The sequence below is a fragment of the Cibotium barometz genome, chromosome 2 (genome assembly GCF_041138505.1).
Source record: "Cibotium barometz isolate CiBa-2024 chromosome 2, ASM4113850v1, whole genome shotgun sequence".
Classification (NCBI taxonomy): domain Eukaryota; kingdom Viridiplantae; phylum Streptophyta; class Polypodiopsida; order Cyatheales; family Cibotiaceae; genus Cibotium; species Cibotium barometz.
The window spans coordinates 46,508,988-46,653,166 of NC_141047.1; the positions used below are offsets into that span (position 1 = coordinate 46,508,988).

General features: G+C 42.6%; 2 protein-coding genes across 2 annotated transcripts; both read left to right on the plus strand.

Moving 5' to 3' along the window:
- The first annotated feature begins 31,502 nt into the window (after positions 1–31,502).
- On the plus strand, positions 31,503–105,806 carry LOC147641152 (phospholipid:diacylglycerol acyltransferase 1-like). The gene is made up of 6 exons (XM_086818707.1): positions 31,503–32,505; positions 79,284–79,506; positions 79,598–79,881; positions 103,677–104,019; positions 104,099–104,361; positions 105,152–105,806. Exons 1-6 carry the CDS (start codon positions 31,730–31,732, stop codon positions 105,633–105,635), a joined length of 2,373 nt encoding a protein of 790 aa, XP_086674833.1. The 5' UTR covers positions 31,503–31,729; the 3' UTR covers positions 105,636–105,806.
- Positions 89,088–91,735, plus strand: LOC147641153 (uncharacterized). Its single transcript, XM_086807948.1, has 3 exons — positions 89,088–90,502; positions 90,598–90,913; positions 91,044–91,735. The coding sequence occupies exons 1-3, from the start codon at positions 89,088–89,090 to the stop codon at positions 91,467–91,469; spliced, it is 2,157 nt and encodes a 718-aa protein (XP_086664074.1). The 3' UTR covers positions 91,470–91,735.
- Positions 105,807–144,179: the final 38,373 nt, after the last annotated feature.

The following is a 144,179-nucleotide window of genomic DNA, read 5'->3' on the forward strand; positions in this document are numbered from 1 at the left end:
CCTAGTGGCACGGGTGATGGTGCTAGCAGCAGTGCTACTTCTCATGAGCAGCGTGTCCTTACAGCAGAGGAGCTTACACGAGCAGAGTGGCAGACACGCACCATTGCATATTATAGATTTTGGGTTTACAGACAGAGGCGTCTTGCATTAGCACGACGTAGAGAGAGAGAGAGGGCCATAGCAGCTTTTGGGACTCGTGAGCTCCCGAGTACACAGGCACCCGCTCACGATCCTGCCTTTGAGGCAGACCTCCCCGCAGACATTCGACGACCCCTGCAGCCGGCACAGCCTCCTCGACGTGCACAGTAGCCTCGACGCGCACGTCGACCGGAAGTTAGAGATGACGATTTTGATTGGGTTGCTGTTGATAATGACTAAACTCAGACTAGCTGGGTTAGCTCATTTACATTGTACTTAGATTTTTGGGCAGTGACTAACCTCAGACTAGCTGGGGTAGCTCATTTTCATTCTGATGTACTTATTTGATGTTTATATCATTATGAGTTTTCTCATTATTGAGTATCATTACATTTTAGTTGATGTTCTTGATTTTATTATGGGTTTTTCAAGTCTCTTGGTGCTTAAGAGGCCATGGAAAATCCGGGCCTTCCCCATACCATCGTACCCAAACATGCTCCGATGCGGACCAAACTTTGCAAGCATGTGGGGGTGGGTCCCCCCCACATGTTTGCAAAGTTTGGTCACAATCAGAGCATGTTTGGGTACGATGGTATGGGGAAGGCCCAGATTTTCCATGGCCTCTTAAGCACCAAGAGACTTGAAAAACCCGCATGGGGCGCCAATTACCAATCCAAACATGCTCTGATTGTGACCAAACTTTGCAAGCATGTGGGGGGGACCCATCCCCACATGCTTGCAAAGTTTGGTCCCCATCGGAGCATGTTTGGGTACGATGGTATGGGGAAGGCCCGGATTTTCCATGGCCTCTTAAGCACCAAGAGACTTCAAAAACCCGCACTGGGCGCCAATTACCAATCCAAACATGCTCTGATTGTGACCAAACTTTGCAAGCATGTGGGGGTGGGTCCCCTCCCTATGCTTGCAAAGTTTGGTCCCCCCATCAGAGCATGTTTGGGTACGATGGCATGGAGATTTTCAACAAACAATATGATAGCCAAAGTGTTAAAAAATATAATAAAATCAAGAACATCAACTAAAATGTAATGATACTCAATAATGAGAAAACTCATAATGATATAAACATCAAATAAGTACATCAGAATGAAAATGAGCTACCCCAGCTAGTCTGAGGTTAGTCACTGCCCAAAAATCTAAGTACAATGTAAGTGAGCTAACCCAGCTAGTCTGAGTTTAGTCACTATCAAGATAGAGATCTAGTCAGCAGCACCCTCTCTAGCTCTCAACTGCTCTAGAATGCTCTCATGGTCATCCACTCGAAGCCGAAAACGAGGGTGAGAACTGTGTTTTCAGCTCTGTACACTCGAACAAGAGTGAGCCTGGTAGCAACCACTAGATGAGAGAACTGAAATGCCTCTAACTCCCACTTCCACTGCTGGAACTCAAGACTCCCCCGATGAAGTCGAATCTGCTGGTAGAACCGGCCTGCCACAATCATGCTATGGGCGTCATAAGAAAACCCATGATCATCCACTGTATCCTGGTCAAGCATGCACTTTGGCCTAGTGCAACTCATCAGATAGTAGTCTACTCCCTCGCTATTTCCCTCACTGGCAATAACAGCAAATACATCACCCTCCTGTAGCAAATCTGTCAGGTCATCATAACTGACCATGAACGCAGGACCTGTGTGCTCACCACTGGATGTGAAGGAAGCTCGGGGGAGAGGAATGTCTGTATCCATGCATCTGCCCATCCTCTCGAGGCACAATGTGACCAATCGGCCATCCATACATGCTCCACAGAAGCATGCAAACCGTCGTGTGTAAATCGTGGGGGCCGCCATGCACGTGCTCCTGATGGAATGTAAGCCCAAGGTGCCAGGTACTATGTCACAATCATGGGAGGCTCTACGGTCAATCGTGCCACCATCCACATGCCAAAAAAATCTCCTGACAATCCGAGCATCACGTTTGGGGTACGATGATGCTGCACTCCCACACAAATGTTGGGAGCACCACTCGACTACGTGGCCCGCATCTCTGAATCGCTGAGCATCCTGTCGTAGCTGATGACGCCTCAAGGCACGTTTCACACACGCGCCTGCACCATCATGCTCACCCTTCCCGTGACCAGTCTCAAAGAATGACCAAATCACTGGGATACTAGACTGCACATGCCACCTATAAATCCATAAAAGATAGTCTTAGTTATTGTTTTCTTTAAGATGTTCTAGTGAAGTTAGTTTAATTGTAAATGTAAGAAAGCCATAAGTACAACTTGTAGAGCCAATAGAATTGACGTGATGACTTGAACTGTGCGCCACAACCATCCGACCAAACCCATCGCTAGACATGTCTGATCCCACAATCTCCTAAAAAATCGTCATGGAGACGAAAACAGTGTTGCACAAAATGTGCATCATGTGAACGATCATCACTGATATAGAAATGATACTCTCGAATAATGACACGGGTCTCGGGGGTACTCGCTATCCCATCTACATGAGCCTCTGCATGTCGATAGCTAATGTGGACCAAAATAGCAACCTGGTGAGGTAAGCAATACATACGTTTAGGACACAAAAAATCAATTAAGTAATGTAGCTCAAACATAAAACAAATATTACAAAATATAACCATTACCTGCTCTGAGAAGTAATACTCAGATTGTATCTCCTGAAAAGGTGTGAAAGTGTAGTTCTCTGCAAAATCAATCACAGAGACGACCACACCAATAGGAAACTCTGCTAGGCATGCTCGGAACTGACGATCCTGCCACTTGGCACAATGACTGTGCCGTATGTAGGGGTAGATCTGCTCCCTAAATGTGGCTGTGAAGTGACAACGTGGTGTATATTTGTCCACGAGCTGCAACTTCCTGGACTGTCCACCCCACCACTCTGGAGCTGGTGTGTCACATACTCATAACGTTGCCATGCCACTATCTCTTGGTCACTTGCATCAAGATCTACCATCTGTAGATGTGCAAGTGAACCACATGATGTGCAATTGCTCTCCACACAAGGCATCCTATGGAACTGGGCATCCTCCGTGCGTGCACACAAAAGAGAGTGGATGAAATCACGTGGACTACGAGGCAACTCTCTATGCCCACTAAGAGAACGGAACACATCATAAAAAAGTTTGAACTCAACATGGTAGCGACAACATGTGTCACGCTGACGTGAGTACCTCACAAACCAAGGCTTACACCCCTCAAATGACCTTTGCCCAATTTTAAGCTCTGGATACGAAGCCACAAACTGAGAATACAACTCAGTTTGGGACATTTCAAGAAAGCAAGCACCGTGCTCAATGAACACTCCTCTTGTCACTCTCTTACGCAAAGCTTTCTTGAAAACTGGCGATGCACGACAATTCTCCTCCCAAAAACTTTCTATCAAGGTTCTAGTGGTTTCATCTAGTAGGCGATCATGCCTAGCTACACGACCACTACTCGCCCACATAGCACCAACCTCATTGGCATCTAAACTTTGTCGCCTAATAGACCCAACTCTAAGTGCGCGTGGTGCTATGGAAAGGATGCGAGATGTGGCACTAACCTTACCCTTCATTTGGGAGCTACTTATGGCTGCCACAATAGCCCATCGAGCAGCCAAAGCGTCCGCAGAGTTCCTCTTCTTGTTAACTATATAGGAATGACGAACACTTTGTAGCACCGCCATGCCAACTCTCCTCTCTTCCAATGTCGGAAAGCGCCCTGCAGTTGGCCATGTTGGGCAGATCAATCAAAGCATCAAGCACACATGCCTGTGATGAAGACGTGAGGTCTTTGAAATAGGATTGGAAGATTGCATGGGCACGACGATGTGCCCCTGACTTTGATAGTTCTTTCCTATCCACACGAAGGGCGCCCAAAGGAGGGGGGGTGGGTTCTTGTAGAAGAGAGGACTCAAGAAGGGCGGGTTCATGTGGATTATCTAAACTAAGGGGTAGTGGGGGGGAAGAGGGCGAAGGGAGAGGAAGTGGAAGAGGAGGAGCAAGGCTTGGATCATCGCCAACGGAAGGTGTTGCTCGTTGACGTGCTCTCCACTCTCTCTTTCTCTCACGAGCTACCCTTCTCCTCTCCTCCTCTTGAACTTGGTGGATGGGGGGGAGTCTAGTCCTATCACGTTTCCGACTCCTATGACTTTGAGAACCCATTCTCAAGGAAGCTAAGAGAGAAAATATTATAAAGGCTCAATGATGGGATAGTACTACAGATAAGTGTGGGATAGTACTAGAGATGTGTGATTATATAGGAAAAATAGGTTATCCACTTCAAATCTCACTCGATTTCCTATCTAAGATTGATTGGATAACTAAGATAAACATAAAGATAATTAAAGATAAACTATTATCCACTTAAAAATTAATATTATTTATAATATTTATTAACAAGTCTAAATATTTATCATTACTAGATATATAAATATATCTTTAAAGAAATCTTTTATTTTATAATTATATAACTGCTTTTTTTAAATAAAGTATTTTTTTCAAATTTTATTCAAAGGTTTATTCTACATAAAAAATTTTCAAGAAATATAAAAATTAAAAAAAAAATTAAATTAATAATATGATCTTTAATAATATTTTTATTGATCTAATCCCAAAATATAATCCTTTAAAATTAGTGATTTTAAATTCTTTTATTTAATAAGTTACATATATTTTATTATTTAAATTTTTATATTCTATTTCTCTAAATTACTAAATTAACTTTTCCAAAAATATATTTTTGAAAAAAGAGGGGAGGTGGGAAGGAGATGCCACGTGTCACAAGCGTGCATGACACGTGGCATTCTCTTGACATGTGGCACTATTATGGTTGATGTGGCAATTCCATGATGTGGCATGCCATGTCACCATGTGCGAGGTGGCATGCAAAGGTGGCAAGATGATGTGGCATTATTGATGACTAGGATGATGAGGTGGGGAGTCAACTAGGTTGACCATGTTGACATGGAGGGTGGAGGTGGCAAGCTGAGGTGGCAAGCTGCTTATGTGGATCCTCTCAATGCTCACGTGGACATAAAGTGGGATGCATATATAAGGTTTGGGCCTACCCAAGCCTCACACATGGAATGAAACCTAAGCTGTGAAGTTTACCAAGCCTAGATTTCCAAACCTAACTAGGATTGGTTTTAGACTTGAAAAGGGGAGAGTGGACACAATATGGGAATTTTCACTTGGGAGGATTGAAAATGGACCTTCCCATACTCAAATCAAGCCAAATTTTTTTTAATAAATTCATGGCAACAAGAGTATTGATCCCTTGAGTTTTTAGATTGAAAGATTCAATATTTAGTTTTCTAGAATTAAATTACTATTGATTTAATGGGCCTCTGACAGTCATAATAAATTTTCCAAAGTAAATCTACAAAAATCAAACCGTTAGATTTGTAATTTTATCTTATACCCACATTATACTAATCTTTCCCAATCTAATCATCACTAGATCCATACAATTTGAGCATTTTAAATGGTAGATGTGGTGGGAGGATAAAATAGTATGTTTTTTAACAATTCTAATATCTTTTAAATAATATAGAAAATAGTAGAACACATCAAAAATTACTCGATAAATCAAGTTAAGCTCTATGTTATTTGTATTTGTGATATGCAAAGTGGGAACATCGTATGAGTAATAATGTAAAAGTTATAGGCAATTTACTCACATTCACTATACCTGTCTAAATCTAGGACAGGGCCTGTATACAAACTTGGTTCCCAAAGAAAAGGGGATTTGCAATTATTGGATATTCGATCAGATTATAGTTTTAGGTGCCCAACTTTGCATATGATGTTTCATTAGAAGACCTTGAAGTGAAACTCCTTGGCTAACTATGAGAGATTGGCTATTCTTCTTAAAAAAATGCCTGTTTTTCAGCTAAAGCCAAGGGCGTCCACGACATGAAACTAGATAACCTCATCTTGCAACCACCCATAATTGTAATATGATCAATAATGGTCCGTAAATGTAATATGTTCAACCACCATAAATCATAAATACCAATCTAGTAGTTGCAAAACTGAAAAGCAAAACAACATATAATTCTCATCACATGCATGATAAGCACATTTAAGATGACGTGTGTTTCAATAGACATTGACAACAAAGCATATCAATGCTTAATTCAACAAAAATCTTAATCAAAAAATAATAATCCCTTATCCTAAATTCAAAAGTAACAATCTCATCTCCTAAATTTAAACTAACAATCCCCAAAAGATATTATCCACATGACATACAATCCAAACTAATAATCCCAAAAAGGCATTGTCCACATGACTCTAACAATCCAAACTATTTTATTTTGCTAGGGCTTGGATAATTCTTTCTCTTGAGATTGTGTGTGTTACCGCTTTGAAGCTTCCTCTTGAGAAACTTATTATAAATTTCCTTGTGTTTTTCGATACACACAAAAGAGCATCATAAGTTCAAATACTCTTGCCATACATACATATATGGACTGCAAGAATATCAAACACTATGTCATTCTTCGCGGTAAAGGTTGCCAAAAACCATTTATAAAAAATGGTCACAAGATATACATACAAGGTCACACACATGTAAGTACTCTCCTATACATAAAAGATCACACACATATACTCTCGCACATACTCTCGAGACCACACATACAAGGTCACACACATGTAAGTACTCTCCTATACATAAAAGATCACACACATATACTCTCGCACATACTCTCGAGACCACACATACAAGGTCCCACATACAATCACATACTCTCGAGACACACATAAAAGGTCCCACATACATACAATCGCATACATACTATTGATTCATCATAAATAAGTGATTAAAAAAACAATACTGAGAGAACACATCCTTGGCAAACGAATGATGACCGTTCAACCCCTCCAAGATTGGATCGCTTAGGCCAATATTTGGATTGCATGTTGGATTAATCTTAGGCAGCAACTCCAAAATTAAGCCTTTGGCTGCACAAAATGATTACGCATCAATCTTTTCTCCTTCTTCTACGTCCATCCATAGCCTTGGATATCCTTCTTGATGGAAGAAGCCAACCACCTTGGTGCACTTCACGGCCATATGCATATGCTCCATGATGGTGGTGATGGCCACAAACACCCTTGGTCACACAAAAACCAATCTACTAATCATAAAAAACCAACTTCACAAGCTCTCTACTATGAATATTCCATGAAGGAATGCCACCCTCATTATGAAGATTTTTGGGTATCAATGATGTTGATAGATTAGGCCAAGTAAACTTTACTACACACTTGCTTGTGGTGATCCCTTCAAGGTTAGTCCCTCCATGGCATGTGCATGCAAAAACCATACTAGTTTCTTCATTGATCTATCATGCCAACAAAATATAATTTTATAAGAAGTAATGCTTTATAAACAAGGGAGAAAGGAGAGGATGTAAACATTAATAAATATTTGTGATCGACACTTATATTAACATACTTATTTGGCTGTTAAATCAAATATGCCATCCGAATGATGCATCTACGAATAGGGCATACAAAAGTAAATAGTGCTTCAAGGTCTCTTTCAATAGTACAGCATGATGACAATTTTAGAACAAGCTAGCTATGGACCTAGAGGTGACCATAAAACAAATCCTACTATTAACATTTTCAGTTTCCTCTCCGAATATCGTAGCCTAATACAAACATTAATTGGTGATAGCTACAAGCCATCTCAAAATTGTCTTATGAAAACATAATCATGAACACTAGAGTTAGCTAGCTACCTTAATTATCATCAGGCATACTTGGCCTAATACAAACATTAATTGGTGATAGCTACAAGCCATCTTATGAAAACATAATCATGAACACTAGAGTTAGCTAGCTACCTTAATTATCATCAGGCATACTTGAATCCATGCTTTCATGCCCCTCACCACCACCCTGTGATGCAATCCACCAATTCCAGCTCCAAAAAATTCTCGGTCCAATTTCATTTTTTTGTTCTATATCTCTATTCACATCTGTAAATACAACTAAAGTCATGTACACTCAATATGATCGATCAATCATCCATGGGAATGAGTTCACATGTGCTTCCATGCATACCTTGAAAATGAGCCTCCTCACTTTCATGCCTCGTGTTGGGAGGGTCCTCAATGGGGCAACAAGAGAGAGAGAGAGAGAGAGAGAGAGAGAGAGATACCTAAGTAGCCTCCATGACTCGTGTGCAAACGAGCCACATCCCATCGTTATTCTCCCAGAAGAGTCCATGCAGTTGTGCCTCAGCTCCACGAGAGAAGAGCAGGAGCGCGGTGTCTAAATTACGAGCCTCACAGATCCGTGTGATGGTCTCGGCAATGGGCGATTAGGAGAAGACGAAGCTCAGAGATCACACGTGGAGAGAGCATAAACGTCTTTAACGGATTCTATATGTTCATCCTAGCTACTAGTGAATACTAACTGATGAGATGATCTACAATAGTTAACCCCAATCTCATGAGATGAGATGAAGGCCTTACAATTACAAAAAAATAAAAATAAAGATAAAAAATCACACCTTTTCATCCGACCACATCAATCTTGCTAGAAGCCCATATAACCACCATAGAGACAAGCACTAATGCGTGGTTACCTTACCTCTTTAGAGCTCCAAAGCCTAATATGCTCAAATTAATGCCAATTGCAAGGGAAGGTTCCTTGGCACACCAACAAGCAGGCAAATCCAAACCTAGTAGATCTACTAGATATCAAAATTATATTTTACACAATCGATTACTACTACAAAAGATGGCAGATCATGCAAAACAAAGAGGAGGATATGAAGAGATATATCTCACAGTATCCAACCAGCATGGAGATCACCTTTTCTTAGGGAGATACGAGGGAGATACCAAAATTGGCCACTATCTACAAAATATCACCATGGGTACTCAGGATGGACCCACTGTATATGCCACTATGAAGAAGATTACACGAATTGGAATTTAAAGCTCATAAAGAAAGGGATTGCGATTATTGCTTCAACTTTCCCTTCTTCGAGCATAATTACTTTGCTTAGTCTAAACGGATCAATAGGATGATTATATATACACATTCAATGCAGGGAACGATTAAAATTTGATCTTAACAAACAAAGACCGAGAAGAAGATGTCATCATGTCCTACTACCATAAACTTCAATGCATGCCCGACTACATGCATACAACCTTTTTGTTTTAATGATCGATATAGGATTCTGGATGCCATTCTACTACCTAAGACATACCCTATGGCAGTAACTACAAACCCAAAGATCTAGATATAAAATCTACCTTGGATTAGATGGCTTGAAAAAGTAAATATTATGAGGATAGAATCACATCAGGTAGGGGGGATGTTACCCCCATTTTGGATTAACTATACATCTCTTATCTACACATGAGACGGGTTAACTAAACATCTCTTCTCTACATATGAGAGATGGGTTAACTAAACATCTCTTCTCTACACATGAGAGATGGTTTAACTAAACATCTGTTCTCTACACATAAGAGATGGCTTATAATAAGTTTCATCAATGGCACTTTAAAATGTTGTATTATGAGAGAAGTTGGCCAATGAGACCAAGTTTACTATAAGTTTTTGGGCACCCAAATGTGAATAAGGGCCAAATGTATATAAATAAAATTTTCTCATAATCAAGGAGAACCCCTCTTTTTGTGCCAATTCAGTTTTGTTTGCTTACTTGCCTTCTTGTGCTTTAGTCTTATATGAGAGAGGGTTTTGAGAATATTGTGCATCATTATTGGTGCATGTGCCTCTTATCCATTGTGTGAGAGTGATTGAGAGTGGGAGGAGTGAGAGGAGTGAGAGCCCTTGGAGGTGTATGCGGAGCTCCTTGTAGTGATAACAAGGAGTGGATTTGGGGTAGGGAAAGCTAGCACCAACTAGTGGAGTTTGGAGTCTTCGAGAGATACGACAAGTCCCTATATGATGAGTTAAGATAAGCATGACTTGATGTTTTAATCTTACAAAGGGTGGTGCAAGCCATAACACTCAACTGGAAATGGTTTTATTTCTTGGCTGTTAAAAAAACAATGCCCAAGAAACAACCCACAATAGCCTTAAGCACTACAGAAGGAGCATATAAAGCTTTAACACAATCAGGCTATCAAGCTGCATGCATAGAACAATCAGGCTATCAAGCTGCATGCATAGAACAATTGTTTTTACAAATTTGGAGATAAAGTTTAAGGAACATGTGCCTATATACAGTGATAATATGAGCTTGATATGGTTAGCTGAGAATCCAATGTTTCATGCACATACCAAACACTTTGAGGTACACTATCATTTAGTGAGAGAAAAGGTTCTATAAGGACAAGTAGATCTATTGTTTGTAAAGACTGAAGAGTAAGTAGCATATATCTTCACCAAAGCATTATAAAGAGAGAAGTTTAATTTTTTTGAAGACCATTTGGAGTTGAAGACATGAACTTGAGATTAAGGGGGAGTGTTGAAATATACAAGCTCAAGCCATCTATGTAGAGGATGCAAGCACGAGTCTAACATATCAAGAACAAAGGCAAATGGATACCTAGAACAAAAGATACACAATTTTTTATGTTGTGTAGAAACACACTTACATTATTTTTTAAATGCTTATTAGGGAAAGCAATAGAAAGCATTAAGGTGATTTTATGGAGTTGTAAATAAAGGCATGAATCCTCAATTTAATACAAGTTGAGATTCTTTTGTGTTTCCATGTTTTATATTCCCCTTGGTCCATTAAAACAGTCCATTAAAAGGGGATGTGAAAATTATGGCATCCTTCCAACAATCACTTTTGGTCCCCAATGAAAGATTTGATTTGTGTGGAAGAGTTTTAAATGGAAAAATCATAAAAATGAGAGAAATAACCCTCACAACATTATCAAGAGGACCTACAAAACTTATAGAAATCTCTTTGCATTTTTAAGATCTCAATTGTTTCAAGAAAATATAAGAAATTCATGGGCAGGACTACTGAAGATTTAGACTCAATTCTTGTCCAAAGGAAGAGGTTGTGAAGCAGCAATCTCTTCTTGGTGGGAAAGGGATCTTATTATTCCATTAATTTAATCTTCTATATTCTAGCATCATGTACATTAGTGGGCTACATATTTTTCCACTCCCTCATATTGCTAGTTTAGCTAGAAGTGCAGCCATCTCACCTATTGATCCTCTTGGAATGTAAGCTAATGATACCAAAAACAACCCCTAGTATTATTCTCCTTTTTGTTTTGTGTGCCACACTTCTCTTTTAAGGATAGCTAAATATAACAACTCACTTATTATCACTCACACATTATCATCTACACATTTGTGTGCCACACTTCTCTTTTAACGATAGCAAAATATAACAAGTCACTTATTATCACTCTCACACACTATCAATTACATCCTCCCTTACTACCACCCAAGAAATAGAAGGAAACCAATATAGAAGAGATTTTATAGATAAAATGATTTTTCTACAAGGAAGTAATATAGACTTCAAGAACAACTATCTCTTTTACCTCTCGGTGTAATGGAAGAATATAAACTTCAAGACCAACTATTTCTTTTACCTAACAAGGGAATTGCTTTACTGGCCTTGCTCCTTCCATCATGGGGATGGTGTGTTTAACCACTTCATGAGGTACACCTTTCATATCAGTGTATTTCTAAAAGCAAATCAATCTTGGAGTTTAGCGAGGAGGTCATTAAGGTCCCTCTCTTCTTCTAAGGAGAGGTCTTTCCCAATATAGATGGGTCTCAGATCTTCCCCTAGACAGCCAAGTGGATTTCCTTAACTTTGGCTGGATCATGATAAGATGTTCTTAGCTATCCATCATGGATTCTTTGGGCCTTTTCATATTAAAAATGTACAAAATGGTCTCCCACTTTGTAGGCTTTGAAGTGTTCAGGGACCTATTTGGTCTCCTCAACTTTAGTGCTTTCCTCCTCCATTCTCTTTTGGGCCTCTCGCTCTGTTTGCACCAAATTTTGTTTTGTGTTCTACACATAGAGCGACATAGTTTTGGGGTTCAGATTGGGAGTCAACTGACTAATCTTTTTTTGTGGTCATCGTGTTCACCAGAATGGGGAACTTGCCAAGCTCCTTTTGCCAAACTTGGTAGAAGTTGGAATATGCATTTATAGCCTCCACATACCTCAGCCAATGTTCTTCTGATTCTAGTGGAGCTTTCTTTCTTCTGAAGCCATTTGTTTTAAGGGTCTTAGAGGTGGATTTTTCCCATAATGGCCTTACTTCTTTGGTGCTTACAAGTTCATGGTTCATAGCATGGGGCATGCATGCGGCACTTAGCATGTCGAGGGATGTGATTTCTTGCCCATCTACCATGGCAAATCTTGTACTTGTGCATTTTGGAAGTATATCCATGGTAGCAAGGATGTGCATCTAGTTCTTAGAGTCTTTCAGCTCTGGGAGAGGTGAAAATTCCATGCTATCCTTTTTGTCTTCCAACATTTTGTGGCATGTTTGGCCTAAGTGCACTGCTGTAGACCTAGCAGTAGTCACTGAATCTTCCACGCAAGGGTCCCCCGCTCATTTGATGGATCTTCCAACTTAATAGGCTCATCTTTAGTACCTGGTCTTTTTCTTGAATGAAGGTGTGATCCGTGTTCTAGTTATATCATCTTGTTTTCTCTCTTAAAGGGCCATCCTAGGATGCAATCGTAGGAAACAAGCTACTTGGCCAAAGTTTATCACCACAAAGGTGTGTTAAAAATTGGTTTCGAGAATCTTAATATTCAAATCCCATAGGAGACCTATGGGCTTCACGGTGGCTCCATCGGCTAGTTTCACAATCAATACAGTGTCATCCATGGGAGGTTTTTCTCATTTTTTCCAAGATTTCTTGGTAACAATGCTCACTCCTGCCCCACCATCTAGGATGGCGGTGACTTCAATTTCATCAAGTTAGGTGCAGTGCTACATTGAGTTTATCTCCTTTAAAATATTGCCCTAACTTGTTCACACAAACTGTAGGAACGTCGAAGATTTCATCTAGTTCTATGGATCCTTAAGAACGTATCCTATGAACCCCAAGTACTCCATGATGGTCCGTGAAGAAATTGATCGACTCATAGATGCCAAATTCATCTACAAAATAGAGCACATTGAATGGGTCTCATCCATCATGATAGTACCCAAGAATAATGAAAAAGTGAGAGTGTGCGTGAACCTCAAAAAGGTCATTGACCCCATGATACAACACCACTATCTATTACCCTTCACAAAACATATGCTGGATTGGATCGTAGGAAAGGAAGCCTACAGCTTTCTTAACGGGTTTTTCGACTACAACCAAGTGCTGATAGACCCAAAAGATCAACATAGAGCAGCTTTTTCCACTGAATGGGGCACATATGGATACCATTTCATGCCGTTCGGTTTTGCCAATGCCCCAGATACCTTCTAACACCTAAGTGTATAGCCTACAAAGAGTATCTACCAAATTTCCTTGAAGTCTTTATGGATGACCTTTGTGTCAATTCTACATGGAAAGCACATTTGTGGTGTTTGGGAAAAGCTCTAGAGAGATTCCGGCTCTACAAAATCTCTCTTAACCCTCTGAAATGTCGGTTTTGGGTTCAGCATGGAGTGACCTTGGGACACATTATCTTGGAACACTGTATTTCCACAAATGACAAGGTGTGACTCATTCTTTAAATACCATCCCCTACCAACTTTAAGGAAGTCCAGTGATTTAAGGGGCATGTTGGTTATTAGTGGCATTTTATCTTCATGTATGTTGACTTAGCACACCTCCTGTATGGGCTCTTGGTTATTTTCTAATAGACAGAGGAGTGCCAATAAGCGTATGATACCCTTAAAAAAGCATTAGCAAGCGCTCTTATGTTGAGATCCCCCAACTGGGAAATCATATTTCATGTCCACATAGATGCTTCTAATTTTGCAATAGGTTGTGTATTAGCTCAACCTAGAGAACACAAAATGGGAATTCCCTATTAGCTTTGCCAATCACCCAATAATTGAACAAATAGAACAAAATTACACCACCATAGAAAGAGAAGGGTTGGGCATGGCTTATCTTATGCGTTACTACAATTCTATTTCACATTGGGAATAACCTCTTGGAAGAAAAGTTCTATGTCATGCCTATAAGGACAATGAAAGAAGAAATCCTCCTAGTAGGAAGAGGATGGATGGGCCACAACCAATGTCACATCGATTGGGATACTAGGACAACAACACTGCATGTTAATATCCTCATGACAGATGAAGAGATGAGCCGCGGATCCCACCTCCACAAAGTATAAAATCCTCTTCACCAACCATAACCCCTCTGACTACCAAAAAAATAAATAATCATATCGCCAAAAAAGAGGTCTATCCTTTACCAATATCCCCCTTCCAACAAAGCCTCATCAGCAAAACTCCACAGCACGTCAAACCTCACCAACAATGCCTACTAACCCAACTAACATAGCTACCACTACTAGCTGCCAGTAGGTATCGCCTCAAACCTTTTCCACCCCAGATAAGGTTACTATGAAGGTGCTACCACCTGGTGGATCCCTAAGAGATCCCACCTTTATCTTTAAATCCGACGACACCAAAGGCTCTAACACATAGATACACTACCAGAACCTCAAAATTTTATAAAGATGTATTTACCTCCAATAGATACAGAGTAGGCAAGTAAATCAAACCAAACCCATACTAAACCCACCAAAGTGCTACAATCTAACAATCACATCCTATGACTAGATTTAGATACAAAAGAAGGGGCTGCAGGTGTTGTAGACTACAGTCCAAAACCACACTCCAGAAGTGCAGTCAGGAAGTATTATGAGATGGATGAAGAAAAACCTACAAAAGTCAAGAAGTGCTAACTACAGAAGAAGAACCTACAAAAGTTAAGGACCCCTTGATGTTGAATCAAAGTCAGCATGAAAGTTAAGGACCCCTTGATGAAAATCAAAGTCACCAAAGTGCTACAATCTAACAATCACATCCTATGACTAGCTTTAGATACAAAAGAAGGGGCTGCATATGTTGTGGAGTAGACTACAAAACCACACTCCAAAAGTGCAGCCAGGAAGTATTGTGAGATGGACGAAGAAAAACCTACAAAAGTCAAGAAGTGCTAACTGGGAAGAAGAACCTACAAAAGTTACAAAATAGATAGGTCATGCTTAAGTAGAAAAATACATGTAGCCAGCTCTGATACCAAATGTAATCATAGAGAAACTTGAACAAGTGTAATGCAGCATGACATTTTTTTTCCTAGTATCAACCATTTTGTAGGTATGTTTTAATTGTTGGGTAGTCTACCATTTGAGAATCTACTATTTGTCATTTTAGTCTTGGATGATAAAACATAATTTTTTACCTCCATTAGTATCAACCATTTTGTAGGTAAGTATTAAATGATGGGTATCATCTACCATTTAAGAAATTGTTAGAATATGTATTACCATTTTATAGGTATGTATTAAATGGTGGGTATCTTCTACCATTTAAGAACATGTTAGAATATGTATTGCCATTTTGTAGGTATGTATTAAATGGTGGGTATCTTCTACCATTTAAGAACATGTTAGATTATGTATTACCATTTTGTAGGTATGTATTAAATGGTGGGTATCATCTACCATTTAAGAACATGTTAGAATATTGTTTACCCTTTTGAGAGTAAAGCAATGTTTGGATTTTATTGCCATCATTTTGACCAATTTTGACTCTAGTGGTGGTATACATAAAAGCAATGCCAGATATCCAGGTGGAACTTGAAAGCACATAGGTTTTTTTTAAGGACATTAAAAACCCCTCAAATTCACTTTGGCAACAATCTAATTTTTCATGCAAGAGGAGAACGCTATTAATACCTAAATTATCCATTATTTTCAACATTTTTAGTTCAAATTTCATTTCATTTCCTCCCATTTATCAACCTAAACATACCTTATTCCCTTCCATTCCACATATTTTAAATACCCTAATGCTTTTTTCTATTTTTCCCTTAATTTTTTTATTAATCTGAATAAATTTTTTCCATCCAATTCATATCCAAGTATCACCCACATATGCCACATGCCTAATTAATTTCCAATCATTTCCCAACCTCAAGCACATTTTTGATGTTTTCGATGTTTTACTATTGTACCCTGCTTACATTGTTTTGATGTCGCTCAAAGCTAAATATTGTTCTCTCAATCCTAAAACACTTCCTCATAATTGTATAGACATTTCTCCTTGACCAATGACAGAAGATTCATTTATTTATCCCCTCAGACTAAAGTTTTAATGTGGTGGCACTAGTAGGGATAAGACATGAAGAGGATCACTATATGTCATGGGACACCCCTTCACATAAAATGACGTTTATGGGACATTCAAATACAAGTTTTGGTTATTCTTGTATGTGATTGAGTGAGGGATATAGATTCATGCACTTGCTTTGAGTGATCAATCCTTTAAAAAACCCAAAATCCATGAGAACAATGTATTCCTATAATGATTTCAATGCAAAAGACATGGAAGATTGATGGATTGCTATCAAGATTCATGTGCCAATGTCAAGAATAATAAAGAATGTGGTGAAATATCTATTTTTAAATGGTTTCTCATGAGAATAAGAGTTTACACACAAATAAATGGCATAAATTCATTATTTAATGAAGCAAATCCGTGGGAGGGATGTGTCCTTGTTTATTCTTTGATTATATCTATCATTAAAATGTTCTCTTCATTGATTGGATCCTTCACTAACCAAACGTGTCTCATAAGAGTAGTACCATATGGTGCACAGCTGAGGAAACTATAATCAACAATCAAGAAGGAGTGGATAGAAAGTCTCCCAAAGGAAGGATTTGATGACAAGAATGAAGTACAATTAGCAAAGTAAGAAAAAGAAGAACAAAAGAAGAAAACTAAACCTGATTGGTATGATTCTTACTCCCCCTAATATAGAATTCTCCTATGGGAGAAGAGAGAAGGAGACTAAGATAAGAAAATCTTACTCCTATGGAAGAAGAGAGAAGGACATCAAGACAAGAAAATCTTACTCTTGACCTTATTAAGGAAGCCATTATGTGGAGTGATTTTTCTTACTTATATCCTAGGATTAGAGCCTAGGATATTCACACGTACCTATGTGTACCATTGAGCCCTATTTTGGGTCAAGTAAAAGGGAATAGGTTCCCTAGTTAAAGATGACTCTTCTCATAGAAAGTGTTGAAACATGTTGAATGTAGGATGAAGATCTTCACAAAGTATGATTCAGGATGGGGTACTATGGTGTGCATAAGTCCATTCCATGGTAACAACCCATCACCTAGAAGCTCCTCATTACCTCCCTGGGTTATGTGTGTAACCTCTACGTCGAGTTTCCTTCTAATATGGTAACAACCCATCACCTAAAAGCTCCTCATTACCTCCCTGGGTGATGTGTGTAACCTCTACGTCAAGTTTCCTTCTAATATGGTAACCTCACCAAAAAAATGTATTACTACCTCCTTAGGTGGTTTCTTTCACGCTTTATACAAATCACCTCCCTAGGTGGTTTTATTTTAATGTTACAAGTAGTGGGCACATGGCCCTACTATGCCATTAGAGTGTTGCACAATGTTATGAGTGGTGGGCACATGGCATTAGAGTGTGCTACAATGTTGGTTACGGTGTTGGCAGTGGTCCAATGACTCTCACGAGGTCCGATGGCACTTCTCGTAGGGGTCAATCTAATGGCTCAATCGAGACTGAGTATGAGCACATATTAGTGTAAGAAAGGGAGAAGAAAGTGTTGATTAGTCTTAATAACACCATAAAGATCTAAAGACAAGTTCACAATCTGAGCCACAGAGTTGCTAGGCATTACTACATGTGTGCCTCATAGAGGGTACGACAACCACATGACCCACAACACTTGCATCCACGCGCTTGTGGATGACACATCGGCTACTAAAGTGTAGTGCCACACACACACACAAAGGCCAAATTCCAAAGCTTACGTGCATTTAGCCTTTTCCCAAACTTATAATATTTTGCACCCAAAAAGTGTTAATGAGCTAAATGCTAGTTCCTATATGTAGGGTGTGCAAGAGAATTTCATCGATGCATAAGTATGTTAACCATCATGAGAAAGTTTATACACTTGTCGGTATACATGAAGTCTACACATGATACATATGCTTACAATCATTACATGATACATACACTTGGTATACATGAAGTCCACACACAATGATACATATGCTTACAATCATTACATGTTACATACACTCAGTATATATGAAGTCCACACACGATACATATGCTTACAATCATTACATGCAAAATATGGCAATATGAATGATTGTTGCTAAGTTTGTTTTAATAATTGTGATCGTTTGTTGTATTCAAAATAGGTAACAATCTCAAATGTTACAAAAGCTTTAAAGAAATATCCAATAGAAATCTCTTTCTCCTCTCTAAAATAGATAGCTCATGCTTGAGCAGAAAAATACATGTAGCATGCTCTAATACCAAATGTAATCATAGAGAAACCTAACCAAATGTAACATATGACAAGTATGTTTTTCCCTAGTATCAACAATTTTGTAGGTATGTATCCATTTTGTAGGTATTTTTTAATTGTTGGGCACTCTATCATTTGAGAATCTACTATTTGCCATTTTAGCCTTGAATGATAAAACATATTTTTTCCCTCCATTAGTATCAACCATTTGTAGGTATGTATTAAAGGATGGGTATCGTCTACCATTTAAAAAAATGTTAGAATATGTATTACCATATTGTAGGTATATATTAAATGGTGGGTATCTTCTACCATTTAAGAACATGTTAGAATATGTATTGCCATTTTGTAGGTATGTATTAAATCGTGGGTATCTTCAACCATTTAGAATATGTTAGATTATGTATTACCATTTTGTAGGTATGTATTAAATGGTGGGTATCATCTACCATTTAAGAATATGCTAGAATATTATTTACCCTTTTGAGAGTAAGGAAATGTTTGGATTTTATTGCCATCATTTTGACCAATTTTGACTCTGGTGGTGGTATACATAAAAGCAATGCCAGATATCCAGGTGGAACTTGAAAGCACATAGTTTTTTTTTTAAAGGACATTAAAAACCTCTCAGATTCACTTTGGCAACAATCTAATTTTTCATGCAAGAGGAGAAAGCTATTAATACCTAAATTATCCATTATTTTTAACATTTTTCATTCAAATTCCATTTCATTTCCTCCCATTTATCAACCTAAACATACCTTATTCCCTTCCATTCCACATATTTTAAATACCCTAATGCTTTTTTCTATTTTTTCCCCTTAATTATTTTTAATTAATCTAAATAAAAAATTTCCATCCAATTCATATCCAAGTATCACCCACATATGCCACATGCCTAATTGATTTCCAATCATTTCGCAACCTCAAGCATATTTTTGATGTTTTCGATGTTCTACTATTGTACCCCGCTTACATTGTTTTGATGTCGCTCAAAGCTAAATATTGTTCCCTCAATCCTAAAACACTTCATCATAATTGTATAGACATTTCTCCTTGACCAATGATAGAAGATTCATTTATTTATCCCCTAAGACTAAAGTTTTAATGTGGTGGCACTAGTAGGGATAAGACATGAAGAGGATCACTATATGTCATGGGACACCCCTTCACATAAAATGAATTTTATGGGACATTCAAATACAAGTTTTGGTTATTCTTGTATGTTATTGGAGTGAGGGATATAGATTCATGCACTTGCTTTGAGTGATCAATCCTTTAAAAAACCCAAAATGCATGAGAACAATGTATTCCTATAATGATTTCAATGCAAAAGACATGGAAGATTGATGGATTGCTATCAAGATTCATGTGCCAATTTCAAGAATAATAAATAATGTGTTGAAATATCTAATTTTTAAATGGTTTCTCATGAGAATAAGAGTTTCAACACAAATAAATGGCATAAATTCATTTTTTAATGAAGCAAATCCATGAAACAATGAATAAGATGGATGTGTCCTTTGTTTTAATTTTGGTTTATTCTTTGATTATATCTATCATTAAAATGTTCTCTTCATTGATTGGATCCTTCAGTAACCAAATGTGTCTCATAAGAGTAGTACCATTTCGGTGCGCAGCTGGGGAAACTGTAATCAACAATAAAGAAGGAGTGGATAGAAAGTCTCCCAAGGAAGGATTTGATGACAAGAATGAAGTACAATTAGCAGAGTAAGAAAAAGAAAAACAAAAGAAGAAAACTAATCCTCACTGGTACGATTCTTACTCCCCCTAATATAGAATTCTCCTATAGGAGAAGAGAGAAGGAGACTAAGATAAGAAAATCTTACTCCTATGGAAGAAGAGAGAAGGACATCAAGACAAGAAAATCTTACTCTTGACCTTATTAAGAAAGCCATTATGTGGAGTGATTTTTCTTGCTTATATCCTAGGATTAGAGCCTAGGATATTCACACGTACCTATGTGTACCACTGAGCCCTGTTTTGGGTCGAGTAAAAGGGAATAGGTTCCCTAGTCAAAGATGACTCTTCTCATAGAAAGTGTTGGAACATGTTGAATGTAGGTGAATATCTTCACAAAGTACGACTCTGGATGGGGTAATATGGTGTGCATAAGTCCGGTCCATGGTACAACCCATCACCTGCAAGCTCCTCATTACCTCCCTGGGTGATGTGTGTAACCTCTATGTCGAGTTTCCTTTAATATGGTAACCTCACCAAAAAAAAATGTATTGCTACCTCCTTAGGTGGTTTCTTTCCCTCTTTAATGCAAATCACCTCCCTAGGTGGTTTTATTCTTACCCTCAATATCAAAATGCTATGTTTCTAAATTGGGAGGCCATGGTGGGTGTAATTACACCTAGTCCATGGTATGACCCATCACCTGGAAGTCCCTTGATGACTAAAGTGCCATGATGCATCATCGACATGTTTCTTTTGGTGGACATTGTTATAGCCTCATCCTCAAGTCCCTCTCTTGCTTCAATAACCTCCCCAAAAGTTCTATCATCATAAGTTTCTACATCACCAGCCTTGGCTTACACTTCCTTGGGTGGTTCTCGATCCGTGACATAGCACCTCCCTAGGTGTTCTTCCAAATTCATCATCTATTTCCAATCCCTTTTACCATATTAGTTCCCCAACATACTTCCTTACCCCTCCTAGTTTGCTCAAAATAGTTTCTAATCCCCTCTTTTTGGGATAATGAAGATCCTTCTTAGGTCCTAGTAACCTCTTCCTCACCCTCTTATATGCATTTAGATTGATTACACCTTCCTTGGTGATGTATCCACATATCAGATTCTTGCTTGCACCTCCCCTACATGCCCTACCCCCTATTCACATTGAGATTTTGTCCATCCCTATTCAAATTGAGATTTTGTCTACCCTTATTTATCCTTTGACTATCTTCTGGCATTACACTTCATAAGCTCAAAGATTTCCCATAATCATTTACATGAAGTGCTTTGCGTGGTATAAAAAGTATGGCTCTAAAAGTGATGCCGTGCACATTCGGAGTAATGTTACAGACAATGTGGTTAACATAGTCTCCCAATCATGGTTCCATCCTCAAAATCGACAATGAAGCACAGTAGGAGTTAGCAAGGTAAACGCCAATGTAGGTCCAATAGAAGTCAAAGCGAGACTTTAGATACTGGGTGGTGTGTTGGAAATCTTCGTAGGGGGTCCAAATGGTGGTCTTAAACATATCTTTGAAGGTGAGCAGCCACCAATCTTGCATCATTGTACTCGTTGTAGTAGGTCGAGTACTCGTTGTAGTAGGTCGAGTACCTTCAAAGTGTGGGGCCTTTGTTGATGTTAAAGGCAAGGCCCTGAGGTCTGGAAATTCCACCAAAAGGACGATGATGAGGTGGAAGAAGAAAATGGTGATGATGATATCAAGGCCGGACACTTGGTCATAATCTTAGATGAATTTTTGCATGGTACGAAGCATGCCTAAGGTGGAGGTATCCATGGGAAGTTGAATTGTAGGTTTGGGTTCTTCTCCAGCTCTTTATTAAAGAGATCCTAGGCCCCACCATCATTCAATGGGAAAATAGATGGAGCTGACTCAGAGGTATCGGGGAGCATAACATTATTCTTTCCAAAACTTGGGCTAGAGAAGGTATGGCCACACCACCAAATAGGTTGCTCCCCTATGAGGGCATGCGTGATTAGATTATAGCTATTGAGACGATGGTCTTCTATATCCACCATGGTCCCTTTTGAGACGTGCCCTTAACCACCATTGGTTAAATTTTGTATCCAGAAAAAGCTTGATTAAGTAGACATCTAGGTGATACGTGATCCTGTTAAGATCTCGTGTGGGGTTTTGTCTATTATTTGGCTTAGTTAATGTCAAGGGCATCCAATGGGTATCCTGTTAAGATCTCGTGTGGGGTTTTGTCTATTATTTGGCTTAGTCAATGTCAAGGGCATCCAATGGGTTTAGTTAATTTTGGTGGTTGAAAGGATGGTCAAGGGGAAATATCTGTTCATGCTCCCTAATTTTACGTCCTAGGATTTTTCTTTCTTTTAATACTCCCAAAATGAGGCAATTACTTGTGGGGTAAAAGGGTGATAGCATGTGCAGTGGAGGCCTTTGTGAGTTCATTTAGGACTTCTCCTAAAAGGAGGTAAGGGGCAGGGGTGGTTTGGGAGGCAAAGGTGGGGATGATGGTGTTGGAGGGTATCTTGTGTTTGGCACATGATGTTTGAAGGAGGAATGCATTGTTGATGAAGTTCGTGTATCCTTAGATGCAGGTGCAGTTGCTAGAGTGTTACATCTCCCTTAAGATGGTTCTCTTATCCCCACTGGCTAAATAAATATGCTTTTGAATGATGGCATCCTTCATGTACTTGGTCTCTTGGGAGTTATTCCCACACGACCATGTGTATAAAGAACATCATTGCTATAAGCTTTGTGAAATATCCTCTCCTTTGGCAAATATTTTTAGTTTCTTATGCATCATTTTCTCGCACATGATTAAGGGCTCCTTTTATCACAAAGCAATCACTATAGCGGTTTCAATCAAAAAGAGGGCCTCTAATTGAATTGGGTGGGGTTTTTTTATGCTAAGATGGTGGATCATTTTGAGCGGATCGCTCAAAATCAATGACAATCACCATACTATCGCTCATACTTGACTTTGATTCTTACATCCTAACTGTCCCTGTTATCCTAGTCTAGAGCCCACCCATCCATGAGATCTAGCACACTTTCCCTAGCATGGTTGAGCCTACTCAGACCCCTATCGGGCATAAGGGGAAGTTGGTTTCTCCTGCCACTTAAAAAAGAAACATTCTTCTTGTGGGAGTCATGCGAGCATGCTTCCTCCAAAGAAGAGTGCCCCTACCCCCTCTGTTGTTCTTGCCATAGCTAACTATATTTACCTCCCCTCTTTCATAGATGAGACCGACTTATTCCTTAGACATCATGTCAAAACAAATGGTCTCTTAAATAGCTTTCCCCAAGCTTGAGACTTGTTGGACGTCAATGCCATATTGCTCATGATGACCAAGGCCATGGAGGAGAGCCTCACATCCTTTCTATCCCCCTTCATAATAACCTCTTCCCTTATTATAGCAAGACGCTCACCACTACGAAGAAAAATTTGATTGATCTTATGATTCAAGCTGAGAGGTTGACTTTGGGACGTAGTGAGCAAGGATGCCTTCCTTGAGAAACACATTTCCTTACTTGATATTAAGGATGAGGAGGTGGCTAGGCTAAAAGCTGAGTTGGGGAAGTGTAGAGAGGAGGTAGGTAGATCCTAGGAGGAGGTAGCCACTTAGTCTCCAGAGTTAGAGGGTCTACATGAGAAAAATATGTCTCTAGTTGCACAACTGGAGGAATAGGCCTCGTCAATACACATGCAAGTTGCTTCCTGAGATATTTAATCCTTTTAAGAAACTCATCTATTAAATCTCCCTAATTTATATGTTTGGACTCTAAATGTTTGTGCAAGGAAGCCACTCATGCCTCATTATGCACCTAGTAAGGTGTAGTAAGCGGTTCCCAAGCTGGCTTGGTAGTTTTACATGAGCAAATATGAGAAATAATGCTCCTTTTCATGGATAGTGCTGCCAATGCATGTGTGTGGGTATCCTTTCCATCCCACTTGGCTTGTTTTGTTGTGGGAGGTGTGGAGGTAGATGCCATAGCTACATTTGAACTAGTATCACCATCTAAAGTGATTGTACTATCCTATGCTAACAAGACAAGGCATGCCTCCATGCCAATAATAACATTCCAAAGCCCTTTGTCAACCAATACATACAACCATTTTAACCTACAAATAATGAATCTCTGGTGCAAAATGCAAATATCCCAACTACTTGCAAGTGCTATCAAGCCCAATGAATGCAACTAAGATGGCTGCCAGTAGATTACTAATTGATGAAGGAAACTTGTATAGTGTATGAAAAATGGTAGAGTGTATAAATGTTACTAGCTAGGAATGAAGAAATCGATCACAATGATGACAATGCGGTCAAAGTTATTGATAATGTCCTCGAAGATGTGATTTCAAAGATGATGAGGAGCTCGAAGATGTGATGTGAAAGATGATGACGGCTAGTCTACACACCAAATACTGATGCCACTTTCAAAATGTCAGTTCAAAATGTCACTTTCCCGAGATGTCTTCAAAAACCTTATAGCATGCGAACGGGCCCTGAAACATGCAAAAAAATTTGTTAACGATGATCCTATAGGGTTTACCTTCTCCACCTAAGAGGATAGCTCAATCTGAGACAATCAAAGGAGCAGATCAAGGAGAAGATAAGAAGGGGTGGGGCCAAGAGAACTTGCTCTAGTACCAATTATTAGAGTCGAGAGGAAGGTAGTAACATACACATAGATACAATAAGCAAGGAGATATAAGAAGAAGTACAACACTCAAATTATATTGATGAGAATGAGTGAAGTACAAGTGAAGTGACATGATAAGGTCACTTACACATACTCATACAAGTGTATAAGTATGAGTATGTGTAAGTGACATGATAAGGTCATGTACACATAGGCTCAAGGGAAAAAACCTCATAAGGAGGGAAAAAGTATTCCCACCCATTATTAGCCTACATACACACATCACTACCATATAAATGGCGACAATAGGAAGGTGTGAGATCACATACTCAAATAGTCCCTTAAGCATACTATCTAGTCATGGTAGCATACTATCTAGTCATGGTGCATACTCTTTTGCAAGAGATGACCAAGACACATGGTAAAGGAGGAATCCTCAATGGGTAAGTGTTGAGTAGTCTCAAAGTACTCTGAGATACAAGTTCTCCTCTAATGTAATCTTCAATGGGTGGTAGTCTCAAAGTAATCCAAGATACAAGTTCTCCTCGCTAACTGAACCCAATAAAGGAATGTGTGGAGGAAGCCCAGATACTATAAAAATCCACCTCATGTGGGATTCCCAAATCACTCCACATGAAAACATGAAGCTCATAAGAATCATAGCATCATTCACTCGAGATCCTAGAACTTGAAACACATGAGGTATATGTTCTTCACTCCAAGGGTTTTCCTAAGAACCCTCGGGTGGTAAGATATCATTTGATTATAAACACATGTATAAAATGAGTTTCTCATGGGTGATAGTTCACCCAAATGGTGGGGTGAGGAGAAATAATAGAATAAAGGGACTCCCAACCACTACTAAGACCATCCATCTGCTTATTAGTTCTCGGTCATCTCTATCAAACCACAAAGTAAGCACGGTATAGCACATAAGAAGGCTACCAACTCTTGGGCACCCTAGATGGTGATAGAGAAGTAGGGGCAGGGGGTATAATAGGTGTGCTCAACTTCTCCTTGAGGCAAGCAAGCTCAGCCTCATGAGCCTCACAAAATAGTTCATTAATGTCTACTATTCTCACAACTTTACCACATTCATACTAGGGTTTTGCATCCACACTTTGGATCATGATAAAGGGTAATCCCAATGCGCTTATGTTTGATGAGGTGGTTGTAATACTCCCTTGAGTTTTCTCCTCAAGGAGGCGTAGTTACATGTACAAATAACTCCTCATATCCAATGAAAGGAGTTAGTAAGGTTGTGCACACTACAACAAAAAATGGTAGTACATTCACTCTCCAAGAAGTCTTTTTTATAGGTTGTGATTCTCTCTCTCTCTCTCTCTCTTTGCTTATTGTCATGTGTGTGTGTGTGTGTGTGTGTGTGTGTGTGTGTTGCTACCTTCGTCTCTGCTAAATGGTAGGACATTCACTCTCTCAGAAGTCTTGTTTATAGGTTGTGATTCTCTCTCTCTTTCCTTGCTTACTGTCATGTGTGTGTGTGTGTGTGTGTGTGTGTGTGTGTGTGTGTGTGTGTTGCTACCTTTGTCTCTGCTCCAACACCTATGGATGTGTTGATTTTTATCATGATGTGGAGTAGAGGCACACATCTTATGAGCATGTGGAGAGTCCTGACTTATATTGTATTAATGAACTACTATACTCATTAATATATGTCCTTACTTTGAAATATTTCTCACATGTGCATGAGTCTAATCATGTTATTGCTATTTTTATTTCCACTCCATTCATTACAGATATTCCCTTGTCTCCTCCATTCCTCCCTCTCCACCTCTGTGTGTTCCATTCCACTTACCTCCCTCTTTTTGTGTCAATTTTTTTTTCATAGTGTGGATGTGCCATTTTTGTGTCTTTACCATCATTTGTGGACTTTAGTTTTCCCATGCTTTTGCAATCATCTTTTTTTTTTCATAGTGTGGATGTGCCATTTTTGTGTCTTTACCATCATTTGTGGACTTAAGTTTTCCCATGCTTTTGCAATCATCTTTTATGCTTTTGCAATCATCTTTTATGCTTGTCCCATTGTCATATGATTTCCTTTTTGCACCTCCACCCCATATTACACAAGATTTGATTTTTGATGCTTTGATTCCTCATAGACATGCATGGGTGGTTGAGGATTCATTCTAAGGTCCATTCGTTAATTGGCCAATTATTATGGGTCCAATTGTGCAACTGTGTGCATATTTTTATAGGTCCTAGCATATTGCCATAAAAAACACAAACATAATTATCAATCTAACACCACATTGACTGTTGATCTTATGGATCTTCCGTCAACACCAATGGAGCCATCACTGAAGAGGAGCTTGATATTTTGTAATACCATGTGTCGTCATGAATCTGAGGTTTGGCATAGTTTGGGAGCGTGTGTGCTCTTTACATTTTTAGAAATGGTCCTCCCTTACTATGTGGGAGATGATGATGGTATTAATTTTTCGGGAGATGATGATGATAATGATGATGGTATTAATTTTTTGGGAGATGATGATGATGATAATGGTATTAATTTTTTGGGAGATGAAGATGTTGGTATTAATTTTTTGGGAGATGATGATGCTGGAATCAATTTTTTTGGGTTCCTCCAAACAAATCAGGATGGTATTCTCTTGTATGACAAGTTTTGATGAACTTTGGTGGGATGGCATAACCTCTTACTTGATTTTCATAATGATGTTGTTCATTGGTGATAACTTGTTCTCTTTATACAACCATTAATTTGGTGGTCAACTTTATCTTGCAAGAATTCTATATAGCTTCAAGAGCTAAATTGTCTCTTGTTTCATTCAAGATGCTATTGATATGCCCATGGAATGTCTTGCTATTAAGCATCACACCAAAGGTATGCCAACAAAGGGCTCTTTTAATTTTCCACTACCTAGTTATTTTGATGACCCTCTATTTAAAAATGCCAATGTGCAAGTAACTTCCAAAGTTTAATCGCACGCCCCTAAGTACACGTAAGATTACTTAACCTATAACTTGAAGATTCTTCTAGAGCATAATGGACTTTTCAAGGGCAAGGATTTTCATGTCTACTATAGCTTATGAGTTGAGGAGTGGATCAAATTTATATCATCATGTAAAAATATTTATTATAAAGTGAGAGTGAATTATCTCAATGTGCTCCTGGCACTCTTACAACCCACATTTAGTTAGGAAATGTTCTTGCAAAGAGATAAATTTGTTATAAGATATGCCATTGAATTGTGTTCGAGTTACTATCATTAAACATCAGAGATTTCACCTCATTATTTCTTATTATTGACATTTGCACATAAATCTTGATAGAAATCCTTCAATTTTCCATGTCTTTTGCACATTGGAATGCACTATTCTCGTGTAGTTTGAGTTTTCTAAAGCGCTCAATCACTCAAAGTTTTCTAAAGGGCTCAATCACTTAAAGTAAGGACATGAATGTATATGCCTTAATCATATCCAAGAATGAGTAAAACTCATGATTAAATAGAAAAAACATGGATAGTCAAAGGTGGTGAAGGGTAGAAATTAGGGTATGTATAATATATGGAATGGAAGGGAATAAGGTATGTTTAGGTTGATAATGGTAGGTGGTGAAGGGTAAGAATTAGGGTATGTAGAATATGGAAGGGAATAAGGTATGTTTAGTTTGATAAATGGGAGGAAATTAAATGATACAAAATTTGAATGAAAAATGTTAAAAATAATGGACAATTTAGGTATTAACATTTTTTCCACACTTGGATGGTTCTACCCATTTTATAAATTATTGTGGTCATCGTACATGTTTTGGGAATTATTAATATCTACAATTGGTAGTATTATACCATAACATGGTGATATATTAATATAAAGGTGTTGTGTCAAGATGCACCTTTTTATTCTTGGACCCTACTATTTTCCTTATATCGGCATGCCCTTACTGTCAAAAGCTATAAGTGTCCATGCCTCTTTTTTGCCTATTTATTGGCAAAAAAAAAACAATGCATGATGTGGGAATCCTTACAATGATAGCTTTATGTTTGAAGAAGATAGTTTAATTTGTAATAATCAAATATATGAAGATGAGCATACTTTTTGCGAGCCATTAATCAATTACATTAATCCAAGGTTAACGAGCACCACCAAAAACACCTTCTCAAGACCTTGTACACAATGGATAATGGAGAAGTCATCGTCAAGCATTTTCCAATCCCTACTTATTAGCTCTTGCATGCATGCATGCATGTGCATGTAACTTGGCTATGATGTTAAAAGACTCATCCCACATGCATGCATGCATGTGCATGTAACTTGGCTATGATGTTAAAAGACTCATCCCACATGCATGTGTACGTGCAAGTGTAACTTGGCTATGATGTTAAAAGACTCATCCTCTCTCTCTCTCTCTCTCTCTCTCACACACACACACACACACACACACACACACACACACACACACACACACATGCACGCATGCACACACATGCATGCATGCACACACATAGAGGCGCCTAGACACATGTGCATAAGCCTGCATGTGTGCCCCTCGTGCACACATGCACTTGCACATGTGCTCAATTTCACACACATGCACATGCATACACACATTTCCCTTTCGATTAGTTCTTCCTCCACATTTGAGTAATAAATTGGAAACTTACACAAAAGGAAAGATTTATCTATATCATTGCCTTTTCATAGTTTCTTCCACATTTCAACATTAATGTAGAAACATACTCAAAACAAATATAATAAAAATAAAAGAGTGATAATGAAGAATTAGCCTTTTTTGATACAAAAAAGAAAAATTTTAAATCTATTTCTTTGATCAAAGACCACATTTTGAAGCCTTTTACTTGTTAAATGTCTTTTTTTGAGATTAGTCTCATATGCTTACGTCATCAAAACGATGTGCCATACATGCATGCATGTGTGCCCTAGCACACACATGCACACGTGCATAATTACACACACAAGCACACATTTGCCTTTCCATTGTTTCACCCACATTGGAATACTAATGTGGAATGATACACAAAATTAGAGATTTTTGTTATTGGGTGATATTTTTCTCCTCCTACACTCACCCTTCCATGCATAAGCTCTTCTCCATAGCCTTACAACTTTCAAAAGGTAACTCACCCCCATGATGCACTTAGCATAGGTATTGAATCTGAGCCTTCACTTAGCAATGCACACCCTCAACCACCGTGCTACAATGCCCATCATTTAAAAAAAAATCAATATTGCCTTTTCATTGTTTGAATAATGAAAAGTTGAACAATAATGTAGAAACATAAAAAAAAAGATTTAAAAAAATATTTAAAAAAGATAAAAGAGTGATAATGAAGAAACTAATACAAAACAAAACCATTTTATAATCTTTTTCTTTTATAAAAGCCCAAATGTTGAAGCCTTCTACTTGTCAAATGTCTTATTTTGAGATTGTTGTGATGCATAGGTCATCACATTGATTTTATTGAAAAATCAATAGAGTTCTTATGCTAGAGCTTGGTGCCCAAATGTTGAAGCCTTCTACTTGTCAAATGTCGTCTTTTGAGATTGTTATGATGTATAGGTCATCACGTCAATTTTATTGAAAAATCAATAATATTCTTATGTTAGAGCTTGGTATCTCTATACTAGAATCTTGTCATTTTTTACCTCTTATCAAATTATTGCTTTAAATCTCACATGGTTTATTCTTGGTGTGCTCTTAGTATACAAGCAACCTGAGTAGAGGCACCATAGTTTGGGTGGTCGCATAGTCATAGTACAAGGGGGTTTGTCGACATTGGTAGGAACATGGTGGATTTGCACTCATTGTCTTTTCACATTGAAACTTGGGTGTGAGGTTCACTTTGATAAATCCTCATCGTGGTCACAATATTGTGTGCTTGGTGTGCACTTCAGTGTAGCATGAATGGCACATGATCAATTTATTATCTTAGGGGAATTGCATATATATTGACCCATCACCTTTTGTTAGAACATCTGATAATGGGTGGGGGCTAGGATTGATAGAAGGGTAATCACTCCCATTCAAAGATGGACCATTTGGAAAATGTGGGGATGATGTGTTATGCTCCTTCGATTCAGTTGAAACCGCTCAGTTGATCATGAAAGAGATGTTTTATTTCATAAAAAGGTTTTTGAGAAGTCAATGTCACTCACACTTTAAGCAAACTAGCTATTGAGCTGGCAACTAGCTAGAGTTTCACAAAAAGACGGGCAATCACAAAAAATGCCTGGAAAAATAAAATGAGTTTTGAGCTTCTAACTAGCTTTGTCCTAGGGCACAATCAATCCATTTGTGAAAACAAGGCCCAATTGTGTTGCGACCTTGTGCTACACTGTCTGAATCCATTTGAACAGTTGTGACCTTGCGCTACATTGTTTGAATCCATTTGAACAGTTGCTTCTTAGACTAGGGTCATTTGGCACGGGCAAGATATAGACTCTAAGGGAGGGTCATGATGGGGGTGGGAACAATAGCCAGGTGGTTAAGGTGATGCTCGTCCGGAGCGATTCCCGTCCACGCGTGTGTCTTGCTCCTTGGAAAAAAAGAAGATGAAAAAAGGGAGGTGGGTCCCTCTGGCCTAGAGTGCCCACCAACAAGCACCATGGTGTGATTGGTGGCAAATGCCATTTGCAAATTGTAGGTGCTGCATGGATGATGGCAGTCGAAATTCGAATCTTCTACTCACATTATCATGTAGCACCACGTGTGCGGACGTCATCTCTCTCTCTCTCTCTCTCTCTCTCTCTCGTGGGCTGCTCTCCTACCTTATCCTGTCTTTGTCAGCAGAAGAAAACGCTGAAAGCCGTCTAACATGAACATCCTCCGGCGCAGGACAGGGGGCGACAACAAGCAAATTGTGAGCGCAAACCCGTATGTGTTGTCGCGTGAAGACGAAATAGCAGAAGATAGAGGAGGAGATGAAGAGGCGTCGTCTTCATTGCTCAGTGAAAAGCCCTCAGATATGGTTATGGCGGAGCAGAAGCTTGCTTCCCATGGAAAGTTTGAACAGGCAGCTGAGAAGAATTCATCATCTGAACACTCAGAGAAGAAGCCATCAGATGGAAATCTCGAACAAGACGAGAAGAAAAATAAGAAGAAGAAGAAGCCCTCGCCTGAACCTCCTCCGTCTCATCCTTCTTCTTCCGTGAAATCAGATCGCGAAAGTGAGCTGAAAAACCATAGCGACGCCATATCCAGCTCCCCTTCTACGATCAATGGCGACTCCAAGGTCCCCTCTTCAGCTTCCGCTGCAAAGCCTTCCTCGCCGAAGAACAAGAAAGCTTCAAAACGTCATGGCTGGGGATGCCTGGACACGTGCTGCTGGCTCATTGGCTACATCTGCTGCGCGTGGTGGATCCTTCTGGTGCTCTACAAGGCGCTGCCTTCCCTCTCTGAGGCCATTTCGGGGCCCCTCCCAGACCCCCCAGGCGTGAAGCTCAAGAAAGAGGGGCTCAAGGCCCGGCATCCCGTTGTCTTTGTTCCTGGCATTGTCACTGGAGGTTTGGAGCTCTGGGAAGGGCACCCTTGCGCGGATGGATTGTTCCGTAAGAGGCTTTGGGGTGGGACTTTTGGCGAGGTTTACAAGAGGCAAGTGCTCCAAAATCAATGTATATGCTAGGAGTCTATTTAATGGATGTCAGAGATGAGTTTGTTTAATGGATGTTCTGCCCAAGAACTCTAATAATAAATGCTGCATAATTTCAATGGATCTTCTAGGAGTGTATTCAATGGATGTTGTAGGAACAGTGGCCAAGAACTGTAGGAGTCTATGCAGCATAATGTGAATAATGGACTGTGTGCGGCCAAACTTCCTGTCTTACATTTTCTTGGAGTGGGCTGCTTCAGTGTTTTAATGGGCCAGTGACCTGCTGCCTGCATGTTATTAACCTAAGAGCCCCCTAGGGGGTGATAGGTGCTTCACAATTCATCTCCATAGGAGGCTTGTGAAGTGCTAGTTTTTGTTTCCACTGGATAGATGCCGATCCAGGAGGTTCTTCGATGCCATAACATGCTTCCATCACAGAGGCCAGATATTCTGTCGGTCATTATTAGTTGATCTTGGCTAGTTTCTCCTGTACAGGGTAACATGCTGATATCATATATGTATACACTAGTGATAGTCGTTTTCCCTTTTCTCTCTGTTATTTTTTCCATGGCTTAGTATATCCATGGTATCATTGTATCACTTATGGTCTCATAGACCCTTGGGGTCTTTTGTAGACGTTAATATTACTTTCTTTCTTTCTCTCTTCCTGGTCTGCAGGCCCCCTTTGTTGTCCACCAGTGTGAGCAACTTTAATTGCTTTGCCAAGCCGTCGAGGATGATGTCCTTGATGCTTTTCACCATTAAACAAGATGCCTCATGAATGGTTCCATGGCACATTTGTGTGTCGTCCTGTCTGAGAACGATTAAGATATGGCCTAACCTAGTCACATGAAGAGTGCTGTGGTGCCTTGTGGGGCAGGAAGGGTGGAGCGTTCTAGAGAGTCTATGTAACTATTTGGCCCTCCTAGCACTATTCACATGATGGAACCCTTGGCCGGACAGGTAGAAGTCTGAAGAAGGCATGGGAACAGGGACCATAAAGTTTGCTCATGGAAAAGCACTAGTTTTGGTCAAAAAGTAGAGAAAAGCAAAAAGTCAAAGTGAGTTGACCGCGAGCCAGGGGCACCACTGGCAAGAGGAGATTGAACCGGACCAAAAAGCAAAAAGCCGCTTTTTCAAAAAGTAGCTCTAGGGCCAAAAAGCAAGGCTCTAAAGCCAGAAAAGCAAAGCACAAGAACTTTGATAAAAGTTGGCCTTATTTGAGTAATATTTTATTATTAAAAAGTAAAAGGAGGAAAGCAAAGTGGAAAAGACTAAAAGCATGGATAGCTTTCTGGCAAAAAGTAAGATCCCCTCCTCAGGTATAAAAGAAGCATGAACACCTCTTGAAGCACCATGGACAAGGCGTGAAGAACATCATTGAGGTGTAGTTTATCATCGTCAAAGTGTGGAAGTCATCATCATCATTATCAACCCACTTGGGTTTTTCATCGTCATCATCATTGCTGCTGACTTACTGTGCACCGCCTCTTGTACCTGAAGCCGTCGCCTATGCTGAACCAAGCGCCACCTGAACCGCCAGCGCGCCGCCCATCTGCGCGTGTTTGTGCCAATTGCTACCGCCGCCTCTCTGCGCTGCTTGCGCTAGCCAGCGTTGCTTGTTTGTGTTGGTGGCAGTCGTTGCCTTTTGTCAGCACTGTAGCCAGTTGCCTGTGTGCCACCCAGCTCCGCCAGCCGCTTGTGTGCCGCCTGAAAGAGCTGCCAGTGCCGTGTGCCACCTGTCAGCACCACCCGGCTGTTGTACAACCTTGTTGAGGGCTGTTTCTACTCCATGATTGGGCTGAACATCATATACTACTCGTATCTACTGTGTACCTTGTTTACAAGCTTGGAGTTCATTGGATTTTGATTTGGACTTGAATTGGTACTAGCCCGGTGAGAGATTCTTGTGGGCCATCCTCGTGGTGTGCCCGGCATCAGGTTCTCGTGCCTCGACATTGACTACATCGGCATAATTGTTTGCTTTTGTATTCATTGATGTATTGATCCTGGCTTGCTAAGCTTGTGGATTGTTCCTAAATAAATTCCTGAAAGGGGACGGGGTTTGTTCCCCGCTCAGTGCGTGTGTCTTGTGCAAAGTTCCCTAATCCCTTCTCTCTCTCCCTCTCTCTATCTTGTCTCTCTATATTTTTCTCTCTCTTGGATACGTGGTGGAATTGTCATAGCACGCCCTGCTGGGCTTACAGTGGTATTTAAAGCTTTGGATTTCTCATGAGGAATCTTTCTTGGGGTGATAGAACCATGTCGAGAGTAGAGGGCAACCAAGGACCTAATGAAGGGAACAACTATGAGCCCGATCCAGGACTTGAGGTGGGAACTAGGGTCGTTGATCCATTACTCATGAGACCGTGGCCATATCATAAGGAGAGTACCATGATTTTCAGCAATTCAGGAGTTTGCTGATAAGAGTCGAAGAATTCCTTGCTTGGAGAGCCAAAAGGGAACAAGATCAAAGAAGGGCTTAGATGTTTGAAGATTTCATCAAAGATAGAGTCATCAAAGTTGAAGGAGTTGAAGCTGCCAAAGCCTATCTTCATGCCAAAGGAGCTACCATTGCATAAGGATCTAGAGCCACCAAATCTGCTTTTCGTGGACAAGACAGGGAGGCTACTCCTAGGCCTGCTCTCTCGGATGCAGCCTCTTCGGGACAAGTAAGGCAAAGGAAGGCAAATGAGCCTTCAACAACTGGCAAAGTGGACTTCAAGCCAGTAGCGAAGAGTGTCAAGTTCGATGCTTTTTATGGTAAGCAGGACACTTTATCCTTTGTTAATCAATTTGATGCCGCTTTTGGAGGAGAGGACTTCTCCGAAAAGTCCAAGCTTCGTATGGTTCGCATGCATTTGAAGGATGCCACCTTGAATTGGTGGCTAAAGGTGGTACAAGAAGAAACCGAGCCAAAGACATGGACCGACGAGGCCTTGCACATTGCTTGGATGGTGGGCAAGGCGACGAATGACAACCGAGATCTGTCTCAAACGAAGAGGTTTAAAGCGGGATCCCAATCAAGAATTGCGCCTCAAGAGACGAAGGATAGGACTGGGGACAAATGTCCACTCTTTCGAAGGAAATTGTCCCACAAGCAACTTGAAGAATATGTCAAGGAAGGAAAGTGCTTCTAACGTGGAAAGAAGGGACACATGGTTGTAAAATGTCCCAATAAGCTAAAGCAAGAAGCGAAGCCGCCTTAAACCAACGCACTACTAAAGGAACTTAAATATTAGGATGATACACTTCTAGAGAGAAGGCAACTTTTCAAGGCTTGGGGCAAAGTGGCTAACCAACCCGTGCTTATTCGTTTTGATAGTGGTGCTACCCACCACTATATCCATCCCCGAGTGGTTGAAGCCATGAACCTCCTAGGAAAAGGTGGAATTCAAGCATAGAGGCAAGAAGTACGAAATCCAAGCTGGAGTAAGCAGAGACACCATACCAATGGTAAGCCATATGCAAGTCTCTCGAGCCATTAAAGATTGTGTGCATTGTTGTTTGATTTATGTGAATGATGCTCATAATAGAAAAGAAAAAATGAGTGTTCAAAACCAAGAGCAAATAAAGCTTTCGGAAAAGTACAAAGATTGTTTTTCAGAAGATCTTCCTTATCAACTTCCGCCAGAAAGGCCGGAAGACCATCAAATAGATATCATTCCTCGTAGCTCTCCTCCCAATCTTGCACCTTACCGTGTAAGCCGACCACAACAAGAAGAGATAAGGAAACAGGTGGAGGACCTACTTAGCCGTGGCTTGATTAGGCCAAGCAATTCTCCTTATTGCTCCTCCCGAGTTCTCCTTGCTCAGAAGAAGGATGGCACAGTTAGAATTTGCATTGATTATCGATCTCTCAACAAGATCACTATGAAGAACCGCATCCCAATTCCAAGAATCGATGACATTTTGGATCGATTAGGAGGCTCCAAGATCTTCAGTCGGATCGACTTAAAGAGCGGCTATCATCAAATTAGGGTGGTACCACAAGTTGTCCATAAGACTGCATTCCGCACTTCATTTGGTCTTTATGAATTGTTGGTCGTTTCTTTTGGATTGACCAATGCACCGGCTACCTTCAACCGAATGATGGAACGCATCTTTCGAGATCATCACCAACATGTCGGTACATTCTTTGATGACATTCTTGTGTTTAGCAAGAATGAAGAAGAACATCACCAACACTTGGAAGAGGTTTTGCAACTTCTTCAAGAACACCAGCTTCTAATCAATGGTAAAAAGAGTAAGTTCTTTATGGATAAGATAAATTATCTTGGACATGTCATCTCTTCTGAAGGCATTCAAACGGATCTTGAGAAGATTAGAATTATTCAAGGATGGCCAGATCTTCGACATGTGCATGAGGTATGATATTTTCTTGGATTGTGCTCATACTACCGCCGATTCATCAAGCATTTTGCACACATAGCTTCTCCTCTACATGACTTGACAAAGAAGAAAAGCTCTTTTCGGTGGATGGAAGGTGAGAAGGCAACCTTCACAAAGCTGAAAACAGCCCTCACTTCAAGACCCGTACTTATCATTCCCGATTTGCTAAAACCATTTGTGGTGGAGGCAGATGCTTGCGGAGATTGCATTGGAGCAGTTCTCAATCAGAAGGCCATGCTGTGGCTTTTGAAAGTCGTTGGCTAAATGATGTAGAGAAAAGGTATGACATTTATGAAAAGGAATTATTAGCTATGGTACATGTCTTAAAGATTTGGAAGCATTATTTGTTAGGCAACGAGTTTCTGGTTAGAACTGATCATCAAAGCTTGAAGAATTTCAAAACTCAAAGGCATCTACAAGAAAAACATGCGAAATGGGAAAACTTCCTATCCATGTTTCATTTTTAGATTATGTATACTCCTAGAAAGCATAATGTAGTGGCAGAGGCACTTTCTAGAGTCCCTCAAGATGCACTTTCTAGAGTTCCTCAAATTTCAACCATGATAGTGGCCCATCATGAAGTGTCTCAGGAGATGCAGAACACATGAGAAAGATGCTGATTTTGCAGCTGTTTGGGCAAATTTACAGCAAGGAGGGTCTTATACAGATTGCTTTATCAGAGACGGTTATCTCTTGATGAATAATCGCCTCTGTATCACTCTTCCTCTTTGAGAAAAAGTGTTGAGAGAAGGCCATCAGCCTCCATATGCAGGTCATCGAGGAAGGGCAGCCACTTTGAGTGCACTAGAGCGTTTCTTCTACTGGTCCACACTTCGAAGAGACACCCATGACTTCATAGAGTCATGCTTGGTTTGTCAAAAATCGAAGTATGACAAACAAAAGACTCTTGGTTTGTTGCAATCCTTACCAATTCCAGATGCTCCTTGGGAATCCATCACTATGGATTTCATCTCAGGTATTCCAAGAACTCCACAAGGTCATGACATGATTTGGGTTATTATTGATAGATTCAGCAATCACATTTTATTCCTTGTCATAAAACACTAAAGTCTACACAAGCTGCACGACTCTTTATCCATCACATTTTTAGATTACATGGGTTGCCTTCTGAAATAATATCTGATAGAGATTCTAAGTTCACAAGCAATTTTTGGCGGGCTTTATTTGAAAACTTAGGGACTACCTTGAAGTTTTCTTCTTCTTTCCATCCTCAAACCGATGGGCAAATAGAGATCATGAATCTCACACTCCTCGATATTGTCAAAGCTTATGTTAGTGAACATAAGACTCAGTGGGAGAAATACCTTCCTTTGTTGGAGTTCGCCTACAACAATACAGTGCATTCATCTACAGGAAAAGCTCCAAATGAGGTTATATAGGGTAAAGTGATTCCACCACCAATTGTTCGCACCAAAGATAAGATTTTTTGTTGCTGATGAGTTTGTTTTAGATTTGAAAACAACAATGAATCAAGTTTGCTCCACAATCAGGTTGGCTTAGGAGCGACAAAAGAAGCAAGCTAACAAGCGTCTAAGGCATTTGGTCTTCGAGAAGGGCAACTATATTTTGCTGAAATTTGATAAAAGCCGTCTGAAGCAGGGAACTGGCCAAACTTCATCTTTTCCAAAGTTGTCCAATAGATATTATGGGCCATTCAAAGTTATTGATAAGATCAGTGAAGTATCTTACAGGCTTGATCTTCCACCTCATTGGAAGATCAAGCCTGTAAGTTCGCTAAAGCCTTCTGTTGGACCGGAACCAAAAGAACCCATCATTGAAGATCCACCTTTGGTGGAGGAAACTGAACAGGTGCTAGAACTAGAACATATATTGTTTCACAAGGACCAAACCACCAGAAGTGGCCTTGTGACTTGGAAGTTTTTGCTGAAATTCAAAGATCTACCCTAAATAGATGCAAAATGGGTAGATGAAAAGTTCATGCAATCTTATCCAAGGATTCTTCAACCATACGAAGAAGCTTTTCAGCTAAGGACAGCTGAATGAAAGCCAGAGGGCTGTCATGACTCAACGCAAAATGAAAGAAAGAATTCTTTGTATCCTTTGTAATAATTATACTTTCTTCTACGTTTTTCATGTTTTCCTTTGAATTTAGATAAGCAAGAAAATCCATTCATTTGGATAGAATCGTGCATAGGAGCTGGCTACTAGTGAGTGGCCATAGGTCATGGTGGGTCCACGCAGTGGGCTAGAACATGGATAGTACACACTTCCACCTATATGACCTGATTGGGCGCCTATAGCCGGAACTCAAGCATACCAGGGTCAAGCTCGCACACAGAAGGATTGATGCTTGGGAGTGTGGGCTAGATTTGCTAGAAGAGACAGTTACAATCGATAAGATGGCATGACCAATTAAAGTCTATGTTAGAGTTGCTTGATTTTCATTTTACATGCATCAGATTGAAAAACCATTACTGTTTTGTGAATGTGGACGGAAAGAGCTTTCATTTGACTTCCATATTTGGGGGGGGTCCCTAAAATATAGGGCTGGGCCCAAAAAATAGGGACCTCGGTTTGCCCTAAGAAGGCTAACCCTAAAAAATAGAGATTTCCTAAAATTTAGGAATCACTTACTATATTTAGTAATTTTTGCATCCTAACTGTGCTTGCTAAATTTGGAGGTTTCTATTTTTTGGTAGGTGACACCTCACCACAGAAAGTTCTAGACGAATGGACAAGTGTCCCAACACTTGTCACTTGAGCTCCAAGTGTTTTAGAAGAATGGACAAGTGTCCCAACACTTGTCACTTGAGTTTCCAAGTGTCCCTCCACTTATCCCACCTTCTAACATGTGGCTGGATACTTGTCTTTTTTAGCTTTACTTTCTCTCTTAAGCTTTGAAGGTCTCTTTTCCTATAAATACAGCCCTTTCCCTCTCATTTTACACACAACTCCCTTGTTGTAAATCAGTCCCTACTCACCCTAAAGCAGCCCGCACCACTTGGGTACAACCCCTACCTCTCCATCGACACTTTCACATGATGTAAGTACTCCGTCTTCCACCTTTTCCCATGCTGTCCATTATTGCAGCAAGTCTGTAAATGAGGTTTCAGCTCTCTTATTACTCCAATTTTAGCTTTATAAAGTCTCTTTTCCCTTCATCTTTGGATCAAGCACAAAGTTGCAGCCATTGTACAGCTCTACATCAACAAGAAGGCTGATTACTCTCTCTCACATTCGGGCTTCTCACTATCTATGTATTGTAAGAAAATGCATTTGCATACTTGCTTGTTTTTGTATGTTCATTAGCATAGACTTTTGCATGGTCTGTGAGAGTGAAGATTACTTCTTCTTCACTCTTAGGTTGATTAGAAATAAATTCCCATCTTGGGGGGGTTGCCTATCTTCAACCCTCAATCTTGCTCCATCGTATGTCTTTCAACTTTACTTCCAATATGTACTGCTATCTTATGCACATGTGTTGTAATTAATTTCAGCATTGAGTTATTTGAAGTTAGTTTTGTTATTCATCTATTTGAAGTGTGGAATAACCATCGAAAATAAACGGGAATATTAATTGTTAAGCATACCACGTTGTACGGGGTGCTTACAGGTGCATTACTCTCAAGGGTTTTCGTCACTTTATTACTCTATGCGGATGACATCATTTTGATATCTGACTCGTAAGAGGCACTACAACGCCACATGGACGCCTTAGAGGCCTTTCAGTGAACCTTGGGAAAACCAAGGTTATGATCTTTCACACTTCGAGACGGGTTACGAAAGATACAATGATCACATATAGAGGCAGCCAAGTGGAGGTGACAGAATTATATGTATACTTGGGTATTACCTTCACTAGTAATGAGAGCCATTTCTCCATGAGATAGGCATCACAGGACAGGCTCACCCAAGGTTATGTTGCTCTTGCATTGATGGAGCGACATTATCATTAGGCTCACTTCCAGGAGCCTCGCACCATAGGATGGCTATTTGACACCTTAGTCAGCCTAGCTATGATGTATGCAGCACCGGTATTGCCCCCTAACCTCTCCACATATGATTGGCGTGGGATGGAGAGACCGCAGATCCTCATGATCTCTAGGATGATTTGTAGCAAACCATCAGTACCACATGAGATCATCAGAGGCATGGGTCCAGAGAGACTACCCCGCTTGGCCATGGAGTCCTCATAGAGTATTACCACAGAGGACCATCATGGTGTGTTGCAATAGATGAGTGGTTCTCAGTACATGGGCTCGACATGGATAGATTACCGCCCTTCCAGTATGATGATGACTCCCCATACTTTACACTCTCCGGAGAGGAGAGGAAGGTCCCCTTCCCACCAAGATTCAGTACTACAGAGATTCACAGAGGATGGATTTGTTGATGCCCAGGCTATGTGGATGTACACATGTCTCACACTGTGAGGGTGACTATTGGTCAGATTAGAGTTTCCTCTCACACTCTGAAGATTGAGGCAGGAAGAGTAGCACAGACCCATAGAGAGGATAGAGTATGCAGATTATGCCACAGAGAGGTAGAGACAGAGGAGCATTACATATGCAGATGCCCTGTATATTATGAGATCAGAGGAAGACACCACTGCTTGTTGAGATAGGGTTTTAGCCCACTTAGTCGGGTGATGGAGTATCCTGATCAGAGATGCCTAGGACTTTTCCTCCTTGAGCCACACCGACATAGAGAGAGGCTTCTACAAGTGCAGAGCCAAAGATCCCAGTCGCGGATCACCAGCTTCTTCAGGCCTATCAGCGAGCCACATCCCCCTCCCCCTGTATCAGCTACCTCTCGATGAGGGCTCAAACGACAGAGAGCCTCGGAGATCAGAGCTGCCAGGAAACCGCGACTACCCGGACGTAGACCACCACTACACCATTAGGCCCAATCTGCCGAGATCCAGGCACGATACCGCAGAGCTATGGAGGAGAAAGTCCAAAGGCTATACCAGGGCACAACAGATGTGAGAGTCCTCCTCGCCCCATGCCCCATGTATGATGTACTACACCCCAGCATCTCCACTGGGTGGAATTAGTAGTATACCACCTATCATGATTGTACATCTATAGCATGCTAGACGATGACTACATAATGAGCTGCATATGACTAGGATTAGCTTTTCATTTCAGTTTTTCTTTCCATGATACTCAGGACATGGACTTGTTGGTTATAGATTTGTCTCATAGGCCAATCTGGCCTTCCGTAGACGTTAATATATCTTTTCTTTCTTTCTTTCTTTCTTTCTAGCTCAGAATCTTGTGATACAGGGACGATCCAAGCATATTGAGGTGCATTATCATTTTGTACATGACTAGATCGAGTTGGGACTTCTTTGGTTGGCCTACTGTTCTAGCAAGGACAATGTGGTTGATCTCTTCACCAAACCACTTCCGAGAGCGACTTTGGAGGTGTTACTTTAGCGTGTTGGTATTGGACCGCCCCTTTGGCGCTAAAGAGGAGGTGTTGGAATGTATCATCTCCAAAGGGTCTACATCACCTTTTCATGCTTGTACTGTTCATTTTATGAGACCCTGCATTGGCATATTTAGCAGATATTATTTAGGCATTTTTTTTACCATTTTTAAGGCATTTCATAGCATTTTATGCTATTGGACAACTGTCGGCCTGCAGTTGGCTGACCAGCTTTTTGGAGGGATATATAAGGGTTCTCACCCTTCCCCTCACTTTTCATCTCATTCTTGCATATCTGCTGGTCCCTGCTTCACCCCTATCGTGCTGGTCACCTATCAGATAGTCCGCCTGGAGCTCGGACTCTGCCTGTCATCACAGACTCATACAAAGCATATATCCCCCACTGCATATCCTCGGGTACCTCAAGGTCATGCAATTTGTGCATAAGCCTGGCACGTGGTATGGTATCGAAGGCTTTGCAGAAGTCCACAAAGCAGCAGTATATCCTTCTCTTCTGTGCCCTGCCCTCTTCAATAAGTGCCCGAAGTGTCAGTATGTGATCCAAGGTAGTAAATCCTCTCCTGAAGCCAGCCTGTCCATGTGCTCGATGACCATGCCTCTCTGCCCATCGGCTCAGCTCTGACTCCAATATAGAGCCATATAGTTTGGCCAAGTAATGACCAATCATGATTGTCCTAAAGTTCCCTGGTACCATGGGGTCCCCACTCTTAAAGAGTGGTACAATGATATGCTTTGTCCAGCTTGTCGGGAAACCCTCACAAATGGCACGATTAAACACATGTACGATGAGCGGAGCCAAAGTGTCTCATGCATATGAGAAGTGCTCTCCAACTAGCCCATCATGATCTCGTGCCTTTCCATTCTGTAACCTGTCTATCGCATCTAGCACCATCCGCATAGTAAAAAAGGTGCTGCTAGCCGGTCTAGCTCCCAGTGGAGGGGGGGGGGGGTGGGGGGTGCATCATATAGCTCTCTAGCATAAGTATGCCATGCCTTAGGTGCAGTAATCGGAGTACCAGGTTGTCTCTCCTGAAACATCTTCCATGCCCTCTTGCTGTCCTTCCCTAGGAAGAGTTGGTAGCTCTCCTCCTCTAGCTTAGCCAGATAGGCTCGTTTCTTCCTCCGCACAAGGTGCCGAAAGATCATCCTGGTCTGTCTATGCGTGTGAGTCCCAATGGCAATCTCACGCTGTAGCTGTGCTCGTCTCTCACGATACTCATCATCATACCAACTGTTCTGTGGGGCAGTGCTGCTGGCGTTTGTGGAAGGGATCATAGTGCAGGGAAACGCATATGAGGCGGATGCATGTAGTACACCTGCCAATCCTCTCGTGATCTCGTCCGGAGGGCTATGCGGGTCTAAAGCGAACAAGCCATCAAATACTGCATCTCGGTAAACCCCAACTGTCTCACGTGTAAACTGATATCTCGGGTACCTAGGTAGATGAGTGGCTGGCCCATCTCTTGGGGATCTACCTACTAGTGTGAAACTCAGGTATGCATGATCGGCTGCTATGCCAATGGGCCTACTGGAAATCGTGAAACCCCGCACATTAGGTATCAATGAAGGAGATCCCATCAAGTAGTCCACTGTGCTCGCTCCCCCTTTAGAGTTCCAGTGTGTGAGAGCATCTGATCCTTGCCATCTCGATAAGCCATTGTATATGACCAACCCATGTGCACTCCCGAGAGTGAGAAAATGCCTGCCATAATCTGTAATCTCCCCCCTCATCTTGTGCTGATGTTTGCAACCCTATATCCTCTGCCGTGATCTCCCGGCTGGTGAACCTCATGATATCATCATATAGTGGTATATAGGGCGACTCTTCTGAGGGTGCAAACCTCGAGTGGACTGGGGGAAAGTAGCATACCGCCACATATAGCTCGCGGAGCTCCTCTGCGTATTCGGACCCACATGTACCTTGCATCTCCATCTCTATGTACCACATGTATTTTGTCATGAAGCTCCTCCCTGTAAAGTATTGCCACTCCTCCAGATCCTCTGGTACCTCCCACTGTGCGTGGCTGAGGGTGAAAAACTGATTCCCATCTATAACCCCGTACGTTAGGAAGCCTCTTGTTTGTGCACTTATGGGTCTCTGTATACACAGCAATATCACTGTGTCTGAAAGTATCCTGCATTTGTTCTAAGGGCTTTGTTGCAATTCCACACCGTGAATCGCAAGGTCTCATAGGCCGCGCACCGTCAAGCGGGCCTCCTCTCCGTAATGATGACTTAGCCATCTTTGTATACCGCCCATTTCCCCTCTTTCCTTGCCTCAAGCACATGCGGCATGTGTTCCTTGCGGTGTGCTATCTGTGCCGGTGTAAGGTCCTCATCCAAATAAATCTTTTCCCCCTTAAGGGCCATCCTTTTGGAGAGGAAGGCCTTCTTCTCCAAGTCACCAAACCTGATGATCAATATCTTCGCCGTGGTTTCATCTCTGCCTACTCACCATGCTCCGGTAATGGGTACATCAGTGGCTCCAATTTTTGTTGCAAGAGCTTTTGCATCCTCTTGGGGATTTCCCTTATCTTCCCACCCAACTACGTGTACATGTAAGGCATGTGCCCGTCTCTTGGCTTCCTCTTCCAATGTAGCATTCATCACCTCTACTTTATCGACTGGTGTATCCTTCTGTTTTTTTACTACTTCAGTCCATGGGTTGACTTCCTCAATTTGTTTCTTTGTGGCATTGGCAATTTCAGCCCATGAATGCATTTCCTTCTCACCTGCAGCCACTTTTGCCTTACATGATTCCAAAGTGTTTTGCATTTCTGTGATGTCTTTTTCACGGTCAGCCATACGTGTCTTCAAAGTGCCTTCGTACGATGCAACTGTTGTGCCAATCTCTCGGAGCATGTCATCCTTCCATTTTTGGATCTCTTTTTTCATTTCCGTGTGCATCAAGGCTTGGGCTAATTCCATCTCAACCCGTACTTGGGCTTGCATTTCTCCCTTCAATTGGACATATATCTGTTCCTTCAGCGTTTCGTATATCACTTTCCTTTGGGCATGCATCTGCTCGGTCCATTCCTTTTCAAGCTCCTGTCGCATGGTGTTCATCTCTCTCCTTATGTGAAGCTGTATCTCCTCATAAAGGGCCTCATCTCGTCGGGCCATCTTCGCAATCCTTTGTGAGCCAGGGGACATGATCCCTTTCCTCAGTCTTTTGTGGTAGGCATTTGGTGCCTTCATGGGGGTGTGAAAGGTTGTCTCACCATCCTGTTCTCCCTCCAGGGGTTGAGACATGTTTTCCCCTACTAGTTGCTACCTTGGGGGCCTGAGCAAGGGGGGTGGGTGCGTGGGTGGTTGCTTGGGTGGGGAAAAAAAGGGAGCAACTGCCTGAGCACAAATCAGAGCAGAGAGGCAGGCAAAGGTGTGTAGGTTGGTGCGCATAGGGCAGCGAGGCAGGCCACAGAGGTGCGCACAGAGTACAGCAGAGAGGCGTGCAGGTGGGTGCGCATAGAGCAGAGGCGCACAAGTCAACTGAGCAGGCGCAAAGTTGGGTGCGCATAGAGCAACTGCGTGAGCACAAATCAGAGTAGAGAGGCGGGCAGAGGTGCGCACGTTGGTGCGCACAGGGCAGCAAGGCAGGCTACAGAGGTGCACACAGAGTACAGCAGAGAGGCGTGCAGGTGGGTGCACATAGAGCAGAGGCGCACAAGTCAACTCAGTAGGCGCAAAGTTGGGTGCGCATAGAGCAATTGCTTGAGCACAAATCAGAGCAGAGAGGCGGGCAGAGGTGCGCACAGGGCAGCGAGGCAGGCTACAGAGGTGCGCATAGAATACAACAGAGAGGCGCGCAGGTGGGTGCGCATAGAGCAAAGGCGCACAAGTCAATTCAGCAGGCGCAGAGTTGGGTGCGCAGAGCAGAGGCGCACAGGTCAAAGAGGCATGCAAGTGGGTGTGCAAAGAGCAGAGGCGCACAAAGAGGCGTGCAGGTGGGTGCGCATAGAGTAGAGGCGCACAAGTCAATTCAGCAGGCGCAGAGTTGGGTGCGCAGAGCAGAGGCGCACAAGTCAAAGAGGCATGCAGGTGGGTGCGCAGAGAGCAGAGGCGCACAAATCAACTCAGCAGGCACACAATTGGGTGCGCATAGAGAGAGAGAGAGAGAGAGAGAGAGAGAGAGAGAGAGAGAGAGAGAGAGAGAGAGAGAACAAGAGGCCAGAGTGGCCTATGAGAAAAGTACCAATACATGAGAAAAGTACCAATACATCCAAAACTCAAGGAAACTAAATGTCTCGAGTAGAAAATGAAAAGCATAAACTGAAAAACAACTAGCTATAACATGTGGCCAAAGAGGAACTAGTGGCCTGATACAACTGCCAGAAAAAGGCATATGTGATAAAAGTGTGGAACTGGAAAAATGGTAGGCTATGGGAAGCGGCTGAGATAGACTCATCCCATAATGTCTCGCATAGTCGATCCAGCATAGACAGGCTGAAGTGCCGAGGTTGTGCCAATATCGCATGTATCCTCTAATAATGTCTCGGTTGGGGCCGCGGCCCAACGGGTCGTGGACGCCGTGCTCTACATAGCTCTCCAGCTTGTCTAGGGTGACTCCTCAAGGTGGTTGTGTGGGCCTAGTCGACTCGTGGTCAACGGTGCATGGGGTTAATCTAGGTACATGAGCAGAGAGCTCTCATATCACCCTAATACATCCCTCATGGGCCGTTGTGACATGGTGCTCAAGGTGGTAAAACTGAGCTGGCATGAGAAGCTCTTGCGATGATGGGAGATGATGGCCCGGATCCTCTTGTGGTGGCGTGGCCATGGGCGAGGGCCATGGGGTGTGGGGCGTCGAGCTCTGCATAACTCAGTGGCTCTGTCGAGTGTCACACCTCTTGGCTGAGCTCCTGCACTAGCTTGTGGTCTGGGTATGATGGGTGGATTGGCCCTCGAAGTGCTGGTATGAAAGAAGTCGGTGAGAGCTTTTTGTGCTGGTGCTCGAGCAAGTACAGCTGATTTGGATCTCTCTAAGGACTCCTTGTGTCTACGGAGCTCTAGAAGAAAAAGTCCCAGGTATCTTTCATCTGGGAAGTCCATGATCCTGGAAAGTGGTCCGAACTCAGCTCGGAAGAGGCAGTGGAACCTCCCCCGAATCTCATAGTACACAGGGCATTGGCATATATAATGGGCATGCTCCTTTGTGTGGCATAATCGGCGGATCCTTTCCTGTCTGGGTCTCCGTATGACCTTCCTGGCTCTGAAGATGCGCTCAGCTCTACCTGTCTCCACTTTGAGGCAGTGGGATGAAACCCGTATCTAGCCAATCGCAATCCACATGGCATGGGACATGTGAACACTCAAGTAGCCCGATTGTTGCATGAATCCATCCTCAGTGAGTGTGAGGAAGTGATTTATGTAGAGAGAGAGAGAGAGAGAGAGAGAGAGAGAGAGAGAGAGAGAGAAATGAAATGTTATATTAATGTCTTCAAAAGGCCAAAGTGACCTATGAGACCAAAAGGTTACATCATATCCATGAGGTACATCATCCTGGGTACAAAATAGTAATAAAGAAAGATAACAAAAATCTAGAACTATAAAATCTGATCTAGGTACATGAGCAGAGAGCTCTCATATCACCCTAATACAACCCTCATGGACCGCTGTGACATGGTGCTCAAGGTGGTAAAACTGAGCTGGTGCGAGAAGCTCCTGCGATGATGGGAGATGATGGCCCGGATCCTCTTGTGGTGGCGTGGCCGTGGGCGAGGGCCATGGGGTGTGGGGCGTCGAGCTCTGCATAACTCAGTGGCTCTGTCGAGTGTCACACCTCTCGGCCGAGCTCCTGCACTAGCCTGTGGTCTGGGTATGATGGGTGGATCGGCCCTTGGAGTGCTAGTATGGAAGAAGTCGGTGAGAGCTTTCTGTGCTGGTCCTCGAGCAAGTACAGCTGATCTAGGACTCTTTGTGTCTATGGAGCTCTAGAAGAAAAAGTCCCATCTCTGATCCGGAGTCCATGATCCTGGAAAGTGGTCCGAACCTAGCTCGGAAGAGGCAGTGGAACCTCCCCCGAATCTCCCCCGAATCTCATAGTATACAGGGCAACGGCATATGTAATGATCCTCTGTCTCGGGCTCTGTGTGACAGAGCTGGCATATCCTATCCTCTGGTGCGGCCGCCCTAGGCCCATATTTGGCAGTCTCCACTCTCAGCTGGTGCGACGAGGTGCGGATCTGGCCGATCACACATCTCACCCCAAAGGATAGGTGTGTGTCCATGTAGCGTGGGCGGATGATGAACCCATCCTCTGTCAGGCATAGGAGGTGATCTCTGTAGAAGGCCATCGTCGTCCCCAGTGGGGACGACTAGGTGAACTCCATGTGCTTTGGTATCCAGTCTGATAATGTCCTTCCTGATAACCCTGTTCCGCTCTGTGCAGCTGAGAGCAAATGACGGACGAGGCCTCTATGTAGTACTGGAACGGGGGGAGTGCCTCCATCTGCATACCGTGCATGCCAAACCAAGTGCCTACCTGTGCATACTAGCACTCGGTAACTCCCTTAAGTGTCAACTGTCTCGAGGACTCCAGGGCTAGCCGGGAGTATCTATCAAAAGTGGAAGCTCCCATAGCCTGTGCCAGTATGTCACTGTTCGGAATAGAGCCTCTGTCACTATTGGTGCAGCCCCCATCTCTGCCTGCACAATCTCATGTGGCACTGATGGCTTACTCCTAATCATGCGTGAGATCATCGCCACTAGGGGCCTCTCCATTGGCTTCCACCCATCATACACCTCCTCTGTATCTGTCTCGGTCGGCTCTCTCCTCTGTCTCCTTGTGTGGTATAAGCTAGGACCCCAGATGGGGGCACCATACAGTAGTGCAGGTGTAACTAGAGTATCAAATAGCCAAAGGTTCGTCCTCGGCTCCTGAAACTGTATCTATATCCCCTCATCAATCTAGCGTCGGCCGCCTTCCGCATCGAGAACTGAGGTCCAGCAAAAGTGATCCCAAGGTATACACATGAGGTAACATATACTCCACAGGCTCTCCACTGTATGTAAAGGAAAAGGAAAAGATATATTAATGTCTATGGAAGGCCAGATTGGCCTAAGAGACAAATTTGTATACAACAAGTCCATGTCCTGAGTATCATGGAAAGAAAAACTGAAATGAAAAGCTAATCCTAGTCATATGCAGCTCATTATGTAGTCACTGTCTAGCACGCTATAGATGTATAATCATGATAAGTGGTATACTACTAATTCCACACAATGGATATCCTGGGGTGTAGTATGAGAACTCTCACATCTGCTGTGCCCTGGTGTAGCCTCTGGACTCTCTCTCCTCCATAGCTCTGCGGTATCGCGCCTTGATCTGGGCAGATTGGGCCTGATGGAGTAGTGGTCATTTGCGTCAAGGTAGTCGCGGTTTCCTGGCAGCCCTGATCTCCGAGGCTCTCTGTAGTTTGAGCCCTTGTCAGGAGGTAGATGATACAGGGGGAGGGGGATCTAGGCAGATTGGGCCTGATGGAGTAGTGGTGGTTTGCGTTTGGGTAGTCGCAGTTTCCTGGCAGCTCTGATCTCTGAGGCTGTATGTAGTTTGAGCCCTCGTCGTCGGGAGGTAGATGATACAGGGGGAGGGGGATGTGGCTCGCTGGTAGGCTTGAGGAAGCTGGTGATCCGTGACTGGGATCTTTGGCTCTGCACTTGTAGGAGCCTCTCTTTATGTCGGTGTAGCTCAAGGAGGAAAAGGCCTAGAGGCCGAAAGCTGGCAAATCGGAGTCTTTTTCGGATGGCTCGCTGGTAGGCTTGAAGAAGCTGGTGATCTGTGACTGGGATCTTTGGCTTTGCACTTGTAGAAGCCTCTCTTTATGTCGGTGTAGCTCAAGGAGGAAAAGGCCTAGGCTTCTCTGATCAGGATACTCCATCACCGGTGACCCGGCTAAGTGGGTCAAAACCCTCTCTGAACAAGCAGTGGTATCTCCCTCTGATCTCATATTATACATGACATCTGCATATGTAATGCTCCTCTGATTCTACCTCTCTGTGGCATAATCTGCATACTATGTCCTCTCTAGCGGTCCGTGCTACTCTCCTTGCCTCAATCTCGTGAGTGTGAGGAAACTCTGATCTGACCAATAGTCACCCTCATAGTGTGAGACGAGTACATCCATGTAGACTGGTTGTCTGACAAATCCATTCTCTGTGAATCTAAGGAAATGATCTTTGTAGTACTCCATCTTGGTTGGAAGGGGACCCGACCAAGTCTCCATCTAGATCAAATCTTGTCTCAGAACTCTATTCCTCTTCTCTCGGGAGAGGAATATGTAAAGTATGGGGAGTCATCATGATACTGGAAGGGCGGTAATCTATCCATGTCGAGCCCATATGCTGAGAACCACTCATCTACTACAGCATACCATGATGGGTGGTGGCCCTCTGTGGCTGATAGCGGTCTTCAGTAGACCAAAGGGTGGTGCAAAACAAACTCGCACACAAAACACTTCAACACCTTCGAAGACCTAGAAAAGGAAAACAAACAAGGGGAGCTAGAGTGCTCTTGCAAACAATACACGAACACCGATTGGCCCAAAAATGCAGTGGTGCCCCTTGCGGTTTTTCTTTAATTGATTATAAGAGCTTTGATTACAATAAGGCTGGAAACTTAGCCGTCATAGTAGAACTCCTGAAGCCTGCAAAGACCCTGCATCATGGCTTCATGTTCACTCGGCATCCACAAACAATTCCAGCTATTGTTTACATCCCAAAGACTCTTTCACATGAGTCCTATACACAGAAGCTTTCTTCCTTGGTCAAGGTTGCCACAACCATCCATAGCCTCTCACCCTATGGATAGCATCACACCTTGATACATCCAGTGCTCCTGCATCACAACAAAGACTCCAAACTGTTTCCCAAAAGAGAACTCGCATCACAGCACAGCATACTATACAGTCGACACACCTAGACTATCCCACTTTGCCGTCCAAAGGTACTATCCATCTCAATCATGGATTCCCCGACCCCTGTCCAATTAGTAGCAAGGCTGTACAAAACATGTGTCCATTCCTATAACCACGGCCCGCATGTGACCTATCTCCTGGAGAAACCAACAACTTGTTCACATGAATTCAAAGACATGTTTCCTCATGAAACCAAAGACTTGTTTCCACTTGAAACCAAAGACCTGTATCGCATACAACATAGGCCTGTTTCCCCGAAACCAGAGTCCTATTTCCTCTCGAAAACCAATGTCCTGTTTCCATGAGAAACTCACAGATACACCATCCGAGCACGGTGCCTAAACCAGGGCTGTTTTCCCACAGCAAACAGCATGTGCTTTTTCCATAACCATGAGAGAGAAAGAAGCCTGTTCAGACGTGCTGCCTCCTGCAGTCTTCTGTCCCCTTCCAAGAGAGAGAGAGAGAGAGAACAGTCCCTTGGCTGAGCGCCTGCATGTGATTCCTGCAGCCAGCCTGCCAGCAGCCAAGCGAGACAGAACAAGCTTGCTGTTCAGCCCGACTCCTGCTCACGAAGAGAGAGAGAGAGAGAGAGAGAAAGACAGAGAGAGAGAGAGACGTGCAGTCTTGCGCCGCCTTCCACAAGAGACAGAGAGAAGGTGCAGTCCTGCGCCTCCTGTCCTGCAGTCGTCTTCCACGAGAGAGAGAGAGAGAGAGGGAGCCGAGCATGCTGTTCAGCCCTGCGTTTCTTGCAGCCCCTTCCACGAGAGAGAGACAGAGAGAAAAACCTATTCAGCCTTTCGCTTCTTGCAGCCCTGCCCGCCAGCCTTTTGCAAAGAGAGGCAGCCCCCCCCCAAAAAGCATGGACAGCCCTGTGCCTCCTAAAGTGGAGCTCCTCCCATAATAGCGTAGCCCCCCAAAGGGCCACGATTCATCCCAAAAAGGTGATTGGTTTTTTAAACCTTTAAATCCTTTGTCTCCCCCCCTTCCACATGGGGTTATGAAAAAGGTCCTTATAACTGCCTAGATTCACCTTTGATGCCGAGTATGAACATTTACAAATATCCTGCACACTGACCACCATGTTCCCGTGCATACTTGCATAATGTCGAGGAAAACATAGGGCCATGACATACCCCCCTCTTGAAAAATGGCAAGCGTCCTCGGCAGTCCCCCCCCAAAAAGCGTGGACAGCCCTGCGCCTCCTAAAGTGGAGCTCCTCCCATAATAGCGTAGCCCCCCAAAGGGCCACGATTCATCCCAAAAAGGTGATTGGTTTCTTAAACCTTTAAATCCTTTGTCTCCCTCCCTTCCACATGGGGTTATGAAAAAGGTCCTTATAACTGCCTAGATTCACCTTTGATGCCGAGTATTAACATTTACAAATATCGTGCACACTGACCACCATGTTCCCGTGCACACTTGCATAATGTCAAGAGGAAAACACAGGGCCATGACATACCCCCCTCTTGAAAAATGGCAAGCGTCCTCGATTGCGCTCAGTGGCACAGTAAGGCATCCGTCCAGCAGAGACGCCTCATATAACAAAAGCAATCGCTCTGAAGTGCACATGGGTGATGAAACAATCATCTTGCACAATATGGACACACCATCACGTCAGAGTGACATACAACTCTTGCTTGTTCCTTCAGAACCTGCAGCAAAAGTCTAGAACCAAATGGAAACACATAACTTGTGTTAGCCAAAAACAAAACCATGCGTCACTCCACATATGACACACATATGCATTCGTAAGCAATATGCCCCTCAAGATGCTCTAACCACTCTAAAGTAACAGTCTAAGGGCTGCTCGCAAGCCTTACACCCATGGCCATCCCGGAGGACCCAGGATTGGTGGTACATCATGAGCATATGAAAGCACTCAATGCATCCAAACAATACATCCACTTTGTACTTTCCAAATATATCTCTCGTGATGCTTTACCCACCACATATATTCCTCACACAACACAATCCAGAGTATTTCCCATGTATTCCCAAGGGTACCAGGATCCAATGGCACCAGAATACAATAATATCTCAGAAAGTGTACGAATATATGCACAAGTAGAGTTCGATCCATATATCCATGAACCAAACTAACTCTAGCACTGCTCGCAAGATTTACGCCCTCCATAGATGTTGGGTTTTATGCTGTGTATGCACCCAAAGGAGTGCTAGTGATCATCAGTAGATTACTGGGGCACTTTTTACTTCAGTTAGTGGAGGTTTTTTCCCCCAGTTTAGCTTAGTTTCACTTATATTCAGTTTATAGGTGTTTTGGTCCACCTGGCACATTTTATGGCCAGACATGTGAACGCATCTCTTTAGGTCACTATTATGTGGCTATTGTACTTTCACTTTTATCAAGCATAATACACTGAAGTCGTGTTCTCTCTCTGTTGGCCTCCACGCTTGTTTGCAGCTTCTCCAAACCCTAACCCTAACACCCCTTGTACCTTCATTTGGTATCAGAGCATTGAAGGCTTGCCATTGCTGTACACAGTCGCTTTCACTTGTTACAACTGCCCGTACATCTGCCGTACCTGTTCGCCGCCGTCAGCAGAAACGTACATTTCGTATAGCCCGTACAGTCAGCGCCGACTGCATCTTGTCAGCGCCGACTGCGCCTGTCAGCGCACGTGTACCAGCTTCGAACTGCAGTGGTCGACTGTATTAAGTCGACTGATACTGTACCCGTGGTACCTGCCTGCAGTGTACCTGCAGTGAACCCGACTGTACCTGCCTGCAGTGTACCTTCACAGTACCTGCAAAGTATTAGCCTGCAGTCGCCTTCAGTCCTGTAAAGTACAAGTCGACTGTACCTGCACAGTACAGTCAACAGTACGTGTTCTTTTTGGTGGACTGTACCTGCATTTGTACCACAACCTGCTCAGTCAATCTGTGGTAAGCATTAAATATTTTGTTTTTGGGCAATACTATTTTCTCTGTGAAAAACTACAGGCACAACAGGCAGATTTTTAAATATTCTGTTTTTGGGCAATACTATTTTCTCTGTGAAAAACTACAGGCACAACAGGTAGATTTTCTAGCAAAGAACTATACAGGTTTTTTGCACAGTTTGGGTGCAGTAAATTTGCGCATTTTGGCATTGTGTACGCCATTTGCTGCTCTACTCAGTCATTGGTGCATTGAGCTGCACATTCAGAGGATTGAGAGTGCAGGCATACTTGGGTGAACTGTATTCAGTGGAGTACAGTTGTTTTCAGGGTTCTTGCTATTGGGTTTTTTGATACACAGGTACAACATTGTGCGTAGGCATAATGGCAAATCAACAGCAAAGTGATGTATTCACGTATTTGTCTAAGGAAGACAAATTGGACGGCACGAACTACTCCTTGTGGAGTTTTATGCTGAAAAATGTGCTTGTGGCAAAAGGTCTTTGGGATTTTGTTAGTGGTGATGAACCACGTCCAGGTCCATTGGCTCCAGAGACTCCTCCCCAAGGGGGTGCTCGTGGACGTGGACAACAGGTACAGGCTCCAGGGCAGCCATTGCTTGTTCAAAGAACAAATGCTCAAAAGACATGGGATGCCAGGGATGCACAAGCTTTGTCACTCATTGCATTGTCAGTACAGAGGTCTATTATACCTCATATTCGTTCAACTGGCTCTTCACAGAATGCATGGGTGACTTTGGAGCAGATGTATGCTGCTCGTAATGAGGCTAGGATCTCATTTTTGAAAAGAGAGCTGGAAAATCAGAAAATGAATGAAGGAGATGATATGTCTAGCCACTTAAACAAGCTGCAGGATTTGAGAGAGCAACTCATCAATGTGGATGAGATTATTCCTGAGACACAGCTTGTGTCCACCATCTTGCACTCTTTGCCAAGATCTTACTTGGCTTTTCATACCTCTTTGAACCTCAGCATGAGGAATGCTGTTGAACCCCTCAAGTATCAGGAACTTGTTGCTCTCTTGCTACAAGAAGAGCAAATGAGGAAGAATATGAATATGAACACAAATGCTGAACAAGCATTTACTACAGGTCAAAAGGGGAAAGGAAAAACTCAGCCAAAGAGTTCAAATCAAAATTCAGGTGATGGTGGTTCTTCACAGGATACCAAGAAAGGTGATGGACAGCCCAAGAAGAAGGGCAAATGTCATTACTGCAAGAAGCCAGGTCACTACATCACTGAATGTAGGAAGAGGATTGCCAAAGAGAAGGCAAAGGAAGCTGGGATGTCTGTTAATGATGCTTCTAAAGCTCCTCCAGAGACTGCTTCTTTTGTTGAGGACAGGGATTACTGTTTTTATACATGCAGCTATGATGCCTCTTGGTCTTCACAGGCACTCAGTATGACAGAGCATGCATGTACTTGGTATTTTGATAGTGGTGCCTCAAAGCATATCACATCTCGCAGGGATTTGTTTAGTCATGTTGGCCCTGCCCCTGTTGGCAAAACTGTTCAGTGTGCCAACTATGCTTCATATCCAGTTCGTGGCATTGGGGAGATTCAGCTCACAGCCATTGATGGCTCCATTCTCCGCCTTACAGATGCCTTATATGTACCAGGGATAAAGAAGAATTTGTTGTCCATTTCTTCTTTAGCACAGTGTGGTATGCAAGTCCACTTTGATGATGATAAATGCATGGTCAGAGACAAAGCTAATGCCTTGACCTTGATGCTTACTGGTACATTATGTCATGGACTCTATCAGTTGGATGCATTTCAGCCAGTGGATCAGTCTGCTTATAATGCATTCACTCTTACTCCAGCTATGGTTGATGCGGAGTTATGGCATGCTCGCATGGGGCATGTAAATTTTGGTAGTCTTATGCTTATGCAGCGACATAACATGTTTACAGATCTACCTCTCATGGAGAAGCCTCCAGATCACATTTGTGAAGGATGTATTTTGGGAAAAATGCATCGGTTTTCCTTCCCACGTGATCAGGCTCTACGAGCAACTGCAAAGTTGCAGCTTATACACAGTGATCTTTGTGGTCCCATGCAGACGAAGTCATTAGGAGGTTGCCATCTCTGTTAACCATAGGTGTAGACAGAGTTATCCATAGTTGGAGTTATAGTTCATGGTGCGGCCAACTGTGAACCATACACAACTTTTCCATCTCATGTGACTAGTACACAATATCATAGAAGTCCCATAAGCAGATGTACTGTCAGCGATCAGTACCTTCGGGTGAGGCAAAAGCTGCACCAAGCGACCTGTTGAACCTGAATGAGGCCCCATTGGGAAAGTTGGCGATTGTCCCGGCCAGAGCAACCACGGGCTCACCTTCTTGAGAGTCGACGATATCCTGGCAATGGAACCTTGAAACCGGCCTTCAGTAGACCAAAGGGTGGTGCAAAACAAACTGGCACACAAAACACTTCAACACCTTCGAAGACCTAGAAAAGGAAAACAAACAGGAGGAGCTAGAGTGCTCCTGCAAACAGTACACGAACACTGATTGGCCCCAAAATGCAGTGGTGCCCCTTGTGGTATTTTTTTAATTGATTATAAGAGCTTTGATTACTATAAGGCTGGAAACTTAGCCGTCATAGTAGAACTCCTGAAGCCTGCAAAGACCCTACATCATGGCTTCATGTTCACTCGGCATCCACAAACAATTCCAGCTATTGTTTACATCCCAAAGACTCTTTCACATGAGTCCTGTACACAGAAGCTTTCTTCCTCGGTCAAGGTTGCCACAACCATCCATAGCCTCTCACCCTATGGATACACCCTGACACATCCAATGCTCCTGCATCACAACAAAGACTCCAAACTATTTCCCAAAAGAGAACTCGCATCACAGCACAACATACCATACAATTGACACACTTGTACCATCCCTCTCTGCCGTCCAAGGGTACTATCCATCTCAATCATGGATTCCCTGACCCCTGTCCAATCAGCAAGGCTGTACAAAACATGTGTCCATTCCTGTAACCACGGCCCGCATGTGACCTATCTCTTGGAGAAACCAACAACTTGTTCACATGAATCCAAAGACATGTTCCCTCATGAAACCAAAGACTTGTTTCCACTTGAAACCAAGACCTGTATCCCATACAAAATAGGCCTGTTTCCCTGAAACCAGAGTCCTATTTCTTCTCGCAAACCAATGTCCTGTTTCCATGAGAAACTCACAGATACACCATCCGAGCACAGTGCCTAAACTGTCAGAATGCGCAGTGGAAGACTAACGCACGTAGGAGACGCATCACCATCGAGCTCCACAAACACCCCCAACGGGCATTGCAGCATCCCTCCACCGGGCTCCCATCTCCCGGTGAGCTGCCTCCCAAAACACCGGCCGGAGGAGATGATTATGACAAGGTGCCACTCTAGCCTATATATGGCTCTTCAACTTCTCATGCTTCCACTTATGGGATAATCCAAGGCACCTTCTAGCCATAGATCACACGCTCAAAATCGCCAACCTTCCAACACCCTCCCTCGATTCGAGCTCCGCAAGCCACCGAGGCGTGAGGGGGTCGCCTAGGACCACACATGCCCGGGCTCATGTCAGAATGCGCAGCGGAAGACTAACGCACGTAGGAGACGCATCACCATCGAGCTCCATGAACACCCCCAACGGGCACTGTAGCATCCCTCCACCGGGCTCCCATCTCCCGGTGAGTAGCCTCCCAAAACACCGGCTAGAGGAACTGAATATGACAAGGTGCCACTCGATCCTATATATGGCTCTTCAACTTCCCATGCTTCCACTTATGGGATAATCCAAGGCACCTTCTAGCCGTAGATCACACGCTCGAAATCGCCAACCTTCCAACACACTCCCTCGATTCGAGCTCCGCAAGCCACCGAGGCGCGAGGGGGTCGCCCAGGATCACACACGCCTGAGCCGCCCAGGACCACAGACACCCAGGCTCTGATACCATGTCAGAATGCACAATGGAAGACTAACGCACGTAGGAGACACATCACCATTGAGCTCCACGAACACCCCCAACGGGCACTGCAGCATCCCTCCACCGGGCTCCCACCCCCGGTGAGCTGCCTCCCAAAACACCGGCCGGAGGAGATGATTATGACAAGGTGCCACTCTAGCCTATATATGGCTCTTCAACTTCCCATGCTTCCACTTACGGGATAATCCAAGGCACCTTCTAGCCATAGATCACACGCTCGAAATCGCCAACCTTCCAACAGCAAACATGTGCTTTTTCCATAACCAAGAGAGAGAGAGAAGCCTGTTCAGCCGTGCTGCCAGAGAGAGAGAGAGATAGAACAGTCCCTTGGCTGAGCGCCTGCATGCGATTCCTGCAGCGAGCCTGCCAGCAGCCAAGCAAGAGAGAACAAGCTTGCTGTTCAGCCCGACTCTTGCTCGCGGGGGGAGAGAGAGAGAGAGAGAGAGAGAGAGAGAGAGAGAGAGAGAGAGAGAGAGAGAGAGAGAGAGAGAGAGAGAGATTTTATTAACGTCTTCCAAAAGATCGAACTCGGCCTATGAGACCAATCGGAGTACCTGTATGGGTATCCTTTGTCATCCCAACAAAATGAAAAAGTACTGAATAAAAAAGCTGAATCTGGGTGTGCAGGGGATGGAGCTCTACTACTAGGAGAATGCAAAGCTATATGCATGGAGTATACAATCATAGTATACAACCTAGCTAGCTCCATCCTGTACCATACTGGGGGTATAAAATGGTATACATCAGTGAAGGGGGTGTCCACAGCTCCCTGAAGAACATGCCTGGGTGTGCTCTGAAGCGAGCCAGTCGCTCCGCACCCTCTCTGTGAAACTGAGCTCTGATCTCTGTCATCTCTCTCTTGTATAGGCGTGGTGTCCGAAAGCCAGGTGTCCTCTGTCTCCTGCGGGCTCTAAGTGTCTCTGCTCTCTGGAGAGTAATTCCCTGCCGTGTAGGGGCTGGGAGGGGTATGGATCTCTGAAAAAATGTAGTAATCTGTGTCTGTCGCCCCCCTCTGGAGCTGTCTGAGCCTGTAATAATGTCTCTCTGTGGCGCTGTATGTCTAGAATGTATCTCCCCAGTATGCGCTGGTCTGCTGCCTCAAAGATCTGGCGTAGGGAATGTGGCTCTCTGAATAAAATGGGATATCTCTCTCTGATGGCTGTATATGCTCTGCATCTGCATACATAATGCTCCTCACTCTCCACCTCCTCTCTGCATAATCTGCATACCCTCTCCTCTCGGGGGATCCGTGCTGCTCTGCCAGTCTCAATCTCCAATCGGTGTGATGAAACTCTGAGCTGACCAATAGCCACTCGGGATCCGTGTGGTAAAAAGCCCTCCATGTATCTAGGCCTCTCTATAAATCCATCATCAGTGATACTCATGAAGTGATCTCTGTAGTATAGCATCTTCGGTGGAAGAGGCTGTGTAGGCGATATCCATGTCTCTCGTGTATAGAGCTGCCATAGATCCTGTCTCAATACTCTGTTCCTCTCACTATGAGAGAGACGGATATGTGGTGCATCCCTGTCATACTGGAATGGTGGTAGATGATCCATGTCTAGGCCATGCTGTGAGAACCAATGTGTGACCTGTGCATACCATGATCCTCTGTCTCCTGCCTCAGCCAACTGTCTAGATGCTTGAAAAGCTCTGTATGATAATCTGTCCTGTGGCATCTCTCTGAATCTGTCTAGCAGGCATATAGTCTGGAATATGGCCTCTACCATCATAGGAGGCGCAACAAACTCTGCTCGGATAATGTCATGAGGTACTGACGGTTTGCTGCGTATCATGCGTGCCATCATGAGGGCCTGTGGTCTCTCTATCTGTGTCCACCAATGGGTAGCAAGGCCTGGCGCCCATACTGCTGCTCCATACATCAATGCCGGTGTGACTAATGTGTCAAATAGCCACCCCTTCGTCCGGGGCTCGTGAAAATGCGCCTGGTGGCACTGTCTCTCTAGCATAGCCAATGCTGCATATCCCCGTGTCAATCTAGCTCTGGCTGCTGAACCCATGGTAAAGCGTGTGGCTGCTGCAGAGAAGGTAACCCCTAGGTACACGTATGATGTCACCACCTCCACCTGGCATCCTGCGAGGGTGAATGTCAGCTGACTCCTGCCCTGTCTCGATGTATGAAAGACCATAACCTTGGTTTTCCCAAGGTTCACAGTAAGACCCCTCTGTGTGCAGAAATCATCGAGTGCATGTAGATGCTGCTGTAGACCACCTGGGGACTCAGACACTAATACAATATCATCAGCATAGAGCATAATATGTACTGAGGTACCTGCTAAATCAACTCCATCTCCGCCTCCCCGTGTAATGAAGTCAACCACCTCATCAATGTATAACCCAAATAGCGTGGGGGAAAGTGGGCATCCTTGCTTCACACCAATGGTGCTAGCAATAGTCTCGGACATACCTCCTGGACATCTGACTCGCCCAAAAACCTGCTCATATAATGCATAGATGGCCCATGTCATATCTGCTGGTATGCCAAGAGACTGCAGGCGCTGAAAGAGCCTCTCTCGTGGTACTGTGTCAAATGCCTTGCGGAAATCCACAAAGTAGCAATAGAGCTTTCTCTTCCTCACTCTGGCCTGATCAATCATACATCTCAAAGTGAATACATGGTCAGTGGTTTGGTAGAGAAAGCCCTCCTGAAGCCTGCCTGCCCTGATGAGCGTAAACCTGCTCGCTCAGCATATAAGCTAAGCTCTTGCTCCAGCACTGCACCATAGAGTTTGGCCAGCACGTGGCCAAACCATAACCGTCCTGTAGTTGCTCGGATCGAGCATATCCCCTGTTTTGTGAATCGGCACAATGGTGTGCATCGTCCACTCCGCAGGCAAACCCTCTGCTAGTGCCCTGTTAAACAGGTGTGCAAGAAAAGGAGCTAAAGAATCTACTGCATATATGAGATGCTCACCCTGCAGGCCCATATGGTCGGCGGCCCATCCATGCTGTAGGCGGCGGATAGCTTCCTGTACCATCGAGTGGGTAAAGAAGCTAGCTGTGGTAGGTCGAGGCTCCTGTGGCTGAGGTATAGGTGGCTGCTGTGGGGCATGGTATAGACCCTCTGCATATGTGTGCCATGTCTGTGGGTCTGCAATAGGTGTCGGGGTCCGGGGCTCTCTGAAGTGCCGCCATGAGACAGGGCTATCTCTACTCATGAAGAAATGAAAGATCTCTAGCTCCTGTATCTCTGCGAAGGCCCGCCTTTTGCGGCGAGTAAGTCTCCTCATCTCTCTCCTCGACTCCTGCTGTGTGATGGCTCCCAAGGCTCTCTGTATGCGGAGCCGTGAGTATAGGGCTCTGCACTCGTCATCATACCATCTGTTCTGGGGCATAGTCCCAGGTCTCGCAAGCTCTCCTGAGTGTGCACGATGTGGGAAGCTCTATAATGCAGCCGTGTGTAGGAGTGATGCGAGCTGGGCTGTAATGGTATCCATAGATGCCAGGGGATCCATGAGTAGGAGCCCATCCTCTACTCTGCCAGTGTATATGTCTGCCATGTCATGTGTGAAGTAGATGGTAGTGTGTGGCGTCGGTATGTGGGGGGCTGGTGATACTGGTGATCTGGCTAGTGAAAATGCCAAGTATGTATGATCTGCCCCAATAGGACGAGGTGGAATGGAGAATGAGGTGACAAGCTGTGATGCCTCCAAAGACCCCATAATGTAGTCTACCACCGTGCCTCCGGTCCGTGTATGACCCCCATGTGGGAAGCATGTCAGCCCTCCTGATCCCGGCCACTGTAGCATCCCGTTATAAATAACGAGACGATGCCTAGCTCCCAACTCTAGTAAGTGGTCCCCATAATGTCCTCTGTCTGGTCCAGTGTCCTTTGATGCCCGACTAGCCCCTATCTCCTCTGGATCCACAGGGTGGAGGATCTCCATGTGATCATAGTCATACACCTCACACTGTCTGCTCTGTGTGTGGGCATTGAAGTCGCCCGTAAGAAATACTTCCCCTAGTGTAGAATAATGCATAATCTCCTCTGACAGACAAGTGTATGGCGAGGCTCCTGTCTCCTCCTCCTGTGGCATGTCCTCTGTAATGACATAGGAGGATCCTGACGGAGAAAAGTAACATAGAGCTATGTATATAACCCTGTCCTGTGAGAGCTGTAAGCTGATCCACATGTATCTGGCCTCTGGATCCTGTGCTACCACTCTCAGTCTCCCCTGTAGCTCCCGTCTGAATAGGACTGCTACTCCCCCTGACCCTCTCGAGGTACCCTGGCGTGTGGTCCTCCTGTATGCTGACTCCCACTGGAATCCCTCTACTCGAGGTAGCCCTCTCTGGGCTCTGATGTGTCTTTGTCAGAAGTATGATGTCTCTCCCCACCATAACATGCTCCAGTCGTCCAGGCTGCACCCATAGTGAACCATTACAGTTCCATACTGCTATGTGTACCTCTGTCAGTGGCCCGGTCTGTGTCCCATAGGCCCCAAACCGCTAATCCATGGGCCGGCCATCAATGATGACCCGACCATCTCGATAGAAGGCCTTCTTGCCTTCTCTCCTTGCGTGTAAGACTCAAGAAATGAAATGAAATGAAATGTTATATTAACGTCTTCGAAAGGCCACAGTGACCTATGAGACCAAAGTTACAACCATGTGACATTTGATACACTGTCTGGAAAAGAAAAGAAAGAATTGAAGGTAAGTATCTAGCCCCACAATACATCAGTAGGGGGCAGAGAGAAAAACCTATTCAGCCTTTCGCTTCTTGCAGCCCTACCCGCCAGCCTTTTGCAAAGAGAGGGAGGCACCCCCCCCCCCCCCCCCCAAAAAAAAAAAAAAACGTGGACAGCCCTGCGCCTCCTAAAGTGGAGCTCCTCCCATAATAGCGTAGCCACCCCAAAGGGCTGCGATTCATCCCAAAAAGGTGATTGGTTTTATAAACCTTTAAATCCTTTGTCCCCCCCCTTCCACATGGCGTTATGAAAAAGGTCCTTATAAATGCCTAGAGTCACCTTTGACCCCAAGTATGAACATTTACAAATATCCTGCACACTGACCACCATGTTCCCTTGCACGCTTGCGTAATGTCAAGAGGAAAACACAGGGCCGTAACAGTGGCAATACTCTATGAGGACTCCATGGCTAAGCGGGGTAGTCTCTCTGGACCCATGGCTTTGATGCGTTTGATGTAGGCAAATAGAGCCTCTTCCATCATGGGGGGCTTTGCTATGTCGATCTCATGTGTTACTGATGGTTTGCTGCGAATCATCCTTGAGATCATGAGGATCTGTGGTCTCTCCATGCCACGCCAATCATATGTGGGGAGGTTAGGGTGTTAGAAGTCATCTCCTGTCTATACATATACACCAGGGTCTTTGTTGTGGGTGTGCCCACCCTTATTAGGTGTTTTCTCATTTTTCCCCACTCTGTATTTTTCCCCCATTTTTTCCCTATTTTTCTTGGCTTGGGTGGTTGCCCTGTGGTGGCAGGAGGACCCTGTTGTTGGCCGACTGCATCAGTGTACATACTAGAGCTGGCCGACTGATTTGCATGAGTCGTGGACTTCACAGATGCTAGCCGACACCCCTGCTGCTGGCCGACTATACACATCAGCAAGTCGTGGAGTTTTTTGTCCTGTCAGCTGCCTTTCTACATGCCGACTGCATCATTGGGGAAATATAAAATGGTCCCACAGCCCCTTGCCAATTTTGTATCATTCCAGGATTCTTTTGTGTATATAGAGCAGAGTTACACGCCTCTACCTCTCTATCTCTTGTGCTGTTATTTTCTGCATTGCGTTTTGCTCGTGTTCCCAGATCTGGTCATCGTCTCCGTTGCGCATTCTGACATGGTATCAGAACCTAGGCTCTAGATAGTTCTTGGGATTTGTGTGAGCAAGAGGGGGACTGTCGTGTTGCTGATTGGTGGATTGTTTGGGACTGTTCGGGAAGAGGAGAAGCAAGAGGACGGCGGGCTGATTTGCTGGACAGCCACTTGCAAGTGTTAGTTCTTCTTTGTTCCCAGCCACCCACCCTTTTCAAAGTACATCCATGCAATGGCAGATCTGTTTGAGATGGCCGAGAGGCATGTAAAGATCCCGACACTCCCTACGTTCCCGGTGGACCGTCAGTTGGACGGGAACAACTACGGCATATGGAAGGTTTTGATGAAATCTGTTCTGGAGTCTTACGACCTCGTTGATTTCGTCGTTGTTGGGGTTCCACGGCCGGAAGTAGAGGAAGGGGAGTTACCGTCGATCCGAAAGGACCGGGAGGCACAGGCACAGATGTGGGATCGTGTCAACGCCAGGGTCCGTTCGTTTATCTTTCTCAATTGCACACCGCAGTTAATCAATCATGTAAAGCATATGATGTTGGCCAGAGGTATATGGCAGCATCTGGCCTCTCTTTATGACAGGGTATCGCCCATGAAGAGGATTTCCTTGGAAGTACAGATGCGGGTTATGAGCCTTGCAAAGTCGTCGACGATGCGGGAGCATATTAACAAGTTGCAGGCTCTTCAGCAGGAAGTTCTTCAGGCTGGGAAGGAGATATCGTCAGAAGACATGGCCATAACGTTACTGTCGCACTTGCCCTCTCAGTACTCAGCATTTTACTCGTCTTTGATTACCAGTGGCAGGCTTAGCACCATCATGTGGGAGGAGCTTGTGCCCATGGTCTTGGACCAGGAGGAACGATTCATGAACCCTCCACAGGGCGGAGGTTCGGAGGCCTTAATTGGCCAACGGTCGAAAGGCCGTAGCACAGGCAAAGGGAAGGCTTCATCGGAGAAGTCTTCTGAGAAGAAGTCCGTTACTGACCGCGAGAAACTAAAGGCAGAGAGGACCTGTAATGATTGTGGCGAGAAAGGCCACTATTGGAGACAGTGTCCCAAGCGGAAGACCGAGAAGGGTGAAGATTCCTCAGCAGAAGACTCCGCGGCTTTTGTGCACCTGGAGGTGATGGACACCGATGTTTCATTTTCTTCAGCCAGGGAGGAGGTTAGAGGATTCTCCGCAAAACGGATACTCGGGAGTGGATTCTAGACAGTGGTGCTTCGAGGCACTTGACTCCTTCCCGTTCTGATTTATAGGATCTTTGCAAGTATTCTGGTCACATTCTTACTGGGGATACATCCACTATCCCAGTTGACAGTGAGGGCAGGATGGAGATAGTTCCCGATGGCAGAGGAGGGAAGCATTCCTCCCAGGTGTTGTATGTTCCGTCACTTGGTTTTCATCTGTTGTCAGTGCATCAGGTTTGCAAGACTGGCGTACGGGTGGAGTTTGATGAGCATTTTGTTGCTCTTCGGGACAAAGCAACAGGCCAGGTGGTTTGGGAAGGCGGAGTGGAGAATGGAGTTTACAAGCTTTCAGCACTCTCTCTCCCAGGTCCTCAGGTTTGTGATGAGTGGCAGAGTGGTAATGGCCACTTAAGTGTGGATACGCTGTAGGTGTAGGCTTTCCAGGACCAGATGGTGGATAGCTTGCCAGTAACTGGCAGCAGTTGGCAGGAACTCTCTAGTACTGATGTTGGTAGTTCTTGTGTTTGTCAATCAGAGGAAACTGAACAGGTAACTTATGCTCTGATGTCTCATAGTATTTGGGACAAAGAACCTCCTGTAGATGAGGATGTTCTTTCCATGGGGACCTTTCGGAAAGCCAGGCAGGTGGCAGTTGATTACTTGCAGAAGGAGGTGCATTATCGAGGCTTTGTGGTTCCGGATTCAAAGGGGGTGGTTGACAGGTTTCAGAAGGCCTTGCGTGGTCTTCAGCAGGTTTCCAGGACTTGGTTTTGCACCGTAACAGGTGTTGATCCTTGTGAGCAGTGTGTTGCCTTGTCTTCTGACATGTTTTATTGCATGTGAACAAGTGGAAAGTATGATGTATTCATTTATTTTAATGTTTTTGATTCTAACCTTTGAATTTATAAGGCTTATAGGTTCACACATAATAATATGTGAGTGGACAATATTTTAAAGTGACCAAGGCCCAACTTATTAGGGTGCCCATGCTTGTGTCCAACTTACCCCATTTACGTGCAAGGAAGAAAGAAAATGGGGAAACTTACGTGAAGTGGCTACGTGGAGAAAGAAAAATTGACTAGCTGCCTTCTCCATTTGGGGACAGCCGACTTGCTATGGGGAACCATCTGGGTGTCGATTTGCTACGAAGAGCTTGGTGGGACAACCGACTAGCTTCCTTGCTGTTTCCGAAGACTTGGACCAGCCCATTTGCTCATACAAGAAGAGTCGACTGGTTCTTGGGAATCCTTTGAGACAGCCAACTAGCTTCCTTGCTGTTTTTGAAGACTTGGACCAGCCCACTTGCTCATACAGGAAGAGTCACATTAGTTCTTAGGAACCCTTTGGAACGGACGACTTGCTTCCTTAAGAGTTGAACCAGCCCGTCGAGTGCTACAGGAGAGAGCATCCAGCCCTTGTGGTTATCCGGGAAGGGTGTAGGTGAGAGTTAGTACGGGAATGCCAGTTTGTGCATGGTCTCGGAACACCAGGTGACCACCTAGCTCCACCCAGGTAAGGTGAAGATTGTTCGTGATCAGATTCTTCGTCCACGGATTCTCTACTCGACAAGAACATTTGCCTGGTTTGTGATTTTCATTTTGGATGGATTCTATTATGGCAAAATCTGGCTTGGTGTAAGCCCATGTACTTTGTACTTATAAATAAATCCTAACTGTTAAGTGAACTAAAATTGTGTTTTGGCTTCCGATTACATCCACAAGACCATTGGGGGCAGCTACATTGGTGTCAGAGCCCGGTTGTCTCTCTCTTTCTCAAGAAGGAACACGGTGTTTTGAAATCGGAAGCAATCACATAGACACTTGACCCAATGGAGAGCCAAGGCAATCCTTTGGAAGTGCCAAATTCAAGGGGTTAATCAAGTGTGTTTGTTGCGAGATTTTGATGCATTGTAGGGAAGGCACAAGCCCCTTGAGAGGGTTTATGACAGTGTTTTGTTTGGACAGCCGTCCTGTGGAAAGGAGCCTATGCATGAGGATGAGCCCGATGCATTGAGGGCTGAATTGGAACACATGAAGAAGCTTTTGCAGGCAAAGGAGCAAGAGCTGAAATTTTTGCATGAATATTCTCATGTACAAAGTGTCACTGAAGCAAAGAAAGTTGATGCTATGGTGGATATGACCTTTGAGTCCATGGCTCGCGAAGTGGGCAAGAAGCCAAGAGAGTTGGCACTTTCCCATCTCATCCGAAAGGGTGATCTCAAAGAGGGAGAGGATGGGGAGTTAATGTTCAAGAATCCACCTCGTTTGACGCATGGTGACCTAGCGTCACAACGATTGAGATCTTATGTGCACAGGAAAGAGGTGTCGGTCACTTCTCGCGATGCATCTACTCCGCATGGGACAGGAGGAAACATGTATGTGCATGTTGGAGCCAATGGAAGGCATGATGGCCAAGTGGATTCAAAGTATGTATTTCATGGTGAGAGTGGTTGGCATGCAAGCCGAAAAACTTTGTCCATTGAGTTATCTCGTGGTGAGATATTGCATCATCCAGGGAGGTCACATGCATCTAGACCACAGGCTCATAGAGCACATGCCACCGTGTTTCGTGAAACACTTTTGGTTGCTCATGAAGCCCATACAGAGAGGGCTAAGGAGAAGAGGAAGAGGGAAGAAAATGAGTCACTTGCCAAAAAGCTCAAGGAGTTTAAGGCAGGTGAGAAATCTGTCAAGTTTGATGCCTTTCATGGGGAATATGATGCATCTAAGGTGCTAGCATTTTTGGCACAATTTGACATTGCTTTCAGTGATGAGGACGTCACCGAGAAGTCTAAAGTCCACCATGCAAGCATGTTCTTGAAGGGGACAGCCGCGCATTGGTGTATCACCGAAAAGACTACCAAAGATCCCATTTGCACTTGGAAAGAGTTCAAGGACAGGTTTTGTGCGCAAATGCAGAGCAAACTCTCAAACAGAAGTGGGATAGACTTGAGCATAAAGACCATGAGAGCGTGCAACAATATGTGAACAAGTTTTGGAAGATCTTGCTTGAGGTTACTCCCTTTATGCATCTTTTCAAAGATGAGAAGGAAAGGAAGTTTCGCTCCTCCGGGTTGCAACCAGCCTACGATTCAGGCATTGAATTGCACTTGAAACACACCCTTCAATAGCTCATAGCATCTGCTCTTGATACGGAGCAATTGGTGCTTAAAATTAAGCAAGATAATGGGGGTTCCAAGGGCAAAGCGAGGGTTGTCCCAAACCTGCAAAAAGACGGACAGCCATCTAAAAAGAACTTTCGGGAAGCCCAAAAGTGAGGCAACGCCGATAATACCCCATCTAAGGACAATGGGATAAAGAAGAAGAAGTTTGGCTTGACTCCCGAGCAAAGGGAGCAATATGCGAAAGAGGGGAAATGTTTTTCTTGTGGTGGCAAAGAGCACATGCTTAGGCAATGCCCAAACTGTAAGCAAAAGCAAGAGGACAAACAACCTAAAATCAATGTACATGTCATTTCGGATGTGCAAGGTAACACTGAGCACGATGGCAAAGAGAGGGTGGTATGCAAAGCTTGGGGGTAAATCAAGGATTAGCCCGCCTTGTTTATGTTTGATGATTGTGCAATGGATAACTTCATCTCTACACAGATGGCAGCGGCCTTGGGCATAGAGGTTGGGGACATGAGACCCCAGATTGAGGCAAAGGCCCACCTTTGTTGACAAAGAGGTGCAGGATACTTCTCTTATTGGGAAGTTGCACTTACACATACAGGGTTATCTAGATCATTAGCACTTCTTGATTGCTCCTTGGAATGGATGTGATGTATTGCTTGGTAAGCCATGGCATCATCGGCTTGAGTCCCGCAAAGAGTACAAAACAAATAGGATTACTTTTATGCATAGAGACCGCATGCATGTCATTGATGCTAGCAAAGAGAGGGATTCCATCCCGGTTGTATCACACATCCATATTAATAAGGCAATGAAAAAGAGTCTTTCCGCATACTTGGTTTTTTGTTCGTGAGATAAGGTGGAACAAAGTAATGTGAATGTGGATGTATTGACTCAAGATAGGCTGAATTTTCTCGATGCATATATAGAGATTGTTTCGTTGATGCATTGCCAGGAGAGCAACCTCCTGAGAGGCTCGAGGATCATCGCATAGATCTTGTGCCAGATAGTTCCCCTCCTAACAAACCCGCATATCGTGTGAGTGCCACACAACAAGAGGAAATCATGAAACAGGTTAATGAGCTTTTGGACAAGGGTTTGGTTCAGCCAAGCTCCTTACCCTTTTGCTCTCCCGTGCTTCTTGTGCAAAAGAAAGATGGATCATTTCGTATGTACGGGGATTACCGAGCTTTAAACAAGCTCACCATCAAGAATCGGTTTCCGATTCCGTGCATAGATGACATCTTGGATAAACTTGATGGTTCAGCTTGTTTTAGCCGCATCGATTTGAAGAGTGGTTATCACCAGATTCGTGTGGTACCCGAGGATGTCCATAAGACCGCATTCAGGACAGCTTTTGGATTGTATGAGTTTTTGGTGATGCCTTTTGGCCTTAGCAATGTCCCGGTAACATTTAACCGTATGGTGGACAAGATCTTTCGAGCCCATCGTAAATTCACAGGAGCATTCTTTGATGACATCTTGGTTTTCTCCAAGAATGAGCAAGATCATAGGATTCACTTGGCTACAGTGTTTGAAGAGTTGCGAAAGCATAAACTCTTCATAAATGCCAAGAAGAGTGAGTTCTTTCTCTTAGAGATACACTATTTGGGGCACATTGTATCCAAAGAGGGTGTGAGAATGGATCCTGCTAAGGTTGAAACCATTCGGAATTGGCCAGAGTTACATAATGTGCATGAGGTCTGTAGCTTTCTTGGATTATGCTCATATCACAAAAGGTTCATAAGGCATTTTGCCAAGATTTCCTTCCCATTACATGAGCTTACAAAGAAGAAAGCCACTTTTAAATGGACCCAGGATGAGCAGGATGCCTTCTACCATCTCAAGGATGCTATCATATTTGGGCATGTATTGATCATTCTAGACTTGCAAAAGCCATTCACGGTGGAAGGTGATGCTTGTGGGAATTGCATAGGGGCTGTCCTCAATCAAGAGGGTCATGTAGTGGCCTATGAGAGCCATAGGTTGAATGATGCAAAGATCCATATGGACATTTATGAAAAAGAGCTCTTGGCTGTAATTCATGCCTTGAATATATGGAAGCATTATCTTCTTGGGACTGAATTTATAGTCAAAACCGATCACCAAAGTTTGAGGTACTCAAACAAACCTCTCGGAGAAGCAAATGAGAATGGCAAATTTCCTTTCTATGTTCCATTTTCAGATTTTACACACTCTAGGAAAGAAGAATGTAGTGGGAGATGCCTTGTCTAGGAGGCCATATGTGGCTGCCGTTTCAGTGGCCGCACATGGGGACTTGATTGTCATGTGTGATTTGTACCATTTGGATGCTGATTTTTGCCATATTAAGGGAATGATGCTATTTGGACCATTGTGGACAGGTTTAGCAAGCAAGCTCATTTCTTGCCAGTCAAGAAAACCATTAAAGCCGATCATATAGTGAAGCTTTTTCTTGCTCAGATATTTAAGCATCATGGTGTGCCAAAGTCCATCTTTGGGGACAGAGATCCCAGGACTACACTTTTGGAGGGCTCTATTTGACAACATGGGCGCTAAGCTTGAGTTTTGATCAGCCTATCACCCGCAAATGGATGGTCAAAGTGAGGCTGTAAATTCAGCTGTGTTGGATTTATTGAAGTGTTATGTGGCAGATCAAAAGAGTGCATGGGAGAAGTATCTTCCACTTGTAGAGTTTACCTACAATAACAGGGTGCATACCTCGACAGGAAAGGCCTTGTTTGAGATTATTTATGGTAGAGTGATCTTGCCACCCATCCTTCGTACAAAGGATGAGATTTTTGCACCTGATGAGTATGTGCGTGATTTGGATGTAGCCTTTACTCAGGTGCGGACAGCCATTGCCAGGTCTCAAGACAAGCATAAGAGGGCTGTCGACAAGCATAGAAGGGACATGCAAGTCAAGGAAGGTGATTAGGTATTGCTGAAATTTGAGAAAGCTAGGCTTCGGAAGAGGCTAGGATGAGAGGGATCATACCCTAAGCTTTCTACTCGGTATTATGGACCCTTCAAGGTGATTGAGAAGATCAATGAAGTGGCTTACAAACTTGCTTTACCCAGTCATTGGAAGATTCACAATGCCTCTCACTTTTGTGGAAGTATGTGGGGCCAGAGGAGATTCTCCAGCCAGAGGAGATTGTGTTTCACAAGGAGAGAAGGCTACCAATTGGAAAGCTTTCTAGGAGATACCTTGTGAAGTATAAGAATTATTTACCCATTGATGCAAAGTGGGTAGATAAGGATTACTTTGTTGATTACCTGCACCTTTGGCACGCGTATCATGAGGCTTTTTAGTTGAGGTCAACTGTTTAGAAGACGGGGGGATGTCACCATTTGGTCCATTTCCATTTCTGGTGCAACTTCTATGGGATTGTTACTCCATAGAGCGGCCAGATTTGTGCCATGTTTACATGAGACCAGGCCGATGTCTCATGTGAAAGGGCCAGTTATTTTGTCACATGGACGGGAGCTAGTTTCGTGCCACCTGTGTGTGACGAGGATCTTGTCATATGGATGGGAGCTTGTACCGTGTCACCCGTGTATGGCCAGGACAGTGTCTTGTCCATGGGGCTGTCACTCCATGGAAGGACCCATATTTGTACTACGTCTTGCTTTGCCTTTATTGTGTTGTTCCATTGAATCCTAATTGTTAAGTGAACTAAAATTGTGTTTTGGCTTCCGATTACATCCACAAGACCATTGGGGGCAGTTACACCCAACACTCAAATCATCTGACATCATTCCAGAGGGAGACTTACAGTATGGACCTGCACTGCTTCATGTGCAGGACAATGCACACCTGACCTTGGACGTTTGAAGTGGAACCTTGGCTGACTTGTCCTGGACTGGGCTCACATGGGACCAGTTTCCACTCTAGGTCCTGCACCTGCTTGTTCAGATATGTCCACGTGGCATCCAAGTGTGGGATGCACGTGACACCCAATTGGCGGTAATGGCTAGTGAATAATTTGAGGCTACGCTTATGACTAGGGTTGCCCGGGAAGAGACACATATGGAATAAGTGACTTATGGATGCTTATTGGCATGGATTATTGAGAAAGCCTATCGTTAACTATAATTGTCAATATTGTTGCGGCTGCTCGTAGCTCGCTGAAGCTCCCGCCTCCACCCTGCTCTGCGCACCCGCTTGTTCGCCCCCCCTTCCTCTGTCGCCTGTTCGCCCCTCCACCCCCCGCCTGCCTTCGCCCCCTTCTTCTCGCCGTTGCGCCCCCTCCTGCCTCGCTGCTGCGCCTCCCCCCTCCTCGCCATTTCGTCCCCCCCCTCCTAGCCGCCTCTTCGTCTTTTCGCCCCCCCCCCCCCCTCTTCGCCTGTTCGCCCCCCCCTCCCCTTTGTCGCCTATTCGCCCCCCATCTCTTCGCCTGTTCGCACCCGCCTCCCTTCAGCAGCGCCCCGCCTCCCCTCCCTTTCTCGTTGTTGCCGCCCCCCCCTTAGGGCTTCTCCTTCGTTTTCGCCCCCTCCCTCCTCTTTCGTGCTTTTTTTCACCCCCAGGGGGTTTTGTTTTTCTTCATTTTCATCCGGTCTTCCGCCTCTTTGTGTGCAGCCCGCTTCTTGCAGGTTTTCCGCTTTCGCCTCGCCTTCGCCTAAGCTTCAGACTCTGATGGAGACTCCTCCCGCCTCGCCTCAGAGGGACTCATCCGCAGCCCCCTTGCCCGCCCCCGAGGACATCCCCATCAGGCTTTCTCTTTCGCCGGAAGAGGAAGCGAGCCTCACCGCAGAGGTGGAACGCCTCCAGGCTCATTCCATCATCTGCCGTATAGTCGGCACTCGCCCCAGCAGAGGGGAGATCAGGGATCTTCTTCAGGCTCGCCTTCTTGCAGATGTGGGCAAGATCCTGGATGTACAGCTCCTGGGCCGGGGCCATTATCAGATCGAGTTCGAGGCCGCCCAGAGCGTTGCCAAGGTCCTTGCCATGAGTCCTCTGGACATCAGGGGTGCTCGGGCTTTCTTCAGACCTTGGCAGCATGGATTTGACCCAGCAGCGGCGGAGCAGGGAGAGCGCCTCTTCCATATTACAGTTTGTTTCCCTGGTCTTCGCCGGGAGTATCTTCCGCTCCTCTCCAGGCTCGGAGCATTGGTGGGCTCGGTACTAGAGACGGGCCCCTCAGCAGCTTCAGTGGTGGCCAGAGTAGCTGGGCTACCTTCGGTCAGAGTGTTGGTGTCTGACATCTCCTCCCTTCCTAAGGTCATTCAGCTACCTAGGATAGGGGGGGGGGTGGATAGATCAGAGAGTGGAGTTCTCGGGGCTCCCGAACCAGTGCTTCATTTGCAGGCAGGTCGGTCATCTGGCCAAGGCCTGCCCTCGCAGGAGACCTCAACCCTCACCACAGCAGCAGGCTACTGATGGCCCACCCACAGATTCGGCTCGGCAGGCTGCCTCAGGGACGCCTGCTCAGGCCACAGAGACCTCGGAGTGGCAGCCTAGACAGGGGCGCCGCCGAGGGAGACAGCCACAGCAGCACGCCCAGAGACCGCTGCAGCAGCAGCCACAGTCTCAGCCTCACTGGGTTCCCGTGAGGAACAACTTTGCTCCCCTTCAGGAGGAGACCCCTGCAGCGACCGAGGACCAGGAGATGCCAGCTCCCCCTCCTTCACCCCCCCCACCCCCGTCCCCTCCCACCGCCTCGCTTCCACCTTCGCCTCCTCCCGCCCCCGCTCCGGTTTCGGCAGCGGCTCCCTCCACACCTCCTTCGCCTCCCCCTCCTCCCCCTCCGCCCGCCTCACCTTCCCAGGAGACCCTGGCAGTTCCCTGGCGCTCACCTGCAGTCCGGAGAGCGCTGAGCACTGACCTCGCTCGAGCATCACAGAGGAGACCTATGCCGATTAGGGCCTCACGGATTTCATCTATCCGTAGTCGGCTGAGTTGCCTTGGCATTAGACAGCGCTCGGAGGCCTTTGATTATTCCTTTACACGGCTTTTTGGAGCAGAGGGCCCCCATGAGCCAGCACCCATTCGAGTCCATGTAGTGATACCTCCGGCCCGCGGGGAGGAGGCACTAGACTTAGCGGTGGCCTTCTCGTTCCCTCTATGTGGACCTTGTGATCGGGAGTGGACTCTAGAGCTCGCTCTCAGCACTTTGAAGACTCAGGCAGTTGAGTTTTCTCACCACATGAGCGATCTGGAGGTGACAGATGTGATAGGCCGACTTTGGGAGTTGGCTCATTTTTTCTTGGATCCCGGGAGTGTGGATACCTCAGGGATTCGGCATTTGGTCGTGCGCATAGTGGCAGACTTGGCACGCGACCCTGGATATGTGAGTATACACGAGGTTTCTCTGTCAGAGCAGGAGGTAGTCGCCATGGGCCACAGCCACTGGCGCCTGATCCGGGATTCTTGCATTACACCGGGTGGGCAGATTCGCAGCCGTTCGGATGGGGACTACTCTCCATCCAAGCCGCTTGCGAAGGCCCGCCGCACGGCTGAGACCGCATCCACCTCAGCAGGGCATCCATGAGGATCATCTCATGGAATGTACAGGGCCTTGGCGGAGCACACTTTATACAATATCGAGTTTGCTTGAGGCAGGAGCTTCAGAGATGCCTGGTTGGTGGCAGCATTGACATTTTGATGATGCAGGAGCACCACTTGGGTGAGAGCAGGATCCGGAGATATGGTTCGGTGATGCCTGGTAGATGGGACACTTTTTGGTCTGCAAGGTTTGGTCCTTTGGGTGGACAGGGAGGAGTATGCATGGTTATTGCAGATCTATGGCGGCAGGCCATTGTGGATCGAGGGATCATTGTGCCTGGTAGAGCACAGTATGTCATTCTGAGGATGCATGATGAGCTATTGGGTGTGCTCAACATCTATGCGCCCAATCATGCTAGTGCCAGAGCAGAGTTCTGGACTCAGGTTACAGATGCATTGCCAGAGGCCGCACATTGGTGTGTTGGGGGAGACTTCAACATGCTTGAGGACCCGGCAGATAGGGTGGGAGGCAGTCATGTTACAGTGCACGGCACGGAGCTTGCAGCTTGGGACCGGTTTTGCATGTCACTGAGGATCACTGATGCATGGCAGCATGGGGCTTTCTCCCGGTCTCAGGACAGTCTTAGTTTCTCTCGGTCGGATCGCCGGCAGGGAGGGACTAATCTATCACGGATTGATCGCTTTTATGTGGGCGATTGGTTAGGGGAGCGAGGGGGCTCCGTCGGCATTCTCGCTGGCACCTCATTTTCAGATCATGCGCCAGTTATATTGACATTGGAGGAGGTGATTCATGCTACTCAGACAGGATTTGTCAAGGAGCGCAGTATCCTTGACAACATCTTTACTTTCTGGGAGGCGACGGCCCGAGCTAGATTTCTTGGCGAGGACTTGGTCGTGATGCTTCTCGATTTTGAGAAGGCATACGATAGAGTTGATTGGGGATTCTTAGAGGGCACTATGCTTCGCCTGGGCTTTGAGCCAGGATGGATCAGAGGGGTGGCAGCTTTGTATTCCACAGCTCGCAGCCAGGTGTTGATTGCAGGAGGATGGGGGCCGAGTTTTGAGCTGACCAGATCAGTCCGTCAGGGGTGTCCTCTCGCCCCTTTCCTTTTTCTCTTCTTTGCGGAGGCTATGAGTATGTATTTGACAGCAGAGGAGGTTGGTTTGAGAGGACTTCAGCTCCCAGTCCGGGGGGAGGATTTGCTTGATGCTGAGTTTGCAGACGACACGGGCTTATTTTTGCATGGCCAAGAGGCCAATCTTATTCAGGCTGAGCAGTCGCTCTAGGTTTTTAGTGCAGCTTCGGGAGCATTGATCAATTGGCGCAAGACAGTGGCCTTTTGGATCAGTAGTGCTCCCACTCCGGCATGGAGCCCGGACCCCGGTTTTAGATGGATTCCTCCAGGCACAGCAGTGCGGTATTTGGGATGCCAGATTGGCCTCGATTTGTCACCTGAGCAGCAGATTGCCCCGCTTCTTCTGAGCATTCGGAAGAAGCTATTGTATTGGAGTACAGCTCGACTATCCTTGGCTGGGAGGGTGGTGGTGGCAAATCAGGTGCTGTTAGCGACCATGTGGTACATTACGTCTTGCTGGATTTTCTCGAGCTCTTGCATCAGCCAGGTACAGAGGCTGATCAGGAACTTTCTGTGGTCTGGGCGGGACGGTCAGCCAGCTCGGGCAAAGGTTGCATGGGCAGTTATTTCACTTCCGCTGGCTCAGGGCGGTTTGGGCATTATAGATCCAGTCGATCAGAGTAGAGCCTTATTGGGGAAGCTTATTGTTCGGGGGTTGCTTCCAGGCGCTGAGCCTTGGAAAGAGCTCCTCTTGCAGCGACTGCAGGCTCGGGTGCCCCCTGCAGGGGGTACTTGGGCACCAGAGATTCGCTGGATCTTCATAGAGATGAGGAGGACAGGCCTCAGTAGAGGATGGGAGGACAGATTTGCTTTGAGTATCCTGAGAGCTTGGGAGCTGCTGAGACCGGGGCTCTCTCAGCGGCCTCCTTCTTGTGTTGAGGAGCGGGCCCGGCAGCCGCTCATCTGGAGCCCAGCGGTTCGTACGGAGCAGGGTCATATGCTGGGTTCTCGGCCTCGTCTAGCTTGGGGACCTTTAGCGGCAGGCCCAGCTCGTAGTTTTGGAGATTGGCAGGCTTTCTGCAGTCTACCAGAGGAGATCCAGGTGGAGAGGCTGAGTCACTTCAGAGGGGGGTTGATTATGAGGGATGATATTCAGGAGGCACTTACAGAGGAGTGGTTCACACCTCTCGAGCCAGTGGCCCCACGGTGGATGGGAGCCTTTACGCAGTTGGAGATCCTGATTGCTGTTAGAGCTAGCACTGAGGATGGCAGATGCCTCTACTATGAGATTCAGGATGAGGGCAGACTCCAGAGAGTGGAGGTGGAGTCGCCTTTGGTTGCAGAGTGCACCTTCCAGAGGATTCGGGTAGTGGCTGCTGCTTCTCGGAAGTGGCATATTGACCACGACCCTGCTGATGTGCTCCCGGATTGGCGCATATGGGCATATGCAGCGCGCCCCTTGGCCCGGCTACAGTGGGACCCCGGGGAGTACGAGTGGCATGATCCTTATGCATCCCTTGAGGCCACAGAGATCACCTTTTTCCAGTATACTGTTCGGCTGGGACGGCATATTTTGACGGCGAGGAGGACGGTTTCTCCAGCGGCAGCGGGGCATTGGCGATTGCAGGGACTCTCACAGGAGTTCCTGGAGGATTTCTGGGCTCGGCTCTGGGCTAGTCGGCAGGCCCGCAGGATCTCGGCTTTTCAGTGGTTGGTCGCCCACAGGGGCTCAGCAGTTGGCACTTGGCTTGTTTACAGCGGTCTTCCGGCGGCCTGCGTCCGATGCGGCCACCCTATGGAGACACAGAGACATTGCCTTTGGGACTGCCCTCAGGCACAGCAGATTTGGCTGCGGATACTGCGTATTCTGGCCCCCCTCTCTCCAGAGGGTATGTTTACGTGGGGTGCCGCTGCTTGGTCGACTTCGTCAGGGCCTGCTATGGGCTATGAGATGGAGCAGGGCAGTCAGGCCATCAGATTTATTAGGGGCCAGCCTCGCCTGGTTCCGGCACCGGATTTCTCGTCCGCCAGCTGGACACAGGAGAGGGATTTACGATGGGAGCTCCTTAGCAGCCTCACCATCTGGTTCACCTGGAGGGCCCGGTGCTTTACGGCCTTTGAGGGGAGATTAGAGCCACCAGCAGAGACTGTTCGGGGGATTTGGCAGGAGTTGATCCACACCCTGCGAGGACAGTACGACCGCATCCGGGGAGACTCGGATGAGGCGATCTTACGGCGCCAGGCCTTTCACACCACTTGGCGCTGTGGCCCGTTCTACACCTTACACACGGGATCCCCCCGTTGGCACTACAGGCCACCTGTTTGGCTCTTCCCCCCCCCTATTGTATGATTTAGCCGCTCAGTTTTTTTATATTGATGCTTGTATTTTGCAGCACCTAGGGAGAGTCTCCCGGGCTGCCATGATGTATTCACTGCTCTTCTCTCTCTTAGGAGCAGGAGAGATCTTTTGTAGCCCTTCGGGCGTTTTTATATAACTAATGAAAGGATCTTTTCTCGGAAAAAAAAAAAACTATAATTGTCAATGTGTGTGCCTTCTTGCTTTATTATTATCGCCAAGGCTATATAAGTCAGTTACTGGCTCATAAGTGCACATCCCTTGTGTGATTGTATGTAAAGGACGCTCGAGAGATCAAGGGGCAGTCTCACTTGCAATGTCCACCACTAATGGGGGTGTTTCTCTATGTTGTGGATCTCGAGCTGCCGTGTGGAGGGCTGCTGCAGTGTGAGAGGGGGCATGGATGTCAAGTGCGCTTTAGGTGGTGAGCGCTGTCTAGGGTGTTTTAGGAGGTCAAGGTGGGCAGTGGGTCGGTGTAGTTAGTCCGCTGAGGTAGTCTCGAGAGAGAGAGAGAGTGAGAGAGCTTTTGTATTTTTTGCAAAACGTGGATAATAACAGTAAGCTACGTATGCCTTGTATGAGTTGGATTCCAAGATTGCAGCAGATGTGAGATCTTTACAACCTACCACTTTGTAGAAGCTGAAAAGACTTGCTGAGGCACTTGCATCGAGTTGTAATATCATCATTACTAGGGCACTTGCATGCATAGTTTCATCTGGATGTGGCGTCTGTGGCAATTTCCATGCAATTGCTACCCATAGACTTTCATGTGCCAACTGCCTTGAAACCTTCTGTGGGTCGTAGGTAGCACTAAAACATCTGCAGGACTGCAGTCCAAATGACATTTTTCTTTTGAATGCTGTGCCCAGGAAGAGAACCACATGAGTTTCTCTAACCTGCCGTCATAACTCTGTGTTGTATGTATGATATTTAACACAATGGAAAATAGAGATTCAAGTCCATCCTCTCAATGCCATGCTCCTTGCAAGTTCAAAAAGTCTACTAAACTCATGGAATATGGTGTGATTATCTCCATTTTAGTGTTCCACAGTGGTTATGATGTGGCCATTGTGGCTAGAATTCTACATTGATGGTGTGATTATGTATGTCATTTGCTCTATCAGGCCTTATTGTTGGATGGAGCACATGGCATTGGACAATGTAACAGGTTTGGATCCACCAGGTGTGAGAGTAAGACCTGTCTCGGGATTGGTGGCAGCTGACTATTTTGCCCCGGGATATTTTGTCTGGGCTGTTTTAATAGAGAATCTGGCAAAGATTGGTTATGAAGAAAAAAATCTCCACATGGCAGCTTATGACTGGCGGCTTTCCTTCCAAAATACTGAGGTAATTTTTTATCTCATATTCATGTCTCAGACAGCAAGTAAATGCTGGCTTATTTAGGAATGGATTTGATTTTTATATTTGGTGGAAACAGTTACGTGACAGAACTTTAAGCAGACTCAAAAGCACCATTGAACTTCTAGTACAAATAAATGAAGGGAAGAAGGTGGTAGCTGTTCCTCATTCCATGGGGACTCTGTATTTCCTTCACTTCATGAAATGGGTTGAATCCCCTGCACCAATGGGTGGTGGTGGAGGTTCTGATTGGTGTGCTAAACACATAAAAGCTGTCATGAACATAGCTGGACCTCTGCTTGGTGTCCCAAAAGCTGTGTCTGGGCTCTTCTCTTCTGAAGCTAAAGATATAGCTGTGGCCAGGTGAAAACTTGCAAACTATTGGTCTGTTTGTTTCGTACATATTAACTTTCTTTGTTTTAGATGCTGGTGGGATGTTGCTGTGCATGCTTTACTATCTTTTTCAATAGGTGTGAACATTGGTTATAACGATGATGTTGCAATATAGCAAGACCTGTGAAGCTAGACCATGTGTTTTCATACCTATCGAGCAGGCTTTACTCATATTGAGTGGTTTAGTATCTGATTGCTACCACTATCATGCTCAGTATGGATGGGACATTCTGGAGCTGTTGTAGGAAATCATGATAATGATCTTTGTACAAGCATATGTGTGAATGCATGTGCCCATGTTAGAAATCAATGCCTAATTTCTCAATTGCCCTGGTTTTGGCCTTGCTGTGGTCACAAGGCCTTCATTATGAGGAGAAGATTCAGAGTCGTGGTCGAGCCACCAATGCCTTGTGCTTGAGCTATATCAATTATTTTTGACAGGTGAATCATCACCATAATGCATGGAAGCACCTCCATGTGGATCCTGACAGCATGGCTCAGTGCAAGTGCTAGACATGATGCTGAACAGCCTACAAGCATGGCAGGTCATGGGTGTAAACACCCTCACCTCTCTTTTCTTTGTGGAAATTATGAATTATCTTTCAAGCCATGTTTCACAGAATCTGACCGATTTTTTAGGGTGGCCGGACCAGCTGCTGCTAAACCGAAATGGGGGAGATGGTCCATCTGTATGTCATGTGCATGAGGCCATTGAACTACCTGCGAATACCATGCATATGTAGGGTGGTTGACATGGCTAGCTCCTCTGACCCCCTCCCACTCCCTCTCCTGATGTAACTGCATAGAGGACTCTAGTAGGCTGTGTCAATAGTGTGTATTTGCTGAATGTAAGTGATTGTCTGAAAGAGGGCATCTGTAACCAGTGGGGCCACCCCAAACTCTGCATGTATAATATCATGCGGTACTGATGGCTTACTTGTGATCATGCATGACAATATCTATGTTCCTCCACTCATCTTTCCCTAGGCTTGGCCCCCAGAAGGCTGCACCATACATAGTTTTTGGTTGTGCTAAAATGTCAAAGAGCCAACACTTAGGTACAGGGCTCCTGGAAATGTGCCTGAAAACACTGCCTCTCCGGATGGGCTAGAGAGGCAGCCCCCTCGCTATTCAGTTAGTGGCAGCGGTGGTCATGCAAAACTTGGGACCTCTAAAAGTGACTCCAACTTCCAAGGTATGCCTCTCTATATACAAAAGATTATCGTGAGGTGACGGGTTGAAGACCTTAACCTTAGTTTTCCCCAGATTTGAGAAGTGGGTAACACTAGGTTCGGGTTGTTGAGGGAGACATCCCCAATACAGCCTTCCATACGGAACGGGCCCACTATGAATTTGTGGCCATGCCTTCTAGCTTGACGAACGCCCGAGCCACGTTCTGATGTGTACATGTGACTTGATTGGAAAGTGTGTGTTCATATTTTTGGACGACATACTTGTATTTTCAGCTACGGTCAAGCAACATGACATTGATGTGGAGAAGGTTTTGAAGTTGCTAGAAAGCAACGAGCTCTATGTCAATGAGAAAAAGTCAGAGTTTTATGTGTTCGAGGTTCACTACCTTGGATACATAATCAGTGCCGAGGGCATCTGACTTACCCAGCCACAAGTTCTCTGACCTCTCGGTGGATCTTACAGATGTGCGTAAGGGTGTGAAGACTAGAAGGCAGTGGATCCGAATGACTCCATGAGCTTTGGAGGCATTCAAGAACCTCAAGGTGGCCTTGTCAGATGCTTCTTGTCTAGCGCTAGCCTCGTGGAATGAGCCGTTTCAAGTAACCACCGATGCGAGTAACATCCCAATTGGAGCTGTTTTACAATAGAATGGCCATCCAGTAGCTTACATATCTCGTAAGTTGCTACCCGAGAAAAGAATACTCAGTCTGTGATGGGGAATTCCTCGTAGTGATTCAAGTCCTGAATCATTGGAAGCATTTCCTTTATGGGCGAGACTTCGAGGTTTGCCTTGACCGTTATACATTGCACTAGATTCAAACAATGCTAAGTGCATAGTGGAGTGAGTCAGCATCGCTGGAACCAAATTTTTCAGAAATTTGGTGGCATGATCGAGTACCTTTGAGGAAAGGCCAATCCAGTGGCTGATGCTTTGAGCATAAAGGGAATAGTGACTACGATTCAGATCACTAAACTAGATCTTTTTGGTTGATATGAAGCACATGTATGCGGATTCTGAGAAATTCGGTACACAATGGGAACATGCATTGGATGCCACAGGACCAGGCCACTTTTTGATACGGGATGGTTGGCTTTTCTACAAAGGCCACCTTTGTGTCATGAAGTTGTTCAGGGCAGCTCTTCTCCATGATGCACCACCGGTGGTCACAAGAGCATGAACTTGACTTTGGAGAAGTTAGAGCGGCAGTTTTATTGGCCAAGAATGAGGCGAGATGTGTTCACTCATGTGCAACACTGTGAGGTTTGTCAAAAAGTGAAAGCTCCTCGTGGGAAGACGATAGGGTTGTTATAGCCTTTACCCATTCGTGAAGGACCTTTTTAAGGCATTTCAATTGATTTTGTGATGAACCTACCTCCTAGTCTCGGTCATAGTTCCAAACATACACGAATCGTTTTTTTTTTTGGGTAATTCGAAGTACGTTTTTTTTGCGCTTGTTTTTCCGTGCCCACTGCTGGTTGCAGCTCGCCACACACTCCCACGACTGGTTAGTCATGACTTCAACTCTCAAGTTTCGCTTCTCAAGTTCTCGATAAGCGTGCGCCGTCACCTGTGAACCTGTGAAGAGACTTGAACTTTGAAGTTTTATTTTATTTTTAATACTGCAGTCTGTTCGTTAGCCGTCTAGCGCTCCAGCCTCCAGGGCCCCTGCACATTTGCCACCTGGCTTGTATGGCCTGTACTTGCAGGCTGCCACTCTGCCAAGGCCTAGGACTGTATGGCCTGTACCTGCTAGGCCTGTACAGCCTGACAGCCTGTATGTGCAGGGCCCAAGCTGCATCTTGCAAGTTGCAAGTGGCTGGGAGCTGCTGCACCCGCCTGGGTAGTGGGCATTGGAGGCAGTTTGCAGTTTTGGGGCTTTTTTTACATTTACAGGAGTTAGTGCTCAGGACCCATCACCCTGGTCTCTGATGCAGGAGTTTTGGGGCTTTTGTAAAATTTGCAGATTTGGGATTTTGCCCAAATATGGTGCTTGATATTCAGGTTTTTTTTTTCTAGGTTTGGACTCCGGAGATACATAGGCATTAAAATGCGAATACCTAAAGGCCTCGAATGGGAGCATGTGACTATTGTAAAATTAAATGGCAAGGGTATGTTTGGCTGCAAATGCAAGTACTGTGGACATGAGTGGAATGTAGGGCCATTGCGCATAAGGGCCCATATCTTATGTATTACTGGCCATGGTGTTGGCAAATGTCCTAGTCTCCCCAAGCTGCAAAGGATGCATGTAGGAGATTGAATGTGGGCTTGACTCCTTCAGGATATCAGAGAGTGATATTGATGCTAGTGTTGCAGACTCAGGGGACACAGGTGGCTCCTCCTTTATTGGTGATGGTGCAAGGACTACAACCAAGAGACAGAAAGTCTCTAAGAGTAGTCAAATGCAGGGAAACTTGGCAAATGCATGGCAGTTGCAAGCATGAAAGAATGCAACTATGGCTGTTAGGAGGTTTTTTTATGTAGAGGACATCCCACACATTAAGGTGCAAAGCCCTTACTTTCTTGATATGGTAAGGGCCATTGGAGATGTGGGATCCAGCTTCAAGCCACCAACTTATGAGGCACTTCGTGTCAAAGAATTACAGGATGAAGTCAAATGTGTGGACAAAGATTTGATGGGGGTGCGGGATAAGTGGAAGAGGTATGGTTGCTCTATTGTGTGTGATGGCTGCTTGGACACTAGGCGAAGGCCTATTATCAATGTACTTGCCTCTTCCATCCATGGCACAGTGTTCCTGAAATCTGTGGACACTAGTGGCCAATACAAGTCAGGGAAGTACATATTTGGCATCTTGAAAGATGTCATCCTTGAGGTTGGGTCTACAAATGTTTTGCACGTATGCATGGACAATGCCTCCAATTGTGTGTGTGTAGGAGACCTTGTAGAGCAAGAGTGGCCAAGTATTTTTTATACTTGTTGCACATGCCATTGCTTGGACTTGTTATTTGAGGACATTGGCCAGTTGGATTGGATTTCTCCAGTCTTGGAGAAAGGCAAGAAGATTGTGACTTTCATCACAAGAAAGCAAAAGGCACTGGCTATGTTTAGAAAGCATCGTACGAAGGAGCTCCTTAAGCCAGCTCAAACACGGTTTGCATACATGTTTATAGTGCTGGCAAATCTGTTAGATGACAGGGTCTACAATGGGTTGAGGAGGTTGGTGGTTAGTGATGTGTGGGTCTCATGGAAGACTTAACGCACATTAGAAGTGACTAGTATCATCTTGGGAAACTCTTTTTGGCAAGATGCCAAATTGATTGTGAAGATATGTTCACCCATCTTGAAGATTCTCCGAACAGCTGACAAGGAAGGTGCAACCATGGGGCTTGGCTGTCCTGCTCCGTCTCGTATCCCAGAGCAGGCCCTGACGAAGTCGACCAAGCAGCGGCTCCCCACGTATACATGCCCTCTGAAGAGAGGGGGGCCAAAATGCGCAGCATCCTCAGCCAAATCTGCTGTCCCTGTGGACAGTCCCATAGGCAATGCCTCTGTGTCTCCAATGGGTGGCCGCATCGGACGCAGGCCGACGGAAGGCCACTGTAGACAAGCCAGGTGCCAACTGCAGAGCCCCTGTGGGCAACCAGCCACTGAAAAGTCGAGATCCTGCATGCCTGTCGGCTAGCCCAGAGCCTGGTCCAAAAATCCTCCAGGAACTCCCGTGAGAGTCCCTGTAGCCGCCAATGCTCCGATGCAGCTGGAGAGACCATCCTCCTTGCAGTCACAATATGCCTCCCCAGCCGAACAGTGTACTGGAAAAAGGTGATCTCTGTGGCCTCAAGAGACGCATAAGGATCATGCCACTCGTACTCGCCAGGGTCCCACTGGAGCCGGGCCAAGGGGCGCGCAGCATATGCCCATATGCGCCAATCAGAGTCCACATCTGCAGGATCTGGATCAATATGCCACTTCCGAGAAGCGTCGGCCACTACCCGTATCCTCTGAAAGGTGCACTTTGCAACCAAAGGCGACTCCGCCTCCACTCTCTGAAGTCAGCCCTCATCCTGTATCTCATAGTAGAGGCATCTACCATCCTCAGTGCAAGCTGTGACAGCAATCAGGATCTCCAATTGTGTAAAGGCTCCCATCCACCGTGGGGCGCTGGCTCGAAATGTGTGAACCACTACTCAGTGAGTGCCTCCTGAATGTCATCCCTCATAATCAGCCCCCCTCTGCAACCATGGGGCCTATTTACGAGCTCACAGATCGCATGGTGGAGAAGATTCAAAGTTTGGATGGTGTTGATGTAGACAAGCTTGCCGAAGTCAAGAGTTTGTGTAGATCGATGGGACATTCTGCATTCACCCTTGCATGCTGTAGGTTTTGTGTTGCATCCCATTTGGAGAGGCAAGGGCCAAGAAGCTGATGGGGAGGTGCAAAATGGATGGATGACTGTCATAGAGCGTTGGAGTGGGTACAATGAGTTGGATGACTGTCATAGAGCGTTGGAGTGGGTACAATGAGTTGGATGCATATAGATCTGAGGGGGCTCCTTCGCTCGTGAAATTGCAAAGGAAGAGAAAAGAATGCACCAAGCAACAAAATGGGGGGAGTCATTTGGAGCAAGTACACCAAAATTGCAGCAGCTTGCTCTTTGTGTGCTTTCTCAAGGAAGTTGTGCAGCCCCATGTGAGAGGAATTGGAGCACTTTCTCTCTCATACACACAAAAAGAAGGAATATGTTACGCTCTCCAACACAGAAAAGTTGGTTTACATACACAAACGTTAGGCTCATTTCTAAAATCAAGGCAAGAGGGTTTGAGAAAATGGAGGTTACCATGGAGATGATCAACAAAGAGAAAGATGATGAAAGGTTGATTATTATGCAATAACTTCAAGAGCCTCAGGATGATGAGGACATTGTGGGGAATGCAACCATTAATGCTCAAGTGAATGTTGATGTTGAAGAGCAGGAGGATGATGACTCCGATGATGATGATGATGGTGCTTCTTCTCCCTCTCATGTGGCAGAAGAGGATCAGGAATCAGGATAGACTCTAGTGTCATGATTCTGTCAAGAATCTTGTCACGGAAGCGTTACACACACGCACAAGTAGAGAGAGAGAGAGAGATAGCCGAACAAGCTTGATATTAATTAGCAATGAAGTTTTTTGTTTACAATGGTGGGTATAGAGCTTATTTATATGCTCTCACAAGGGTGACCGACCTATACATGATAATTAGTTAATTATCTATAAAGGTGGTTCCCACATGAGATGCATAACTTTAACACGCCCTCTGCAGCTCATAGTGGGCATAGATGGGAAAGCCAAGTCGATGACGATGCAACCATGGACACCTCAGCATTTGCAACTACTGAGTACACCTCGGAAAATGCACCAATCAACCTGTCTTCACAAGAAAATGCCATCTTGAGCTTCAGCTGCCACATAGAATAATGAATTGTAGACAACTCCACATTCATGATCCCCCATTCGTTGAACTGCGAACACACACGTCCAAGAGATCTCCTGAACATTGAACTGTCAACACATGACCTCCAAAGTCCTCTGACAATGAACTAGGAACTCATCCCGTCCATAGTCTTACCACAATGTGTAACGGGAGGCGGACGCGTGTATTGGAATCGTATAAATGTGAACAAGATTCTGAGCACTTAACACTTGAGCATTACAACCACAAAGCTGAAAATGACAGTACACCACATAAAGGGGCCGATGATAGGCTGACCCCCCCCCTTTAGGTTATATTACCAAAAGAGTCTGCAAAGTACAAGATTATGGGTGCCTGGGGATTCACCACCAGCCTGCACCTGATTCTTCCAAATACATCATGAATGAATACATTTCAAACAAGAGAATCTGTAGGTACATCCTCCCTACACACAGGTACATCCGCCCTGCACAAGCCTCTTCATAGGTACATCCGCCCTGCACAAGAGTATCACAATCCTTACAGGTACTCCGCCCTGCACAGGATGTAAATGGATCTTTAGGCCCTGTTTCCACGCGAGAAACTGATCCAGAAACCTGTGTTCTCCGCGAGCAAGTGTTCCCAATGCTTGCCCTAAGCACCTGTTACACCAGGAAACCTTGAGACACATCCATGCTCACATATTCCATTGCTGTCCGGCCTGTTTTGTGCAATAACCAATCCAAAACAGCAACTTTCTATCGCGAGAATTCCACCTGTAAAGGGTCCTACAGCCCTGTGGAGGTCCCTAGAGCTGTCCTGCACTGTCCAAGTTGACTTTGGACACCTGAAACCAGCCCAAAACTCGCAATAACCGGAAAATATAGGTCTGAAATTTACCAACCAGCCCTTTAGAAGAGTGTGGGGATCGATATCCAAGCTTGTGTGAGTCCGGGAAGCAAGCAACCAGCCTTGTAGCAACTCCCAAAGCTTCAATCAGCTCTCCAATGTGTTGAATGATGAATAAAACAGCCCAAATGGCCTCTTGAAGGGGGCGCCTTTCTCCAGTGCCACCTATGGGGCTTGGTGGGTTCACATACAGGCTGACAAGTGTCCCCATAAGGTGTCCAGGTAGGTGTCCAGCCCATAGTGCTCCATTTGTCCTGTTTGTATAAGTTTAGGTCCAACCAAATGGGAAATGGCCGTAAGCTGTCCGGACTTCATTAATTTTGGTCCAACCAAATGCGAACGCATTATAAGTTGTCCGGCCACTTACTAATGAGTGTGGACCTGCAAATCAATAAACTTTAGTAGTAAATGAAATAAGCTGTAAATTGAGTGTGGACGCACTTACCACCTGCAAAACCCATAAGCCCACAATTTTAGGCCCAAGCAGGAGTGCACACACGTGTCCACAAGGTGCCCGGGCGTCCCCGGTCCCTCGGGCTTCACAAGCCAAAATAACAAGCATTGTCCAGGCAGCAAGACAATGTCACACAAAGTAAAATAAAGTTATGGCATGCATCATTTATGCATTGTGCACATGTAAACTTGGAGAACCACCTATCATCATTCTTGTACTTGAAAATATTTCGCCTGCCATCATAACACACCATGTGTGCATGGCCGGAATCCACACGGGCACCGCCCGAAAGTCCACAAATGTCCTGCCATGTCCTTGGACTCATATGCATCCACTCATATGATCCATACACATGCCCAGGTATAATACATACATGCATCCGCATGTTTCTAGGCCTGACACGCATCCGCATGTCCCTAGAATATAGGGATTTGTGACATCCCCCCGGCTTCTAATCAGTTGACCGCAAAAAAGACTCCAGATAGGCCTTCAAAAGATCTGGGTAATCCTCGAAGTAGGCCTCATTCATCCATTTCGCATCCAAAGCTGAATAATTCTTGAACTTCACAAGGTACCTACGAACAAGTTTGCCTCCCGCAAGCTTTCGTTCCTTGTGAAAAACAATCTCTTCAGGTTGAAGAATCTCTTCCAGCTCATCCACCTCGGGTGGGTCTTCCAAAACCGGCTCAAACGGTGTCGGTCCCATAGTTGCAAAAAAACGCGTTTCAAACTTTAGGCTACTCGTTTGAAACGTGCAAACGTTTCAAACGTTTGAAACGCGTTTTTTTGCTGGGCCAGTTTTTTTTTATGATAGAAAACGTACGATGCAGTATCTCCTGGCATTTCAGTTTTGAAAGTGACGCTTGAAAGAGACGTTTCCAGCCTTTGAAGTCTTCCAGGTTTGCTTGCACCCCTACCTACGCACCAGTCCTTCTCCCCCGGCCCCTACGCACCGTAGGTAACAGGTTTGTACTAACCCTAAATCCTGATTTTTTCTGATTTTGGACCAAATTTCAGATTTGAAATTTGGGCATTTTTTGCCAGGTTGCCTACATTGGTGCATGCACACCTTGCCTACGCACCAAGCCTACTCCTCCGGCCCCTACGCACCCTGCTTCTCAGGTTTTTAATAACCCTAAATGCTGATTTTTTCTGATTTTGGACCAAATTTCAGATTTGAAATTTGGGCATTTCTTGCCAGGTTGCCCAAATTTCTTCATTCATTCATCATGCCTCGGGCTAAGGATGCCATGTGGAACCACGTAACTCCTGTGAGCAGATATGGGGGTTCAGGCACAGAAAGGTGGAAATGCAATTTTTGTGCCAAAGTGTCAGGTGGGTCTATTATTAGGGTAAAGGCCCATTTTACAGGAGTAAGAGGGGAAGGCATTGGCCCTTGCAGTCAAGTACCAAGAGAGGTTGTAGCGTCTCTTCAGCAATGGAAGAGAGAACATGAAGCAGCAAAGGGAATTCAGCCTATTGATGATGATGTACAGGATACAGATTCTGTAGGTGATGTGTCCAAAAGAGCTAGGACAGAGGATGATTTGCAGAGTCAAGCAGGTGGGTCTAGCTCCATTCCTGTAGCCCACAGATCTTCATTGCCCACCGTGCCTTCTCTAAAGAGGGCAGGCATTAAAGCAGGCATACAAAAGCAAGCTGTCAAGGAGGCCACACGTGAATTGACAAAGTTGTTTATACAATGCGCTTTGTCATTTCACGTCGTGCGTACTCCTCGTTGGAAGAAGGCCATTAAAGCTATCAGCCGCATTGGGTATGAGTGGGAGGGTCCATCTTATGAGTCCCTTCGCAAAACCCACTTAAGGAAGGAGAAGAAGGCAGTGGAGCTTGAGATGGAGCCTTTGAAGGCAACCTGGCAGAAATATGGATGCACATTGCTTTGTGATGGCTGGACAGACATGAGAAAGAGAAATGTATATAACATTTTGGTGTCCTGTTGTAAGGGCACAATGTTTTTGCGTGCCATTGATGCCTCGGTTCCAGGTACAGTTGTTACTGGAGCATTCATATGGAGACATTTGCGTGAGGCAGTGCTAGAGATTGGCCCAGAGAACATAGTGCAGGTAGTTACAGATAATGGGTCAAATTGTGTATCTATGGGCAGGATGTTAGAGGATGAGTTTCCAAAGATAGTGTGGACTCCATGTGCATCACACAGCTTGGACCTCTTGATAGAGGATGTGGCCAAAATTGGGTGGATTGCCGACCTCTTTAGTACTTCTCGGAGCATGGTGAAGTTTGTCACCAAGAGGCCAAAGGTTTTAGCTATGTTTCGTGCACACAGTGATTTGGAGTTGTTGAAGCCCTCAAACACCAGGTTTGCTTACATGCTCATTGTGGTTGAGAGGCTTGTGCGGGTCCGTACAGGTTTACTCCGCACTGTTGTCTCTCAGGAGTGGATGGCATGGGATGATAGAGAGCATCCCAAGGCAGTAGCATTTGTGCGCGCGGTAATGCGAGACACTTGGTGGGCTGAGGCCCTTGCACTTGTCACGGCCACTCAGCCTATATATAGTGTGCTTCGCATTACGGACATGGAGGGCAGCACCCTTGGACTCTTATATGAGTTCATGGACCGCATTGGAGAGGCCCTAGATCGATGCACTATACTATCAGCTGAGAGGTATGTATCATTGTATGTCATTGTTGTTCTTTTAGTTGCCAGTGGCCACATTATACATTGATATTAATTCCATGCTTCCAAGTGTCGTTGAACAGGATCCAGGACATCAGGGAGGTGTGGAACCGTAGATGGGATTGGTTTCATAGGCCAATCCATGCGGTTGCCCATATACTACACCCACTATGGCGGAATGAGGAGCAGTTCAACAATGAGGAGCTAGAAGAGGGATGGCAGTCTTACATCCAGACCTGGACTGGAGGTGATGTTCAGCTCCTCAGGAAGTTAGAGGATGAGCTCCTAGTATTTCGGAATGGGAGTCATGCCTTTGGGAGAGCCACTGCAGTTTTGAGAGAGACTCAGCTTCAGCCAGTCTCTTGGTGGGAGAAATATGGCATCGGTACTCCAGTTCTGGTAAGTGCCCACTGACAAGTTACAACTTACATGTAATAAGTTTGCACTTTGAAGTAACAACTTAGTACTTACAACTTATATAAGTTGTTTCTTCTTATTATTTATAAAGTTTTCTGTTATCTTTTGACAGAAACGCCTTGCATTACGAGTCCTCTCACAGGATTGCAGCTCTGGTCCATGTGAGAGAAACTGGAGCACATGGGCCCTCTTCCATACAAAGAAGAGGAACAAATTGTCCACTGCTCAATTAGAACGGTTGGTGTATTGTCATTGCAACCTCCGTTTAATTGAGCAGCAAGGCAATCCCATTGAGCCGCGCCAAGTGAATGTCGACAAGATCGACATAGAGAAAGTGAAGGACGTACCAGAGATCCCTGCTGAGGAGCGCGACATCTATGCCATGCTATATGAGGAGATGATGGCACCAGCTACTATGACACGATCACGGGCACCGACATCAGCAGATCATGCATCTACGAGTGCTGAGGCTGAGGCTGAGGCTTCATCTTCTTACGACACAGACTCACATTCCTCAGAGGAGGATGATGCTGAGTAGTTACTAGTTACTACTAGTGACTCTTGACTCTTGACACTTGAGTCTAGAGTTGAGAGTCCAGACTCCAGACATTGGAGACCATTTGTTTTTTCAGAGTTTTTGTATTTGGTCTTTCGGTACAGACATCTGTATTTCAGATTTCAGATTTATCATTTGACACTATTCACTAGTGCTTAGTATGTTGCTTAGTATGTTGTAAGTTGTAACTTGTAACTTCAAACTGGTTATGCTATTAATAATTATATGGGTTTTTGCCATCTATGATCTAATTCCTGATTCCTGAAGACTGCCATGTATCATGTATGATGTATCATGATTCATGTTACATGTATGATCATTGTATGATGTAAATTGTAATCATGTATGATGTATTAAGAATCAGGATTCAGTATGAAATTTGAATCATGGATTCATCATTCATGATGTATCATGATTCATGTATATGAAAGTTGAATGTAGATTTTAGCATTAAACTGTACCAAACATAAATTTATGGACACCCCCCTAAAAAAAACCTGGAAAAAACACCTGAAAAAAAATTTGAAAAAAACTTTTAAAAAACTTTTGGAAATTTGTTTGAAACGTTTTTGAAACGTTTCAAACACGTTTCAAAAACGCGTTTCAAAAAACGTGTGGCAACTATGGTCGGTCCCACATAAGGCCTCAATAGGCTCACATGAAAAGCATTATGCATGTTCCAATGATCTGGGAGTACAAGCCGAAATGCAACATCATTGATCTTCTCCAAGATCTGAAAAGGTCCATAGTACCTGTTGGAAAGCTTAGGGTACTTTCCCTCTTTCCCTGGCCTCTTCCGAAGGCATGTCTTTTCAAATTTCAGCAAGACCCAATCACCTTGTTTGAATTGTACATCCCTTCTATGCTTATCAGCTGCCTTTTTATTTTTGGTTTGAGACCTCTCTATGGCTGTCCGTACCTGTGCAAATGCAGTATCCAAGTCTCTGACATACTCATCTGCTGCAAAAATCTCATCCTTTGTACGAAGGATGGGTGGTAGTACCACCTTGCCATAGATAATCTCAAAGGGCGCCTTGCCCGTAGAAGTATGTACCGTATTGTTGTAGGCAAACTCCACAAGTGGCAAATACTTCTCCCAATCCGATTTGCGGTCGGATACATAAGATTTCAGCAAGTCGAGGACGGCTGAATTTGCTATTTCACTTTGCCCATCTGTCTGTGGATGGTAAGCTGATGAGAAGTTCAGCTTTGTACCCATATTGTCAAATAATGCGCGCCAAAATAAGCTTGTGGTTCTAGGATCTCTATCCCCCACAATAGATTTAGGCATGCCATGGTGTTTGAATATCTGTGCCAAAAACATCCTAGCCATATGATCTGGCTTTATTGTCTTGCGCACGGGAATGAAATGTGCCTGCTTGCTAAACCTGTCAATAATGGTCCAAATAGCATCATTTCCCTGTGGCGTCCTTGGCAAATCCATAATGAAATCCATAGCAATGCTTTCCCATGGTTCATTTGGTATAGGCAAAGGCTGAAGCAATCCAGGTGCTTTATGTCGGTCAAACTTGACCTTTTGACATACCATACATTCACGTACATATGCTTCAATATCTTTGCGAATATGTGGCCAAAAGAAATACCTCTCCAAAGCTTGTGCTGTGGCCAAAATGCCTCTATGACCTGCATATGGAGGAGCATGACACTCATCCATAACCTTATGGCGAAGGTTCTTTACCACACACATACGATTTTGCATCATGAGATATCCATCTCTTATGACATAAGATGGGACAGCAATACCCTCTTGCAAATCAGCCCATACATGTGCAAAATCCTCATCCAGATGATAAGTATTACGCATATCCGATAAGTCCTCATGGTATGCAAGTGTAATAGCATGAACCTGTGGTCGTCTAGATAAGGCATCCGCCACCACATTCTTTTTCCCTGGAGTGTGTAAAATCTGAAAATGAAACATTGAGAGGAAATTTGCCCATCTCATATGCTTCTCTGAGAGCTTACTTTGAGTCAAAAAGTATCTCAAACTTTGATGATCAGTTTTGACCATAAAATCAGCCCCTAAAAGATAGTGTTTCCAAATAGTAAGGGCATGAACTACAGCCAACAACTCCTTCTCATAAACCTGTAAGTGAAGCTCTGCATGTTGCAAGCGTCTGCTCTCATAGGCAATGGCATGTCCTTCTTGGTTCAAAACAGCCCCTATGCAGTCCCCACTTGCATCACATTCCACAACAAAAGGTTTGTGCAAATCCGGAATAATGAGTACCGGTCCCGAGATGATTGCAGTCTTCAACTTTTGAAAGGCATCTCTCTCTTCTTGTGTCCATTTAAAGATTGCTTTCTTCTTCGTTAAGTCATGTAACGGAGCGGCAATAAAAGCAAAATGCTTGACGAACCTCCTGTAGTACGCACATAAACCAAGGAAGCTCCTCACTTCATGGACTGATTTCAGCTCTGGCCATTCTTGCATGGTTTGTATCTTTGCGGGATCCATGCGCACACCATCCTTTGATACAATGTGACCAAGATAGTGAATTTCTGGGAGGAAGAATTCACTCTTTTTTGCATTTATGTAGAGCTGATTTTCCTTAAGCTCTTTAAACACAATAGCCAGGTGCTCACGATGTTGGGCTTCATTCTTTGAGAATACAATAATGTCATCAAAGAATATACCTGTGAACTTTCTATGTTTTCTAAACACCCTGTCCATCATCCTGTTGAAGGTAGCGGGTGCATTTGTAAGGCCAAAAGGCACCACCAAAAACTCATAAAGACCAAAGGCTGTCCTAAATGCAGTCTTGTGTACATCTTGAGGTGCCACTCTCACTTGATGATACCCACTCTTGAGGTCTATTCGGCTGAAACATGCCGAACCTTCAAGCTTGTCCAAGATGTCATCAATGCGCGGAATGGGAAACCGATTCTTGATGGTTATCTTATTGAGGGCACGGTAATCAACACACATCCTGTAAGTACCATCCTTCTTTTGAACAAGAAGTACCGGCGAGCAATATGGCGAGGAACTAGGTCGAATCAAACCCTTTTCCAAAAGTTCATTCACCTGTGCCATAATCTCTTCTTGTTGACTAGCACTCACCCTGTATGGTGGCCTATTAGGTGGAGAGCTACCGGGAATTAGATCTATGCAATGATCTTCCGGCCTCTCTGGTGGCAAACTTGCTGGCAAAGCATTTGCAAAACAATCTTTGAACTCATTCAAAAAGTTAAGCTTGTCTTGATCTAATGTACTAACATCAACACTAGAATGTTCAATGGTATCACGTACAAAAACCAAGTAAGAACAAGCTGATTTCTTTATTGCCTTATTAATTTGTACATGGCTTACAAGAGGTATGGTACTTCCAGTAGTACCAGCATCTATAGAGTGCTCACGGCCTCTATGTACAAAGCTGATTTTCTTCTCTTTGTAAGCCTTAACAGGCTCTAAACGGTGATGCCAGGGCATCCCCAACAAAACATCACAACCTGTAAGAGGAGCCACTAGAAAGCTCTCATAGTCGAGGTAGTCCTGTATTTGTACACGGAGCTTACCAATGACCGGAGCTACATCAACCTGTTTGCCCTTAAAGGCGGCATCTGCATTCATTTGCATTCCCATGTCTTCCACATTGAGACCTATGGCGGCAGCCATTTGTACGGATATAAAGTTATCTGTGGAAGCATCATCAAAAAGAAACAAAGCGGGCTGATCCTTCAATTTGCCCCATGCCTTGCATATGACTCTACTCTTGGGCTCATGCCCTGTATTACCCTGCACATCGGGTACAACATTCACAAGAGGCTTTTGCACATTAGGCTCAGCATTCTTAGGATTCTGTGGGCATTTAGGATATATATGATCTTTACTGCCACACTTAAAGCATTTTCCAGCCTTCCTGTACTCTTCCAATTGCTGTTTTGAGAGCCCAAAATTGTGGCGTTTACCCCCCGGCTTCTTTTCGGAGTCATCCTTTGCATCTCGGCCATCTTTGGGAGCATTCTTAGGTGGCTGTCCACCCTTTTTCTGGTCATAACCAGTCCTGAATTTGCTCTTGTTTTGACCTGCAAATGACTTATTTGTGGGTGCTTTTATGTGTAAGTTCTCCGCAATCATGGCTGAGTGTATAAGCTCTTGTATGGTCTTATTTGGGTACACTCCCAAGCTTTGTTGAATGATGTGATGGAGCCCCGATTCAAACTTTCTCTTCTTCTCGTCCTCTCCAATCTTCATGAAGGGAGTAACCTTGAGAAGAACTTTCCAAAACTTTGCTATGTATGAAGCAACGGACTCTCCCTCATCTTGGGACAGCCAATCCCACTCCTTGCGTACATCCTTTGCAAAGTTTGGTGGTAAGAATTGATCATAAAACTGAATTTTGAAAGAAGACCAAGTTGAGGCAGCACTTCTATCAAGTATTTTTGCAAGCCACCAATCACTTGCCGTATCCTTGAGATGCATTCCCACATGCCTGAGCATAGACTTTTCCGAAAAGTCTTCATTGCAAAAAGCTATCTCAAATTGTCTAATGAAAGCAAGTTGCTTTGGTAGAGTCCATCCGTCCCTGAAAGTTTTCAAACTTTACATCCTTGTCACCGGACTTGAACTCTCGAGGCTTCTTCTTTCTATATGCATCCCTATGTACATCCTGTTCATCTGTATGATGATGATGCCGCGATGAAGATTCACGATCCCTCTTCGTTCTCTCTTGAGTCACACTCTCCAAATGAGTGGAAAGCTCAACACGAGAACGGACATGTCTTCTTGGAGCAAAGCGGGAATGAGTAGAGGATCCCTCATCCTTACTCTTCTCTTGACCTGCATCAAGCCTAGCACCAAGGACTCTTGTCCTTTCAGCATGTCTTGATATGACACCCAGCGATCATACCTATGAGGTATGCCTACCTGCGGGAAGGCAAGTATGGGATCGAAAGGTGGAGATACTACCAATCCAGATTCAGGACTACAAAGATACTCTGGAATGCTATGTTATGCACCTAGAAAATGTAGACTTGTTATTAGGGATTGAGTGGTTTAAGACTCTTCAAGTCCAGATAGATTGGTCTAGTCATATTTTTTCTTTTCAACATAGGAACACCCAGTATAGTATTTTAGGTGATTGTATACATCCCTCTCAGGGACCTCTTGTAAATACAGTTGATTTTGGAAATATAATGGATTCTTCTTTATATACCGCTTTTCATTGTGTATTGATTCTACTTTTTTCATTTCTCATATCTTCCATGGATGTCAATGAATTAAGTGTGTTTGAAAGCAAAGAATTACAGCAGATACTTGATTCGTTTCAAGATGTATTTCCTAAGGAACTGCCAACGGGTTTACCACCTGAAAGGGCAGTAGATCATCGTATTGACTTGATCCCTGGTGCTCATCCTGTCCGTATTCCACCTTACAGGATGAGCCAAGCTGAGGAAGATGAGTTGGCTAAACAACTCGAAGATTATTTGAGGATGGGCCAGATCCGTCCAAGAAAATTACCTTGGGGTGCACTTGTGTTGCTTAGGAGAAAGAAGGACAACACCTGGAGAATGTGTATAGATTACAAGAGATTGAACAAGCTGACAATTAAGAACTGTTATCCCCTCCCTAGATCAGATGACCTGATTGATATGTTAGCAGGAGCGAAATATTTCACGAAGATAGATTTACGTACTGGCTATCACTAGATACGTATTCATGAAAGGCATGTCGAAAGAACCGCCTTTCGGACTAGGTATGGCCATTACGAGTTTCTCGTATTATCTTTTGGGTTAACCAATGCTCCAGCCACTTTCCAGTAAATGATGAACGATCTTTCTCGTGAACATTTAGGGAAATTTGTGGTGGTGTTCCTGGATGATATTTTGATATATAGTCGTACTCTTGAGGATCATGTTAGACACCTCACGATTGTCTTATCTATTTTAAGACAGAATCGACTATATGCTAAATTAAGTAAATGTGAGTTTTTTATGACAGACATCATTTACTTGGGACACAAGATCACTAGAGATGGATTGAGCATTGACTATGACCGAGTTCAGAAGGTTCTGGACTGGCCTATACCGCGAACAGTGAAACAACTTCGTTCTTTTCTCAGTTTTGTTGTTTTTCTTCGGAAATCTGTGCGGGAGTACTCTCAGCTCACACTACCGATGACCGACTTGTTGAAAGGCCGTGGACGTAAGTCAAATCAGCCTATCACTTGGAATAACGATTTGGATATGCCCTTCAGACTTTTGAAAGATAAAATCAAGGAAGCACCTATCTTAGCATTACCCGATCCTAGTCGGCCTTATGTTCTTGAAACTGATGCCAGTGACTATGCCATCGGGGTTGCTCTATTGCAAGATGGTAGATCTGTTGCTTTTGAAAGTAAAAAGCTAGACGACACTCAATCTCGTTGGCCAACCCTTGAGAAGGAGCTTTATGATGATTCGGAATGGTTTACTATTCCGTAATGACAAAATTTGTGTACCACAGATCCCGGACATTCGGTCCAAGATTCTTAAGGAGTGTCATGATGCCTCTTCTACTGGACACCCTGGGGTACACAGGTTAGTGAAACACACTTTTTATTGGCCAAAGATGAAAGGGTATGTAGAAGATTATGTTCTCAAGTGTCAAATTTGTCAGGCAAATAAAGCTGAACGCTTTAGACAGGTTGGGTTGTTGCATCCTTTGCAAATCCCTGGTAATAAATGGGAAAGCATTTCCATGGATTTTATTACCGGATTGCCAAGAACACATCAAGGCCATGATTCTATTTGGGTTGTGGTAGATTGCTTAACAAAAATGGCTAGATTTTTACCGACCCGGAAGACTATTACAGCTACGCAATTAGCACGGCAGTTTATCGAGCAATTGTTTAGACTGTACGGGTTACCGCAGGACATAGTCAATGATAGGGACTCTAAGTTTACGAGTGATTTTTGGAAACTTGTTTTTGAGAAGTTGGAAACAACTTTGAATTTGAGTTCCTCAGATCATCCTCAATGTGATGGCCAGACTGAAAGAGTGAATCAGATTTTGGAGGATATGCTTCGGGCATATGTATCCAAAAGACAGAGTTCATGGGAGGATTATCTTCCTATGTTAGAATTTGCTTATAACAGTACTAAGCATACAAGTACAGGTTTTAGTCCTTTCATGCTTATGTATGGTCTTCAACCTAGATCACCTGTTACAGTAGGATTCTCAGGACTTCAGTATGATGCAGCACGTAATTTTTTGCAAGATATGCAAGAAATGTTACAAGTTGCGAAGGAATCTATTAGAAGTGCTCAAGACCGAGACAGATTTTATTCTAATAGACATCGTTCACCCAGAGAGTTCTTTGAAGGAAAGATGGTGTATTTGCGAGTTCCGAAAGATTCCGAGACTTTACGGACAAGTTGATCTCCAAAATTATCCCCTAGATACTGTGGACCATTTCGTATTACACGAAGGATTGATTCAGTTGCATATGAATTGGATTTGCCTTCTCATGTGAAAGTTCATCATGTATTTCATGTCAGTAGACTTAAGGAAGTACCGGGTGGAACAGACCAGTTAGTTACTCCTCAAGAAATCATAGATGTCGAGGACATGACATTTGTTCCACATGAACCTGAAAAGATTCTTGGATTTCGTGAAAGAAGATTACGTAATACGCTTATCACGGAATACAAGATCAAGTGGAAGGATCGTGTTGAGGAGGACGCTACATGGGAGACATTGACTACTCTTCAGAGAGATTACCCTGGCTTTCTAGTGAGCTCAGGAGTGAGCTCTTAGAGGAAGGGGAGTATGTCATGTGCACAGTGTGTATCTACCGTGTGCTACACGCACACAAGACTAGCTTGGAGGTTTGGGGAAGCTTGGAGCTAGGCAGGCTAATTGGCGAGCTGAGTTAGGGATAGACTAACGGGCGGGCATCCAAGTATGGGCGGGCGGGCGCCCAAGTGTGGATGCCCGATGACCAGCCAAGAGCCTATAAAAGGGTGGCCAAGGTTAGTCATTAGTCATATAGAGTCTCGCGTGACTTGTGAGAGCTCTATGGTCTAGAGCCTGGATCTAGTGCAGACGTGCACCTGCTTTACGCAGCCGAGGCCGACAGCAATCTTGAGACACGCGAGGGTAGCTTGGCGGCGGTATGGGATATCGCGAGGTAGAGATTGGTCGGTACGTCAACCTAGTTAGCTCAGCTTGTGGCTCGGTGGGGACAACCAAGATTGTGGGCTTGCCTACGGCTGTCATGGTTGGGAGGTGAGTGAGGCCTTCACCCCCTTCTTGTTTATTTGTTTGTTTGTAGGTTTTGAGTCTTGTACCGGGAGTGTTCCACGAGGAGATTCTTTGGGGTATTGACACTGTGGGTGGTGGGCGGCGGCGATCAGAGGCAGCGTCAGTGGAGCTAGGCGGAGGTGCTGCACAGAGGTGGCGGCCGGCGGAGCTCGGCGGCGGCGGCAGGAGGCGGAGATGATGACGGTGACGATGATGATCTCCACAAACTTCATGCACTTAATACCCAAACAAGAGGGCTCTAGCTTCTTTTATATTTGGGGAGGGCCTTGGTTTTTGCCAAAAGCAATCTTCATGCTTTGCTTTTTTCTTTTTGCTTTAATATTTTTATAATAATAAAATATTACACATCTTTTACCAAAGTTCTTGATTTATTACCTTTCTAGTTTTAGGGCCTTGCTTTTTGGCCCTGGAGTTGCTTTTTGAAAAAGCGGCTTTTAGCTTTTTGATCCGGCTCAGTCTCCTCTTTCCAATGATGCCATTGCTTTGCGGTCAACTAATTTTGACTTTCTGCTTTTTCTTGCTTTTTGTCCAAAACTGGTGCTTTTTCTTGAGCCAACTTTATGATCCGTATTCCCAAGCTTTTGTCAATGTGTCCATGTGTTTGAGCATGTGTTCCATCATGTGAAAAGAGCTAGGAGGGCCAAATAGTTACATTCCCTCCCTCTTATATAGTAGTTGTCCTCAATTGCGAACTGCAAGTGTTCCAAGCATATCCATATGTTCCATGTATATCCATGTGTTTCAAGTACATCAAGTACATCCATATGTTTCAAATATTTCCCAGTACTAGCCCTGTCGGTGAGCTTGTGGATCTGGGCGTTTCCCATATCTGCGGTGTCATTTGCTCATCTGGCAACATCTCTATGCCTTACCTTTGACCAATGTCTTTGTTCTTGATGGTACGTTTTCATGGCGTGTCACATGTGTTAGATAAAATAAATGCTTACTTACCTTCTGCTTAAACTAGACAGAGCCTAGTCAACAAACGAGTATGCATCATTCGCGTCTATTGGGTATTCCACGTACTGGCTAGGTAGTCTAGAGCCCAATGGACTATCACATGCCATAAATCCAAGCATTGTCCATGCATCAAAAACAACACACAAACTCAGAGAAATTCAAACATACATGAGAAATTCAAACATACATCCGTATGCAGTGCACAAGTAATGATCCTCCTGTTCATGGATTGTCCTGTCTGGTTTCATCGAAAACCGTACTGAGCTATCTGGCTCCCGAGGGAAACCCGTTCAGACTATCACTCAAGGCCATCTGGTCCACTAGGACCGCCCGAGAGTTCATCAATAGTCATTTGGGCCATCTGGTCGCATTGACCGCTCGACGATGAAATCCAATATAGTCATCTGGGCCATCTGGTCTCAATGACCACCCGATTGAGAAATCCAATACAGTCATCTGGGCCATCTGGTCACTAAGACTGCTCGACTGCGAAGTCCAAGATATCTGGCATCGTTGCTATCCAATGGGTCATCTTGCATCGTTGCCTCCCCCTCCCATATACAAATCTCGTTTTGGCATCGTTGCCACCCAAATACAAATGGGCTATCAGGCATCGTTGCCACCCAAACTAGAGCATGTCCAAATAATCATTATGTAAGAAGAATAATGATCAATTTCAGTCCAATATATATACAATGAAGAGGGCTAGGGGTATAGTCTCTTCCTCTTGAATCTGTCTTGATGGCAAGACGTCTATGCCTGTACTTCAAATATATCTGGACCAACTGCTTCGTGATAAGCTCAAAGTATATCTGGATAGTTCTTGAAGTATTTCTCTGGCATCCATTTTGCATCCCATAGCAAATAATTCTCGTATTCCAAGAGGAACTTTCTGACCATTATTTCTTCTCTTTTTCTCATAGAATAAAACTCAATCTGTTCTGGCTCTTCTGCCCATGGTGGATCCTTCAATACAGGCTCCTCTGGGGGGTAACCGTGTACATAATTCCAACAATAAACTGTCATGGAAGGCATTATGTCCACATCTCCTCCAATGATCTGAAAGGTCCAACCGGCAACATACATGGTGGATCTTCTTGGTAACCTAAGTAAGGTCCATATACCATCATTCTATATCGTGTCTTTGGCTATCCAAAGATAAAATCCATAGCAATACTCTCCCATAGAACATTCAATGGGTGCAATAATCCTACTAGCTTTTGTCGATCAAACTTGACCATCTGACAAACCAAATATTTTCAAACATATAACTCAATGTTCTTTCTCATACAAGGCCTAATAAAGGTACACCCACTATAGGGCACTGATGACGTCAGTTGGGATGTCGTAGTATCTAGTCCATACTATGCATAATGGAGTTGATAGTTATATAGTCTTGTGGGTTGACGACCATGAGTATATAACATGCACGTTCTTAAAAGGTGAATTTGGGCATGTTCTTGGATTCATCTAGGTATATAATTCAGCCGTATTAGCAGACATGCAGATTTCACATTGTGAAGTTTTCGTCCGCGTTGCGGCCGGTTGATATTGTGCTTATTCTTTCTATCTTTAGCGGTGCATTTGTCCTATCAACTACTTATTTGCTGTACTATATCTTTCTATTTACTACTTTCCTTAGTGCTAGGCTTCATTATGGCTGAGTTTGCCCTGCATCTCCGGAGGTTTCACAGAAACTCAGTACGAAGGGCTTTGTGTGAATATATGCTCTTATGTGTGTGTGTGTGTGTGTGGAGTGCCTGTGTGAGAGCATATCTTGATACAAAGTTCTACACCCACTATTGGGCACTGATGACGTTAGTGGGGATGTCGTAGTATCTAGTCCATACTATGCATAATGGAGTTGATAGTTATATAGTCTTGTGGGTTGACTACCATGAGTATATAACATGCACGTTCTTAAAAGGTGAATTTGGGCATGTTCCTGGATTTATCTTGGTACATAAATATAATTTTCTTTCTTTCTTTCTTTCTCGTTACTTTTTGAAGGTCTATAGGAATCCTTTCGCTTCCTAGGATAGTCCTAAGAGAAATTGAGGGTCTCTAGAGACCTTTTCACGGACCCCAAGAGAAAGTCCCGAGAGAAATGATTACATTTTTAGAAAGTTTTTAAAAAAAATTAAACCCTATTTTGATTGCATGGTTGGATAGAGCAGGAAAGATAGATCTTTTTTATTTTTTATTTTTTGTGTTTTTTACGGCTTTTCAATTGGAGTTACAGTTAAAGAGTTATGACTATTGCCAATGAGGTGATAGCTCAAGTGGTGAAGGTGTTCGCCTAGGATCAAGAGGTCCTGGGTTCAAACCCCCCCTTGGTGTTTTCTCGGCGGCATCGTCTACGGGTGGATAAATAAGCGCCTACAGGTGGCTGTTTACGGACGGTGAAATTTGGTAGCTAGAAAAAGAAAAAGAAAAAAAGAGAGTTATGACTATTGTTTGATCATCATCATGCCTCCACAGATCCCTTTTTTTTGAAGGGGTCCCTAAGCTCATGAATAGTCGCTATGCCAACCCTTCCCAATGGTGATAAGAATGCTATCTCCAAGTTCATGAATAATCACCATGCTTATCACCATGAAAAAATTGAGAGCCATGATGATGATTGTTCATGAGCTTGGGATTACGCATGATCCAAGGACTTTAGTTGATGCTAAAAACAATGATTGTAATTGTCAAATCATAGATCAAATTGACAAGCCGTAAAAAGAACAAATGATATATTTTTTGTGCCCTGTCCAACCATGCAAACAAAATAAGGTTTGCAGGATTAAACAAGAAAAAAGATGATAGTTTTTCTTTCTCCTTGTGCTTTAATCTTGTCTAATAACCTTCAATGTAAGATGGGTAAGATGAATGCAAAAGGTGGGGTTGAGCTTCAACGAAAGACCGTCATCAAATTTTCTTGCTTAGCTTTTCAAGTCCTAATGTTTGCATCACAACAGGGCTATAGCTCCAGGGGTGTTGGATTCGGAGATGTTCGGTCTGCAAACTCTCCAGCACATCATGCGTGTGACAAGGTCTTGGGACTCAACGATGTCTATGATTCCCAAAGGCGGTGAAGTAATATGGGGAGGGACTGATTGGTCACCAGAAGAAGGGTTTCAATGCTCATCAAAAAAGAAAGAAAATGATGAGAAAGGCCATGGCCTGACACTAAATCCAGAATCGACTTCAAAGGAGCTGGGCCCCCATGGGAAACCAATGGCACACTATGGAAGATTGCTCTCATTTGGCAAGGACGTGGCCACATTGCCATCGAAAAAGCTTAAAAGGAAACATTTCAAGGTATGCAGGGGTGGAAATGTGGCTGTTTTTGAGGATTGATTACATAAGAAGAGCTTAACAGCGTTCTTTTTTGCTGCAGAATGTAAGAGGTGGTGTCCCAGTCAGTGCGAATCTTTCTTGTGGGGATGTGTGGACCGAATACCATGAAATCAGCTGGGAAAGCATTCAAGCAGTTGCAGAGCATCAAGTGTACACTGCAGATGTAGTCCCAGAACTTCTTAGATATGTTGCTCCTGCAATGATGCAGCGGGGAGATGCTCACTTTTCACATGGGCTTGCTGAGGACCTTAATGATCCGAAATATGAACACTTCAAATATTGGTCCAATCCTCTAGAGACATGGTAAGCACTATTTTCTTATTGCAACAAACTATTGCATGTGCAAGCTAGTGTGAAGAAATGACACAGAGGAAGATGAATCGATTTGTGGAATTAACGTGTTTGATGGCATGTCTAACTAGTAGAAAGAACTGTGACTTGGGGGGCTGCTGTCTTGTTGCATTGAGGCTGTGAGGTAGCCAGAATTGTTCCTTCCTGTGAGAGGAATATCATACTCCCATAGAGTGCCGGCTTGTGTGTCGGCCCGGGGAAAGTTGTGGGCCGAGCCTGTCCGCGGACTGTTGTGAAGCCTCCCTTTTAGATTGTTTGAGGCCCTTTACAGAAAGAGGGGTGCCCATCCCACATTTTTGGGGAAACGAATTATCATGCTGGAAATGAGTAAATGGGCACTAACCTCTTTACAATTTTGCATAAGGATTTTTATTCAACTCACGTGTAGGAGACCCCCTCGAAATGCAACTGATGTGGAACAACTACTTTTAAGTCTTGTGGTTGCGACTAAAGAGGGAGTAGCACCTATGAGACTAGGGGACCACCTCAAGGAGTTTTCAGATCCGTTCATATTGCCTTGTACCCCTGCTGTGGCTAGTGCTTGTTACCTCAGGGTGGTACATTCTCTTCCTTTGGGTGCAACCCAATTGAAACTACCTCAACTCAGTGTCCTCTGAGGCCATCTTTTTTCTCTTAACACTGCTTCACATTGATGAGGTTGCCAAAGAGAGACCTGTAATCATGTGCGTGCTCCAAGTTGTTTGAGAGTTCCTATATCCTAATATATGTTGGTGTTGTGAAGGTTGCCAAATGCACCGGATATGGAAATTTACTGCCTCTATGGGGTTGGCATATTAACGGAGCGTTCGTACATCTACAAAGTGTCACCTCAACCAGAAACTTGCCATATACCGTTCCGCATTGACCCCACAGCAGAGGGTGATTCTGAGGGTTGCCTGAGGGGGGGAGTCCAGTTTGTGGATGGTGATGAGACTGTTCCAGCTCTTAGTGCAGGTTTCATGTGTGCAAAAGGCTGGCGTGGCCACACACGGTTTAATCCCTCTGGATCTGCAACTTTTGTGAGGGAGTATAACCATGCACGTCCTGCCAACTTGCTGGAGGGACGTGGTACACAGAGTGGTGCACATGTTGACATCATGGGCAACTTTGCTTTGATTGAGGATGTCTTGAGGGTTGCAGCAGGGGCATCAGGAGAAGAGATTGGTGGGGATCAGATTCACTCCGACCTTTTGAAGTGGGCAGAGAGAATTCCTTTGAAATTGTAGTGCAGTTTCCATGAATATCTTCAAATGTAAAGCCTTAAGCCATAGAAGTTGAATAGATTGATGGCATGTGCAAATGTGTCTGATCATACAGTCTGCAAAATCTTCTTGTGTTTATTTCTTTATTGAGTATTATCCATTATTTTAATTCAAAGCTTGATTAGTTTAATGCTATATAGATATCTTTGTGGCAGTATCCTGTCGGCAGTATATACATTCTTAAATTTTTGTGGAGAGTTGAGCATTGGCCAATCACTATACTACGTATTTCTAAACATAATGACAAATATTAGGCAGTGTGCCCTTTTTGTCCCCTAGTTTATAGTTCAATAATAATTCAAACAAATACCTTTAGATTCCATTCCTCAAAACAAGAGGATAATACACTCCTATCTACCCTTACCTAGAAGGTCGTGAGTTTGATCCCCCAGCAAATGATTCTTAAAGAGTGGAGTGTAAGTTTTGATGCAGTGACAGTGGGGTTCTATTACTCTTGTTTGAAGTTTAACAAGTGTAACAAAGCTTTAGTTCTCTTGTGGCTTTTTAAAATACTTTTTACAAAAAGACTTCAAACGACCTTTGCCTTGCTTCTATGGTTACCTAGCTACGTGATTGTGCTTCGTCAAGTGAAAGTGCCCACCATAACCCCCCTTCTGTCTGGTATTCTTGCCAACATGGGTGTTTTGTGACTTTTGAGAGATCATGAGACTTGTGGAGCAGGTGAGGATCTTTCAACTTATTGCATGTGGTAATGACACCACATGAGGTTACGTACCATGTCATCAGTGATGAGATGGCATGGTGAAGTCCATCTCGACACCGGCGAAGACTACAACAGAGGATTAGGTTCACCACCTAACGTAGGTTATCAAGCCTTGATAGGCTTGTTTAGGCTTAGGAGAGAAACTACTCAAATAGAATAGACATTTTTACTCAAATTAAACCAATTAATTTTTTATAGATTCACCATGATTAGTACCACTAACTCACATAAAAGTATTAAATAATAATAAATAAAACATTAATTATATTTAATTGTTTTTACATATTGAAATGGATTTTTAATAAAGATGTTGAAAAACCTAATAATTAAAAATGAAATTTCATCGTATGGCCAAATTTCATCATATGGCCGAATTGTCTTTGAATCAGGTAAAAATAAATAAATTTAGTAATAAAGATGTGGTGTACGAAAGAAACTTTTTTTTTCATACTTTTAAACCATATAATAATTGGTTTAAAATAGAAATCAAATATAAAAGGTACTTTATAAATCAAATTAAGATAACCATTATGTGCTTTTTGGACGTGCAAAGTTGAAATGACATCTGGAATATCTTTAGAATGCTTTGGTATCAACTTCGAACCATGTGGCCGCCATTCCACTACTTGTAATATCACCATGGGCTACCAAGACTATACCATATGAAGCACAATGGAGTAGAATGTTCAAGATTTACTTGTAAGGGTGTTAGAGTGCACACACTAGCTCAAATTCACAAGAAAATATAAAATCACAATGTAATTATAGTTCAAAGGAAATTTTTCACAAAGGGCAGGATAGAGTTGTTTCAAGAATTCAAGAGAGCCAAGGAGGCGAGGGAAATTAAAAAAGCCTAAGAGGTTAGCTTTTAGGTGGATTTTTGTTTAACTATTTTTAAATTAAAATATTATCTAAATAATATAAAAATAACACTCCAAATACAAAAAATACGATCCATGCCAATGAAATAAAGTTTGGGGTAGAAACAATCGCGTGAAGGAATGGTAAGGGTCGACTCATCAGCTATCTCGAGGAGTTGTATGATGAGGGAGTATCACGTACAGTTCTTTGGGAAGGGAATGGGTACCCACCTTTTCTTCACTTACCGCCCTTCGTGGGCGATAAAGCGGGGGACCTATCTTTGGCTCTCCTATTACTATATGGGTATGGGGTTCTAGACAAAGAAAAATACAAGCGGCACATTAGTTTCTCTCACATACCTCGCCTAGATCTGTCGTCATGCTCTTATCTATCTTATTGATTTTTTTAAAAGACAAGAGCTATCGATTTTCATATATCATTAACCATAGAGTTAGTGAATGGCACTAAATCTTGCCATGGCTCGCCTTTCTTGTTTCTTTCCTTGTAAAAGTGACTATTAACTGAAGCTCATGTAGAGGCACTTACAGTTGGATGTGTAATCTTGGCAAGAATTCTTTCAAAATTGGGAAGTTATGGTCACAATGATCCAGACTGGAACCATAGTACACACTGTACCAAACATACTCTAGAACCATAGTGCACGCACACTAGACCAAACACACACACTAGACCAAACACTCACACAGAGAAACAACTAATTAATTTTATTATTAATTTACTATTAGTAATATAAATTAAATCATTATCTAACTCATATGAAAACATTATCTAACCAATATAAAAAGTACAATCCAAAATGGTCACAATGGCCCAATTTGGGTACTAGAGTGTGGACTAGCACACATACAAAGAAAGATGAGACATAACCTCAACTCTCTTCATGATCTCTCTCTCTCTCTCTCTCTCTCTCTCTCTCTCTCTCTCTCAAATAGAACAAAAGCATTTCAAATGATCATTATTTATATAAAGTACTTTTTCGTATAAAAGGGTTTACATATGAAAAGCTTTCGTACAGAACAAGCAAATAAAGTTCGCTATTTGAGCTCCAATAGATTTTGTACAAAACAAGCAAATAAAATTTTCTATTTGCGATGATATTCGTGTTATACATGAATAACATAGAATAATTTGCATACAAATATTATTTAAGTTAAATACTATACACTACATCCTCTATGTAGTGGCTCTACATAAGCATTGATCGTGCATAGTATGCCATGTTAAAGGTACTATGGTAGTGTTTTACTAGGATAACTAAAAGGTCTTTTAATTTGATTACAAGTAGCTTTAACCTTCACATGCATGTCATGAGCATTCCTTTATAACTCTTGTTTCTCAAAAGAAGGGAAAAAGTAGCATTTGATACCTATCTACAAAATTATATCATTTTATGCTTCTCTTTCATAAATGTTGAGATGATTAAAATACACATTTTGTATACAAATTTGCACTTTTTGGGAATCCTAAATCCCTTATGTTTGTATAGTTTTTGTAACTCCACAACAAAAAAAACTCTTTCAATTGAAAGCACATGTTATCTTACATATGTTCTATTGAACCCACCTCCCCCGTCTCTCCTTCTTTGTTGTCATATGTGTCCATTCATAACCTTGGTGTGTAAATGTGATACTTATGTCATTTTCCTTATTGCTCATGAAACTTACCTCATTTTTGGCTTCTTCTGTCATTATATGCGTGTTTGTTTTTAGTCATATTACACATACCCTTCTCCTTGACGACCTATTTGTTTGGGTAACAATAATTATAGTAAGTAGCGATCCATTGTGACAACTAACTTAACTACTCCTAGATAGTTGATGGAGCCAGAAGTGTTGTGGATCCCTTAAGCACGATGATTTTTCTTTGGGAGAACCCTTGCCAATATTTGTAGCCATAGGTACCCTTTTCAAGCCCCTTCTCCCATGCCTCTCTCCTCTTTTTTAAGGCTCCATTTCTATTTATTAATAAATAATATATGCATATATACCCTTTAATAAGCTATTTTTTTGGCCACCAATATCCACTTCCCAAGCCTTGCTATTGATCACTTTTCAGGCCAACACACCATATGTGACAAGAGTTGAAATCTTACCCAAAATTGCTAAGAATATTCTCTTTAGATTCTTTTGATAGCCTTTTTTTCCCCCAAATTTAGCCAAATTAAAAAAACACACAGCAAGTTTAAAGCGAATCACTTATCCCTTAAGTGAATCACTTCTTGTGTAGATGTGAATTGACCTTTTTGTGGGAGGATTGCTTTCTTTTTATAAATGATAATTTTCATTAGAATCTCTTTCTTTCCCCCCCTCTCTGCACACGCACACGCACACGCAATGCTGTAAGGAGGAGGAGGAGGAGGAGAAGAAGTCATGCTTCTTTGTTTCTTTTTCTTCTATTTCTTGAAGAATGCGGAAAACAAAGACAAAGAAGGCATGCTTGTTTTTGTAATTTTCTTTTTCTTTGTCTTGTTCATGTGCATGTGAAGAAGAAGAAGATAGAGGAAGAAGAAGGCATGCCTTCTCTTTTTTATTCTCATCTTCTTCTTCTTTATGTGCACATGAAGAATAAGAAGAAGACAAAAAAGGAGAAGATACTAACAAAACACATACGTTTTTTTTCTTGTCTAGTTATTTTCCCCTCCATTCTAGTCCCCCCCTTTCTAGTTACTTTTTTTAACAAGATATATATACATGTTAACAAATATGCACGTAGGTTCTTTGTGGATTTGTGGTGGGTATTCTGGTTTTATAGTGGAGCACATAGTGAATGCGCACTTTATGTATGCAAAGTACACAATTGAGTATATTCATGTAAAAAAAAGGAAGCATTAGGAATGTTGAACATTAGGCTTATTCTAGACTAAAAAATGGGCCTCCTAAGGAATGCCATGTCATCAAGGCCTATAAAAATGGGGATCATGGGTGAACCTTCCCCTCCTTATATTCAAACCCCCTCATGTGACATATCGTTGTGGAAAGCTCTTGATGAGTAGGTTCTAAATATATAATCTCCGACAAATTTAGAGTTGATATGCTCAAGATATGCCTTTCCCTCCAAAAAAATAAATTCAAAATCTTCGTTAAGGGATCATTCAAGCTTATTGGTTGAGAGAGCATATTATTAAAATATTCTAAAACCTTAGGAGGCCCATTTTAGAGTCGAAAATAAGCCTAATGATTACATAAAGAAGAAGACAGGGAAAAAGATAGCGGGACCTATATGACTTGTATGTCCCTTTCTCTTGTATGTCCCTTTCTCTTGTTCTCTTTGTTCCTTTCTAGCTCAAAACATCAAATATAAGATTCTAATCCATGGAAGGACCGTGAGAAGAAAGGACTTCAGCCAATCTATTGGCTTCAAGAGAAGAGTAATCCTTTAAGACTATATTAGGGAGTTTGGGAAAATCCCCATACTTAGGGAATTCCAAATGGTGGCACTTTTAAATCTACTTATTAGAGCATCTTAAGCACACCAACTCTAAATTTATTGGAGATTGTATATTTAGAGCCTACACGTTAAGAGCTTTTCAATCATATCACATTATTGGAGATTGTATATTTAGAGCATATTGGAGATTGTATAGTTAGAGCCTACACGCCAAGAGCTTTCTGGCGATATGTCACATGAGGGGGTTTTGAAAAAAGATTGATAGGGTTTATCGGCTTCGCATTTATGAATCTTTGCAAATTGGGAATTGGAAATTTTTCCAAACTTCCTAATATTGTCTTCTTTGTTGAAAGAAGATTTTCCTACCCACAAGACTATGTAAATAAAAGATAAAAGCTAAATGTTGATAGGGTTCGTTTGGGTGAATTGGTGGGCACCTAGGTCTCATCATTTTAGAGGAAAGAAGACTCAAAAGATTTAAGTAGATAAATACAATTTGGGAGTTGAGATTGGGGAAAAGATACAAGCTATGGTTGCCTTTAGTAAAAGAATTGAGGGAAAGATGCATATAAAATTAGTTATATATAGATAATGACATCATTACTGAAGCATTGATATAAAAATTGAATCATATGTAGAAAAAGAGCTTAAAAAGGACTTTACTATGATATAACTATTTTTGCAATCTCGGCATAGGGATATCAAGTTTTCTAAGACAGCTTGTTGGTGATAAAATAGAGAAGATGAATACAACATTGCACATGTTTTTGGAGTGTGATTTTTTTTTTTTGCGAGCTTCTGCATGCAAGTTTTTTTTCAATTTTGTGAGCTTTGTTCAACTCTCAAGAACATCACACCAAGTTTATAACATCAAGATCAACACCATAGCAACAACAATATATTTACTTATCACTTAAGATGTTTACAGATAACCTACATTATTTGAGGAGCGCTACACTATTTAAAAGAAAAAGGGGACTCCAAGGGCCTTAAATACATACATTAGATTCAAAACTTTGTTTCCTATGGAATTTGACACTTTGATATAAAAAATGAGCTTAGAAGGTTAAAAAATGGTTGAATCGACTGTAAACTTGCTTATGTTACCACCATCTTTCTCTAGGTGATTGGAAAGGGTGCTGTTAGCCCCCCCTGGACCATCAACGTGGCACTGATGGTCTTGGGGCTGATAGAACCTCCTTTCCTAAGCATCAATTGGAGAAAGATGGTCATAACAAAGACGTGTCTACTACAGTCGATTCAACCATTTTTGGGCCTTGTGAGTTCATTTAATGTCCACATTGCCAAATTCTATAGCCAAAAAAGTTTTAAATGTAATGATAGAATTTTGGGACTCCTTGAGCCCTCCTTTTTAAAAGTGGTGTTCTTCTTTGTTTTAAAAATTTCCCCCAATGATCTAGAGTTACAAAAAAAAAGCTCCTAAGTTTTTCGCACACGGAAACTCACAAAAAATATTCTCCATGTTTTGGCATATAGCTGCAACCCAAATGAACCATATGAATGCATAGAGCTTGAAGAAGAATTTGCATGTATTAAATGTTTTTTAATGAATAAGGGTGTAAAAATTTATAGAACACGGTGTAAAATTGTTATAAGTGAATGACCTCTTTATGCAAGACATTTATTTCACATAAGCACCCTTGGAATGTGTCTATTCAACAGTGACCTTATAGATTTTTAAAGCTCTTATCATAAGGATTAAATTCATCTCATAAACCCCAAAGGTATGGGTGTTGCATTTACGGTAATTAAACTGTAAAAATAGCACTCAAAATGAGGTCTTTTGAAGAAAGTAAAAATAGCACTCAAAATGAGGTCTTTTGAAGAAAGTAAAGAAGAGATAAATGAGGTCTTTTGAAGAAAGTAAAGAAGAAAATAGCACTCAAAATGAGGTCTTTTGAAGAAAGTAAAGAAGAGATAAAAAAGTTTAACTTTAATCCTCTAGCCATGTAGCTTCTCATCAATAATTAAAAGTAGAGAACCATTCTATGCCATTACCCCTAGTAGAGTGATCAAAGCCTATGAGTGGTTCCCAAGATCTTTCTACATGCTCACCGCCGTTGATTTTAAAATATGCATATAGATGTAAAGACAAAGATATAGATTACATAAAAATAACCCCAAACACGACTCAAGTAAAAGAATGCAGCAGAATTAGTCCCAAATGCCACTCAAGTAAAATAAATTAATCCCAAATGCAACTTAAGTAAAGAATGCAGAATTAGTTGAAGTTAGAGTAGCCCAGTATAAGAAGGTAAAAGGATAGTCTATCATGAGAAAAATATCTCATTGGTGTTTTTTGTAAGTCTAAATAAAACTCAAACCAAAATAAACAAAAAAACCCACACCTAATTGATTATTTTAAATGCTTGCCACTGTAGATAGACTAGTTGATATGTTTTTTCATTTGCTAGACCATAGATTTTGTTCAAGTCTAACATGGACTTTATAATATCTGTTATGTATCTAGGTCATTTTAATGTTAATCTAATTTTGTTTTTCTTGCTTTCTGTGTGCGTGTGTGTGTACATTGGTTACCATGGTTGTCGATATCAACTAGAAAAGGTAAACACACCAACACCAAGAGCTACAAGGAGATAGACTATGGCATGTACAACCAACCTTTGATGGGGCAACGTGTTACTTCTGCAATTTTCTTGCTTCAAGAGCTTGAGATTCCCAAGTGAACATGCTTTACATATGTATTATGAGAACCACCAATGTATGAGGCCATGAGTGATCCAAGGCTATGTCATAGGCTCCCATGGTGAGTACACTTTGAGTGAGTGTGAACACCTATGGCCTTATATATATACCAAATTCTCTCATAATGTAAGGACCCTCCCATTTAGCAATTTGAGCTTTGCTCTTGTTATCCCTCTTGCTAATCATTTCTTAATCCATGATAGTGTGCTTGTGTGTGTGAGACGTGAGGAGAAAGAACTACCCATGGAGATGGAGTTACGGTTTTGTTCGATAATGGATGTGGGAAGGAGTGAAGGAAGGAGCTCTCCACAAGAGAGGGAGACATCCCATGAGCTCAAACTATCAAACCAGATTGTTGTACACAACAACCCCCATGACTTTAGGGGTTTGAGGAGGAGAAGTCTCTTTTCGCTTTTACATGGCATCAGGAGCTCGGTTCTAGATCATTGGCTCGTAGTCCGGTGCCATGTTAAGGCATCCCTTTAGCTCGGTTCTAGATCATTGGCTCGTAGTCCGGTGCCATGTTAAGGCATCCCTTTAGCTCGTCAGCCTTGATGGACTTGTCAACCAATGCCCCACTACAACATTAAGGGATTTGAAGAGAACAAGGCCCTTTTCCCCACCTTAACATGGTGCTACTGGGGGTCAATAAGCCTCCTATAGTTTTCTCTTTAATTCCATTTCAATTACAGTGGGTGAAGAGCTCTCGATTGTGTGTGTGTGTGTGTGTTTCATGTTTTCATGTGAGGAAAAGAGTAGAAAAATGTCTTGATCCAAACATTTCTTTTAGATTCTTATTTTATGTTGTTTTTGGTTGTAAATCATGTTAGAAAGTAGTTTAGAAGCATTTAGAATGCATGTTTGCATCAAAAAGCTATAGATTTGGTTTTTTTTTTTCAACATTTTTTAGAGCATTTAAACTTAGAATTTCATTGTTAGAATTTTATTGTTAATTTTAGTTTAAACTTAGAATTTTATTTTGTTAATTTTAGTACTTTAATCTCATTTTACTTGCTTTTGAGTATATAAGTAGGTTAGCTCATAGGTAGCACTCCTCTCAATGCACAAAGATGTAGTGCCTAGACCGGTCGAGGTGGTCATGAAGCCTCTTGCTCTTAAGATCGATCATGAATCGATCGATGAGCGATAAATCCTCTAGTCTTTAGTGAGGCTACATCTCATATGGAGATTGGTTCTAGCAACATAATTCTACATTGTTTCTCCCTCCTCTTGCTTGAGGCTATAGATCTATGCAATGGGTCTCCATCTAGCTCCGCTTGGTGAGAATTGTACAATGAAAGTGACCTTGTTGGCTAGCTTTCTCAAGTGGGTTTAGAGATTTAAACCACTATCCTTTGCTCCTTCAAGGTAATATCTGAATGAGTAGACCTTGGTTGGATCATTAATCTGTCCCATGGCCTTGTAAATTTGATCTCTACCGAGATCAATTTTGTTGGTCATTATCTTTGAGATGTGGATTGGCTTGGTTTTGTGCAACCATAAGCCTCTAGTTGCTCTTGTAACCCCCCTTCCCATTTGCAATGACATCCTTAGCATGTCTTTTGCATATTCAAGTGGTGAGGGAATATAAAAAGGTGGTTGCGTAAAAACCTATGTTTCAAGGTATACGATCTCTTACCTTATGGGGTTAGGTTGTGTGGTTTTTCCAATGGCTTTTCCCAAGCCAACTTGGCTTTGAGGCTACAAGCTTGCTACTAGAGGGGCCGAGGACACGTTATGAGAATAATCTCATGGATCCCTTTGATCGAGTTTGCATCAAAGATCCTTTTAGTACTTGGGGTATAGGTCTGAAAATGGTTTCAAGCTTACACCAAAAGCTCTAAGAATCTTTGATGGGTTGAAACATGTTTTTTTGGCTCTTGGCTCACATCTGTAGGCTCAAATGCCCAGGTTCATACCTCTAGACTCACGTCTCTAGGCTCACGTGTTTTCACATGCCTCTAGGCTCACGTCTCTCAAGAACATCACACCAAGTTTATAACATCAAGATCAACACCATAGCAACAACAATATATTTACTTATCACTTAAGATGTTTACAGATAACCTACATTATTTGAGGAGCGCTACACTATTTAAAAGAAAAAGGGGACTCCAAGGGCCTTAAATACATACATTAGATTCAAAATTTTGTTTCCTATGGAATTTGACACTTTGATATAAAAAATGGCCTTAGAAGGTTAAAAAATGGTTGAATCGACTGTAAACTTGCTTATGTTACGACCATCTTTCTCTAGGTGATTGGAAAGGGTGCTGTTAGCCCCCCCTGGACCATCAACGTGGCACTGATGGTCTTGGGGCTGATAGAACCTCCTTTCCTAAGCATCAATTGGAGAAAGATGGTCATAACAAAGACGTGTCTACTACAGTCGATTCAACCATTTTTGGGCCTTGTGAGTTCATTTAATGTCCACATTGCTAAATTCTATAGCCAAAAAAGTTTTAAATCTAATGATAGAATTTTGGGACTCCTTGAGCCCTCCTTTTTAAAAGTGGTGTTCTTCTTTGTTTTAAAAATTTCCCCCAATGATCTAGAGTTACAAAAAAAAAGCTCCTAAGTTTTTCGCACACGGAAACTCACAAAAAATATTCTCCATGTTTTGGCATATAGCTGCAACCCAAATGAACCATATGAATGCATAGAGCTTGAAGAAGAATTTGCATGTATTAAATGTTTTTTAATGAATAAGGGTGTAAAAATTTATAGAACACGGTGTAAAATTGTTATAAGTGAATGACCTCTTTATGCAAGACATTTATTTCACATAAGCACCCTTGGAATGTGTCTATTCAACAGTGACCTTATAGATTTTTAAAGCTCTTATCATAAGGATTAAATTCATCTCATAAACCCCAAAGGTATGGGTGTTGCATTTACGGTAATTAAACTGTAAAAATAGCACTCAAAATGAGGTCTTTTGAAGAAAGTAAAAATAGCACTCAAAATGAGGTCTTTTGAAGAAAGTAAAGAAGAGATAAATGAGGTCTTTTGAAGAAAGTAAAGAAGAAAATAGCACTCAAAATGAGGTCTTTTGAAGAAAGTAAAGAAGAGATAAAAAAGTTTAACTTTAATCCTCTAGCCATGTAGCTTCTCATCAATAATTAAAAGTAGAGAACCATTCTATGCCATTACCCCTAGTAGAGTGATCAAAGCCTATGAGTGGTTCCCAAGATCTTTCTACATGCTCACTGCTGTTGATTTTAAAATATGCATATAGATGTAAAGACAAAGATATAGATTACATAAAAATAACCCCAAACACGACTCAAGTAAAAGAATGCAGCAGAATTAGTCCCAAATGCCACTCAAGTAAAATAAATTAATCCCAAATGCAACTTAAGTAAAGAATGCAGAATTAGTTGAAGTTAGAGTAGCCCAGTATAAGAAGGTAAAAGGATAGTCTATCATGAGAAAAATATCTCATTGGTGTTTTTTGTAAGTCTAAATAAAACTCAAACCAAAATAAACAAAAAAACCCACACCTAATTGATTATTTTAAATGCTTGCCACTGTAGATAGACTAGTTGATATGTTTTTTCATTTGCTAGACCATAGATTTTGTTCAAGTCTAACATGGACTTTATAATATCTGTTATGTATCTAGGTCATTTTAATGTTAATCTAATTTTGTTTTTCTTGCTTTCTGTGTGCGTGTGTGTGTACATTGGTTACCATGGTTGTCGATATCAACTAGAAAAGGTAAACACACCAACACCAAGAGCTACAAGGAGATAGACTATGGCATGTACAACCAACCTTTGATGGGGCAACGTGTTACTTCTGCAATTTTCTTGCTTCAAGAGCTTGAGATTCCCAAGTGAACATGCTTTACATATGTATTATGAGAACCACCAATGTATGAGGCCATGAGTGATCCAAGGCTATGTCATAGGCTCCCATGGTGAGTACACTTTGAGTGAGTGTGAACACCTATGGCCTTATATATATACCAAATTCTCTCATAATGTAAGGACCCTCCCATTTAGCAATTTGAGCTTTGCTCTTGTTATCCCTCTTGCTAATCATTTCTTAATCCATGATAGTGTGCTTGTGTGTGTGAGACGTGAGGAGAAAGAACTACCCATGGAGATGGAGTTACGGTTTTGTTCGATAATGGATGTGGGAAGGAGTGAAGGAAGGAGCTCTCCACAAGAGAGGGAGACATTCCATGAGCTCAAACTATCAAACCAGATTGTTGTACACAACAACTCCCATGACTTTAGGGGTTTGAGGAGGAGAAGTCTCTTTTCGCTTTTACATGGCATCAAGAGCTCGGTTCTAGATCATTGGCTCGTAGTCCGGTGCCATGTTAAGGCATCCCTTTAGCTCGGTTCTAGATCATTGGCTCGTAGTCTGGTGCCATGTTAAGGCATCCCTTTAGCTCGTCAGCCTTGATGGACTTGTCAACCAATGCCCCACTACAACATTAAGGGATTTGAAGAGAACAAGGCCCTTTTCCCCACCTTAACATGGTGCTACTGGGGGTCAATAAGCCTCCTATAGTTTTCTCTTTAATTCCATTTCAATTACAGTGGGTGAAGAGCTCTCGATTGTGTGTGTGTGTGTGTGTTTCATGTTTTCATGTGAGGAAAAGAGTAGAAAAATGTCTTGATCCAAACATTTCTTTTAGATTCTTATTTTATGTTGTTTTTGGTTGTAAATCATGTTAGAAAGTAGTTTAGAAGCATTTAGAATGCATGTTTGCATCAAAAAGCTATAGATTTGGTTTTTTTTTCAACATTTTTTAGAGCATTTAAACTTAGAATTTCATTGTTAGAATTTTATTGTTAATTTTAGTTTAAACTTAGAATTTTATTTTGTTAATTTTAGTACTTTAATCTCATTTTACTTGCTTTTGAGTATATAAGTAGGTTAGCTCATAGGTAGCACTCCTCTCAATGCACAAAGATGTAGTGCCTAGACCGGTCGAGGTGGTCATGAAGCCTCTTGCTCTTAAGATCGATCATGAATCGATCGATGAGCGATAAATCCTCTAGTCTTTAGTGAGGCTACATCTCATATGGAGATCCTTGGTTCTAGCAACATAATTCTACATTGTTTCTCCCTCCTCTTGCTTGAGGCTATAGATCTATGCAATGGGTCTCCATCTAGCTCCGCTTGGTGAGAATTGTACAATGAAAGTGACCTTGTTGGCTAGCTTTCTCAAGTGGGTTTAGAGATTTAAACCACTATCCTTTGCTCCTTCAAGGTAATATCTGAATGAGTAGACCTTGGTTGGATCATTAATCTGTCCCATGGCCTTGTAAATTTGATCTCTACCGAGATCAATTTTGTTGGTCATTATCTTTGAGATGTGGATTGGCTTGGTTTTGTGCAACCATAAGCCTCTAGTTGCTCTTGTAACCCCCCTTCCCATTTGCAATGACATCCTTAGCATGTCTTTTGCATATTCAAGTGGTGAGGGAATATAAAAAGGTGGTTGCGTAAAAACCTATGTTTCAAGGTATACGATCTCTTACCTTATGGGGTTAGGTTGTGTGGTTTTTCCAATGGCTTTTCCCAAGCCAACTTGGCTTTGAGGCTACAAGCTTGCTACTAGAGGGGCCGAGGACACGTTATGAGAATAATCTCATGGATCCCTTTGATCGAGTTTGCATCAAAGATCCTTTTAGTACTTGGGGTATAGGTCTGAAAATGGTTTCAAGCTTACACCAAAAGCTCTAAGAATCTTTGATGGGTTGAAACATGTTTTTTTGGCTCTTGGCTCACATCTGTAGGCTCAAATGCCCAGGTTCATACCTCTAGACTCACGTCTCTAGGCTCACGTGTTTTCACATGCCTCTAGGCTCACGTCTCTCAAGAACATCACACCAAGTTTATAACATCAAGATCAACACCATAGCAACAACAATATATTTACTTATCACTTAAGATGTTTACAGATAACCTACATTATTTGAGGAGCGCTACACTATTTAAAAGAAAAAGGGGACTCCAAGGGCCTTAAATACATACATTAGATTCAAAATTTTGTTTCCTATGGAATTTGACACTTTGATATAAAAAATGGCCTTAGAAGGTTAAAAAATGGTTGAATCGACTGTAAACTTGCTTATGTTACGACCATCTTTCTCTAGGTGATTGGAAAGGGTGCTGTTAGCCCCCCCTGGACCATCAACGTGGCACTGATGGTCTTGGGGCTGATAGAACCTCCTTTCCTAAGCATCAATTGGAGAAAGATGGTCATAACAAAGACGTGTCTACTACAGTCGATTCAACCATTTTTGGGCCTTGTGAGTTCATTTAATGTCCACATTGCCAAATTCTATAGCCAAAAAAGTTTTAAATCTAATGATAGAATTTTGGGACTCCTTGAGCCCTCCTTTTTAAAAGTGGTGTTCTTCTTTGTTTTAAAAATTTCCCCCAATGATCTAGAGTTACAAAAAAAAAGCTCCTAAGTTTTTCGCACACGGAAACTCACAAAAAATATTCTCCATGTTTTGGCATATAGCTGCAACCCAAATGAACCATATGAATGCATAGAGCTTGAAGAAGAATTTGCATGTATTAAATGTTTTTTAATGAATAAGGGTGTAAAAATTTATAGAACACGGTGTAAAATTGTTATAAGTGAATGGCCTCTTTATGCAAGACATTTATTTCACATAAGCACCCTTGGAATGTGTCTATTCAACAGCGACCTTATAGATTTTTAAAGCTCTTATCATAAGGATTAAATTCATCTCATAAACCCCAAAGGTATGGGTGTTGCATTTACGGTAATTAAACTGTAAAAATAGCACTCAAAATGAGGTCTTTTGAAGAAAGTAAAAATAGCACTCAAAATGAGGTCTTTTGAAGAAAGTAAAGAAGAGATAAATGAGGTCTTTTGAAGAAAGTAAAGAAGAAAATAGCACTCAAAATGAGGTCTTTTGAAGAAAGTAAAGAAGAGATAAAAAAGTTTAACTTTAATCCTCTAGCCATGTAGCTTCTCATCAATAATTAAAAGTAGAGAACCATTCTATGCCATTACCCCTAGTAGAGTGATCAAAGCCTATGAGTGGTTCCCAAGATCTTTCTACATGCTCACCGCCGTTGATTTTAAAATATGCATATAGATGTAAAGACAAAGATATAGATTACATAAAAATAACCCCAAACACGACTCAAGTAAAAGAATGCAGCAGAATTAGTCCCAAATGCCACTCAAGTAAAATAAATTAATCCCAAATGCAACTTAAGTAAAGAATGCAGAATTAGTTGAAGTTAGAGTAGCCCAGTATAAGAAGGTAAAAGGATAGTCTATCATGAGAAAAATATCTCATTGGTGTTTTTTGTAAGTCTAAATAAAACTCAAACCAAAATAAACAAAAAAACCCACACCTAATTGATTATTTTAAATGCTTGCCACTGTAGATAGACTAGTTGATATGTTTTTTCATTTGCTAGACCATAGATTTTGTTCAAGTCTAACATGGACTTTATAATATCTGTTATGTATCTAGGTCATTTTAATGTTAATCTAATTTTGTTTTTCTTGCTTTCTGTGTGCGCGTGTGTGTACATTGGTTACCATGGTTGTCGATATCAACTAGAAAAGGTAAACACACCAACACCAAGAGCTACAAGGAGATAGACTATGGCATGTACAACCAACCTTTGATGGGGCAACGTGTTACTTCTGCAATTTTCTTGCTTCAAGAGCTTGAGATTCCCCAGTGAACATGCTTTATATATGTATTATGAGAACCACCAATGTATGAGGCCATGAGTGATCCAAGGCTATGTCATAGGCTCCCATGGTGAGTACACTTTGAGTGAGTGTGAACACCTATGGCCTTATATATATACCAAATTCTCTCATAATGTAAGGACCCTCCCATTTAGCAATTTGAGCTTTGCTCTTGTTATCCCTCTTGCTAATCATTTCTTAATCCATGATAGTGTGCTTGTGTGTGTGAGACGTGAGGAGAAAGAACTGCCCATGGAGATGGAGTTACGGTTTTGTTCGATAATGGATGTGGGAAGGAGTGAAGGAAGGAGCTCTCCACAAGAGAGGGAGACATCCCATGAGCTCGAACTATCAAACCAGATTGTTGTACACAACAACCCCCATGACTTTAGGGGTTTGAGGAGGAGAAGTCTCTTTTCGCTTTTACATGGCATCGGGAGCTCGGTTCTAGATCATTGGCTCGTAGTCCGGTGCCATGTTAAGGCATCCCTTTAGCTCGGTTCTAGATCATTGGCTCGTAGTCCGGTGCCATGTTAAGGCATCCCTTTAGCTCGTCAGCCTTGATGGACTTGTCAACCAATGCCCCACTACAACATTAAGGGATTTGAAGAGAACAAGGCCCTTTTCCCCACCTTAACATGGTGCTACTGGGGGTCAATAAGCTTCCTATAGTTTTCTCTTTAATTCCATTTCAATTACAGTGGGTGAAGAGCTCTCGATTGTGTGTGTGTGTGTGTGTGTGTGTGTGTGTGTGAAGGCCTTGACAAGGAGGACCATGAATTTATTCATGCTGTGAGTTTATTTTTGCATCCTTCTATGTGCTTAATAGATTAGGGATATTCTTTAGACTCTACATAACCATTGGGTGTTTTGGGCCCTCGTAGGTGGCTTGAAAACACATTGCAGAAAGAGATGCTTGATAGGGTCTGGTTCTTTGATAGTTTATGGTATGATTATTTGATGCAATGTCTCCATGAGGATAGCATTGGAGTCAAAAATTTTTTTTTTTTGGCGGTATAGATATGTCTACAAAATTGTTTCTCTTCTTACCGCCGATAGTTAATAGATATAGTTCTATGATTCTTGTTTCTACTATGAGTATTTTATGTTTTGGTTGTTTCTTATGCATGGTTTTGGTTCTCTTTTGAAGGGACCACTGTGTTCTTTTTGTGATGTACAATAACCACATGAAAAAATTTGTATATTTACCATGGGAAGATGGGTTTGATTTTTTTGCGAGCTTTATTTGGCGAGCTTTTTGGAGATAAGATAGTTTTATGTGAGCTTGTAAGAAAAATGATACATTTTGGTGAGCTTTTATATAGTAAGTATTTATGAAAGAGAAATAAATACATTCACATACATACATACATATATACATGTATATTCTCAAACACACCTACCTGCCTACCTGCCTACCTGCCTGCCTACCTACCTGCCTACCTGCCTACCTACCTACCTACCTACCTATATTCATTCACATACATACATACATATATACATGTATATTCTCATACACACCTACCTACCTACCTACCTACCTGCGTGCCTACCTACCTACCTACCTACCTACCTACCTTCCTACATATATACCTACATACATGCATGCATACATACATACATACCTACATACCTACCTTCCTACATATAAACACACATTTTATGTCCAAGAAACTTAAATATAGACACAAAAATACCTATCTATGTACCTTTCTTCCAATGTTTATTTCAACACAAGTAAAAACAAGTATACTTGGCTCATGTTTTCTTACAAAAAGATTGAGTTCACATTTCCTTACAAGAAGATATCTGGTTGGTATAACTCCTTTACCATAGCGTCGCAAGCTACCTACAATAAGACTTTAGAGTACGTGACAGTATACTCCATCCCAAAGCAAGACAAAAATAATATTGGTTCAAATTTTCTTACAAAAAGATTGACTTCACATTTCCTTACAAGCTTAAGTAAGCACAAACATGGAAGGCTTGATTAAAGCTTAAGTAGGCACAAACATGAGAGGCTTGATTAAAGCTTAAGTATAGGCACAAACAGGCTTGATTAAAGCTTAAGTATAAGCACAAACATCCTTGCTTCGAGGACGTGATAGTATATTGTCCACTTCCTCTGGTGATAGTGTCGGTTGATGCATTACCATATCCTCATTCTTATGTAACCCCAAAACTCGCAAGAAGACAAAATAGATATGCTTACATGCAACGTAAGACTTTCCTCTAGATTCTCTTTGCATGAAATCAGGACATGTACACCAAGGTTGTACCTTGATGTGTATAAAATAGTCCTCTCCACTCTCACATGCCAAATGAAAAATAGAGTAGGGGGATGGCTGCATTGCACTCTCATTAAGGACTGTCGCTGTCATGGCCTCGGCACTACCAATCCTCTTTTCTGCTTCTTTGGAAATCCAATGCCTCCACTTGGTTGATCTCTTTGTATTCTGTGTAGCATCATGTGGCCTCTTGTCACTTTCTTTGTTGCCCGCTGCTTGTGTGGACGTTTCTCCCAACCCCCGACACAAAAGGTTCTTCATGAGTAACATCTAACTTGAACCCTGCCTTTACTAATTTATCTACCTCTTGGCTGGTTATGTTGGTCCCAACATCCACTTTCCACATATCTGGGTATGATGGCTTGTATATTATGTTTGGATCTACATGCCATGTGTGTGAAACATCTGAAGGACAAAACCACATCATTTGAGCCTTTGGCCCTCCCGGACTAGGATGTCGTCGCTCTGAGTAGAAGCTAGGGGCAACAACTCCAATAGAGCTTCCCTGTATGTATGAGTTGCACTTAAGTCTTCCATCAATACCTCCCAAACATTTGACTTTTGAGTTCAATGGGGTTCGTCTAATGGCCCACATTGTGCGTCCAACGGCCTCTTCCTTTACATGCATTTGTCCTCCGCTCATTGTGCCATAATGTTGTTTAGGCTCTTCATGTCCGACATCTTTGTTTCCTCCAGTCATTGAACTTTTTGGTCCTCCCCTTGAAGCGGGACTTGCTGCACTGTTTGTTCTAGATCTATCTCCAAAACTTACTCTTCTTGCTGTTCCCCGGTTTTGACGATGTCTGCTCTGCATGACATAACCTGGACGATGTGAGCATTGGTCTACTTCCGTTGTCCTCACCCTCTTCCGTTGAATAGTCTCCTTATCTCCATGTAGAGGCCTTGATTCCTCATACATAGGAGTATTAGCTACTGTTTCATGGACCATGCGAGCCACTTGTGGTGGTGTTAGTCTTGACCTTGCTGCTACCCTGTCCAGCAACTTGCTCAAGCTTGGTCCCTCACCTTTGTGCTTCCCCATCTGATATGCATATTGCTTTGCACTTTGTAGTAAAGCGTTTGCCATATCTGAAATGCACGCATCATACAAGCTAACCTTTTCCTTGTATCCTTCACCAGCAAGCCAACTCCCATGTACACTTTCAGATAAGTTTGTTCGAGGGGTTTGTGCTAAATCCACCGAGCTTAAGACCACCTGCACACAAGAGGTTTCATACAAGAATTCATAAAATTGACTCCAATGCAAATGCATCCATACAACATATCAGTTCTCTATAAAATTTCTCACCCTTGACATGAGGTTGCCCCAATGTGCTATTCGTACTTCCCACCAACTCATCCACGTATCCATCACTGATAGTTTTCCCTCATGAACATGTCCATTTCTCCACCACTCACGAATCTCTTTACTTTTTAAGAAAGCTGACTCCTTATTGGTTGCCAATCTCCATTCTTCACACAAGTCAATATGGTGTTGTCGACTTTCTGCCTTCACGCATTGTTTAGCATGCTTCATCAAACTTTGTTTCCAATGGAATAAGCACGTTCGCTCCCTGTCCTCCATAATGTTGTGCGGACCCCCATTGAAAACGGTCCTAACTGCACACCAATTAGACCCTGCTTCATCAGCCATAAACCCATAGAAGTGTGCGGGTGCATAACCGCATTGCTCCATTGTGCTATTCAGCATTTCCCAAAATAGTACTTGGCTTTTTGTATCCTCCTCCTTCATTTCGCATGTGGCAATTGTCAACAGCTCTTGAACACTATAAGATTTTGGAGATAATTTTTTCAGTCAGCTATCATTCAAGGTAAATGAAAGAAATGAAAAAATTGGAGTTCGTAGTCTCACCTTGGGTCGTAAACATGACAAGCCATTGTGGACCAACCAAAAACTCGATGAGTGTGATCAAACAAAACCCAGGACTTTGACAAGTCACCTCCACTGTCACACCGCATACGATTCACCAAGTCCACGCCTGATGCTGGTCCTCGCAAAGACATCTTAAAGACATAACATTTGTCATCAGGGCCACCTTGTCCTGGGAAACGGCTACCTTGTATAAATGAATAGCGAGATCTTCTCTGTATAAGAAGGATGCTATCAAAGCCCTCTCCTGCTGGCATCAATTTTCTTTTCTCCTGGGATATAATGCGTCTAAACCTAAAAAACATAATTTCATAATAAAGAGAGGACCGAATGTAGAAAAATACTTCCAAATATAATTAAGTTATAGAGTGAATACTCACCTCTGGTTTTCCACAAGAGGACTCAACTCCTCCAAAAAATTGCAGAGCTCATGATCCCCAATACTTGTAGGTAGCTCATCATTTTGATTCATCATGGAGGAAAATAGCATATCCTTCACAATATCCATCTGTATTTTTCGAGGACCAGCACTTCTCTGGGTTTTCAGCACTTGAGAAACAAACATTTTCACGCGCTCCAACATTGACCTTGAAGTTCCTGGCTGAACTGGATGTTCATGCAGCCCAGTGTGGAGCATCATTCTTGTAATAGTTGTGTCACGAGGCATTACGTAATACACAATACATCTACACACTTGCACACAATGTGCAGTTTTGCGACAAAAGTGACAAACTATTTTAGATTTCTCATCCTCTGTCAAAAGTCCAATTGCAATCTTTTTTGTCAGATGTCCATGAAAGAAGGTGTTGTTATACCTTTTATTGTTCAAGTAAAAAGGACAGCTGAGCCTATGGCACTCCAAAGTACCAACACAATAGCTAATACGCACGGTACAACTTACAGACATGTTTGATGTTACTGGACGTGTCCATAGGTGACCATCATATTTTTGCTCCATTCCATCCATATTTCCTATTTTGCCATATGTTGGTGGAAACTCTAGGATGGAATCACCATCATAATGTCTTGGCACCTCCTGGACTTGGATGACTCGAGTAACTTTTTCCAACAATGAACGCAGAAGAGAAGGTTGCTCCTTCTTACGAAGAACCGAAAGTATACTCTCTGAAGCAATACATTCATCTTCAGAGATCTTGTGCTTTGAACCTTTTGGATTGCTTGTGCCTTCACCTGGTTGCAAAATAGTTGCTGAGCCATTCAAGTCACTCTCAGAGGAGGAGCTCGAGATATGAACATGGGTGTTTTGTGTCCCTAATTCTTTATCCACTGAACTCTCCAAATGTCGGACATCTTGGGCAATGTCGTCAGCACTAGAATCAAGACTATCAACAGCACAAAGAGGACTACATTGTAGCATATATGTTTTACTTCGAGAAATATCTATGAGGTAGTTTTTATTGCCCTCCATATCATAATGAGCGATGATTTCCTGTAGGCTTCCATCGGTCCTAGTAGCTTTCACTCTAGAAAGGGTGTGTGAAGAAGGCAAAAACCCTTGTAGATATCCGTGACTGACAAGCGTGGTTTGGTGGAGAAGTATTAAAGTTTGAGATTTTTTGCTACTGCCATCAAGCTCCCACTCAAGCTCCCACTCAAAGGTAACAGTGTGCTCCATAGGGAAGGCAATATGAAGATGCAGAAAGGACAGGAGAGACGAAAATGTGAAACAGAAAGGATAGGAGAGACGAAAATGTGAAATGAAAATATAAAAACGAAGGAACAGGTGGAGCAATCACGATTTGAGAATGAAGGAGGTTGAAATGATCAAACAAGGTGGAGCAATCACGATTGAGAATGTAGGTGGTTGAAATGATAAAACAAGGTGGAGCAATCACGATTGAGAATGACCACGATCAAATTTTTTAATAAAAAATATACAAATATATATGTATCTACAAATATATAAAAAAATACACAAATATATACATTTATTGATTCTAAGTGTTATTTTAATAAAAAGCTTATCTCTTTGTAAATACACACACACACATGTTTATATTTATATTATTATATTGTATAAATTCTAGGCTAAGAACCCCGGATGGGGATATATGTAAATACACATACACACATGTTTATATTTATATTATTATATTATATATATTCTATGCTAAGAATCCCCCGACGAGGATATATGTATTTTAGTGTGTGTGTGTATTTACAAAGAGACTAGTCTTTTACTTATTTTAGGATATACAAATATATTAGATTATATATCTAGTAGGCTACACACACACCACACACATTTATTAACATCAATATATATATACATATTTAAATAGCCTAAACTATAAAATGTACGTGTGTACAATAAAACACATATAGCTTAATACATTTTTAGACATATATATATGTGTGTGTATATGTATCTATTTTTAGGCTAAGTATGTTTTAGGCCACACACACATATGTGGTGCTTAGTTTAAAGGGTACACGAAGAAAAGAGATATTTAGGGTACATGAAGAATACTTTCAATTCAGCAAGCAGGCAGACGAATGCAAGAGAAGAGGTGAGTTTTTTTTTTCATTTCTCGATTTTTCTCTGTTCTTCTTTTCTGTGCGCCGGCAGCGGCTTCATTGGAGGTGTACGTTGTAGCTTTCGTAGGCGGTGATGGTGTTGAGGACGTCCAGTTTGTGGCGTTGGCGGCGGGACACGATGTTGAGAAGGTCAAGTGTGAGGAGACGGGGGCAGCGCTGGCCGCAACGCCTCCATCGCCTCTCCTCCAGCATGTCCACTCCCCCGGCAGAGCCTGGGGATGGTCTGCGCTAGGCCTGGGGATGGTCTGCGTTAGCGCAGACCATCCGCAGGCTCTGCCGGGGGAGTGGACATGCTAGAGGAGAGGCGATGGAGGCGTGTATGAGCAGATGTAGAGGTTGAGCCGGTGGCGTTTGAGGAGGTGGAGGTGGTGCAGGAGGTGGAGGCGAAGACACAGGCGTCGCTGGACGTTTTGTTGAGGAGGCGTTGCGGCCAGCGCTGCCCTAGACACAGGCGTCGCACAGACGTTTTGCTGGAGAAGACGACCTTAATAAGCCATGCTCGTGCATTTCCTCCCCCCCGGCAGAGCCGGGGGATGGTCTGCGCTAGCGCAGACCATCCCCCGGCTCTGCCGGGGGGGTGGAAATGCACGAGCGACCATTGCATTTGGAAGGTTTCGCTTACCCATGCGTGTGGAAGGTTCTCTGCAGAATTCGAGCAACAATTTTTTCCAGTGATATTTTTCTTTATCTCTAGCGTATTCCGAAAACATTGATATTTTTCCTTTATCTCTAGCGTATTCCTTATCTCTAGCGTAGGCGGGTATCTCTCCTTATCTCTAGCGTAGGCAGGTAACAATGGTTGAGAACTCTCCTTATCTCTTGCATTTGGAATGTTGCTCTCTCGAATGCAGGTATAGGGGCTATTGGAGCACAATATTGTGCGTTGGCGCTCTAGAAAAAGAGGGCACACATTGCCTGGGGTGGAAGCATCAAGATGTACATAGGAGAGGGGAGGTGGGTGGGTGGGCACCTAAAGGAACCTAAATGTTAGGTACCTTATGTTTACCTTTTCCTATAAACATTAAGTACTTTAGTTCTACCACAACCTTTAGCCATATAATATATACATAGCATAGAGGTCATGTGAATTTATACACAACATAGAATTTTTTAACTCCCATTCAAATGTTAGATACCTTAGGCTTACCTTTACGTCCATTGAAATGTTAGATACCTTAGGCTTACCTTTACGTCCTTAGGCTTAGCACCTTTACTCCCATTCAAATATTAGATACATTAGGCTTACCTTTACTTCTCCCAATAGGAATAGGAAACTTTAAAGCACAAGCTCACACAACAGAGAGTCGTGTAAGTCCCATTTGAATGGTTCATTTCTTGTATGCATTGCTTGAACATATGGCACAATGAATTTGAGCTCACATTTGGCTATGGATCATCGTAATGATGATGACGAAGAAATGGGTAGACGAGTTCGGGTGCATTTCTCAGTAGTAAGGCTTGCATAATGGTTCTTGCACCTGCACGTCCTTGTACGCTTATATCATGGTCCTCTCGGACGAAACACTGCAATGGGTTTGCATCACTGCCACCATGAACAGCCAATATATATTAGCTCCTTCAATGGCTCTTGTATTAAGCTAGGAAGCTCAGGTTTATTGGTTTCTCCTCAAATGTGCACTCTAACCAGAAGAGCCCATTTTGCAACTCTAGCTCTTCAATATAATCCGTGGCTTCACTTCATGTCTATGCTATTCTCTCTCTCCCCACACACACACACACTAGTAGGAGATGTTTGTGTGTGAGGTTGATGTTTTCCTATATACATGAAGTAGGGTTTATGTGTGATTCAGCTCAAACTTTTTGCTACTCATATTCAGGGCAAAAGAAAGGAAGATGGCTCCAAGAAAAGCAGGAAAACAACAGGCAAAGACTAAGAAAGGTATATGATGTGAATAGCCAAGATTCTATTGAGATTGTGTTTTATTGTTTTAGATATGCTTACTTGGGCTTGGTGTGTGTGTCTTACAGACAACAGGGGATACTCACTAAGATCTGGGCGTGTTTGTTTGACTCTTAGCGAGGAAGCTCAATCACGGACACCTTTGTCCTCACATGTATCTCCTGTTAGAGAGGAAACAGAAGCGCATAATTCTCTTGGTCATGAGGAAGAAGTGCTTGTGTTGGAGAACGAAATGAGCTCACCTCCTCCAACTCACACGGAGATTCCTGAATCTAGTACTGGTCAAGGGGAGACCCATAGAAGGCTTCTTGGAAAATCTATTGAATTGGGATTGCTTGGTGATGTATTCACTAAGTTTTTTGTGCAACGCAATTCCTCTACCCCATTGGTCCCTTTATGCAGGCTGATTCCAAATGAATCCATCCGTACAGTTTCTACCCAACTTGAGGTGTTTCGTGATTCTTTTGACTGCCATGGTTATGTCGAAGCATCTCCTCCTTTTTTAGTTTCACTTACACGTCCAGGAAGCTCTATGTATTTCGCGGTCACACAAATAGACTTGCAAGAATGGGGACCAAACTGGGTGGTACAACATGACAGATTTGAGGATGAAATCAGAGGAACTGAGTGGGAGGATCTCAGTGGTAAGAAGTTTCTTGTATGGGATGGCAATCATCGTGTGAAGGCATGGATGTCTCGAGTGCGCGAAGGTATGTTCTTTTGAATGTCATAGAGTGATTTTATGCAACATTAAAAGTAATATATTGTAATATCTTTATTTTGCTTTCTCTAGCTTGGTCTCATAGCCCCTCACGCCATGTCCGGGTCAAATGTCAATTTTTGGTTGTGGACAAGAAGCAAGAAGGAGAATTGCTATTGGCTTTGCGATCTCAAAATGAGTAAGTGATCTCTCTCTACTTAATTATGGACATTGTGAAGTCATGGTTAAGTTCTTAGCTCATTGTGACTCTTTACAACACAGATTGGTGCGCACTAGTGTTACACCCACATTGTCACATGAGATCTTCATGTTTCAACGATTTGGAATGGCGGACAAATCATCCATATTGGACTACCTTGGTGAAGACGTAAGGAGGTGGGCTTTAATGGAGCTTAGTTTGGAGCGACGAAGTGGAGAGCAATGGTACAATGCTCCAGCTACAATCTTGGCACAGCTTGTGTGGAAGGTAGTGTTTGCATTTCCCATCTTTTATTAATAAACGGATTATCAATGTTTTTTAATCGTGTGAGTGATAATGAGTCCTTTTCGTTATACGTAGACACCGTTTGAAAATGCGGTGAAGCAGACAAAATGTGAGAAAGCCAGACGTGGTGTAGAGCAAACATTTCGAGATAGAGCGTACAAGATGCTCATAATTGCAAACCCATCCAATGGTGATGCATTCTTTCAACTCGTATATAACTATGATTGGTCCAAGAAGGGATTGGTTGCTCTGACCAAAGAAAAGCTCTACACAGTCGCCATATCTCGGATTTCAACTCAAAGGTATGTCACATGTCAATAAACCTCCCTTAACATAAACTAACCTTAATATCTAATCTCTTATGGTTTTGGTATGATGCTGAAATAGGAAGACGGAATTGCTTCAAATGCTTATGATCGGGAGGGAAAAGGACAAGGTAATTTAACAAAAAGACGTTGCTGCATATGAAGAAAGAGTTGTATTGGGAAGAGCTAATAGGGGAGGCAGACTCTATTTTGGAGGGTTTATTGGTATATGATGATGTTGTCTACATCCCACCATTTATGCAATGGGTGCAAGAGGAGCGATCGAAACACATACCATGGGCTTTCTATGAGGTGTGGGCAAAGATTGGAAAAGTAAAGGAAGGCCAAAAGCAACCTGAGGTGGAGAATGCCACAAAGAGGGTTGTCTATAGGTATATATCTTCTAATGCCATTACATTTTTGTAGAAAATACATATACGCTTTTAAAAAAATATTTTAGTACTGTTTGTTTTATTTTGGACATGTAGGTGGGTGCAGCTACTCATTGGCCAAGGTCTAATGGACGAAGAGACGGAAGCAATCAAAGAATGGGTAGATCCAAATTCCTCGGAAACAATGTACCCAAAGGAATGGGTTGAGAGAGGGGTTTCTGATTGGGAATTTAAGAGATGTCCTTGGTGGTTGGACTATCCTCTAAATCATGTGCCTCCAAGTGAGGAGCTCCTAGAAAAAGGTACTTTTTTGCTTTCTACTGAATTATATGCATGTAAATGTAAATGTATATGTTTATGTAAACCTTCCTACCTATACATATGTAAACTATCCATATGCATATACATATTAGATACATATACATACAGATATATACATATACAAATACATATGTATATACATATGTATATATACATATGCATACATAAATACATACCTACACACATACACTAAATTCCTACATACATACAAAGTTCATGTTACATTTAAGATTTGGCATGTTAGATTTTAAAGAAACATTGTTAAGTTTTGATATATACATACCTACATACATATACATATAAATAGATACATATACCTACATACATATACATAGACACATGCCTACATACATATACATACCTATACATATACATAGATACATACCTACATACATATACATATACATATACATATGCATATACACATACACATACATGTACATATACATATACATAGATACATATACATCTACGTACATATACATATACAAAAAGGTATGGGGATTTTTACCTTTTTACTAATTATCTTGATCTATTTCTTGAAGAATTTAAGAATTGCCAATCTGAGCTTGAAAGAGAGCCCCCAACTCAAGAAGACTCTAGAATACCTTCCCCACAGCCAACAATCTTGACCCAGTCTCCAGTAGTTGGATCCTCGCGCGTGGCCCCAAAACCATCCACACCACTGTCACGAGTGCCACAATCACACCAAGAGCATACATCTACATCATCTCAAGTGCAACGTGAGAGGCGAACAAAGAGACGTCTTGACATTATGCATGATGTTCAAGAGGGAGACCCCACAAATGAAGATCAAGAGAGAGACCCTCCAGAGCATCTTCAAGAGGGGGAGGTGTCAGGACAACGTGACATCATGGACATGACTAGTAAGAGTACTTTCCATTGCAAATTTATTTTGAGAAGTGTGTGCTTTCGAAATGCATCTCATTTTTTGTCTTGTTTACTTGCAGGTGAGACATGTTTTTCACACATATTGCTGGTAGACATCCACACTCTTTCGGAGGGCTCAGATAGGTAAAAAGAAAAATTTCACCATATAATTAGTTTTCCAAGTTGTACTTACCAAAACCAAACATCATAAATCTTTTATGTAGTGTGGAAGAATTCTTGATGAAGATTCCCAAGGCTCTATCTCATAGAGGTGCTCCCTCAGATACAGTGGCTCGCCTCGTATGGGCTGACTTTCCTACAGGTTTACAGGTTGTTGATGTAGATACAGATGGGTGTCCCTCATGGAATCAAGTTTCTTCATCATTGATACGTGCCACACTCAGTTTTGTTGGTTTGTTTGTGGCTGATGAGGGTTGGTTTGTGTGTTTGAGTCTAATGGATCAACTTCCTAAAATATATTCCATGGGAAAGAAAGTTGGATTGGTCATGCATCGAACAATGTCTGTTCATGTGGAATCAAGTTATTTGTATGACAATGGAGAACGGGTAAGTCATAATCTCTGAAATATTTCCCTTTGTGTATACATGTTATGTGGTATGGATATCCAAACATAATGTTTTCTCGTTATGGTAGGTGGATACATTGGCGCTTAGTATGTTCTATCGAGTAAATTGCCATGTCTCTATTATTGATCGTGAGGCTGGGCAAAATGTTTCAAAGAAGTTATTCAATGCTCAACGAAATTTCATTTTTGAGAAGAATAAGAAGCATCCATTCCAACGCACAATGGTCTTGGAGCGCTACATTCGAGGTGGTGCAGAAAGATCTCCTATGTTCTTTAGGTGAGATAATTTTCATTCTGGTCATTTTCATAGCTACTTTTTCAAAATACTTAGATGCACGTTTATGATTGTATTTCATTGTAGGTGGCTAGTGGAGACCTTCTCAAGTGAAGAAGATAGTGTCTTGGACGTTTTTGCGGGATGTGGAGGCTTGGGACGTGCATGCCAAGAGTTAAAAAGGCACTATATGGGGATAGAGAATGACATGGAGGTAGCCAAAGCATGTCTGGGAGATTTCTCATTAGGTCGGGATGACATGTAGAAGAATGCTATAATTAGAATGCTATAATTTGTGGATCAAAAGACTTTGTATTTGAGATTGTCATGGTTTGGAAGTTTAAAGATCGATATATACATTTTTGATCTTTAAAAGATTGTGTTTTATATTTAAGTAAGTAAGAAAGTATGTATGTATGCAATGTATGTATATATGTTAGTGCTGCGTAGGTGGCTCTTGTATATATGTATGTATGTATATGTATATGTATGAGGTGTATGAATTTAGGTAGATATATGTATATATATAATTATATCAATAAGTATGATGTTGATCAAAGACTTTGTAATCGAGATTTTCATGGTTTGGAACTTTACAGATCGATATATATATTTTTTATCTTTAAAGGATTGTTTTTTATATTTAAGTAAGTAAGAAAGTATGTATGTATGTATGTATGTATATATGTTAGTATGTATGTAGGTAGCTCTTGCATGTATGTATGTATATGTATATTTTGTATGTGTATATGTATGAGGTGCATGAATTTAGTTACATATATGAATATATGTAATTATATCAATAAGTATGATGTGGATCAAAAGATTGAAATTTATATTGTTGATCTTTCAAAGCTTGTTATTTATATGTAAGTAAGTTCTTGGTTCTTTACAAAGCTCATAGTAAGTTCATGGTCCTTTGCAAAGCTCGGACTCCTTGTTCATTGCTCCAAAAAGCTCGGACTCCTTGTTCATTGCTCCAAAAAGCTCGGCAAAAAAAGCTCGCAAAAAAAAATCCCCCTGGGAAGATCATGGTGTTATGTACTTCAATTCATTGCCTGGATCCGACCCCCAACATCACCTTTCTATTGTTTCCTAGTAAGACAAATACTTGTGCTTGAGACTTTGTATATGCAAAATACAAAGTACGTTTCTCTAATGTTTCACATCACTTTTTACTTTGGGGCACTTCAAATAATATCTCAAAATTGCTCAAACACCCATCTAAAAAACTTTATGGAGAGGCCAAGAAAGACATTAGATCCACAGGAGATCTCGGAGGTATATTAAAGGAAGATTCAATATTGCTAGGTGTCTTGCAAGCTCACATTTTCATTTTGAAGATAATGTTGATATTCTAGGTTTCATGCCAACCGAATGCTGTTGATTGTGGCTACTACGTTATGGCATACATAAAGCGTCTTATTGTTCATGGTGCTTATGAGAAGAGATCTAAGAGTTGGGTGAGTTGAAAGATCTACTCCTTTTATCCTGAAATGAAAGATCTACTCCTTTTATCTCACATCAAGTTCTCATTTATTGTGTATAGCTAACAAAGACATGGTTTAAGCACGAGGATGTGTTGGGGTTGCAGGAAGGACTTGTCAGTTGGACTAGGAGTGCTTTGAAAGTGGAAAACAAGTGAAGCTCACATTTGGGATACAACTCCACTCTTTTCTATGTATCTCACATTTTTGGATGAATGGATGCAAATCCACCCTCTCCTATGTAGTGAACATTTTTGGATGAATGGATGCAAATCCACCCTCTCCTATGTAGTGAACCTTTTGGAGGAATGGATGTAACTCCACCCTTTTCTATGTATTGAACATTTTGGATGAATGAATGCAAATCCACCCTTTCTTATATATTAAACATTTTAGATTAATGGATGTAACTCTATCCTTTTCTGTGTATTGAACATTTTGGATAAATGGAGGTAAATCCACCCTTTTCTATGTATTGAACATTTTGGATGAATGGATGCAAAATCCACCCTTTCCTAAGTAGTGAATATTTTGGATGAATGGATACAACATCCACCCTTTCGAATGTAATCTCACATTTTGGATGAATGGATGCAACTCCACCCTTTTCTATGTATTGAACATTTTGGATAAATAGATGCAAATCCATCCTTAAATTTCTATGTATGAGCATTTTGGATGAATGGATGCAACTCCACTCTTTTCTATATGTATTGAGCATTTTGGATGAATGGATGCAACTCCATTATTTTCTATATGTATTGAACATTTTGGATGAATGGAGGAAAATCCATCATTTCTTATGTATTGAACATTTTGGATGAATGGATGTAAAATCTACCATTTTCTATGTATTGAAAATTTTGGATGAATAGATGCAACATCCACCCTTTCCTATGTAATCTCACATTTTACATTAGGAAAAAAGGGAGCTCATTTTGGGGCCTTTTACGGTTTGGAAAAATAAGCTCTCAACCAATCAACAGAGGGCCAACGTAACGTTGGAAATTCACAAAAATAAGAGAAAATAGATAAAAGAAACAATATTTTATGTAGGTACAAGCGTGCTACATTAATGTGGAGATTGATTTTTTATTCTCACAAGATCTTTGGACATGAAGATAGAATCTAGTCTGACATTTTCTCTGACAAGGGCCTTCCTGCTTCCACCTTCCTTTGAACTTTGAAATGTTGTGCTGCCTTTCCTTCGAAAGGTCTACCATTCTACACCATTGCCTCATTGTGCAGCAGCCTCTTCTTTTCCAAAATTGCTCCCTTGATCCTGTTTGGCTTAGAGTAAGATGTTTCTTGTCAACTGTCTGTCTGCCCACTTTCTCTTTCTTGAAACTTCACTTTGTTATCTTGTTTACATTACTTTGCTGTGGTTACAGATTTACAAGGTCTCCATGGTGAATAAAAACTATGGCTGTTCTTGTGGAAGACGCTCTGTGGATGATAATGCTATGAAGGCAGAATTATACCACACATCCTTACCCCGTCGACCTACTTCTTCTATTTCTTCGGTAGAGAATTCAAGTACAGTCAAAACGGAAGGAACTTGGGAAAGGTTTAGTGTTTCGAAAGGAGCGTGGGTGCTCATGCAACCTAGCAAAAGAAAGAGACCCCAGACAAAAAACATTTTCTTGGCATCATGGAAAGGAAGAGTACGAGATTTTAAAATCACGAGAGGGAAGATATCGGTGAAAGAAGTTTTGATTCAACATGTGTACATGCATAAAGAACTTGTCTTGCGAGACTATCCAAATGATCTTCCGCAACACAGGTCTAATTGTATATTTTTCTATTGTGGTTTTGTTCTTTATGAGGTGTATGGATTTTTAAGATAAAGCTTTCTTTCTTTGCTTATTTACATTCTTGTGTTATTTTATTTCAGATTTATACCCTTCATTGTATGAGACATGGCAAAGCATCGATTGTATTCTGGGATTTATAGACGTTTTGCATGGATCGATAGGAGAACAACAATACCAAGGTCGATGTGCAACAGAGCTAGCTCAATCCGGTATATTTTTTACTAATCATTTTTATCAGTTTTGCTAGACAATGCTAACACACATGGTGTGTTAAGAAAACAAGACCTTCCGGCATGGAATTCAGTGGATTGGCCTCTCCCACATTTTAGTGTTACAGAGGCATATACGGCCAAGCTTTTCAAAGAAGTACAAAAAGCTCTGAGGCCCAATATTGCCCCACAAGGATAATAAAAATTTCTTTAGGCATGCCTCTCACAGTTTTTGTAGACTTGTTTAATACCTTTTCAGTGAAGGTTTCAAAAACAATGTTCACAGTTAAAGCAACAAGTTTGGCATGCATGCCACAATTTTTGGATAAAGGTTGGGATAAGAAGACATGTAGTTCAGTGTTTTGTGAGGTTGTCCAACCTTCTATGCAACTGAAGTACATGGTTACATCACAAAATTTTATTTTTTCTTTTTATTATAAGCGCAGTCGAATGCTAGGTACAAAACTAGTCCCAATGGATCAAGATGAAGATTCTTTTGGTGCAAAAAATAAACTTCTTGATATTGATGTTGTTGAGAATGGTGATGTGCTAGTCAATATCTCATTAAGACAATGTTGCTCCCTAGCTCAATTGCGCAACGACATTCTGTTTGAGACAGAAGGTTCTATTTCAAAGGACTTTTTATTTATCTACAACAATAAGAAGGTATACCATCTGACTTATCCTAGTCTCATTAAGCACTGCTATTAGTTTACTTTACCCTATTGTTTCATATTGCTTTTTTGCAGGTGCTCAAAAGAAGAGAGAGTTCAATAAAATGCAAAGACATTGAAAATTTAAAAATTGAGATAACACAGACTCCATAAACAAAGGTATTATATTCAATAAAGTAAAATTCTGTACAGAAGTGTTTAATTATATATGTAGAACATATTCTTGACAACCATTTTCTATTTATCTACAGGCTGATCTAGAGGCTGCTCTACATGGTCCAAGCTCACCGTATCATCTTTATTTGGAGAATCTATTTTCTGCTGCTCCATCCTGTCGTGTACAGTCTCTTGGTGCTGCTCCATTGTCTCCTCTACTGTCCCTGGAGCATCTGTTTGCTGATGCTCCATCATCTCCTCAATAACATCAGCAGGTCCTTGTTCTTGTGGCTTCTCCTCATCAGCACTAGGTCCTTGTTTCCTGTGGCACCACATCAGCATCATCTGTGTCATCAAGGTGTATGATGACGGACTTTAGAGCTCTCACCCAACTCGACAGTAGCTGGTACAATAGGTTTGGGGGAGGCATACTTCAAAAACTTCCAAATTGTATCAGCTCTGAAACTATATACATAGTTCGAGCTGAAGCTATCTTCTCTCATCTGCAATGAGATATGATGATTTAGAACACTTTGTACCAATATCAAATTTTTTGAAGCTAAATGAAAATTATTTTTTCTTACAAGCTCTGGTTGTCCTATCTCAAAATAGCTTGAAAGTATATATTTGGCACTAATCAGCACTCTCCAGCCCGCAGCTACTTGAATCATCTTGTTGTGGTGTCTGGATAGTTGGAAAGATATGTTAGAAACTGTTAATATCTGAACAAAACAAAATTATTCAATAAGTTCAAAGGCATAGCATGAAATAGACATCAGTAGAGGGAATGACTTTCTACCTCTAAATCTATTGGCTCTATTGAATAACATTAGGAGGACAGTGATCCAATGCATCTAGAAGCCTTCTAATACAACTGCAATACATATAATTCAGTTAGTGTGCATTAAATCAAAATAATGAAGTTTAAAGTTAAAAATAGCACACAAACCACTTACAATTTCAGCTCTCTCGACCATATCGAATCAAATAAGGTGTCACTTTTGTCATTTTGTGAGTTGCATCATCTATTTCTCTCCTCACTTTATTGTCCACTTCTCTCACTAGACAACCGATATACTTTAAAAACAAGTTCAATACTAATATGTGCATGCAATCATATACCAAATCAAGAGACACGTCAAAGCCATATAGATCATAAAGTCTCCAGAAACTTGATCTACCTGAAAGACCTACCTCTTTTAGTATCTCTTCACATTGAGCTTGGGTGCTTGCTCGCTCTGCAAGAATTAAATGTTTGGACATCTCTTTGATAGATCTTTTCATTGGAGCATATCTGAATTTATACCTGTTTCGATCATACAAGTATCGCCCCGAGCCTGCACTGTCCAAAGTGGCTATTGCTTTGTCTCTACGACAGAAAGCTTGACCACCTTCTTTACATGATCCAATATTGCATTGAGCAGGATGGTCTCCAGTCACCATCATTAGCATAGCACGAGCTTGGAATCTTTGGTTATAAAAGTGGTCATCTGCAAAGATAGATGACACAGATAATTGAAGTGTAAGTCAATTCCATGTATGAAGAGACTTTCCAACTCATCCATCAAAGGTTTCATAAAAACATGGAAAAGTTTGCTTGAGCTTCCAACAACTTTCTTGCAACTGAATGGAAAAATAACACAGGTATCACTCCAATCAAAGATTTCTTCCCACAATTGAGAACTTTGATCTCAACCACACCACAATTTTCTTGGGTCGTCTTTGATGCTTGGAAGCCATCCCAATGTAATAATAAAGCAAAATTACGTGGATCTCCCTGTCCATTCAAAAGAAGACACATTAGGGTGTAGTAGTATGTAACACATTAAGGTGTAGTAGTATGTAATACACTTTAATATATATAACGCTTAAGAATATACATATAACAAAAGTCTTACCTTACAAAGTCTTTTGAGACCTTGTATTGGAGCTCGACAACCCTTACAAATAAACTTGTATATTTGCTCACTTTCATTCCAACCCTCTAGAAGTTCTTCTGATTTTAGTGAAGAAGGCCATGCTTGATAAGCTTGTTTACAATGGACATTATCACATATCAAGGGTAACTCAAAATATGATTGTGGATCCCAAAACTCTTTAACACTATTACACTTTGTACCATCCCAAAAATCATAAATTCTTTTCAAATCATCAAAGCTATTAGATACCAACCATCTCTCTTTATTTCGCCACATTTCCAACAAGTTAGGGCACAAAGATCTACTTTTTCCAAGAAGCTTCAATTGTTCACCAATGGGAACATAATCAAAACATAACATATCCTTTCTAAGCTTGGCACACTTGGAACACTTCTCACTGCATGTTAAGCAATCACGCTTTAATTTTTTCTTACCTCTTTCATTGTTATTGCATTGACATTGAAGAGTGTCGCCAATGTAGCTATCTTCTTTACTTGGTGGATAGAGCTCAACATCATGCATAGAATTGTCTAATCCTTGGCATATTCTATATCGATTTGCATGAACCATACCAAGTGTCGAAAACATGGTATTTAACTGCTCCCAACATGTGGGAACACTTATGCCATCTAGATCTCCATCCCATGTTTCTGGCAACTGCACTAATAGTTTACTCAAGCTTGGTGTATTGATTTTATCTTTATCTGCTCTATTCCTAGAACCACCCATATCTCCAAATAGAATCCTAAGCATACTATCTTGAAATTCCACTGAAGCCTGATGTTCATCCCAAAGTGCTTGCAATTCAATCACCCTCTGTACAATTTTATCAACCAAAGACAACTCCATGTCAACCATGTCCTCCTCCTCCTCCTCCTCCTCCTCCTCCTCCTCATGGTGATAATGTTCATCATGTGTATCAATAAACACATTATTATCATCTTCATGCATCATCCCATGCAAAGGTCCATTGTCTTCTTCTCTAAGTTCTGAAGAGCCAAATCTTGAAGTTTGCCTCTCCTATGTAGTGAACATTTTTGGATGAATGGATGCAAATCCACCCTCTCCTATGTAGTGAACCTTTTGGAGGAATGGATGTAACTCCACCCTTTTCTATGTATTGAACATTTTGGATGAATGAATGCAAATCCACCCTTTCTTATATATTAAACATTTTAGATTAATGGATGTAACTCTATCCTTTTCTGTGTATTGAACATTTTGGATAAATGGAGGTAAATCCACCCTTTTCTATGTATTGAACATTTTGGATGAATGGATGCAAAATCCACCCTTTCCTAAGTAGTGAATATTTTGGATGAATGGATACAACATCCACCCTTTCGAATGTAATCTCACATTTTGGATGAATGGATGCAACTCCACCCTTTTCTATGTATTGAACATTTTGGATAAATAGATGCAAATCCATCCTTAAATTTCTATGTATGAGCATTTTGGATGAATGGATGCAACTCCACTCTTTTCTATATGTATTGAGCATTTTGGATGAATGGATGCAACTCCATTATTTTCTATATGTATTGAACATTTTGGATGAATGGAGGAAAATCCATCATTTCTTATGTATTGAACATTTTGGATGAATGGATGTAAAATCTACCATTTTCTATGTATTGAAAATTTTGGATGAATAGATGCAACATCCACCCTTTCCTATGTAATCTCACATTTTACATTAGGAAAAAAGGGAGCTCATTTTGGGGCCTTTTACGGTTTGGAAAAATAAGCTCTCAACCAATCAACAGAGGGCCAACGTAACGTTGGAAATTCACAAAAATAAGAGAAAATAGATAAAAGAAATAATATTTTATGTAGGTACAAGCGTGCTACATTAATGTGGAGATTGATTTTTTATTCTCACAAGATCTTTGGACATGAAGATAGAATCTAGTCTGACATTTTCTCTGACAAGGGCCTTCCTGCTTCCACCTTCCTTTGAACTTTGAAATGTTGTGCTACCTTTCCTTCGAAAGGTCTACCATTCTACACCATTGCCTCATTGTGCAGCAGCCTCTTCTTTTCCAAAATTGCTCCCTTGATCCTGTTTGGCTTAGAGTAAGATGTTTCTTGTCAACTGTCTGTCTGCCCACTTTCTCTTTCTTGAAACTTCACTTTGTTATCTTGTTTACATTACTTTGCTGTGGTTACAGATTTACAAGGTCTCCATGGTGAATAAAAACTATGGCCGTTCTTGTGGAAGACGCTCTGTGGATGATAATGCTATGAAGGCAGAATTATACCACACATCCTTACCCTGTCGACCTACTTCTTCTATTTCTTCGGTAGAGAATTCAAGTACAGTCAAAACGGAAGGAACTTGGGAAAGGTTTAGTGTTTCGAAAGGAGCGTGGGTGCTCATGCAACCTAGCAAAAGAAAGAGACCCCATACAAAAAACATTTTCTTGGCATCATGGAAAGGAAGAGTACGAGATTTTAAAATCACGAGAGGGAAGATATCGGTGAAAGAAGTTTTGATTCAACATGTGTACATGCATAAAGAACTTGTCTTGCGAGACTATCCAAATGATCTTCCGCAACACAGGTCTAATTGTATATTTTTCTATTGTGGTTTTGTTCTTTATGAGGTGTATGGATTTTTAAGATAAAGCTTTCTTTCTTTGCTTATTTACATTCTTGTGTTATTTTATTTCAGATTTATACCCTTCATTGTATGAGACATGGCAAAGCATCGATTGTATTCTGGGATTTATAGACGTTTTGCATGGATCGATAGGAGAACAACAATACCAAGGTCGATGTGCAACAGAGCTAGCTCAATCCGGTATATTTTTTACTAATCATTTTTATCAGTTTTGCTAGACAATGCTAACACACATGGTGTGTTAAGAAAACAAGACCTTCCGGCATGGAATTCAGTGGATTGGCCTCTCCCACATTTTAGTGTTACAGAGGCATATACGGCCAAGCTTTTCAAAGAAGTACAAAAAGCTCTGAGGCCCAATATTGCCCCACAAGGATAATAAAAATTTCTTTAGGCATGCCTCTCACAGTTTTTGTAGACTTGTTTAATACCTTTTCAGTGAAGGTTTCAAAAACAATGTTCACAGTTAAAGCAACAAGTTTGGCATGCATGCCACAATTTTTGGATAAAGGTTGGGATAAGAAGACATGTAGTTCAGTGTTTTGTGAGGTTGTCCAACCTTCTATGCAACTGAAGTACATGGTTACATCACAAAATTTTATTTTTTCTTTTTATTATAAGCGCAGTCGAATGCTAGGTACAAAACTAGTCCCAATGGATCAAGATGAAGATTCTTTTGGTGCAAAAAATAAACTTCTTGATATTGATGTTGTTGAGAATGGTGATGTGCTAGTCAATATCTCATTAAGACAATGTTGCTCCCTAGCTCAATTGCGCAACGACATTCTGTTTGAGACAGAAGGTTCTATTTCAAAGGACTTTTTATTTATCTACAACAATAAGAAGGTATACCATCTGACTTATCCTAGTCTCATTAAGCACTGCTATTAGTTTACTTTACCCTATTGTTTCATATTGCTTTTTTGCAGGTGCTCAAAAGAAGAGAGAGTTCAATAAAATGCAAAGACATTGAAAATTTAAAAATTGAGATAACACAGACTCCATAAACAAAGGTATTATATTCAATAAAGTAAAATTCTGTACAGAAGTGTTTAATTATATATGTAGAACATATTCTTGACAACCATTTTCTATTTATCTACAGGCTGATCTAGAGGCTGCTCTACATGGTCCAAGCTCACCGTATCATCTTTATTTGGAGAATCTATTTTCTGCTGCTCCATCCTGTCGTGTACAGTCTCTTGGTGCTGCTCCATTGTCTCCTCTACTGTCCCTGGAGCATCTGTTTGCTGATGCTCCATCATCTCCTCAATAACATCAGCAGGTCCTTGTTCTTGTGGCTTCTCCTCATCAGCACTAGGTCCTTGTTTCCTGTGGCACCACATCAGCATCATCTGTGTCATCAAGGTGTATGATGACGGACTTTAGAGCTCTCACCCAACTCGACAGTAGCTGGTACAATAGGTTTGGGGGAGGCATACTTCAAAAACTTCCAAATTGTATCAGCTCTGAAACTATATACATAGTTCGAGCTGAAGCTATCTTCTCTCATCTGCAATGAGATATGATGATTTAGAACACTTTGTACCAATAT

What these genes read in the sequence shown, in the direction of transcription:
- LOC147641153 (XM_086807948.1), top strand. Translation starts at nt 89,088, where the DNA reads ATGCCTCGGGCTAAGGATGCCATGTGGAACCACGTAACTCCTGTGAGC. An exon ending in ACTATACTATCAGCTGAGAG is followed by an intron (nt 90,503 to 90,597) that starts GTATGTATCATT and finishes GTCGTTGAACAG; the next exon opens with GATCCAGGACATCAGGGAGG. An exon ending in GCATCGGTACTCCAGTTCTG is followed by an intron (nt 90,914 to 91,043) that starts GTAAGTGCCCAC and finishes ATCTTTTGACAG; the next exon opens with AAACGCCTTGCATTACGAGT.
- LOC147641152 (XM_086818707.1), top strand. Translation starts at nt 31,730, where the DNA reads ATGAACATCCTCCGGCGCAGGACAGGGGGCGACAACAAGCAAATTGTG. An exon ending in TTTGGCGAGGTTTACAAGAG is followed by an intron (nt 32,506 to 79,283) that starts GCAAGTGCTCCA and finishes TTGCTCTATCAG; the next exon opens with GCCTTATTGTTGGATGGAGC. An exon ending in AAAGATATAGCTGTGGCCAG is followed by an intron (nt 79,882 to 103,676) that starts GTGAAAACTTGC and finishes GCATCACAACAG; the next exon opens with GGCTATAGCTCCAGGGGTGT.